The sequence below is a fragment of the Anolis sagrei genome, chromosome 6, assembly GCF_037176765.1.
Source record: "Anolis sagrei isolate rAnoSag1 chromosome 6, rAnoSag1.mat, whole genome shotgun sequence".
NCBI classification, from domain to species: Eukaryota; Metazoa; Chordata; class Lepidosauria; order Squamata; family Dactyloidae; genus Anolis; species Anolis sagrei.
This window is the reverse complement of record NC_090026.1, coordinates 92,487,402-92,631,580: the sequence shown is the minus strand read 5'-3', so window position 1 is coordinate 92,631,580 and position 144,179 is coordinate 92,487,402. Positions and strand designations below refer to the sequence as shown.

Here is a 144,179-nt window from a genome sequence, read left to right as displayed (position 1 = left end):
TACGGGTCTGTGGCTGTTCATTCTGGGGCCGATTAGAGGAAAGAATCTGGGTAACTGGTAGGAAGAATAAGGCCGTATTCGACATGTATAGGGTTGAGTTAGAACTGGTCATTTTCAAAGGCTTGTTGAAACCACCAGGTCTTCAAGCTCTTATGAAAGGAGGGGAGGGATGGGGCCTGTCTTATTTCCCTTGGAAGGGCATTCCAGAGACCGGGGGGGGGGGCACCACTGAGAAGGCCCTCTCTCTCGTCCCCACCAACCGCACTTGAGACGGTAGTGGGACCGAGGGGAGGGCCTCCCCAGAAGATCTTAGAGCTCGTGCTTAGAGCTTTGCATTGTAGTTGTGTATCCTATACTGGGCATTGTTGTTTTGCTTCCTATACTTGCATTGAAATTACTCCTTGCAGTTGTGCATCCTATACTTTTCATTGTGGTTGTGCACCCTATACTTTGGGTTTTGATTGTGCCAAAAAATTACCATTATGCAAGGTGATAACAGCTGAAACAGCAATGCAAAGATGGTTGGTTTATTGGTGCCTCGCTTTGGAAGCTGTGCATTTTGGTTTTACATTCTATACAGTGGGTCCTTGGTGTCTCCCGAGCTTGGTTCTAGGACTCCTTGCAGATACCAAAATCCATGAATGATCAATTTCCATTATAAACAATAGCATAGTAAAATGATATCCCTAGATATCATTAAGTCCAGTTGTGTCCAACTCTGGAGGTTGGTGCACATCTCAATTTCTAAGCCGGCATTGTCCATAGACACCTCCAAGGCCATGTGGGTGGCATGACTGCATGGAGTACCATTATCTTCCCACTGGAGCAGTACCACTGGAGCTCATCCTGCTCCCTGGATTTGAACCAGTGACCTTTCAGTCAACAAGTTCAGCAGCTCAGCGGTTTAACCCACTGCACCACCGGAGGCTCCCGGATATCCCTTATATAAGATGACAAAATCAGGGTTTGCTTTTTGTAATTTTAAACATTTTGAATCCATGGATGGTGGAATCCATGGATACAGAAGATTCTGCAGTGGTGCTATTCTTTACATTGTGATTGTGCATCATATATTGTGCATTGCACAATGACACTTAGTCATTAAGACACATTGCATGATGTTATTGTTTTTCATGGGGATTGTGCAGTGTTGCATATGTCCACATTCTGAATCCCATTCTGGGGAGATATAGGAGATTTTAATGGTTGTGGAAAGAAAAGCACCATATTTATGGATGGCTTGGGAAACTTTTTTCACTTGGAAATTGGCCACAGATTTTTTAATCTAGGGACTTTTACTGGATCTATACTGTCATGTAACACATTTTCTAACTGCATCATGTGGTCAGTGTAGATCCATATAGTACTGTTTAACTACATTGAAATGCCTGCTTCCTCACATTAGAGAATGAATCCACTTTAAATCTGGTTGCTGCCTCCTGCAGAATTCTGGGGTTTGTAGTTTAAGGGAGGATCCTTTAACAACCCAACCTCTGGTGTCCTGGAGGCCACATGTGACCAACGGATTGCACTTTTCCATTTCTGCTGTAGACTGCAGAATTTAGAAATGTTACCATTAGCAATACAACTACCAGAATCCCTCATATAGTGTTGTCAATGACTGTGACCACTGGCCATTCCAGGTGAGACATTTTGGAACTTTCTGCCATCCAAAAAAATCATATTTCTGAACTCTTGCAGAGTGTAAGTGTGGTATCAGCCTTCCTTTGGCTTGGTTTTTCAGATCAATGGTTCTTGGTTGATTCTCTGCTACACGTGCCTCATTCTTTTGCTGACTGGTATTTACCTCTCCTCCCTCTAGTGAATCTAGCCCTATGATTTAGTTGCATCAATTCCTCTTCATGCTTCTGATTCAGCTCAGTTGTTTGTCAAAGTCCAACAAGTGAGGTACAAAACATGTCACTCTCATGATTACTTTAATAACCGGTATTACATCGGACCACTGCATTCTACCAATTGTCTAGACAGTTATAATTATAATAGACAAAATTGCCCTGTGTAAATCAGAGATGGGACACAGACAGAAAAAAATCAACTAAAGTCCATTCTATGACAAATATGTAGAATAGCTCCCTGGCTCCCATCCAATTATGTGAACACAGTGAAAGGTTAAAAAAAATCTATATCCCATTATAAGTTCCAATTTGCTGCTATTTTAAGCCATTAATGGCACAAAGTGCACAACATGCAAATATGCTGTAAAAATGTTTTGGTTTTTTTTCTCTTTGTAGTTCGTTATGGAATCAGAGTAACAATACTCCTCAAAAATCCAACAAGATGATATTAACAATTAGCAAGTGATACATGTCTGCTTGAGAAACAGTTTGATGAGATATCATAAATGTTTTGTTAACAGAAACTTTATTTATCTACTAATCATCTAATTTTGGTTTGTCGAAATGACTTTAAAATGTAAGTTCTCAGCATTCTCACATGAAGAAGATTTGGAGAAGGAGGTGGTGAAGAAGTCAGAGGGATGAAATGTTTAGTAGGGAGGTAAAGTATTTCTACAGTTGAAAGTCTGGCTACAGGTGACCAGCAACTTCAGACTGCGGCTAAGATGCAAAAGTTATTAATGAGGAATCACACACAAGCTAAGAGAGGCTGTGAAAGATTGCTTTTCCCTGAATATACAGGGAAGGACAAGATTCTTCTCCTCTGCCCCCAATGAAGGCCCTGTTAATTGAATGCATACTGCTTTTGCCGTTGGAACTCAGTTTGCAGCAACTGAAGTAAGATGAGGGCAAAGGGGGAGAAAGTGGGAGAAGAAACATTAGAACATTTTAAAAGAACTAAAAAGTGTGGTAGCAGAAGATTAATCAGCATCATCCCGCCAGAATAATAAATAATAAATAAATACACTTTATTTATATTCTGCTTTATCTCCCCAGAGGGACGCAGAGCAGATTACAATACATATATGAGAGACAAATATTCAATTCCTTTTACACACAGTGAACAACACTGTGAACAACAACATACAACACAGACAAAGGTAATGGCCTTCCCCTTTTTCCATCTCCGGAGAGAAAGTGGGAGAAGAAACATTAGAACATTTTAAAAGAACTGAAAAGTGGGGTAGTAGAAGATTAATCAACATCATCCCTGCCAGAATAATAAATAATAAATAAATACACATTATTTATCTTCCGCTTTATCACCCCAGAGGGACTCGGAGTGGATTACAATATGCACATGAGGCAAACATTCAATGCCTTTTACACACAGTGAACAACAACATACAACACACACACAAAGGTAAGGGCCTTCCCCTTTTTCCATCTCTGGCGTCTGGAGGCAATGCTCAACTCTGGCCATGGTAAGGTGCTCTTGTTCCATTTTTCCATGCCGAGGAGCTTGTTGTCCATAGGCATCTCCAACTGTGTTACCGGTATGTCTGCATATCTGCATGGGGCACCCTTTTACCTTCTCGCTGAGGCGGTACCTATTCTACTTGTATTGCATGCTTTTGAACTGCTAGGTTAGCAGAAGCTAGGGCTGACAGCCAGGAGCTCAACCCAACAGATTGGGACTTAATCCAGCCTTAGATCCAGCATCCTTTCCCACCTAGTCCAATGACCTGTTTTCTATAGTAGCCAGCTAGATGCTTTGGCTAGACTTGAGTCAGAGCACTTTCAAAGAGAACAGTGGGCTGCTGATCAGAGGGATCATCTCTTCCATCCCTTCTTCTTCTTTTTTTTAAAATTCCAATTTATTACTATAGAATCCCTAGTGCAATCAAACAAAACTCAGTCTATGCCAAAAAATCTTCTGATGACAAAGATAAAAGGACCCTCCACGGAGAATTCCAGTTGAATCGCATGCTGAGGTCATCAAAGATAGACACAATGTAATTGGGGATCCAGGAGAAGAAACAATGCATTTCCATCAGAAAAATACTGCATAAGGCTTAGAGTCTTCAAAGTGTTTCAAAGCACCAAATAACACAAATTCTAGACAATTTCAGGCTCAATTTGCCTGCCCTGTCACACAGGGTTACTGTGCTCACATGAACAAAACAACACATTTGCCCATCCCTACTTACCTTTGCCTTTCCGTTGTTTTCAAATGGAACTCTAACACTGTTGGAAACCTTAAAGATGGCAAAACTTTGTAGAGTTATGTTTCTGGATGACAATTCCCAGACTCTTCCATCAACTTGATCACCACGGGTAAGGATTGCTTATTTTACTGGAAAGAACAAAGCCAGTTAGAAGACTTTATAATGCTTTTATCATAGACTTGTATTAGGAAACAAACACCACTCCCATGCCATCCATAGCCTTTTGCCATAACATTGAACATGTGAAAGACATGCACAACCTTAGGGTAAACATAGATAGTTGGAAAGGGTTAGGAAGGATACCCTGGACATTCCACAGATATATAAACCCCACTTGCCTAGTTTCCAAGAAATCTCACAACCTCTGATGATGCCTGCCATAGATGCTGGTGAAACGTCAGGAGAGAATGCTTCTGGAACATGGCCATACAGCCTGGAAAACTCACAACAACCTAGTGATTCCGGCCATGAAAGCCCTCGACAACACAATGCTATTTCTATTTCAAAACTTACAAATAATTAAAAGAGTGAAGATTTTTGCAAAATTGAGAAAACATTTGGTTAAATTCATGTGGAATAGAAAAAAGGCTTGAATTGGATATATAACTGAAAGAAGCAAAAGATAAAGGGGGATTGGTGTTTCCAGGTCTTGGATACGATTATGAAGCTGCAGGCTTTAGTTAGCTAAAGGACTGGATTGAATTGGAAAATTGAGCTTTACTTAGTCTAGAGGGGCACAATCTGAGATTTAATTGGCATGTCTATCTATTGTATAGAAAAGAGAAGGCTTTGCCAAGGTAGTTATGTGGCAGCGAGAATCATTATAGCAAAATCTTGAAAGGGGGAAAAATAACTAGTTATTAAGAATTGGAGAAGAAAAGTAGTAGAGTATATCCAAATGACCAAGATCTCCAATGGCACAAAGGGAGGAAACAAAGATGAATTTGCTAGAAAATGGAGACTGGCAATTGGGTATTTAAAATAGAAGACAAAAAAACCAACATTTTGATATAGCCAAACAGGGCATTTATTACTGTCATGATAAGAACAGATTTTTGTTAGATACTAGTTCCATTTGGTGTGGTGTCTGAAGTTTAATTTATTTTGTGTCCAAAGCATTGCATAAATAAGTATAAAACTGATAAAATAAAGATAGAACAAGTGGCTAAATAATTTTAGACCAAAAACTGTGCAACAGCAACCACATTCTCTGGAGCTTTAAACAATTCTTTCTCTGTGCACGAAGCAGGGCATTGTGGACAAGCATACAGATGTGGAGTTGTTTGTTCTGCTCCACAGTCGCACAAGGTGGAGGATTCTTCTAGGTAGTGCCATTTTGCTAGGTTGTCTTTTGATCTCCCCACTCCGCTTCTGAGTCTGTTCAGGGACTTCCAAGTTGCCCATTCTTAGTTTGCCCCTGGAGGCAGCCCTTCGTGAGGAGCCATCCATTTGGGATTTTCTGGTTTAGCTGCCCAGAGGGATATTCTTACTATTTCTGGGGGAACGTTAAGAGGAATTGTGGTTCTCATGAAGCTTTCCCTTGATTTGAGTCTACTGGGAGAAGGCTGATAGCCATGCAGTAGATGGCTTTCACGGTGTTCAACCTTATTGTCGGAAGTCATGGGTGGGGGTTCACAAGTGGGAATGGGGAGGTGGCAGGACAGGGAAAATAATACTTTTAATTGATGAATCTTGAAGATTGTATGTTGTTGCTGTTGTTCTCATATATCAAAATAAAATTTTATGGAAAAAAGGAAACAGTTAATATCTTAAGCTAAACCTTCTACTTGAGTTATTTTTATATTGGAAGAGAGCATTTAATATAATTATATAAATGTTAAATCACCATTTAAACTTAAACTGACATTACATTACATTAGTATACTAAAAGCCTTACCAGGATGAAGATGAAAAATCTCATCCATTATTTAACTCCTTGCCATTTCCTGTTTTGAAGAGAAAGAGAGAAACAGCCACATGAAAATGTTAGTCAGCCAAGCTACCCATTCTTTTACTTGGCTTGAATTACACTGTGAGCATTTTTATCTATTGTCCTCTAAACTGGAATAATCTCACCTAGAAGTTGAGCACTGTCCGATGTCCTCTCCATTTCCAACATTCCTGAGCAAAGAATAGTATTATTATAGGTGAACTGTGAAGAACAACTATGTTCATCCTTCTTAGAGACTGTTTGTAAAACTGCCTGGTTCTCTTCTTTCAGTTGGTAGCTTTTATATTATCTTCAGCTTCTATCTGTTCAATCAGAGAAAGATTTCATTAGACCTTGGCAATAGATGTGATGTTATTCATCCAAGCAGATCTGAATGCTTACTGGTTCTTTAGTTGAAGTCATTCAGTGACCCACTTGTGATTGTTATTACCGATTGTACCTGGCTGCATGCCATCAGATTGTATCGGCTGGGTTAAAGGTGAGTGCATAAGCCATTAGATATTAATAATGCTTTTATACTAATGTAGGAAATCATTTTGATTTCACTACGCAGAGTTCATTCTCTGTCAGGTGATTTTCTCCTTATCACTTTTTTTGGTTGGAACTAGCCAGTAACATTATAATGTTCGACACACAACACCCTACTTTTTATTTTACACAGATAGATTTATTTCCATAATATTTAGGATTCAGGGGCTTACATTTTGCAAAATTAAACCAAATTAGAATTTGGCTTGTAACAAGTGGTCCCTAAATCTAGTTGGAATTTGCACTGGTTGTTTATGTCAATAAGCTGAAGCAGAAGCATTTTGGTGTCAACCTGTATGGGCAAGTTGAAATTGTTTTCCAGCTGGATTTCTGGAAGTGGACCTGAGTTCTATGTTGTCTATTGCCACGGTTTTCAAGAAAAGTTCTCAAAACAGAACATCTAGTGACAGCTGTGTTAAAAGATAACAACGAGGTCTATTTCAATCTGTATTCTTTAGGGACAGACAACCCTAATAGGTCACTCTCAAAAAGAAATACAAAGCTCAGCAGTTCATAAAACGTCTGGTCAGCTTATATACACAATCAATTGCAACCAGGCGAGGTGAGAGTGATTGATAAAGGGAGAGAAGTCTGACATGCCCATTGCAGGGTGGGATAGCCCATTCCATAAACAGTTGAATAGCAAAGAGAAATTCAACCTAGGAAATTATTCTGGGCCCAGACAGAAAAATTAAAAAGGAAAATAGTATTATCTCATTGTGTTTTTGTAAAGTGCCAGTTTCAAGGTGAATTGGTGGGCAGAATAATAAATTAATGATTGAATGAGCCCAGGCTATAAGCATGCAGCATTAAAACAAAAATATTGACCTTTAGTTTAGGGCAAATAAATCACTGGGGAGTGAGATGCTCCATCAAAAAGGGCTTTATTTGAATGTGGGATTGGTGGTTTCTTCTACTGACATGCGATTTGACATAACCAGAGCTAAACTAGGAAATTGTGAACACATACCTCCTGTTTCAAATAATCTAATTGGACAGCTTTAGCCATAGACAAGCACCGAGAGTAAACAATGGGCCTCTATAGTTGTATTTGCCTTGCATGAAATGCAGACTCTCCGTGACTTGGGAGTATGTTCTTGATGTGAGGTGAATATCATTCGGCAGCATGTGCTGGGCAGCCGTGGCTTTTTCATTTCCACCTATGAATGTGCTAAACTTGAGCTCCTGTAGAGAGATGGATTATGTTCTGGATTCTACTCAGGTGTGCAGCCTGATGGAACTCCTGCAGTTGCCAGCAGAAATTAAAACAAGTTCAGCACAGCTAATAAAAGGCACCAAGAATTCATTTTTGCTCAATGTCAGGAATTTCAGGTCTGCAGAACATGTTGTACGCAGAACAGGTACAGACAGTTAAAAGGTTGATGTTGTCATGAGTTCTGTTATAGCAAAAGACATGTGTGTTTTCTTGAATAATCAGATTGACAGGACATGTAGGATCACCTTGGCAAACAGACATCCTTAGAAACTTTTTACTAATTGTAAGGATGAAGGGATTGCTTTTAAGGGGGAAAGAAATGTCTCCAGCGAACCAGGCAGGGGAATACGCCAAGGGAATCAGCAGTTCAGATTTTCCAGAACTGCTGAGCACTCATAGCTACTAGGGAAGGCAATCATCATGATGGATTTCAGTCCTATTGCCCCTCTGCTTTCATAGAGATTATATGGATGACTGTAATAATACATTTTCTTCATCATGCCTATCTGCCTGGCATTCTAAATCCTTTGTGGGGATGATGGATGACAGTCCCTTGTCAACTGTGGCAGCCTTTCAGAAAGAGTCTTGCCAAAATCCAGCTCCTAAGTCATTTGGGGGGGGGGGGGGGGGTTGAGATTGCAGGGCAAGCTGCAGGTAACTGTAGAAGCAGAGCAAGTAGAAACCTGTCAGGAAATAATACAGTTGAATCTGCTTTATATTTAAGAAGAGGTGAAGTACTTCCCTTTCTAAAAAAAAATACCATGGGAAAGTTCCTATAACAATGGGGAGGAGCAGGAATAAATTAGCAATTGGTCTTACTGAGCTATGGTTGAACTACCTATGCACCCCACTTTCCATATAGCTATAGCAGGTAGCCTGATTCTTTTCAAGCTAACCCAACATAATTTCTGGCTACAAGAAAATACAAGGTATTTGCTATTGAAATAGAAAGATTATATTTTCTGGTATATAAGACTACTTTTTAACTCAGCAAAATCTTCTCAAAAGTTGAGGGTCCTCTTATATGTCAGGGGTCATCTAACAGGGCAGATGCTGAAACTTCTGAGTCGGACTGGAGAATCTGTGGTCACTGCATTTAGTGGAGGAAGTTCAAAAACAGCCAAGGCTGCATCCGTGCTGTATGCAGCGACTGTATGAAAGCAGCAAGGGCAGTGCTGCACAAGTACGGTAGAAGAAAACCAGGATTCATGGAAAGAAGTGACTTAACATGGTCCCGATGACGAGGTGAGGGGGTGCCACACCAGGAAGGTGTAAGTGAAGGGTGGAGCAAGCAGCAGGCGTCCAGGACACCAGGGTATGGAAAAAAGAGATAGAGCGGTGCTGTGCCCAGAGAAACACACCTCTTACATCCGTTTGGCCTGCCCTTGTATCCTATTACTGTACCTCCTTCTTTGCCTCTCAGATCTCGCTCCTGAGTACTGCAGTGAAGTGTCACAGGCGCACATGTGTGAGATCTGAGAGGCAGAGAAGGAGGTACGGTAATAGGAAAATTACCATATTGAAATCAAACCTAATGGTTTTTTTAAAAAAATTATTTGGTGTGCGTTGGAAGAGGGGTAGTCTTATACAGCAAGTATATCCCAAACTCTATATTTTAACTGGAAAGGTTGGGGGCCATTTTATATGTCCAGTCATCTTATACGCTGGAAAATATGGCAATAAGATTCTTATTTTCCATGCCACATACAAAACCTGGCTAAGCTGGCAAGTGAAACTTACTTCAAACCACTGACAGGTCAGCATTCTTCATTGCACCACGTCAATGGACAACAGGCAGATCTAGGACCTGACAGGGTGGGAAATATGGCATAAGCCAGGCCTGCACAATGTGTGGCCCTCCAGGAGTTTTGGACTTTAGCTCCTGGAATTCTTGGCCATTGACAAGCTGGCTATGGCATCTGGAAGTTGGAGACTCAAACATCCGGAGTGTCGCAAGTTGTGCAGGCCTGGCATAGGCCAGTGTTTCACAAACTTTGGTCTCCCAGATGTTTTTGACTTCAATTCCCAGAATTCCTGTGACAATGCTCCATTTCTGTACTTAAATGAGCTATCCAATTTTAGTTTGGGGGGAAAAGCCCAGAAGAGATTTACTACTCTATTGACAGGGAAGCCACTATCTGCCAGTGATCTCCTATATTAGTGCCCTTTGCAACCACTTTCATGAGAGTCATATGTCCGTAAGTCCAGCAAATGTGGGGAGAATGACTGTATGTGGTTTGGGAAGGGGACAAACTCAGTTCATAATGGGTGGTGGAGGAAAGAAGACTGAAGACAGTATTCATTTTCCATGTAGTTAAATATAAGTCAAGCTGTCATTTCATAATGTCTGAATAGTTTCCAGATATATGTGAACAAAATTAAAAATAACGGATATCATTAGAGAAATCAGGAGTCCACAGAGGTAGAAGAGATCATACAAGATGTTCAGAGACAAAAAAAATGGCAGGGTATTTGAACATAGTCTCAAACAAATGGAGGAAAATAACTTGATTTGTCAAGTGCATACATGTAAAAAAAAACTTATTAACAACTACTGCAGATATTGTGAAATAAAAAAAAACAGTGATAGACTGTCCCAGATTCTAATTTCAGAGACTGTTGGGGAAATCATATGGCAGAGTGATATTAAATAACTACTATTCTTTAGAGAACACATGGAAGCACTATACATCTAAGTGAATTAGAAAAATATGTCCACAAAAGACTAGCAATCAGAAACTATTGTGGTCATTGGTGAGTCCACCCCATTAAAAAAACAATGCCATTACACAATTCTTTGTATAGGTAAAGAAGGCCACAACTTTAAATTAGTTTGGCCCAAACAGATGGGTATCAGAACCAACCTGCCTGTTGATTATGGAGCCCTACATCTCAGTCTGTTGCATGAACCCTTGAGGTGATAACAAAGGAACTCTGTGGACAAATGCCCCAAAGACCCACCTTTGTCACACATACTCCAAGTCCCAAGAGGGAACGTCTTGTATGTCAAAGGGGTGCTGGAAATCCTGGATCCAGAACCAATACCATCCACCATCACCCCAAAGTTGTGAAAATAGCAAAGCAAACATAATGACAAACTTCCAAGTTGCAAAATAAGAAAAAAGGTCAGAAGGGTAAGATGATACTAGGAAGACAACTTCTGGTGAAGTGCAGTCAAGTGCCTAAAACCTTAACCATCCAACCAGAGTTAAGCTGACATTCAGACACTCCAGTTGGGCAAGCCAGTCAATGAGCTTCAAATGACTTCAAACTCATTGGCTGGTGGATGTCACCTCCTCCCAAAACACACAGTTCTCTGAAAGAGAGATGATGATGCCATGCCAAGATAAATACATCCACTTTAAATCCGGTTGCTACCTCCTGCAGAATTCTGGAGTTTGTAGTTTAGGGAGGAGCTTTTAACAGTATCCCTAAACTACAAACCCCAGAATTTTCCAGGAGGTAAAAACCAGATTTAAAATGGATTCATTCCCTAGTGTAATGAAGTAACTGAAGAAGCAATTCTAGGTAAGGCAAGAAGCAGTTAACTGCTTCTTGCCTAATAAACTATACAAGCTTTATGAAAGTGAAAATATAGGAGTGTGCTAAAACAGAAATTCTGCTGCTGGAAAAGGCAAGAAAATAGCCCTCTGAACTTCTTGTGCTTGCTTGTGTGTAAGCAACACTTACATACTCTTAAGTCACAAAGGCCAATTCTACACCGAATTAGGCCCGTAGCCAGGATTTTGTTTCGGGGGGGCGGGGGGGGGGCTGAGTTTGCTTCGGGGGGGGGGGGGCTGAGTCTGAGTGAAAGAGGGTCTCCCCTAGCAAACCTTTTGTATTGTTACACCAATACCCCCATGCATATGGGATATATTGAGCATGGTGATCAAATCATGATATGTATAAACATAACAGTTTAAATAATGCACCAGTAAGGCCTTCTCGCAGACCACCATGAGAATTTCGGGGGGGGGGGGCTGAAGCCCCTCAAGACACCCCTCCCCCCGGGCTACATGCCTGCACCGAATCCAGTTCTCTGTGGAGTACCTACACAGGCACCCCAGAAACTGGTTGGAGGCTGGAATGTTAGCTAGCCACAGAGATGTGATCTGAACCCACACACATATTTTTCTGCATATTTCCAGATTTTTAAAATGATTCAGCATCTGCCCAGTTCTGATGTGTGCTCTGCATTTCTGTCCTCCTGCATTGCATAGGAAATATAGCTATTGGCTTCCTGTTTTTTGGGTTTTTTTCCCACTTGTTCTGGAATTTCTGAAAACTTTTTTTAACTATCCTGTTTCTGCTGGATGCATGTTACGGTGCACATTGAGGTTACACATTTTTTGGACATCCGACCTCAAGATGACTTGAAACTGCATTTTAATGTCAGTGTGGAAATACCCTAAGTCTATCAGTCTCTGCCTATCTGTAACGTATCTGTCAGGGTGTGGAAACTAGTCATCTGAAACTTGGCTTGGAGACAAAGGCATTACCTGCTTTAAACTGAATTGTATGAGTCTACACTGGCATATAATCTGGAATAAGAATATAATCTGGGATCAGATCCTGGGATATAGGGCAGTGTAGATCGAGCATTGTGGGGATGTGCATTCCAAGTTTTTTTTTTGTAAAGGATTAATAGATTTTAGTTAATTAACATGTGCCAGTGGGCCCGCAGAACCATATTTAGGCATTAGTCTCATCCCTAACCTACTGACCTGGGAGATTCATTTCTTTTCAGACCTTTGAGGAAATTTCACATTCTGCTTTCCTTGGCAGGGCCCATAATTCTTTAAAAGGGAAGGGCATAATTTTTGTACGCCTAAATGCGGGTGGCTGAGAATGAGGGAGTGACACCTGGCCCAAGGGCAGTTCTTACTTGGTGGCTAAAAACACAAGAGTTAAATCTTTATAGGTTAATTCCATTTTACAGTGTTTTCATTCACAGGTGGTTCCAGAAGTTATAAATAAACAAGTCAGGAAACAGCCCTTTAGATCAATTTTCTGTGCCTAATCTCTTTGTTTCATGGTGGGAGTTCAAACACTGTTCACAATGAAGCCATTCCCAGAGGCAAGAATTTAAAAAGTAAGGGAACTAAAAAGGGAGGAAATGCACACAAAAGCTTTGATATAAGTTGCAGCACAATGCTCTTGGTGTGTTGTTGGAATACAATTCATTGCGTTTGGTGGGACTTATTCACAGCAAATGGATAAAATATTACAGCTTTACAATGTAGTCCTACACATGGAAGCAGGAGACAATTTCTGAAAGAGACTAAGGGGATGTTTATAATTATACTGTCAAACCAGCGATAACAAGCAAAAATAACAACAATCAACTGTTTATGCTTTGCTGACTGCTTGCAAATTCCTACAATTCCTTTTTTATTTTATATTTCTACAGTGCTCCTTTGTAACATAAAAGAAGCAGAAAGAAAGACTGTGAAGAAGCATTGTTTAAATATAGTTTATAACAGAGATGCTGTACCAATTCTGCAAGCAGTCAGACAACATTAAAAGAGTTGTTTATATTTCCTGTGCTAAAACGGGGCAAAAAAAAAAGTAAAACCACTAATAAGTAGTGTCAAACAAAAATATTTTTCAAGATAAAAAAAATCCTACTGAGGTAAAAATATAATTAGCTGGTTACTTCCAAATTCTAGAAGTATGGACTATATGGGAGACTAATTATAATTATTTACCAGAATTTAGAAATTAAGAAGAGAGGAAGCATTTAAAAAAAAATCCATCTTAGAATTAATAAGATAAAAGAATACTGACATTTTTGTTTTGTTTCTGATGACACATCAAGACACTCCTTTGAGAAAATGGTCAATTGCTATGGTATTTTCTTCACACAACCTGGAGATCACAACCAGACACATTGAAGATATCCATCCTTGTGCTTTGCTACTCTGCTGCTGAGTACGCATGCCCAGTGTGGAATACATCTCACCACGTTAAAACAATGGTTGTGACTCTTAATAAGATATGCTGCATTATCACAGGATGTCTATGTCCTATACCATTGCAGAAATTATACTGTTTAGCCGATATTGCACCATCTGACATCTGCAGTGAAGTAGCAGAGAATAATGAAAGGACCAAGGCAGTGACATCTCCGGTCAGGGGCGGCTCAACCCATTACACAAAGTAAGCATTTGCAGTATAGTTAATTTTGCCCAGGGGCGCTCTTGAGGCGCTCTTGGGGGAAAATAGACCTTGACATATGCGAGTTGTAGTTACTGGGATGTATAGTTCACCTACAATCAAAGAGCATTCTGAACTCCACCAGTGATGGAATTACTCCCACAACGAACAGAAAATATATATCAGTGATTGGTTTGGGGGGGGGGGCGCCAAAATACTGTTTGCTTACCATTGAAAATTACCTAGGGCCACCTCTGTCTCCAGTCCATCCCCAGACAGCAGCCAGCAGATCAAGAAATAGCTTTCTAAGATCTACAGAGATATTTGCAAGAACATCTCAGGAAGTGAGAGTCCAAAAGTGGCAGACTCAAACTCGGAACCTCAATCCATAGCTGATGACAAATGAGAGACTCCCTCCTGGGCACACAGAAGACTGGGTGACTTGGAAGGTGCTGAGCAGACTGTGCTCTGGTACCACAAGATGCAGAGCCAACCTTAAGAAATGGGGCTACGAAATGGAGTCCACAACATGTGTAAAGAACAAATCACAGACCACCTATTACAATGCAGTCTGAGCCCTGCCACATGCACAATGGAGGACCTTCTTATAGCAACACTAGAGGCACTCCAAGTGGCCAGCTTCTGGTCAAAGGATATTTAGTATAATGCCAAGTTTTCAACTTCATTTGTATTTTTAAATACATTACAACTGTACCCTCAATTATCTTCTGACACGATAAATAAATTAATATGGTATTTTCTTGGACTTACTAAATGAAAAATTGTTTGTGGTCCTCCCTTCCCCCAAAATCTACACACACAAAAAACCCTTTGGGGTTCTGATTTTGCTCAGAAAAACTTGGGCACAGAAAAGTGTAACTTGCACAAAATATTTGTGTGCAAGAATATAAAATATAATCACACAAAAATGGTTTTCTGCACTTTTATTTGCAAAAATATTCCAGAATATGAGACATCACTTTAAAACACCCCATGAGGGAAAAAAACAAACAAAAATGTACAATCCTAATTATTAGAGGTATATGAATAAAATGAAAAGGATCCCTATAGAAACAATGTAATCCTATGTAGAACTTAATCTGAGAAGCTGTTGAATTGCTGTTCTAGTTTACATCTTGCTGATTGGAATACCTTGCACAGAATCCTGTTAGGGGCTTATGCATGTGTAAGCATGGCTTATGTGCACGTATGTCTCTTTTTGGATGGTTCACAGGGTACTATTTTTTTTGCCCCATCTAAAACCTCAGCTGCCACAATTGTTACACTCAGAGAGAGTCTGCTGCTGCTACTCCTTACTGTTGGGGTGGAAGAGGGAAGAGAAAGGCAATTTTAAGGAGGAAGAAATGGCTGATCTCTATTCAGAAGGGAAGGAAAAAGATGGCACGCTCCATTTGAGAAATGCCCCCTTATTTATATTGACGTACAGGTCCAGACCAACCATATTAGCCCCTCCTGAGGCTTGACAGCTAATAGGGCATTGGGAAGAGTGTTGTCGAGAAATTGACCCCCCCCCCCCATAATTAAACACAAATGAACGGAGATGGATTAAATATGAATTTATTTTATTTTTCCCTTTCACCAGTTTTGCATTGTCAAAATGCTGCTCCTTCTCAACTCTGGAAAAGTCTGGCCAGTTATATCTCCTCTTGGATATGGTATCCACTGATATGAAATTGTATAAATTCTATCAAATGAAATCAACCTCTTAAAGTGTAACTGGACCTGCAGATCTATAACATTGTCTTACTTAATCTCATGCCTTGAGACAAAAATCTGGCTAAACTGGCTGATGTATGCTAGCCTAGAGGTGCCCAGATCTCATTGATGGGATATCAGTTGTGTTTATGTAAACCGCAACTTCCATCCATTGACAAATTTTACCCCCATTGATAAATCCACTTATATACACTGGGAAATTTCTTGGCTTCCACTGATAGAATTGGAGCCATCAGAAGAGAAGCACCAGCAGACTTGTGGGTAAAACTAGCTCATTGTTTCATCAAGTAGTGTCAATCATCCTTCTGTGTTTTCTGGGTCATTTCTTTGTGTTTATCTGGACTGGACATTGTTAATCATTGGACTATCTGCACTTGACATCAACACATTCCTGGACTCACACCCCTCATGGTGGTGGTCCTTTAAAGGAACTTGGACTTTGAATTAACCATCCACAACTGTTCCTTTTTCCTTCAGCCAGTGATGTCAGGAGGAATCCCCAGCCAACAGGAGCCCAGATCCAAACCAGGCCAACTTTCTGCTAATCTGGGGAGAGGGTGGGTATTGTGAATGGCTGTTAAAGTGGATAAAATATTCTACACTTCTCTTAATGCCTTATGTTGGTTCTTTTTGAGCACAGACTCTGTACTGACATTCTTTCTGGCCAGAAAGAATAAACTTCTGTTCACTGCCTTGAAACCCAGTTCTGACCTTTGGAGTAGTGAAGCACTCCAAACCCACCTTTAGCAGTTGGCTGAAATCATTCAACAGGACACAGAACTGCACAGGAAAAGAATTATGCTACACCAGCTTGAGATAGAATCTCATACCTTCTGTATTACATAACCATATAGAATGAGTGGTTTTAGTCTTCCTTTCCAGGAGGCAAGCTGAGTCTCCTTACATTCAAACGTATGTGTGTATTACCTCAAGTCGCCAGTTGACTGGTGGTGATTTCCTCCCATGTATTACATATGTATTCCAAAATCAGATGGCCAACATCATTTGAAAAATTCTTTTTCTTCACAACCATTAAATTGTTTGACCAAATAAAGGAGGAAATCTGCTGGAGCAACATGTTTGTTCAATGGGCTATTGAATCAGAAAGCCAACATCATTTGAAAAATTCTTTTTCTTCACAACCATTAAATTGTTTGACCAAATAAAGGAGGAAATCTGCTGGAGCAACATGTTTGTTCAATGGGCTATTAAATGCATATTTATAGGGAGAGCTGTGGGAATGCTCCAAATGCTTTTCCCAATGCAAATCTGTCACATGCCTACATAACGACTATAAAGTCACATTAATGACACAACTAGTTTCATGATGTGATTTCAGTAAATGAAGCTTTTATAAATTAAATACATATTTACATAGGTAGGATACATTCTGTTACTGCTTAATGTCTGCCAACAGAAAATGGATGCACCAGTATTTATCTGTTTATTTAAATGTTTATATCCTGTCCTCTATCTAAAAAAAATCTAAGGATGACCAGGGCACGATCAAGGAGAAGATGAAAACAGAAGATACATTACAATCTAAAAACATGTTCAACTATGTAATAATTCAAAACACAATAATACAATGTATATGTACAAATTTGTAATACAATTTGTACAATGTATATGTACAAATTGATACCTATATCTCAGAGGAAGCATGATACATGCTTTATACTATTGCTTCCCTCTTTTTCTTACCCCCCAATCTCTTTGGGAGGAGGGAAGCAGAAAAACCTCCATGGGTCTTTTGATTGACCATCCACCTGGAAGTACAAACAAGGCATATGGGATGACCACCCAGCCGCAAAATCCTCACAGATCCTAAAACACATATCAATTGCAGAAACATGACAGAACATGACAGAAATGTTGATAGAAAGAGTATGCCTGTTATGAATTTCTGATGTGTCAGATGGAAGAAATTTCACACCTAAGGAAAAATACATTTCTCCATCTTTATAACAAAGCAAAATGGTTTAACAGGGGGAGTTATGAATGGGAGTTAATTGGAAAGAATCTTGTTAATGACCTTTTGACTGAATTCATGTCAACCAGGAGCAGTTTTCTTCAAGTAATTTCTCTTGTTGTCAAAACAATTTAATAATAATAATAATAATAATAATCTTTATTTTTATACTCTGCCCTCCATCTCCCCGAAGGGACTCAGGGCAGCTTACATGGGGCCAAGCCCAACACAACAGTTAAAACATAACACATTAAAATGCATATCAGCAAAACAATAAAAAAGCAATATAACAAAATAAAAACAACATTAAACAGTGTTTAAAAAGAACATCAAAACCGACAACCCATAGCAAAGTTCAATGTCTCGTCGTGGGTTGGCAATCTGGTGCTATAACATTAAAGGATAGAGCTAATGAGTTAAGTGCAAATATCATATAGCAACAAGGAGGGTAAGAACGATTTACCATTAAGGATTTGAATATAATAATTGTAAAGTGCTTGAGGACAAGATTTTTTTGGGTTCTAACTGGGGCCATCTGTCAAAGGATCATAGAATCATAGAGTTGGATGAGACCTCGTGGGCCATCCAGTCCAACCCCCTGCCAAGAAGCAGGAAAATTGCATTCAAAGCACCCCTGACAGATGGCCATCCAGCCTCTGTTTAAAAGCTTCCAAAGAAGGAGCCTCCACCACACTCCGGGGCAGAGAGTTCCACTGCTGAATGGCTCTCACAGGAAGTTCTTCCTAATGTTCAGATAGAATCTCCTTTCTTGTAGTTTGAAGTCATTGTTCCGCGTCTTAGTCTCCAGGGCAGCAGAAAACAAATTCGCTCCCTCCTCCCTATGACTTCCTCTCATGTATTTATACATGGCTATCATGTCTCCTTTCAGCCTTCTCTTCTTCAGGCTAAACATGCCCAGCTCTTTAAGTCGCTCCTCATAGGGCTTGTTCTCCAGACTCTTGATCATTTTAGTCGCCCTCCTCTGGACATATTCCAGTTTGTCAATATTTCTCTTGAATTGTGGTGCCCAGAATTGGACACAATATTCCAGGTGTAGTCTAACCAAGGCAGAATAGAGGGGTAGCATGACTTCCCTGGATCTATACACTATACTCCTATTGATGCAGGCCAAAATCCCATTGGCTTCTTTTGCCGCCTCATCACATCGTTGGCTGGTGTTTAACTTGTTGTCCATGAGGACTCCAAGGTCTTTTTCACACGTACTGCCCACAAGCCACGAGTCCCCATTCTGTATTTTTGCATTTCATTTTTTCTGCTTAAGTGGAGTATCTTGCATTTGTCACTGTTGAACTTCATTTTGTAAGTTTTGGCCCATCTCTCTAATCTGTTAAGATTGTTTTGAATTCTGGTCCTGTCTTCTAGAGTGTTGGCTATTAGGGCTGGGCGGTTTCGTTTCGTTAATTCGTAATTCGTTAATAATTCGTTAATTTTTTCAATTACAAAACGATAACGAACCATTCTGGAGCAATTATTAAAAAAACGAATTTTCAAAAACGTTTTGTAAATGCTTCGTATTTCGATATTGTATTCGTTTCGTTATTGTTTTGAGGTCGTTTCGTTATTATTTCCGCATGTCTGGGCCAGTTTTATGGTTTAATTAGTGAAAAAAAATTATAATATCACACCAACAGTCAACAACAGAGGGAGAGGGAAGCTTCAGAAGGTTTTGGAGGTTTTTTAGCGTATTTCGCGGTCGCGTCCGCCATTAACGAATCGATTTGTTATTGTTTCGGAAATCGATTCGTTAATTTTTTACCATTTACGAAATTTCATAAATATCGAACTTTTTAAAAGGAAAATTTTGTAATTATTTTAAATATCGAAACAAAAAAACCCCCCAAATACAAATCGATTTTAGAAACAATTTTTTCCGTTGTTACCCAGGCCTATTGGCTATCCCTCCCAATTTGGTGTCATCTGCAAACTTGATGATCATGCCTTCTAACCCTTCATCTAAGTCATTTATAAAGATGTTGAACAGGACCAGGCCCAGGACGGAACTCTGCGGCACTCCGTTCATCACTTCTTTTCAGGATGAAGAGGAAGCATTGGTGAGCACCCTCTGGGTTCGTCCACTTAACCAATTACAGATCCACCTAACCATAGTTTTGCCTAGCCCACATTGGACTAGTTTATTTGCCAGAAGGTCATGGGGGACCTTGTCAAAGGCCTTACTGAAATCCAGGTAAGGTACATCCACGGCATTGCCCGCATCTACCCAGCTTGTAACTATCAAAAAAAGAGATCAGATTAGTCTGGCATGACTTGTTTATGAGAAATCTGTGTTGACTATTAGTGATGACCACTTTCATTTCTAAGTGTTTGCAGACCACTTCCTTAACAATCTTTTCCAGAATCTTGCCTGGTATCGACGTGAGGCTGACTGTATGGTAACTGTTTGGGTCAACCTTTTTTCTCTTCTTGAAGATTGGGACCACATTTGCCCTCCTCCAATCTGCTGGAACTTCCTCCGTTCTCCAAGAACTCTCAAAGATGATTGCCAATGGTTCCGAGATGACTTCCATTAGTTCCTAGGGTGTAGTTGATCTGGACCCAGGGACTTGAACTCATTTAGAGTGGCCAGGTATTCTGGATGACTTGTTTCCCTATTTTGGGTTGGATGTCCTCTACTCCCTCATCTACTCCATCTTGCTGAGGTTGAAGATGACTTTCTTTTTGTGAGAAGACCAAGGCAAAGAAGGCATTAAGTAGTTCTGCCTTTTCCTTATCCAGTGTCAGCATTGCCCCATCTTCTCCTCTAAGAGGCCCTATTGCCTCCTTGTTCTTTCTTTTTCTGCTGACATAAGAAAAGAAGCCCTTTTAAAAAAAATTTAATGTCCCTGGCAAGCCTGAGTTCATTTTGTGCTTTAGCCTTGCAAACCTTTTTCCTACAGGAGTTGGCTGTTTGTTTGAATTCTTCTTTGGTGATTTCTCCCTTTTTCCACTTCTTGTGCATGTCTCTTTTGAATCTTAGCACAGTTAGAAGTTCTTTGCCTAGTTAAAATCACATCGTAACATCCATGTGTTTAAGTCCTTGCAGAAGGTGAGTAGGGAGGGTGCTACCCTAATCTCCCTGTGGAGGGAGTTCCAGAGCCGGGGTCCAATGACTAAGAAGGCCCTTTCTCTCGTTGCCACCAGACGAGGCTGAGACAGAAGTGGAAGCAAGAGAAGATCCTTCCCAGAGTATCTTAAAGAGTGTGTGGGTTTGTAGGGGAAGATGCGGTTGCAAAGATAAGCAGGTTCCGATCCATTTAGAGCTTTATAGGTGATGACCTGCACCTTGAATTCGGACCAGAAACTTATCAGCAGCCACTGGAGCTGTTTAAACAGGGGGGGTTGACTGATCCCTGTAGCTTGCTCCAGTTAACAATCTTTGCGCCAACCTTTGCACCAACTGCAGTTTCCGGGCTGTCTCCAGGGGCAGTTACTTGTCTATTTAGAGGCAACATGTTATGGAGGTTTGAGTCCTGTACTATAGGAGATCAGGGTTCAAATTCCTGCTCATCAATGGAAATTCACTGCATGATCTTAGGGAAATCATGCTCTTTCATCACTGGAGGAAGGCAATGGCAAACCATCTCTGAACAAGTCTTGCCAAGAAAAACCCATGACAGGTATCGTTTAGGGCATGATAATTTGGAAATGACTTGAAGGCACACAGTAATAACACAACATGCCTACCTATGGCTCTAATTTGTATCTTTCAATCTAGTCATTGCAGGAAATGTATTTTATAAATCACTTATGAGTGGTATCTTTCCCTACTTATGCTACTGATTGCAGTCTGGACCTTGTTTTCTGTGCTGAATGGACTGAAGGTGGTCTTGATTTCGAGAAACTTTGGATAATTCCATCATCATGGAGTGGCATTTGCAACAATTGAAGTAACCTGAGGACAAAAGGGGGGAGTGAGCACCAAGAGAGCAGAAGAGATACTGGCTTAAAAGTGGTAAAATGAAAGGTTCATCAGGATTGTCTTTGCCAAATTGAGATGGTAGGTAGATATGCATGTTAGGTTCTTTCTGGTTTCTGAAGTTAGTTAGGTAAAGGTAAAGGTTTTACCCTGACATTAAGTTGTGTCTAACTCTGGAGGTTGGTGCACATCTCAATTTCTAAGCCGGCATTGTCCATAGACACCTCCAAGGCCATGTGGCCAGCATGACTGCTTGGGGCACTGTTATCTTCCCATTGGTGTGGTACCTATTGATCTATTCAAATTTGCATGTTTTCGAATTGCTAGGTTGGCAGAAGCTGGGGCTAAAAGTGGGAGCTCATGCCACTCCCCGGATTTGAACCTGCAACCTTTTGGTTAGCAAGTTCAGCAGCTCAGCGGTTAACCCACTGTACTACCAGGGGCTTAATTAGATCCATTTGAGTCATGCTGGAGGATCTAGAAAATGCCTTGACAGGCCATTATTTTGTCAGAAGTGAAAAAGCTGGTACCAGCCCTGCAGATAGGGGGTTCATACTGCAAATGCATTTTAATATATATTTGGTTCAATTTTTGTAAGCTGCCCTGAGTCATCTCCTGTGAATAATGTTAATGTGGCAAGCATAAGATATGCTCAATAAACATTTGAGCTGGAATGTTGACTTTGTGTGGACGTTGGCAGGTTGTAACTGGTACCATGAACTATCTTAATTAAAGAGAAAGTATTTATTACAGAAATTATATGCCTGAAAGAAAAAGAAAGTGTCTGCTATCTACATATATATGTAAGGAAAAGATGGCGAAAAGACGAAAGGCAATCAGAAGCAAAGTCAGACTTGAGCATATCAGCCTGTAGTCAAGGAACCAATTGATCGGACAAGACATCCTAACTATCCGTCTTTACAGTTAATGCACTCTGTGAGTGGAGTCTTTTCTGCAGGCATGATTTCTGCCCTCCATTTGCAGCATGGAAACAGCCTGAGAATACATGTCATAACACATTCCTCTGACTGCACAGTGCAAGCAAAAATCACCCAGGATGACAAGATGTGGTGGGGTGGCAGCCTATCTGCATGTTCCTAAGCTTCATGCTTGCTCTCTAGCTCTTTTCAGGTGACCAATGCATAGTGAATGTACACAAGAAGAGAAGCTGGAGTTGCACCCACATGCTCACCCCCTGGTCTCCATGTGATCCTATGGGAACTTGAACAAAACCTATAGATGTAGATTATATGTAGATTCTATAGTCATCTCTTCAATTTTGGCTTTAGCAGTTTTTTTAAAATGTGTGGATTTGATTAAAAAGTGTTCTCTCTAGGAATCTCTAGGTCCTCAAGTGCAGTTCTCTGATAATTTTCCAGCAAGGGGTGACCATATGGTTATGCTGGAAAACCTAGAAATTCCTAGAGAGGTGTTCTATCAGGTAAAAAAATAAGGCAATTTCCTAATTCATTGTTTGCTACTTTCATGGGATTTCTGTGCCCCTAACCCAAGTGAATGTGGAGGACTGACTGTACATATGCTGAGATCCTGGATTTATAACAAAGAGATTTGTTCTGGATGCAAAAACCAGCTTTGAGTTGTTGGGTTTCCAAATGCTCTCCAGTATATTAGTTTATTAATTTAGGCCAGTGATCTATATCAGCTACTAAGCTTAATATATTTATCTAAATAACTCACCCAGCTCCCTGCCCCCAAATATGACTGAAGCATCATTCAATATTGCACCAATTGCTGGCAGAATAGACCTCCTTCTCCCTATGCAGCTGATGCCCGGGTTGCAGTGTAATTGTGGCAGTACTGTCACAAATCATGACTAAGTAGCAGAACAGTTACGGATGAGTAAATCTTGGCAACTGTTCCATATTCACAATTGCTAAGTTAAGTATACTTACCTTAGTAGCTGATATAGAATGCTGGCCTTATTTTGTCTTTAACCTTGAGCTTGGAAATGAATCCATAAAAATAAAAAGTGTGAAACTCATATAAACATGGGATGAATTAATTATTCCAAAAAGGAAGTAATCAAGACCTAAATATATTATATTAGAATTATGTAGTGAGAGGGTAACACCATGCCATGTGCTTTATAACTATAATAATGTTTTAGTCACTTTTCCTGTATGTTTAGTTTCATTGTATATTGCATAGAGCTTACACCATTCCATTTTATTTTTGATACCATCCTTAATTTATATAGTTATCAAAATAAATCCTCTGTCTTTGTTGTAGGATCCCATTGCAGAGTGACTACATTTCAATGACTACGGTCATTATAAGACAAGTTCAGGACCTGTACTGTGGCAATCCTTTTAGTGGGTCAACTCAAAAATTATAACTTCAACCATATTTTTAAAGTTGGCTTTGGAATTTCAACTAATTTCTGACTCATAGGGTGCATCTACATATTAGAATAATTGCAGCTTGACACCACTTTAAATGTCGTGGTTCAGTGCTATGTAATCATGGGAATTCCAACTTTACAAGTCTTTATCCTTCTCAGACAAAAAGTGCTGATGGCTTTCCAAACTATAATCCCCAGGATTCCAATAGCATTGAGCCATGGCACTTAAACAAATGTCAAACTGCATTAATTATGTAGTGTAGATGCTCTCTAAGAGAGATTTTCTGTGACCCTTTCAATGACATCGCAAGTAGAGATTTTTTGGGTGGTGAAACATTCAAATATATGCCCCCTTCCACCTATTACTAAGAATTTCCCATTTCATTCATGCTTGATGATACAAAGCAGTGCAAACTTTCCTCTGACTGGAGCATGTGCCAACAAGTATCATTCAACATATATCATAAATGGGGCTTTAATATGCTTCTCACATCTTCCCTGAAAAAATGCTTCTTTCTCTCTTTTTTTAAAAAGAATGATTGCATTCTGAGAGCTATTTTGCTGTGTTTTTTTCCAGAGGGCCTGAAAATATCTTGTGCAACAAGATATTGCCATAAACAGAATATTCTGTTCTAAGGAATGTAGGTTACATTGCCTTTGAAAACATTCGAAGTTTCGAGAAGCCATCTGCTCTCTCCAGAGTATTGAAAATACAATACATACTAATGTGAAAAGTTCTGTAACGAAATGTATATTCCAACTTGATAAACTACTGTATATGGCCTCTGATCTTAGAGGTCACCAATTCTGTTCTTCCACTGACCTACAAGCGTGTTATTTCAGTCCTAATCTCTTAAAGGTATTAAGTATTTCCTTACACATTAGGTTGAACATGGTATGCTAAGATCCATTTGTTGTGGTCGCAAAGAAGTAAATAGCAATCCTGTATCTGTTTACTTGGAAAAGGCCACACTGAACTCAGCTTACTTCTGAATAGGCATGTCTTGGGACTTTACCACACCAGCCTGTTGTCTTGCAGCAATCCCGTTGGTGAAACAAATGGAAACATATTGGCAACATTAGCTTTTAATGTAATTGGTGTTAATATTGTCTAATAATTAGTTTTCATGTTTGTTATATAGTGTTGTTTTAACTCGGATTTTATGATTTTTTATGTATCTGTATTTGTGTATTATGTTGAACAGTATCAAATTGCTGCAGAGTGTCAGCTGCTCTGAGTTGCTCTATGAGAGAGAGAGGGCAGGATATAAAACAAAGTAAGTAAGTAAATCTGAGGGTTGAATGAAAAGTAATGCCTCCACCTTTGTTACTTGGGTTTGGATGGGAATATTTTAAGAAATGAAATGCAGAAATAATCCTTAGAATGTGCTCTTTAACTACCACTATCATCTCAAAAACAGAGAAGCATCCCGAGCTCTGAAGATCCCCTGGGAAGGAATCCCACTGGAGCATTGCAGCGCACCCAAATACCTGGGAGTCACTCTGGACCGTGCTCTTACCTACAAGAAGCACTGCCTGAACATCAAGCAAAAAGTGGGTGCTAGAAACAATATCATACGAAAGCTGACTGGCACAACCTGGGGATCACAACCAGATACAGTGAAGACATCTGCCCTTGCGCTGTGCTACTCTGCTGCTGAGTATGCATGCCCAGTGTGGAACACATCTCACCATACTAAAACAGTGGATGTGGCTCTTAATGAGACATGCCGCATTATCACGGGGTGTCTGCGCCCTACACCACTAGAGAAATTACACTGCTTAGCCGGTATTGCACCACCTGGCATCTGCCGGGAAGTAGCAGCCAATAGTGAAAGGACCAAGGCAGAGACATCTCCAGCTCATCCCCTGTTTGGGTATCAGCCAGCACGCCAACGACTTAAATCTAGACATAGTTTTCTAAGATCTACAGAGACACTCACTGGAACACCTCAGCAAGCGAGAGTCCAAAAGTGGCAGGCTCAAACCCAGCACCTCAACCAATGGCTGATACCAAATGAGAGACTCCCTCCTGGGCACACAGAAGACTGGGCGACTTGGAAGGCATTGAACAGACTGCGCTCTGGCACCACAAGATGCAGAGCCAACCTTCAGAAATGGGGCTACAAAGTAGAATCCTCGACATGTGAGTGTGGAGAAGAACAAACCACTGACCACCTGCTGCAATGCAACCTGAGCCCTGCCACATGCACAATGGAGGACCTTCTTGCAGCAACACCGGAAGCACTCCAAGTGGCCAGATACTGGTCAAAGGATATTTAACCAGCTACCAAACTCACAAGTTGTGTATTTTTCTGTTTGTTTGCTTTGTTCTGTTAGACTGGTTGTTCTGACACGACAAATAAATAAATTACCACTATTCAATTTTCCACATAATCACCAGACCATTGGATACATTTCTGCCAATGATGAACAAGTTTTCTAAAGCCGTCACGGGAGAAGTTGACACTCTGTTTCCGCAACCTATCATGCACAGATCTTCTGATAGCCAAGCAAAGCAATAATATAACCCCCACGTTCTTGTGAAATGCCAATTATGCTTGAAATTTCTCTCTGAGTGATATGACAATTGTCCTGAATCAATCTGTCAACCTTTTGCTTGTGAAACTCGGTGGTTGCCATCACAGGACATCCAACTCTTTGTTTGTCATGCAAGTCAGATGTTCCCACCTCAACATCTTTAAACTTACTTCCCAACGATGCACAGTACTCCCATCAACACAATCACCATAAACAGGTTTCATTCTATGATGAATCTCCTGTGGAGTGACACCTTCTACTGTCAAGAATTCAATGACTGCACATTGCTTAAGTCGCATTGACTGACTGTATGTGCAGGGTTCCATACTTCACACTTTGACAACACAACCATTCAATGCTAAGGCTTCCCACTGAAATGGAACTGTAGAGGAGAGTCTACTGAACAAGCCTGTACCTGCCGCATACTAGTACTGCCATCTGTTGAGGAGTTATGAAGGTGGAGACATTACTTTTCATTCAACCCTCATAAATAAATACACATCCTGGTTTGAAAACAATCACTATCACACTGCTCTTTATTTATTTATCATATGAGGTGAATTGAGAAGACAGTTATAATGTATAGAAAAACCACAATGTTAAAAACTTGGCATTATATTAAATTTCCTTTGAGTAGAAGCTAGCCACTTTGAGTGCCTCTGGTGTCGCTCTAAGAAGGTCCTCCATTATGCATGTGGCAGGGCTCAGGTTGCATTGTAGTACATGGTCTGTGGTTTGTTCTTCTCTACACTCGCATGTTGGTCACATCGCTCTACAATTGCACTATCGTGCCCCTGTCCTTTGCTTTTCCTCTCTGTGATATTTCTTTCATGGCCTGTCAATACAATCTCTTTACAGTGGCTTTTCTCCCTCAATGTCCATACATATGGGTTTCTTCCCCTTAAACACCTGTTAGTTTTTTTCCAGTCTCGGGCTGATTTGCCCCAAGATGGCTGAACACTCAGGAGTCTGATTAACTCTCTAGAATTCACTTTGAGATATATTTGAATCAGTAATTAATAGTTCAAAATACAAAAATAGCCAAGATCTTGCACAAAAGGTTATGATGTGTAACTTTATGATGATGGAGTTATATTGCTGTCATAAACTCTGACAATGCACAATAAAGCCTCTCATTGCACAACAAGACACATTGTGCTTTGGGGCACATTGTGCATCAAGATCATGGCCATACTGCTGATTTAATGGTATTGTTCATCTTCCCTCCCCTTCTGAGAATACAAATGTTGTGCAACAGCACGATTCTACTTTACGTGATTGTAGCTCAGTTTATAATGACATAATCAGGAAGTCAAAATCATTGGCTCATCCTGGATTTCTCACAATAATTCTTTCCTTTCCCCAATCCAAGTTGCGTCAGGGGAAAGGGAAATACAATAGATACAAAGCTCTCCCCCCTCTCCCCAATCCTTTTTTTGACATAACCTGGAAAGCTTCATCTAGTGGAAACCTATACCAGGAGACATATTTGCCTGTAGAAAGGAAAGCCCATATTATCCGCTTGTCCGTCGAATACTCTCCCAAGTATCATAGGATTACATTCTGAGCATTTTTAAAAAGAAAATATCAATCTAATCAGTTAATCTGTTGCAATTCTATTAATAATCTACACAATGTTCCGGTACTTCTAAGAAAATGACCTGGTAGATATTCAAGGAAATTCAGTTTGTTCATAGAGGAATAGCTAAAGGCTTCAGCCACAATAATTAAATCATTTGTTTGTTTTACAAAGTGGCCAGGGCTATTTATGATTCATTCGGTTCAGTATCAATGCTTCCTGTTGTCCTCAATTACACAACTGTAATCCCTCTGCCTATCATTCATTCCTAGGTCACTGAGGACCAAAGGTGATGTCAGAATCAAGGAACACAACACTTAGCAAAGTACAAAAATGTAATGACAACCGTGTATCTGTTATACTTTCATTTAAACACATATTAACTTAAATTACTTAAAAGAGGAAAAATTCCCATATTCAGTACTTTTTACTAATGAGAAACAGAAGAAGTTGACAGCACAAATATAAAACTCCCTAAAGCTGCAATATACAAGAAATTTACTCATTTTTGTGAGAAAATGTGGATATTTCCTGCAAGAAAACATAAGATTTGCCTTTGACTTGCAATGAAAACTATGTTTTCACTATTGTTATGTACTCTTTGGGTATATGTGTGTATATACACATTCATACATACTTAGGAAATTGCTCTGCACTTTGGAATAAGTGGTACTCTTGCAGTCTGACCTTGCACTGTATAATTGTTACTCTACATAAGCAAGGCTTTCAAGTAACAGTCCTTCCACACAGCCCTATATCCCAGTATATCAAGGCAGAAAATCCAACAATATCTGCCTTGAACTGGGTTATTTGAGTCCACACTTAGATAATGTGGGATTTTCTGCCTTGAAAATCCCACATTCTGGGATATAGGGCTGTGTGGAAAGGCTCTAGGATGCGAGGAGAAAGCATAGCTCGATCCCTTCTCCCTGATGCACAAGTGTTCAGAATGTGAAAAATACTTCACACTTTCAGTATGACTTGATATGGTTCCATTCTGGAAGAAATATATAATAGCACTTTGCAGTTGGTTGCTGGTATCTTTGCATTGTAAGGTCATATCAGGGCAGTCCATGATCAGGAGATGACAGTTCCCAAGATCATATCCATGATGTATCTTATAAGTTTTAAACATCCTTGGTGTCACAGTTGAGAGTCAATCACCAGGGCTGTCATCTTTTCAATTTTTTTAGCTTGCTTCAGTTTAAATTATTTGTAGCCAACCATAGAAGCTAATTTTCAGCTTCCATATTCTCCTTCTTTGGTACATTGCCATGACCGGTTCAAAAAGTAGGCACTTGATTATTCTTCTCAGACTGTTCTTTCCAATCTAAATATAAGGCAGCACAAACTGGATCCCAGGTGGTTACACATGTCATTTATCCTACTGAACTCTGTACCAACTAACTTTAAATTCTCCACTACTATGTTGTAAGAGAAGGTATTTTCATTTAGTTCCTTGTGCCAACAATTCATTATGGCTGTGCTTTACACTAAGTACAATCAAAGCAATGGATGTTATTTTAAGTATTAATAAAAATGAAAGATTATTGGCATATTAGGTAGCATTATAAGATATGCCAAATGCCCTCAATTTCTTCTTGGAATGTGCTTTTCACAGGCACTCAGGCCATGAAAATGGATTCCGAGGCAAAGATGATGGGGTTTTTTGTTCACATTAGCCCTGGTTAGAAAGGGATTGATGCATTGTCAATGGCAAAATACACTCCCTAATCAATCCCCAAATGCAGTAAAATGTCGTATCAAGATAAGCACTTTATAAGTAAACTGTGATCTCATTTTACTATCTGCTCCCTCACCTTCATCCCCATCTCCTCTAGACTGACCCAAATTCTTCATTTTTGCAGAAGTTGCTATTGCAGATATTGGTTGTTTTTCTGATATTCATATGACATTCCTCATGTATCAGTCTTTTTCTCATAAATTTCTGGAACTAGCTCCAACTTATAAAACCCACAGAAAGCTGTTGTTGTTATGTGGTTTTTTTTCTGTATTGTGAAAATCCAATAGAGGACTGTGTAAACCGGCATCACAAACCGCCATCAAATCTAGAAGCCCCATTTGACTCTGATAGGCCTACATAGTTTGCCAGGCGTTGTCAGAGATGTTCTATGTTTGAGAGAGAAAAGAATAAAAGTTCTTGAAAATATTCCAAAGGGAAACATTACATATAATAGGACCTGAGTATCCATGGATTTCGGTATCCAGGGGAGGGGTGGGTGGGTCCTGGAATCAAACCCCAGTTGATACCAAAGGATCACTTTATTTGCTCACACAACAGCTTAGTTTACGGAAGACAAAAGAATAGTGTGTGATTATGATGGTCAAGGTTCTCCTATCTCTGTGTGCCTCCCATTGAAAATTCAAGTACTGTTACCACTCCAGGAACTTTGTCTCCCACTTCAATTCAATCCCAGTCCAGTTCTTTTTTCTGTCATTATTATTTAAACTTTAATCCCACTCATTAAAAGACCAGCAAACTATTCTGTGGGCTGTACACTGTGTGCCCAGATGGATTACTAAAGCTTAGCATTGTTGCTCTGTACAAAGCAACGGTTGTTTATACTCTTACATATGCATAGTGCTATTTCCTCTTCTTCAATTCTTCTTCTTCTTGATGTTAAGATGAGAAAGAAGTTGGTGAGGAAAAGAACAAAGAGATAGAGAATTACTTAGATTGGGGAAAGGATACAAAATATCTGACATAACCCAGTAGCATGTGGAAGAGCCCACCTATATATCACCTTTACAGATGTTTTCAACTGCAGTTCTCATGAGTTATAGAATAACATAGCCAGTGAGGAAAGGTAATGGGAGTTGATGCCCAAAACACGCAAAAGGCTCCAGTGGGGTTGAAAAATTGTGTCTGTACATACAATGGAGTGGAACTAGAGTGATCTAGTGGTTTGTGTTAGACTAGGGGTCAGGCAATATGATCCCACTCAGCCCTGGAAATAAACTGGGTTGTCTTGGGCAAGTCACACACTCTCAGGCTATGACTACACATGCCCAATGTGTCCAGAATAAACTGCTCTGGAATTACCCTGATGCATCACAACAGTGCCCCCAGAGCTCTTTGGATGTCCAAATGGCCAACTGGGCCAAAGGTGCATTAGAACTACTATCACTGCTGTATCATTGGCAACAAGTGGTTCCCTCTCAGGTGCTTGCTGGCAACATTGCTTTTCCTGGTCACATGGCTAAGGAATCCTATTTGGATCTCATCAGAAGCAACATCACCAGCAAGTGTCTGCAAGGGAGCTGCTTGTGGTTGGCAATGCAGTAGTGGGGCTGTGGGATGTGTGGACATTGGATTACACTGGATCTAACCTGAACCAGCTGTCTACACCTCCAAAATTCCAGGCATTGAATGTTTGCTGATATATGTGTATACTGTAATCCACTCTGAGTCTCCTCTGGGAAATAGAGTGGAATATAAATAAAGTGCATTATTATTATTATTATTATTATTATTATTATTTATGTGAATGCTCCAGAATAGCTGAAAAAAAGAGTAAACCTTATTTTTATCTGTGTAGACACTGCTGCAGAGGAAGGCAACAGCAAATTCTGAACAAATCTTCCTATGAAACTTGGTGATAGGGTTGTCTTGGGATTGCCATAAGTAATAAACTATTTGAAGCCACACAGTCACAACAACAATTAATGGGATAGTGATGGAGTGTTGGTACAGCAAGCCTATATTGAATGGAGGCAGAAAAAATGCTTCATATTGTGTTACTTATTGTACAGAACTTGAATATCAAAAGCTAGTAAGCAAAAACCATGAATAGGAATTCTCTGGAAGTTAATACCCACCAGCCGTGTAAATCAGTTAGCTCTGCAGTGTGGAACAGGTGCAAACTCTCTTGTGGAAATATTCAGTCTTTATTCATGCATTCATTCCAGATTCAGCATTAATGTTCATTCAGAAATCTACAATGTTGCAAGCAGAGGCGGCCCTAGGTAATTTTCAATGGTAAGCAAACAATATTTTGGTGCACCCCCCCCCCCCCCAACCAATCACTGATATATATTTTCTGTCCGTCGTGGGAGTTCTGTGTGCCATATTTGGTTCAATTCCATCATTGGTGGAGTTCATAATGCTCTTTGATTGTAGGTGAACGATACATCCCAGTAACTACAACTCGCATATGTCAAGGTCTATTTTCCCCCAAGTGTGCCTCAAGAGCGCCCCTGGGCAAAATCAACTATACTGCAAATGCTTACTTTGCGTAATGGGTTGAGCCGCCCCTGGTTGCAAGAAACAGATACAATGCTCACTGTAAAGATTCTAGGGGTGCTGTGTGTGGGAGGTTGTAGATGTAAATAAACAGAAGCTTTACCACTGCTTCTGAACCAAAATATACCCTGCAGTATAACAATGTGTCACTCAGATTTATGTAATGAGGAACAGTAACTTTACTTCCGTTCAAAAAGTCAAACAGTGCAACAATATATACACCAGTCTCTCTGAATTCCTACAGAGAACAGAGGGAACAAACAGTCCTTTTAAACAGTCTTTAAAATGTGCTTCATGCCTTAAAAATGACCCGGCTTCAGAGAGTTGGCAGCCATTTCCTTCTTGGCTGTTTCCAGTCGGAGCTCTCTTCACTCTCTAAGATAAAATGACAGTTAAAACCATTTCTCTCAGCAGCAAGCTAGAGACAGTAGCCAATCAGAATTCTGACTCCTGGCATGCTCAGCCAATCAGCTGCTGACACATACATTTTCAGTCAACCCATTTACATCATGGTGCCTTTTTACAAATCAACAACATAGAGTCATAAATCACTCTGATGTAGTTATTCAGGAGCTTGATTTGATTTATAAAATGCCTACTTTTCCTTTAGTGCAGTGGTTTTCAACCTGTGGTCCCCAGGTATTTTGGCCTACAACTCCCAGAAATCCCAGCCTGTTAACCAGCTGTTAGGATTTCTGGAAGTTGAAGGCCAAAACAACTGGGGACCCACAGGTTGAGAACCACTGTTTTAGTGTAAAGCAGTCTACAGAAATTTTACAATGACCAAACAAAGTAAAATATAATAACCCAGCTGCTGCTGACATTGTTTTTGTTGTTGCTGCTGCTGTTGTTACAATATTTATTACCTTAAGAGACCAAGTGTGTTAGAGAGCCAATGTGTTATACTGGCCTTTGCAATGGAATAGAAATCTGGAAATCTAGGTATGAATCCTCTCTAAGTAATTAAAATGCACCAAGTGTCCTTGAACAAGTCACTCTTTCTCTGTGTAAGAGCAAGGCTGAAGCCAATCTCCTCTGAATAAATCATGCCAAGAAAACCCCATCACTGGGTCACCATAAGCGAAGTTGAATTGAAGACACACATTTATTGATTTTCAGCCTGCGTGATAATTGGTAAAAACATTATGTAATATTACTAATTGTTCATTATAAAAATAATATCAAAGTGGACTACAAGGGCAATAAAAACCACATAATCTATCAGCAGCCAATAAAATAATAAAAACAAGGACGAGAGACCTTTTAAATAGCAATTAACAAAGGCAGCAACTCAGATTTGGCCCAAAGCCTGAGTAAATAAGTTCGTCTCCAGCTGATGCAAAAGCTTTTAAGATTTCATCTCCAAGTATATATACAAAAATGGTTGGAATGTCTCCATGACAAATACCTCTCTCTTTCATATCAAATCCAAAGCTTGTATGGCAAACTAAAGGGATCTCTCAATCAGAACATAATATCCAGGCAGCTCTATAAGCAGTGTAAGGTCTATTAATGCCAAAACCACCTGGAAATTGGTTAAGTAGCTTATTGGTAGTTATTTAGTGCAACCCCTTCAAAGTTCCTGGTAGACTCTCCCATATAGCAATTGTAAGTGGTGCTTTGCACTAAAGTTGTGTCCTACAGCAGCCAGTAGTGCTTTGCATTAGAGTTTGGGGGGGGGGGGCATTCACAGGTTCCTCTATTGACAATGATGGGTCTATAATCACTCCCAGACCACACCCTTGCTCATTCAAGTGGTGTGTAAATCATCTGAAACAGGCAACTTCCTTAATTCTCAAACAAGAAAACCATCTGTCAATGGAGGCTCCATCTTGCCTGAATTTTATTTCAGCTCGCTGGCATTCATCCAGTCTGCCACTATGTCCAGACATTTATCTATGACAGTCCGTTCATTCCTGTCTCAGATGATGCAAGAAAAAGGACTGTAACCAGTCCAAAAGAAGAGGCTTCACTAATTCCGGTAAATCAGGGAAACCACCTTTCCACAGCAGCTCTGTTTTACCATAGTTCAATTTACTGGTCATCATTCAATCTGTGTCCACATAGAGAAATCCAGACAGAAAAAAGTATTGCATAGCCTCTTGTGACTCAGGGTACATCTAAATGACCATATTTGTCTAAAGCTGTATCAAGAGTGTGGTGGGCACAAAACACACATCTCCAAGGCATGCTGCAGCATACATTAGGCCAGAAACAGTGCATTTAAAAATTCATCAGAAAATCTGGAATAAGTCAGATAATGTGCTGCAGCTGACTGTAGTATATATCCCATGCATAGTTCACACCTGGGACCAGAAAATTGAAATGCTTGTGAGGACACTTCTATTTCTGAAGCACTTTAAAAACACCCAAAGATGGCTGGATGGAAGGTAAGCACACTTGGACAAGGGCATGCAGGTGGCAAATTACTCCCCTAGGAGAGGAAATGACAACATTCCCATGAGAATTTTCACTTTCTGCCTCTTTGTGCTCATTTTCTGTATACTACCGCACTCTAACATTGATCCCAAAGGACATGGATATGTGCATTACTGCATCTCAGATGACAGGTTAAGAAGAACCGCCCTCATTTTCCAATGGTTGCTTACCCATGAATACTGCAATTCCTAGATTTGGTTCTCATCCACCATCAGTGGATATTGTGGCCACTGTCCCAGCCTTGAACTGGTTCCCTTACTGCTTATGTAGGCACCACACAGCAAACAGGTTCCAAACTGGATTATAGAATCAGTATAACAGTGCTCTCAGAGTATTATCTGATAACTATAGTACTTACTTCACAATCTTCTAATGACCTTCGCTCATGTCTTCATATGGAGCAAAAATAGGTCAGGAATGGTCTGTGGAATGCATATATTCTATGTATAGAAAGCTCTCCATATAGAGTTTTTTGTCTCAATTTGTCCAGGCAAAAATCTAGACAAAAAAGGAAGAATTCTGGTAATTGATTTTTATTTTGGTAATGGTAGTTTTTTTTTAAAAGTAATTGACCCCAGATTCTGCTCTTGAGCATCTTGCCTAACCTCTTTTGTCAATATGTTGGTTTTATGTTCTCCAGGAACATGGAGTGATGATCCACCTCTAACACAGCTCGTTTACTTGAAGTTTAAAGGGTTTTTTTTTCTTCGTGTCAAGAACAACTTGATAAACTGCAAGTTGCTTCTGATGTGAGATAATTGACTGTCTGCAAGGATGTTGCCCAGGGGATGCCCAGATGTTTTACCATCCTTGTGGGAGGCTTCTCTTATGTCCCCACATGGGGAGCTGAAGCTGTTAGAGGGAGCTCATCCATGCTCTCCCCAGATTCAAACCCCTGACCTGTCGGTCTTCAGTCCTGCCAGCACAAGGGTTTGACCCATTGTGCCACTGAAAGCTCTGAGTTTGAAGGGTGTGTGATGCCTATATGCATATTGAGTGCACTTATGTCTAGTCTAAATCGGAGATACAGGGAGCGGAGACTTCATTACTAGAACTAACTGAAAGTGGGTGGTGTGCAACTTTGGACAAAGCTATATAAATTACTCTCTGGAGATCTTCTGCTGGGCTTTGCATTTCTGTTTGCAAATGAAACAAATATTGCAGAGATGTCAGTCCTTTCTCATCTTCTGCAGGAAATGAAGCACTGCTGCTTTGCCCCAAAACATCTCACTGCTTGCAGAAGGAGCTGCTGTGTATCTCTCCATTCCTTTTCTATCTCCACTCCCCCGTGAGAATTTACTCCTAAACACGCTCAGAAACACTTTAGTATGTTTACCCCATCTATAAGGAGGCAGAGAAACCTGTATGAATAAAAAAAAATCTGAAAAGCACTCACAACTTTGTGAACTCTAACAGGGGAAAAGTCATATGGGAATACTGCGAGCTTTTTATTTCCATTTGCAACTGAAATCTCTGGAGTCTCAGCAAATGCAGCTTCCCAGCACGAATCACAGAGGTATCACAAAACCGAAGCAGGCATCAGAGAATCAAGGAAACAGTTGGGGACCTGCTGACCTTCAGATCTTATTGGGCAGCCATTTCTATCAACCCTGGCCATTGGCCATGCTGGGTAAGAATAATAATGATGACAATTTTTACTCTGTTTTCCATAGAAGCTCAGGGTGGCCAACAATCTAAATAAAAATATATAATCTACAAACATACTTTGCAAGCAGAGGCTTGGGAGCATTTTTGTTTTGTATTAAAATTTTCAGAGTCTTTCAACTAGCATAGCCACTCTTGATGGTTTGGAGACTCAGGAAAACTGTGATCAAAATTATCATTTTCTGGTTCCGCAAGAATGCTGGGACACCAAAAAGCCTAGAACACTCCAACCATCCTCTATCTCTTACTGAAAAAGACTAAAACACACATCACATGTGGTATCAAGGAATGATAATTGCTACACTCTGCTTATAGGGTCTCATTGACCAGAGGGAGAAAGAATGGATCTCTCTATAGGGAGGAGATGTGGACTGCTACATAGGGAGGAGATACAAACTACAACAGCATCTCTGATGGCTACTCAAAGCTTTGAGAAGCAAAATTTAATCTTTCCAACAAATGCATCTTCAGACAAAACTGCCTGTATTTCCAGAGCGTGAAAAGGTTGTTGGAAATAGCAACCTTCCAAGCCTCCACTAACTGTTTGTAAATGTGTATAATTCTTAATCTATATTGTATGTGCATTTTGGTTTGCCAGTTTGACTGTGCTTCTTTGGTGTGGAAGGGGCTTCAGACACAGGACTACATTTTTGTTATATAGTTTGCATCCAACCTCAGTGGAGGTGGATGTATGTTTCTGTTTGGACTTTAGTAGAGAAGTATGACGTACGGACTTCAGTGAGTACAGCTATACTTAAAGACTATGGACAATTGATTAAGTATTATACCCTGTGTACTCAACACAGAGAAGAAGCTATGTCTTATTTAACCGAACTCTAATAAGAAATGTGTCTGTATGGTGAATATATGAAAGTTGTTTATGAGTAAAGAAGATATGTTATTTTTCAAAGAAGACTTTATTTTTTTCTCTTGAATGTATATTTTAACTAATAGGTTTTAAGGCAGAGTAGATGGGTAATTACAAATTCTTCCTCCAAGAAACAATCATCCTCTGCTAACCAATATATTTTTTATAGTGAGGTGTCTTTCTCCTTGGTAGTTTAAAGACATGGTTCTTCAGTTTAACAGCTGAGTTACCTGTGTGCCATTACATGAATTCTTATGAATATCACTTGTTCAAAGAGTAGACTTCTAACAAGGGCATGCTTTTCTTTACTAGTGGTTTTCAAAAGGTGGTCTCTATGTTCATGGAGATTTACATTTGCCAAATGGATGTGGCATCATTGTTACCTTTTCAATAAGGTTATGGTGCTGTTAATTCCAGTAGGTTATGGAATTTCCAATACCTCTTTGGACTATGATAACCAATGGCCATAGTGACTGAAGGATTCCTGAGGAGGTATGGTCCAAAACGGCTTTAGCAAAGATAAAGGTTTTCTCCTGACATTAAGTCCAGTCGTGTCCGACTCTGGGAGTTGGTGCTCATCTCCATTTCTAAGCAGAAGAGCCGGCATTGTCCATAGATACCTCCAAGGTCATGTGGCTGGCATGACTGCATGGAGCACCATTACCTTCCCGCTGGAGCAGTGCCTATTGATCTATTCACATTTGCATGTTTTTGAACTGCTAGGTTGGCAGAAGCTGGGGCTGACAGCGGAAGCTCACACTGCCTACTTGATTCAAACCTGTGATCTTTCTGTCAACAAGTTAAGCAGCTCAATGGTTTAACCCACTGTGCCACTGGGGGCTCAAAAAAAAACACCTTTAGCTCTGTCTACTTCTGGTACAATAGTATATATAAAGGGGATTTTAAAAATCACTTGGTTTACTCTCTAAATGGTTGCTGCCCAGGTCCTATCTGGTAGCACATTACTTAAACCATAAAACTCAACAGGACACACATCAATGGTCTATTAACATGCACCTTCTCTGAGCTGACCACGTTGCTTCTGCCCTCCAAAATGAATCCTAATTGCTTATTTGTCTATGCCCCGCTGAGTCAGAACAACAAAGACCTTTTTATATCTGCCAACTTCATGTCAACCCTGACTTTTAAAGAGTGGAAAGTATATTGTGATTGCATTTTCCACTATGGCTAATCCATGTTAAGAAATAGATTTTATTTTTATTTTTGGTGACGGTGACTTCAAGTGTGACCAAAAATAGCACATCACACATCTGCTCATTGGTCATACAATCAGGCAGATTCTTAAAGCTGATTGTTGTTGGAAACAGAAGGCAACATGGGTCTTTAACTCTCACTCTGGCTTAATTGGACCACCCTGTCAATGGGGGTGGAGTGGGGGAAGAGAACAATAAAAAATGAAAGGTGGATGTGTTGAGCTATATGCTCTTCTTAACTGCTGAAAATGAAAGCAGGGAAAACTGCTGATCCAGGCAAGAGAATGGACGGACTGCAAGGTTGAAGGAGTGGAGCATGGAGAAGGTATGTATGCCAACATTATAGCACACAGTGATGTTACAGGCACCTCTCCAGTACTGTCAGCATTAATTTAAACCAGTTCCACTTTCGTGAAATGACATCCCATCCCTCCCAAGGAAGGTTTCAAGGACATCAGCAGGTGGGTTATGCTTGCCACACACTATAGAAGACAGATACCACCATTAGCCATACTGAATAGTGACAGATTTTTTTAAAAAAACAAGACCCCTCATTGTTTCTCCTGTGCATGAATCAGAACTCAGAAAACAATGCATGGCACCACGGTCCTGAAGACCTCTAATTCAGACAAAACAGCACAGTATGTTTTGGTTCACTTCCAGAGAACTGACTTGCTCCATCATTAACTTCATCATTCATTCCAACGTTTTCACCCTCCAGCTCTTTCTTTCTGTTGAGATGAAAAGAATGTTGGTATCCTTTAGAAAACATAATACTTTTTGTTTTTTGGTTGGTTGCATAATGCAGTATGACCCCCATCTCTGCTGGGGATATGTATTTCACATGGATATGTGAAATCATGGATAATAGCAAACCCTATATGTTTCAATGGAATTAAAATAGAGCTACTGAAAATTAACTTACCCCTGAGTGAGTAAGTGAAACAATAAGTGAAACTCTGTATATCAAATCAATTCAGTAGATAAGTTGCTTGTACTATATATATTATGTTCTGTGTATCATTGTAGATGCATTGGCAAATACTTTATTGGCCTGGCAGAAGTGGAAGATGTTATAAATAATATGTCAGATTCATTCAGATGCCCAGTTGGTCTTGAAATTCTCATCAGATTGTGGCTGCAAGTCAGAGAACCAAGCACAAGCAGTAAGGATAGGCAAAGTCTAACCTGCAAGCTGCAATGCTATTTTTCTGGGCTCACCAACTACCTCATCACACTAGAGAATGAATCCACTTGAAATCCGATTGCTGCCTCCTGCAGAATTCTGAGACTTGTAGTTTAGGGAGGAGGTTTTAACAGCCTCAATAAACTACAAACCCCAGAATTCTGCAAGAGGCAGAAACTAGATTCATTCTCTAGTGTGATGAAGTAAGAGTCGTCACTCACCCAACCAAAATAGAGGGGAGGTTGTTTGTTCTCAAATGGTCCAGAAGGGGGAGGATATTGTCCAGGTGGGGTGATTTATATCCCCTTACCATTTTTAGACTTGTGCATTGGCAAGTTAAGCATAAGCTTCAAGGATCTGGGGGGGGGGGGGTGTGGCCGGCATGACTACATGAAGCGCCTTTACCTTCCCACCAAAGCAGTAGCTATTGATCTACTCATATTTGCATGTTTTTGAATTTCTAGGTTGGCAGAAACGGGGGCTAACAATGGGAGCTCATCCCACTCCCCAGATTTGAATAACTGATCTTTGGGTCAGAAAGTTCAGCAGCTCAGCGGTTTAACTTGCTGCACTACCAGTGGCTCCCTTGCACCTGCATATTTACAGGTATTGCCAGTCTCTCTCCCTTCTTCCCTCCTTTCCCCACTGATCATGTTGCATTAAGTCTCCTGGAACATTTCAGATATTGATTTTTAACAACATCCACAGAGCCTCTTTTGATTATTCAGGAGTTGTGCTAGAGGTGCTTTAGCACTCTAGCAATATCATACTGGTTAAGCATTAGGATAATATTGTTTTAGTGCTAACATTCCTTTTTCTCCACTTGATCTTTGCTGAATCTGCATCCTGCAAACAATAGTTGTCTTTACTTGGTGTCCATCTTCACCATCTTTATCACATGAACCTGCTCTTCCCCTACAGTTCTTAATCACAGTTCTTGTGCTTAGGAACCAGATGAAAAATAGCAGCTAGAAAACATTCATTTAGAGCTAGCATTAGATTTTAAAAGCATTGAATTGCATTATAGATTTTCTGCAAAGTTGCACAAAACATTTAGAATCATAGTACCGAAAAAAGTAATTTTGGCATCTTGATTAATTTGATGCCCATATCAGCTTGAGAAGTGCTATTTGATGTGGCGGATTGGCAAGTTGTTTTGCCTAGTATGACGGGGACCAGCACCGCTATTGTGTCTGTTGACTGCAGTTGTTTCTTTCCTGGAACTTTCCACAGACCAGCTAGGAACAGCTCATAGACCACCACTTTGAATAGAAATGTCCTCTCTGCCCTCCAGAGTACTCTGTCTGAAAATAACAAAAGAGCAGCCAAGACATCAGATGGCATTAAAATAGCAGATACATATTGGGTTGAGCACCATCAGTGTTTCACTTCTCTTCATTTACGTAATTACACTGATTCACCAATCCATGGTGGTTGAACTTCTGCACATTCTCATAAGTCCGCTTTCCTGAACTACTGCTGTTTCTTAATTTTTAATGTTTATTGCAATCATGCAATTCCAGCATTTTAAAAGGGCAAATATAAAACGAATGAAAGAGAAAACAGACAGCTTTGGAATATCAAGGGGAAGGAGGGAGGGGAGAGAGGAAAACAATCCTACCCCGACATCACTTTACCATTAGTATGCCATCTCAGAAATGGAAGAGACCCAGCAGTTCAAGCAGTGACAAACTGCATTAATTCTACAGTGTAGATGCACGAAATAATTCCCAGAGTTTGAAATGCCTCTACTGGTAAAGCCAGTCTGTTGTGGTAGTTTGCACATTAGAATATGACTCTGGAGACCTGAGTTTGAATTCCTGCTTGACCATGGAAACTCACTGGGTTACCTTATTTATTTATTTACTATATTTCTATCCCGCCTTTCTCAAGCCCAAAGGTGACACAAAGCAGTTTACAAATTGGCAGACATTCGATGCCATAACAACCCACAATATACAATTAAAACATTGAAAAACAACATTATAAAAGCAATACAATTAAAACCATATAATAACCAATGTCTTCTTGTTAATCTCGTCGTCTAAGCCATTCAATGTTTCAACTTACATAATTCTGTGTTTGTCTGTTTCACTGCATTTCCAAAGACTTGTTCAAAAAGCTAGGTTTTTCCTTTTTTTTTTTTTTGAAGATCAGGAGGGAGGGGGCCAATCTAATACCCCTAGGGAAAGAGTTCCACAGCTGAGGGGCCACCACTGAGAATGCCCAGTCATCCCCACCAAACGAGAAGGTGGGATCGAGAGCACGGCCTCCTCCAGGCTATCTTAAATTCCTAGATCGTTCATAGGGAGAGATACGTTCGGACAGGTAAGCTGGGCCAGTCACACTCTCTCAGTCTCAGGGGAAGGAAAAGCCAAACTCTTTCTGAACAGATTGTCCCAAGAAAATCCAGTGATAGAGTCAGCATAAGTCTGAAACAATGTGAAAGCTATTGTTGTATCTCTACTATCAGGCATGTAGCCGGGGGGGGGGGGGGGGGGGGCTCGGGGGGCTTCAGCCCCCCCCCCCCAAAATTCTCATGGTGGTTTGCGAAAAGGCCTTACTGGTGCATTATTTAAACTGTTATGTTTATTCATATCATGATCTGATCACCATACTCAATATATCCCATATGCATGGGGGTATTGGGGTAACGATACAAAAGGTTTGCTAGGCTAGACCCTCTTTCACTCAGACTCAGCCCCCCCCCGAAACTCAGCCCCCCCTGACCCCCCCCGAAAAAAATTCAGCCCCCCCCCCCCCCGAAACAAAATCCTGGCTACGGGCCTGTCTACTATTAAATTCAGTGGCATTGACCTATTGTAGTAGGTTTTTATTTTTTAAAGGAGACTAATCTTTAAGTTTGAGGGATTTCACTTGGTTGAAGTGTTCTCTGTGAGTCATTTGGTTGAGAGCACTGGAAAATCATTTATATTACCAGAGCAAAATGGTATAACAGCTTTCTGAATGCTTAGACCGTCCTTCATTTTGTTTTTGATCCATGTCACCTATGTCTTGCCTTTTTTTTTTTAGAAAAGAGGGAGATCTTGCTCTTTTCCCAGTCACGGCTGGCGTTTTGATTTTGTTTTTAATGAATTTAACCAACTACACATTTACTTTTAAACCTTTGGGTGAAAAATAAAAGACCATGTGTGGAGATATCAAAAGCTTAAGGTATTATTTCTTTTTAAAAAAATAAAAAGCTAGAACTTTAAAGCTACAGAGTCAACATAGGGGAATATTTTCTGAAAACCACAGCTGACCTAATGCCTTCAAAGGGGAGGATAAAGGTCTTTATAAAAAGACAAATGAAGAAAATAGAAACTGCCAATGGCTTTTTAGTTGGGATTCAACCATGACTATGTCAAATAGGATTTTTATCTCATTAGAGACAAGCTCCCTAATTCTAAAGAATTAAATACTTCATTAAATTAGTTTTTTTTAAAAAGAAAAGAAATCAGAAGTTAATAGTCTTGTCCTGTTAAAAGCTAAGCTCAGTAAAATGCTGATAATAGATAGCACTCATAATAATTTTACCTGCATGATTTCAAAGTCTTTGACAGGAAATGCACACCTTGTAGCGAGGTGTACAATTTTCGATATCATTGGAATTATAAGAACCCATGCTAATATACATATACACAACATCGGGGATGCATGTGTGTTTAAAAGAGAACTCATCCAGCATTTTTAAATTTAAATTTCCAGTTTAACAAAACAGAAATGCACATATGGGAATCAGTAACAAGTCATACAAGTTTTGCATATTTCAATTATGACTTTACACAATCTGTTTACCATGCCAATTAGTTAAAGTATGTGTGTGTGTTTAACAGACGAGAATGGATTCATGAGGAAGAGGAAAGAGGTGATACAAGCTCTTAAAAGATACCCTTGGAGCTTGGGTGGATAACTCACCATTTGGAGCAACATACTATTTTGAGACAGAAGAATGAGACTTCTCAGTTGTGGCATCCTTGTAAAATTCACACCCTGCAGAGACCCACTTGGGGCCAAATGTTGGCCTCATTTTGGTACCAAGCTGAAACCCAGTCATTGACCTGGACTCTTGTGGCTCAATGTTCATGGCACAATTTGGGCAAATTGGATTGTGGGCTTACTTTCTCTTTTGGTATCTTTATTCTTTTGCCCTTTGATTATGCTAAACTGTTTGAAATCTCATTTTTCCCAAATTCATTTTTTTAAACCTGCTCTGCAATGTGGTAATAAGACAAGATAAAATATGTTTATTAATAAATAAATCCAACCAACCACCCTCAACCATCTGCAGGTACTTTGCTATTGAATTTAACAGACAGAGTAGCCTAGCACAGGCTTAGTATTTACTGATGCTAAAATTAATGTGGAAATCCACAAAAGCAGGATTATCAGTATGTAGCTTGCAAGGGACAGTGGCCTCTGGAGCACTGCAAATGTTATTCAAAGGTATTTGAATAACATGTGGAGATTTTATTGATTTTCTCCCACTTCTGTGTCTTGGGATGGAGATGTTCTGAATCCCCCCAAGAGTTTTCTAGTGCTGTTACTGCAAATCCTTGTTGACTGATTTCAGAAATGCGTTCATATTAGAAAGTCAATGTGGAACATTCCACAATACTAAGAACTAGCTATTGGCATTCCTCTGATGTTGCCTACATAGGTGATACCATTCTGCTTGAACTCACATTTTTCTGGTCCTTAATGACCTTGTTAACACCACAAACATCTTATTAAATAAAAGTGAAAGTGAACTCTTATATGAGTTCACTTCAGTATTAAAGCGATGATCATGTGTGGTACAATTCACATTATTCACATTAAAATGCATGGGAATATACCATATTCCACAGAATTTAAAGCAGCATTTAAGATTCAATTTTTGTGGTTCAGCCAGAGGCTGAAGATGATGGGATGGTTCAGTCAGAAATTGTGAGGAATGATGGGCTTTCCAGTGTGGGAAATGAGGGGATTTTGGATCATGATTCTGTCTGGGAGGATGTTTGTGTCTGGTCAGAAAGAAACAGCTTCAGAGCGGGGAGGAGATGGAGATGCTTTGGCATCTGAAGACCTTTCTCCTGGTCATTCCTTGACAACGGAAGATGAGGAGCTGGAAAGGAAAGATCTTAGTCAAAGAGACTTACTGAGAAATCCTTGAAACAGACCAGTGAGAAATCCTTGAAAAATAGAGGAGATGTCAAAGGTATGACTTCATAGCTTGTGGCTCCTAAGTTACCATGTTGTTTACTGAAAGGTTTAGAGCAAGCAACCGTTGTGTTACCGTGTACACCTTGTGTCTGTTCTTGTTCCATGTTCAAGTCTATGTCTTAGATCTTTGGAAAAGACTTGTGCTCATGTTCATGGATTCATGTTTTGGAAGAAGTTCCTGTGTTCCTGCTTATGGACTTATGCCTATGTTATAATTCCTGTTTTTTTATGTACCTTGTCATTTTTGAATAGAATGTTGACGTTTGGACTCTTGCCTTTTGAAAACCCTTTTCCCATTGTTTTTTGGACATTGCTTTTTATATTACCTTTTCCCTTTCTATATTTGCTTTCTTTACTAAACTCTTGCGTGGTGCTGGTTGCAAAGGTGAATTCAGGCCAGAGTGCAACAAATTTAGGGGGAAAACTTTCTTAGAACATTTTTTAGAATTGCTTTTGAATGGACAATACCTTCTTTTGTTTCAGTGCAGATTTGCAGTATCATCTTTTCTTTGGGGTGAAGAGGGAGTGTGAAGAAACCCATAAGTCATCTTGCCTTTGGGCCCATTGAGCTTGCAGCAAAAGCAGGATGTGGCACTTAGCTCGGCCAGGGAGCAAACAGCCATCTGGCTGAGGACAAATGGTGAGGGTTGGCAGAGCTATTTGGAACTGGGATCCCTCCTCCTCTTCCCCGTCTCTCAGAGGTAAAATAGGTGTTTTTTTAAAAAAAAATGGCAAAATTAAAGCACTATTAAATCTAAGGTGCATCTTATTTTTGAAGCCCCTTAAATAGGAAAATATGTGCCTTAGATTTGATGAAATAGTGTATGTTTGTCTACTGTATATATATATGTGTGATATATATATATATATATATATATATATCTCACATTTACCATTCTGTTAAGAGAAGAGAAGCAGCTGGTTTTTAAATGCTGATAGAGGTGTATTAATACCAGGTAAAGGTAAAGGTAGTCCCCTGACATTAAGTCCAGTCATGTCTGACTCGGGTGTGGTGCTCATCTCCATTTCTAAGCCGAAGAGCCAGCGTTGTCCGTAGACACCTCCAAGGTCACGTGGCTGGCATGACTGCATGGAGCGCTGTTAATACCAATATGCAATTATTTGGACAAATTCACCATCGAAAAACAGATATGATTTCATGCTGGCTAAGTGGAAATGAGTAGTATTTCATGACAGCAATGACAAGGAGACCTCCATCTACTTGTGCCAGCCACATATCTAAAAGTCTGCCCTAGGCTCAATACTGAAGATGATTTGGACCATTGCCGCACATAAAATAATCCAGGCTTTCCAGAAAAGTGCAAAATAAAAGGTAAATCATTTAAACTTCTACTTAAGCCCTTGGGAGTGAAAGAGAACGGAACCAGCTTTGATTCTTCAAGAATGTAGCGTGTTGTGCTAGCACCAGAAATGGGGTGAATACCAATTTTTGGGCTATGTAGCGAACCCAACAAATTTACATCTACAAATTCCATCTCTGGAAACACATGCCTTAAGTTTAAAAGTAATACATGCACTTCACTCATGTAACACAAGTTTTGGATGAATAGATACTGTAAGAGGTACAAACTGATATCTTCCCCCATCGTTGGCAATGATTCAGCCATGATTGTGTAGCAATTGGGAGCAGATGCTTGGGCAAGGTCAGTAGCAGCACTATCCTGTTTATCCTGAGACTCCCAGCTGTTCCCTTTTTCATTTTCTGATCCCTTAGCCTGGCTTGCTGCCCTTTGGTATAGTATGAATTACTATCCCATTGCCATAATGAATTAAAGTAGCTTTCATGTTACACAATTATAGCACTTTGATTCAACTCTGAATGCTAACACTGCATTCTAAGCAAACTCGGGTTTGCAGTGTGGAGAGACGTTAGAGCTCTCGGCCTGAGAATTCTAAACATTTCATTAAAGTATGAATTTGGGATTTCATAAGATTGTCCCCCAATGGATTTCCATGGCCAAGCTAGGGATTAAAACTGTGGTCTCCAGAGTTGTGTAGTCCAATGCTCCAATGACTATACTATGCTATGTTATTCCTGGCCATACCAATTTCATTTTAGAGATTCATATGACATTTTCCTTATCCTAAAGTTTTTCCTGGGAGATTTTGGCAATAGCAAATATTTTTTTTCATTACAACTCCCCCAATCAGTTTAAATCAGTGGTTCTTAACCTGTGGGCCACCAACCACCAGTGGGCCACAAGGACCAAAATCTGGTTCACAAGCCTCCTTTCTCTTTATTTATTAATTCATTCCCACTTTTTTTCACGGCGCCTGCCACTCCTTCCCTGTTGCGGGCCATGGCATTTGTTCTGTATCAGAAACTAGAGCAGATGTGGTCTACCCAATGCAATTTTCTGAATCAGGACCACAAACCAAATCTAAAATTGACCAAAAACTGATTTGTAACACTTTTGGTACTAATGTTGGAGAGAGGTCCCTAGTCAAAGTGGTCCCTGGTCAAAAAAAGATTGGGAACCACTGGTTCAAATTAATCCAGTGTTTTCAAAAACAAAATGTATTAGTTATTTGCCAGTCTCTCCAAACCTATGATTTTATCACATAAAGTAGGCAAACTAGTACTGCAGCTGGACCATCAATGATGGTGTGCATCCCATTGCCAGTCTACCTCTTCCTTCCCCCAATTCCATGATTCTCCTGTTGCTAGCAATTAACAGGTAAAACCCATTAACAGCTTCCAATCCTGCAATCTCCCATCACCTACCTTGATGAAAACATGGGTCAGTAACCAGTTACCATAGGGCTGCAATATTGAAAAATGGAGATAGCAGATGCACCTTTAATTGTGGTGTAGAAGTGAGATTTTCAGCAAATATTGTTAGTCATGCAACCAGGCAACAAGGAACACTAACCTTGGCTCAGTGGCACCAGCATTTCTTTCTTTTGTTGTGAAGATAAGTAATTCTGTATATCAGAAATAGAAATTATGTGACCCTACAGGTATTGTTGGGCTGTAGATCCCATTATCCCGAGCCAATATGGTAAAGGAGGGTGAAAATTTGAAGCTGCTGTTCAACAAGATTTGGAGGGTTTCATAATTCCCACCTCAGTTACACAGTGTGCATGTATCTATTATTTATTGTATTTCTTGCTCCTTTAATACACATTCAACAAATAAAATGGACTGTAGGCTCAGATTAATCTGTCCTCAGCTCATTTTCAGAAGCTACTACAAACAATAAAGCCTTCCAAAAGTCCAAAAAGTATATTTCCCTGGACTTTGTGGGGGGAAAAACGGAGCAAAGAAATCCAATCAAACACAAGTAACGGGATCTTAATCACGACTGTGAAAGAAGAACCTTGCTTATGTGCTCTGTTATTACAAGACATAGGAAGCATGAATATTGGTAGCATGCCTGCAAAAATGTCAATCACATTCAACGCTTGTTTGTAACTGACTTTGACTCAGTATGGATAAAACACCCTTCCAAGACGTATGTACAGTATTGGGTGACTCACACCCAACTAGTGGAAGGGCCACTTAGTTATAAAATCATGAATAAAAGGGTTTGTGGATTGTTTTGCTGGTAAGATGGCCATGATTTTACTAGCTGCTGGGTAGTAAAAATTCCTCAAGTTTCATGCGGATTCAACATCAGATATTAATTGTAGCAAGGAACTGACCTTTTATGTAAATATTGGACTTTCATTTATTTATTTATTTATTTATTTATTTATTTACTTCGCTTATATACCGCAATTCTCAGCTCATGGGCGACTCACTGTGGTGTTTGAGCTGTTCTTAATGGAAAACAACTGATGTTTCATTAAAGAGAGTGAAATATCAATTACCACAGCTTTTTCTCTTCTTTGTCCCTGATGAGCTCAGCAACACTACTGTAACTATTTGACACAAAAGCACACAACACATACATGCACATACGCAAGAGTGTTTGTACCCTTTTAGGCAGTGGTTCCTAACCTTTTTTGACCAGGGACCACTCTCCAACATCAGTACCAAACGTTTACGAATCAGTTTTTGGTCAACTTTAGATTCAGTTTATTTATTTGGGATGCTGATTCAGAAAATTACATTGGATATACCACATCAGCTCTAGTTTCTGATACAGAACATATGCCATCCAGTAGTCACCATCTGCTCGCCCACAGAAAACCATATTTAATAAGCCTGGCACTATAAGAGGGTTTCGCAAGAGCAGTTGATCTCATTGCAACAGTGTAGTAATGGTGAGGCCGCAGACCATATTTTAGTTCTTGCAGACCACTGGTGGTCCACGGACCACAGGTTGGGAACCACTGTTTTTAGAGGTGCAACTATGGGAGGGACAAAAGAGAGCATTGCCCCCAAATAAGAATCCCCCCAAATAAAAATGTCCTTCAGTCCCCAAATATCTAGCATTGCAGAGTGTGAGGCACCAAAAATCATTCACACCTAGATCTGTTATGTTCATATTATGTTGATATCTTTGCCCACAACTTTTCTTTCAATGTGTCATCTTTATTTCTAAATAATCAACATTTTACATTACTCCAATTTCATTGACGGGCAGAATTCTTATTTGGGAGGGCAATGTCTTCATTTTGCCCCCTTCCCATAGCTATAGCTCTGGTGCTCACAAAACACCTAACTCAATTACAGGACAAGATAAATTGGTGAGTCATTAGAGCCTGCCTGAAGAATGCAATGATGGAGTATGACAAATTTCCACAATGGAGCTACAGAGCAATGTCGCAAAGCATGGAACTTTGGTAGTTAAATTGAATCATAGTGCTATAACATACAAAATAATGCACTGTCATTTGTACCATCTACATCAGCAAAATGTTAGTATAATTTGTACAACAGATACAAATTTTAGTATAGCTTGTAAAAAGGATCCAATCACCTATCAGTATCCAGCATTTTGTGGCTGCTGAAATTTTTGAGTTATCTTGAGAGGTCCCACATGGAATTTGCTACAGTGATCCAGTCTGAAAATTGTTAATGGAAGGAATCATGTTGGTACAGTATGGCCACAGAGCCATTGTACAATAACTTATTTCAGGCTATGTAGGTGGTGAGCCTGATGGTTAGGGCTTCAACGTTTGATTCCAGTTACATTATAGAACCTTCTGAGGGCCTTTTTAAGTTCTATGAATCTCCTCCTCTTTGTCTCAGTATCTAGCCAGTATCCTCTCTTAACACAATATTAAAGTAAGGACAGATGAATTGCTGGAACTCAAGAATGGTGCAGCTCAAAAAGGATCCTTAGGTATAGCATTATTGGCTGCACTTTCCCAGTCTACCAAAGCCTAGATACCAACCTCACACCAGCCCAGGTCCCCACTAACGAAATGTTTTCTTGGGCAGTGAAAGTAGCCCTTCTGAACGGGAGCCATACCAGTGCTCAGTTCTAGCACATACTGGCTGCCCATCGCATTAGTTTTTGCCAACTGCAGTACTCAGCATAGACCTTGTATTCAATGCTTGTAATTTGGGTGATATAATACAACAGAAGACAGCTGAGCAGCTTGGTTCATCCCTGCAAACATGCTGCCTATCACATCAGATAAGTTTCCCCCAATTTTCATTGTGATGGGCAGGATTGAGTATGGGCCTTTGGACTCTATCATCACTGCCTAAGTCCCAACTAGTTTAACCCATATAAATCCTATGTATTTTAGTGGAAGACCATTCCTTAAATTTGTGTACACTAAGCCCCATATGCTACCATGTTCTTGTTTCCTTAAGATAGTACATTGCCAAGTGTATTATGTGTTCTTAAATGCTGTCATATAGAAGCCAATAATTGTTCAGTTTTGACATAAAAATAAATCTCAAACATCTGATTTTATTTTTTGGTTTAAGTTTTATTTTGATGCATTAAGTTTTTTTTCCCTAAAATATGGAAACTGTGCCAAAATTATTTATTATTTGTAAAATTAGTTTATCACCTACTTGGATGCTTTTCTTGTTACCTGCAGTTGGCCACTGACTCCACATCTTCAGCCCAATGTATTGATGCTGTTTTTAGTGTCAGCATAAACGATGTGTTAGGGCTCATGCATATGCTTAATTATTCTCATATGGTGCCAAATTCAAAGAAATGAAAAAAGGAGAGAAAACACACATATGGCTACAGTGAATGAGCTAGTTACTAGGGTAATCTTACTGAGACAGCTATCATTACAACAGTAAGTGCACAATAAAAGGGCTCTTGGGTTTCACTTATTCACAGAGCTCTCTTACATGCAGTGGATATATTTTTGCAATAATATTTTGGAATTGAATGCAGATATCCTAGCCCAAAGTGATCCAGGTTTTCATTAACAGGAACTACAACCCTGGAAAAATATTGGAATCTAATGAAACTATTTCAAGAGCATCTAAAATGCAGACCAGAACATAGTGTTGCTACTACGTTTTGCACTCACTGTTACTTCCAAACACCATCTAAGGACAACCCCAAGCATAGAGTGTTACACTCATCTAAATGACTAAAGCATGGTCTTCTTCAAAGAGAAGATGGCGCACTATCTAAAGTTGTGAGTCAATTAAAACTAGCTACTGTGAGAAGCAGCTGAGCCTTGGAAAATTGTACTGGTTTTAGTGATGCTTATTTGTTGCCCAGTAAGTACACCTCAGATTACAGCATGAGGGTCATGTGTCATAGAGAATGATATGATGGCCACAGAAAACTACCAAAACAATTAGAATTACAGGTGCTAATTATCTGAGTCTAATCATTACAGTAACACATGATTCCAATGTCATCACAATAATCACTTTGGTGTCCTAATTAAGGGTTTCCCTGACTACATAAGTGACCCATGTGACAGCTTGGCAAGCCAACATGTGAGAGTTACCAGAGATGTTGCATGCGGTACAAGAAATAAGCCCCATCAGCCTCTGAAAATTGCAAGGGACCCATGTGAAATCATATGGTACATACACTTGGGTTACCAAAATATTCTGGAGTAACAGCACCCCTTCTTATATCTTTGTCCTCCTCTTTCTGTGTTTGCCTACCTGTGGTGGAATTTGGTGATGAGAATGAATCACACATAGCAGCTATGACAAATACATCCTGTGACTAATTGCTCATTAGAGACTGGTGAAGCAATACAGGAAAAAGGATCCTACCAGGTAGTCTTTTTCCTGCATAGCTCTTTTAGCTCCTTATAGAGCTGGGCATGTTTAGCCTGCAGAAGAGAAGGCTGAGAGGAGACGTGATGGCCATGTATAAATATGTGAGGGGAAGTCTTAGGGAGGAGAGAGCAGCCTTGTTTTCTGCTGCCCTAGAGACTAGGACACAGAACAATGGCTTCAAACTACAGGAAAGGAGATTCCACCTAAACATTAGGAAGAACTTCCTGACTGTGAGAGCTGTTCAGCAGTGGGACTCTCTGCCCTGAGTGTGGTGGAGGCTCCTTCTTTGAAGGCTTTTAAGCAGAGGCTGGGTGGCCATCTGTCGGGGGTGCTTTGAATGTGATTATCCTGGTTCTTGGCAGGGGGTTGGACTGGATGACCCATGAGATCTCTTCCAACTCTTGCATAGCTGTGCCCATTAAGTACATCTCAGGATTTATCTCTTGGCAGAGATAATACAGCCATCAATACAATATTGGCTCAGGTGGTTGTGGAGTCCTTCTGGTACAGTGAGGGACTGCATGCCCATGAATAAACTGGAGACTCAGTCTAGATCAGGCATGGGCAAACTTCAGCCCTCCGGGTGTTTTGGACTTCAATTCCTACTGGCTGTTAGGAATTGTGGGAGTTGAAGTCCAAAACAGCTGGAGGGACAAAGTTTGCCCATCTGGATGAATGGAAGTCCTATTTCTCAATAAACTGTGGTTTAGTCCTCCCTGAAGAATCAGTTATTTAGATTGAAGCCTTTAATTATTGTTGTTGGTGTTGTTGTGTGTCTTCAAGTGTTTTCAAGTTTATGGTGAGCCTAAGGCAAAACTATCACAGGGCTTTCCTGGCAAGGTGTGTTCAGAGTGGGACTGCCATTCTGAAGCTCAGAGACTGTATCAACACATAAGTTTCCATGAGTGCAGATTTGTTCTTCCTGAGTGCATATGTTAAACATAAGGCCAGAGGGATGAATCTGGCCCACCATATCATTTTATGTGGTGAGACTTTCAAAGTCAGGTTAACAGTTATATTTATACAGTCTTACAAGTACAAATGGCTCTGAAGGCAACCATAAGGCCAATGTAGCCCTCATAAATATCAGTTTGACACCCCCGTTCCAGTATTAGTATGCATTTATATTGTAGAATGAATGCAGTTTGACACCACTTTGACTGCCGTGGCTCAACACTATGGATTTGTAATTTGGTGGGGCAGCAGCACTCTTTCGCAGAGAGAGCTAAGAGCTTGTAAAACTACAACTCCTGTGCTTCCATACCTTTGAGCATGACAGGTAAAGTAGTGTCAAGCTGCATTCATTATACAGTATACATGCGCCCTTAGTCTAACATTCAAGCCTACACACTGGAACTTTAAACATGCGTACGATCACATTATTGAATGCTTTGTTTAAAAATACATAACTGTTTGTAGAATAAAGGTATGCTAATTTTCTTGCTCAAATTTCTTCCTGTGTGCTTTACAATTTCTCTTCAGGTGGCAGTTAAGCAGGATATGTTATGCAAAGAAAACATATGTTAGGAACAAAAGTACAAACACAATCCTTCACTGTTGGTCAAAAACTAAAAGCAAACACCTATTTATCTTTTAGCAGAAGCATACAGGCATGAGGCAGCCTTCATTGTGTCTGAAAATGCATTCAAACTGATCAGTGGGCATAGGAACAGGAAACGTAACTATACTGGAAGTGTTTGTTTCCTTTTCTTATACAAATGTTTCCTAGCCATTTATTTACAGACATCACTTATGGAGAAACAAGGCTTCAGATTTCTTATTCATTATTCATGTAAAGTCACCAGCCCACTGACTTCGCTTGTTGTAAGATCATGTATCAGACAGCCTTTAAAAAAATTCCACACTGTTCATTTAGTATGTGCAGATCTTTTGAAACTCGCTCAAGCAAATTATGAGTTGATGGCAATCTATTGCAGAGAAATAACCTTTGAATGAATAGAGTTTGCTTCCATGTGGATTTGTGTGGGTCTGAGGAGTGCGTCTTAAAGTTTCTAAGTACAAAAAGGGAGCAAGCATGGTAGTGTTTTGATGCTGAACTATGACTCCAGCAGGGCCCAAGTCCCTGCTTGGCCATGAAAGCTGCTGAGTGGCCTTGGGCAAGTTACACTCTCTCAGCCTTTGATGTTAATGTTTTATGTGTTACTAGCTTGGGGACCTGGCAATGCCCGGGTTACTTGAGAAAGGCATTGTTTGTTTTGGGAAGTTTGGTAATATCTCTGGATGCAGGGTGAACTACAACTGCCATGTGGGTCATTTTGTGGCAAGTGCGGTCAAGATTCATTGTAGGTTGGGTTCATGATGCTCTCTGGATGTAGGTGAACTACAACTCCTCTAAATCATGGCAAATTCTTCCCAAACCTCTTGTACAGTTGCTGATCAATTCCTGTTTGCTATGTGCCATAGGAATGGGTAGGAAAGAGTTAAGTGAGAGGCAGTGAGTGGGGTCATGCAAATTTGGAGAGAGAAAGGAACCTTGGGGTGCCCATTTTGGAGAGAAAACAGAACATCTAGGATGAAATGGCCCCTGAATGAAAGTATTCCTTGGGTGTTTGGGGAGGACACTGACAGGGGTTGGGCTAAATATTCATGGCACTCACTATAACCTGCAATGTCAGTTAAGGGAGTGCCTTTGGAGGCTTCTCAGCACTTAGAACTAAAGCCCGTTTGTGGAGGCAGGAGACCGTTCATGTAAGTGGAAACCTCCGCCACATTTACACATTTTTAACTTTATGTGGATAGATAGATGTTTTATGTTAGATATATTTTACTTGATAAGTTATGTTATTTAATTTTAGTTGTCATGTTATAATTTGCTCTTATTGTGTTATTATGTTTGCATTTATTGTTCTATTAAGGCATTGAATGTTTGTCTTTTTATTTGTTGGAATCCATCCTAAGTCTCCTCAGGCGGAATATAAATAAATAAATAATAATAATTATTATTATTATTATTTACAGCAGAGCTTTCCAATGTTGGTGGCATACTTTTTAGACCTGCATAATTTCATGACACAATAATTCAATTCCACTAGTAAACTGGGTGTTAAACCAACCTCTTTTAAGAGACGCGGATACACATATAAATTGTAATAACAAAATGGCATTGTCCGTATATGCCTCCAAGGTCATGTGGCTGGCATGACTACATGGAATACCATTACCTTCACGCCAAAGCGGTACCTATTGATCTACTCACATTTGCATGTTTTTGAACTGCTAGGTTGGCAGAAGCTGGGGTTAACATATACCTTATTTATATTCCACCTGAGGAGACTTAGGATGGATTCCAATGAATAAAAAGACAAACATTCAATGCCTGAATAGAACAATACATTCAGACATATTCACCCTGCTCCCCGGATTCGAACCACCAACCTTTTAGTAAAGTTTTATACAGGAAATAAAAATTACATTACATTATGTGTACAATCCTTTCCATCCCCCTTCCCAAAGTTATCAAAGCATCAGACCCTTTGCGACTTTGGGACACAATCGAAGCACTCCCAGCAGATCGCCAGCCAGCCTCTGCTTAAAAAACCTCGAAAAGACTCTATTACTTCTGTGTGTGTAAACTAGGCAAACTGTGACCTTTCAGACCTTATATTAAAACTCCCATCAGGTCTTTTTAAAAAGGATATTTCTCAGTGATGGGTGAGCGAGCACATGTGGATGATGGAATTTATTTAGAATCCTAGAGTTGGAAGAGACCTCGTGGGCCATCCAGTCCAATCCCCTGCCAAGAATCAGGAAAATCGCAAAGCGTCCCCGACAGATGGCCACCCAGCCTCTGCTTAAAAGCCTCCAAATAAGGAGCCTCCACCACACCAGGGCAGAGAGTTCCACCGTTGAACAGCTCTTAGTCAGGAAGTTCTTCCTTGTACGCCTTTCACACACACACGTTAATGTTTCACACGTTACACGAAGAAAGGAGGCGTTCCTATGTGTGTGTGAAATCAACAAGGAATGCGGGCCTGCTTTCCTACAACTCGCAGCTCCTAAAAGATATCCACGCTGAGTTGAACGAGGGGCTACTTTCTTTCTGTCTGTCTGTCTGTCTTTCTTTCTTCAAGGAAGGAAATGGAAAAGAAGAGGCGGGGGTTTAGTGGAGGAGGAGGAGGAGGAGCTTTGCCTGCCCTCCTTCCCTCGCTCTCTGCGCGCGCCCCCGCCAGCAGGCGCGCCCCCGCCGTAGAGTATCAGCAGCAGCAGGAGGAGGAGTCAGTCTAGCCTTGACTCCCTCGCGTGCGTGCCAAAAGGAAAGCGAGAGGGAGAGCCGCGGGCGCGCGCTCCGCAAGCGGCAGAGAGCGCCACGCGCGCGCGTGCTGTTGCTTGCTGGCTGGCTGGCGAGCTGGCGGGAGCTTTCTCTGAGCCTTTTTCAATGGGGCTGTGAGGCGAAGCGGAGCCCCCCACAAGGACTAGGAGGCGGCGGTGGCTTGAGAGCGCGTGGGTGCGTTCCCTTTCGGAGAGGAGAGTGGACGAGGCCGAGGAAGCCGGCCGGAGAGAGCGCCTTGCCGGTAAGCAGCCTCCCTTTCGCTCTGGAGGCGGCGTGTGTGGAGGAGGAGGAGGAGGACAAAAAGCGTCCTGTTGCGGAGAAATGAGTTTCCTCCCGCATTATTTTAATGTTGTAGAGAAGGAGGAGGAAAGGGGAGGCCGGCCTGGGACGGGGACTTTTGCTTTCCTGGCTACTGCAGCTCCAGTGACCCTTCTTGTTGGCTCTGTGCGCCTTGTGCGGAGAGGGTCTCGCAGGTAGCCTTTCTTCCCCCCCCCCCCATGAAGAAATGGTTTCGCCCTTGCTGACCAGTGGCCCTCCAACTTCACAATGTCGCCCCCTCTTAAAAGGGGCAAATGGTTTCTCCCTTACCTGACTACTGGCTTGCATGGGAGGGAGCTTTTCCCGCTTCCAACTTCTCCTAATTCTTTCCCTCTTGGTTATCTCGCCCCCCTAATTAAGAGGCAGAAATGGTTTCGCCCCTACCTGCTCTGGGAGATATTTCCCTGGTCCCAACTCTTTCTCTCCCTCTTGGTTACGTTTCCTCCCCCCATTCAAGGGGGCAAGTGGTTTCGCCCCGGCTGACCCGCTGTTTTGGGAGAGAGTGTTCCCCACTCCTAACTTCTCTCATTCTTTACCTCTTAGGCTCTTTCCACACAGCTCAATAAAGTCCCACATTATCTGCTTTCAACTGGGATATATCCCAGTTCAAAGTAGATATTGTGGGATTTTCTGCCTTGTTATTCTGGGACATAGAGCTGTGTGGAAGGGCCCTCGTTCTTTCCCTCTTTGGGCCCTTCCACACAGCCATATAACCCAGAATATCAAGGCAATCCCACAATTATCTGCTTTGAACTAGGATATCTGAGTCCACACTGCCATATATTCCAGTTCAAAGCAGAAAATGTGGGATGTTTTTCAGCTGTCTGGAAGGGGCCTTAGTTACTTCTCCCTCCCCCCTAATAAGGGGGAGAATTTGGGGCCCTTCCACTCAGCCCTATATCCCAGTATATCAAGGCAGAAAATCCCACATTATCTGAGTGTGGATTCAAATAATCCAGTTCAAAGCAGATATTGTGGGATTTTCTGCCTTTATATTCTGGGATATAGAGCTGTGTGGAAGGGCCCTGAGTTTCAACCCTCGCTGACCTGTTTGGGAGGGAGACTTCCCTCTTCCAACTTCTTTCATTCTTTCCCTCTTTGGGCCCTTCCACACAGCCATATAACCCAGAATATCAAGGCAGGAAATCTCACAATTATCTGCTTTGAACTGGGATATCTGAGTCCACACTGCCATATATTCCAGTTCAAAGTGGAAAATGTGGGATTTTTTTTCAGCTGTCTGTAAGGGGCCTTAGTTACTTCTCCCTCCCCCCTATTAAGGGGGAGAATTTGGCTTCAACCCTCTCTGACCTGTGATTTAATTGGGAGATTTATCTGCTCCCAACTTTTCTCTCCACACCCCCTCATTGGTCACCTCGCCTTTCTCTCCCCCATTTAAAGGGACGAATGGTGTCTCCCCTACCTGACCCTATCTGTGACTGGGATGGTTTATCTTTTGGGGAGGGAGGATTTTCCCGCTCTCAACTTCTCCTCCCCTTTTTCTCTCTCTCTCCCTTCTGGTTACCTCTGGGTTATCTCCAACAGGGAGGGGAAGGTACTTGTGGGAAGCAGGGAGGGGAGATAATCTTCGCCTCCCGCCCTGGATTATCTCCCCGCCTTCTGCAGGATTATCTTTCCCTCCCCTCCCCTCCCTCCCCCTCTCTCCCTCCTGCAAATTGCCCCCCTGTCATTGCTCTGCATTTCCCTTTTCCCTCTGGGATCATTGCTCTATCTTCTCTCCCCCCAAGGATCATTTGCTTCTCTATATTTATTCCCGGATGAAAGGCACGTCTTGTCTCTTGTTCGTTTGTAGTTCTTATTAATATTTTGGGTGCTCTTTTATTTTTTTGCCAACAGCTGCAATCCGCATTGAGCAGAAGGGTGGAGAGAGAAAAAAAAGAGAGTGGCAGAGGTGGGTGGGTTGTAAGGCGGTGCTGTCACCCTGCTGGATTTGGTGCTGGTGGGGCGGGAGGCAGGAGGCGTGCGTGGATTGGCCGCAGGGGGAAAAAGGGGAGATCTTGCCGAAGGAAGGAAAGAAGGTAGGTAAATGTTGCCATTGTCAAATGCAAGGAGAGACGTAGTAATTCTTCTACCGTGGGTGTATTGCTATCAGGGTGAAAAAAATATCATTAGGTTCCTGCTTTTTCATTGCCTTTGCATCTTCTTTTGAATTGATTTCAACTCTTAGGTGCCTCCCACACCAGAACAATCAAGATAGTTGACTTTGAGTGTATCTATTCCAGGCATAGGCAAACTTGGGTCCTCGAAGTGTTTTGGACTTCAACTCCCACCATTCCTAACAGCCTCAGACCCTTTCCTTTTCCCCCTTAGCCTCATAAGCACCTTGAGGGCCCAAGCTTGCCCATGCCTGCTCTACACTATTAATGCAGTTTGGTTCCACTTTAATTGCCATGGCTCACAGCTAAGGAGCATTATAGTTTGGTAAGGCACCAACACTCTTTGGCAGAAAAGGCTAGAGAGGTTGTAAAACTAGATCTCCCAGGCTTCCGTAGCATTGCGCCACTTAAATTTGTGGCCAACTGCATTCATAGAATCGTAGAGTTAGAAGAGACCTCATGGGCCATCCAGTCCAACCCCAGTCCAAGAAGCAGGAAAATCGCAATCAAAGCACCCTTGACAGATGGCCATCCAGCTTCTGCTTAAAAGACTCCAAAGTAGGAGCGTTCACTACACTCCGGGGCAGAGTTCCACTGCTGAACAGCTCTCACATTCAGAAAGTTCTTCCTCATGTTCAGGTGGAATTTCCTTTCCTGTAGTTTGAAGCCATTGCTCGGCGTCCTAGTCTCCAGGGCATCGGAAAACAGGCTTGTTCCCTCCTCCCTATGACTTCCCCTCACATATTTATACATGGTCATCATATCTCCTCTCAGCCTTCTCTTCTGTAGGCTAAACATATCCAGCTCTTTAAGCCACTCCTCATAGAGTTTGTTCTCCAGACCCTTAATCATTTTACTACCACTGATCACAATAGAGACTAAATTCTCTTTAAATCCAGTTTCTGTCTCCTGCAGAATTCTGGGGTTTGTAGTTTAGTGAGGCTGTTAAAGGCTCCTCCCTTAACTACAAACCCCAGAATTCTTCAGGAGGCAGCAACCAGATTTAAACTGGATTCCTTCTCTAGCGTGATGAAGTCCTTAGTCACCCTTCTTTGGACACATTCCAGCTTGTCAACATCTCCCTTCAATTGCGGTGCCCAGAATTGGACACAGTATTCCAGGTGTGGTGTGACCAAGGCAGAATAGAGGAGTAGCGTGACTTCCCTGGATCTAGACACTATACTCCTATTTATGCAGGCCAAAATCCCATTGGCTTTTTTAGCTGCCACACAATACTGTTGGTGCATGTTTATCATGTTGTCCACAAGGACTCCAAGATCTTTTTCACAAGTAATGCTTTCCATTCTGTGTCTTTGCATTTCATTTTTTCTGCCTAAGTGGAATATCTTGCATTTGTCTCTGTTGAACTTCATTCTGTTAGTTTTGGCCCATCTCTGTAATCTGTTAAGAGATCACAATGCCCTGCCATGCAGGAAAAGCACAATCGAGCACCCCCTACAGATTCATTCTACAGTACTGATGTACTCTTAAAACATAAAACGTGAATTGGCGAGGGCATCCTCTTGTTCTTGACTGTAAGGTCAACTGTGAATGGAGCAGAGAATTTTTTATTTTTGTTTTTGGGCTGGCTTTGAGCCAATTAGTTGTGGTAGCTTGCTGCTTTGCTGCTGACAGCAGGAGGGGCGGGCATCCTCTAACGCCTGCTCTGACGCCACATCAATATAAGATAATCGTGTTTGGCCCATGGTGCAGCTCGAGGTGGTTGTAATCTGGTTATGTTGTTCCTGCTTTAGCAGAATCCCTCCTCTTTCCTCCTTTCACCTTTCTGAGCTGGTTTGTGGGGATCTGAGTAACCGCAGCTGCAGAGCTTCTTACCAGTTTGGCCGTGCAGAGTCCGGGATAAACACCCATCATTTGAACTTCATTTATATTGACTCTGGGAGGAAGAAGGGGCATGGGAAACCAACAAGAGTCTGGGTAGCTATAAATAGACCTTTGGACTAGAGGAAGCTTTGAGCAAATTCTGGAAATTATATTTGAATAGCTAGCTTCTGTTCATTTGCCTAGGTGGATGACTGTCATAATCTTCCTGTTATGGCTTCTACTGTATGAGGCATGTGTGTATAGTTTCAAAGGAGTAGCAAATGTTCTTTATTAATTTGTGTGTGCATGTGCCTTTCAGACATATATTATGTAATCATGCATTATGATAAGCTTAAACATGACGTACAAATGGATGAAATTCTAGAATTCGGACTTCTGTTCTATTTTTGTCCTTACCTTCCTTTACAGTGTGTGAACTACTTGGGATTGTCATTTTAGGCAAGATGTTTACAGCAGCAGTGCTTTGTGCCCTGAATGATAATGGAGATCCCTATTGTATACGCACCGTATTTTGTGAAGTGGTCCCTTCAGTAGCTGTGCTTTGTATTAGTGCTATGATTCCACCTCAGTATTTTAGTGAATATCAATTCATCTGAAGCTTCATCATTGGCATGTCTGGAAACTGGATTGAGATTGTTTCTCAGTGATTACTTAACATAGAGACTGACAGAACTCTGAAGGGAGTGATTTTGTTCTGAATGTTTTATTGCTGTCGGTGGTTAGATTCTAGATGCCAAAGTTTTTCTGAAGTATCTGTATAGTTTTGAAAAAATAACTACAGTGGCATTTCTTCAAACCAAAAGAACGCTATCTTTACCAATGGCAATAAATTAAGTCTTATATACCATTCCCCTTTATTAAGGCGAATGACAGTGGAAATGAAGAAACACTAATGCATTACCTTCATATCATGTAGATATATGTAAGCAGAGGTGTTAGGAGTTTTGCTAATGAGTTGCAATTTTGCTAATATGCCACAGTATTAGATATATATTTATACAAGAATTTCAGTGTGTTAAAATATGTTTTAATGAGCTCTTTAAGAGAATAGAAAGTAAACGGTCTCATTGACATGTTGCATATAAACATTCAGCAAATTCATCATTTTCATTCATAAGCAAGCTGTGCTTAGAAAGGGGTAAGAATTGTCTCTGCACAGTGGTATTTAGAGCTTGTTGTATTTTTAAGAACATTTGGATAACTTAAAACTATTTATCGAAATTACATGTAATTCTTAGCACACTTTTAGTATGCAGCTGTTGATTGTTAGCAAAAAGACAAGTGAAGATTATGTATGGAAGGAGCATAGCTGTAGATTGTGAATATGGAATTTGAATTATGCAGTGGGACTGTAAATACATTCATATTAAATGCCAGGATTATGTAGTCTCGCTATAGTGCCTGCATTTCTTCCACTCTGCTTGAGAAGGGCATTCCACGTGCATACAAATACCATGTGAGAATAATTAAAGTACTTTGAACCACCTTAATGTGTCATGCAGACAGAAAGGGGATGCAGGGTTGTGCCTTCGACCCTTCTGTTTATAACATGTCACTTATCCGAGCCTCTCCCTGCCCCTCCTATTAAAACATTAGTATGAATGTTTGAAATGAACATTCATAGAACACTATGTGTGTAGATATCCTTTGACCCAGAAATCCACACAGACTTCTATACCTTCAACATCCAGTATAATATATAGACAGGTAGAAGGGGACTGCATATAATCAGGGCCATAAGCAAGGCCACACAGCTTTTTGTTCTTCTTGCTTACCATTCTATATAAATAAAATGTAAAGGAGATACAAGTGTGTTAAAGGATCACCAGAACTGGATGTGGTGCCAAAGATGATAATACTTCTAAATGTTGTAAGCTGCCAAATAGAATGTTCATTAAATGCTGGTAAGATGACTTGTGTGCAATGGAAATGGATATGCTGAGTAGAATATATTTCCATCCCCATATATTTTTCCTTAATGTTAATATTCCTACCTACCTTTAAGAGGGAAATCAGAACCTTTAAGCTTAGTGCAATGTACCGCTTCTCAAAGTTAATGCTTCTATAGACAACAAGCAACAGTCTCTCCTTTTCTGCAAATAACACTCATATCTCATTTTTGTTTCATTGAGCTCAAGGCAGCGTATTTGGCTCTCCCCCTTCTCACTTTATCATCACAACAGTCCTGTGAGTTCAGTTCAGGCTGAAGAAGTATTACTGGCCTGAGGTCACCTAGTGCTTTTCATGGCACGGTAGGGCCTTGAACCCTGGTCTCCAGTTGATCTATAAAAGAACATGGCTATTTAATCACCCCCTGTTTATGCACATCTTGGAGCATTGAATTACCATTGTAGTAAGGACGTTCTCAAGTAATGGGCCTTACAAACTGTTTCAATATAACAATTTCAGATTCTTAGCCAAGTCTTACAAATGTAGGCTGAAATCTTGCCGCATCTGGTAAAGATGAAATTTATGTTTTAGAGTTCTGCTGGCTGTGAAAAACCTATCTGAAGGCAGCAATGTGCATCATCACAGCTAGTCCAGTGGTCAGTGAGGGCTGAAGATTCTCAAGAACTGTCTTGTTGTGATGTCCAGTGTACTTGCTGAAGGTGGAATGAACTGGATGGAGGTGAACAAATTGAAACTTAATCCTGACAGGACAGAGGTGCTCCTGATCAATCAGAAGGCATATCAGAACATTGGGATTCAGCCTGTCCTGAATAGAGTTACAGTCCTCTTGAAATCTCAGATTCACAGTTTGGGTGTATACTGGAGTTGAATTTGAGCCTGAATGCCTAGGTTTGGCCAGGTGCTCATTTACTCAGTAAAAAATAGTGTGTCAGCTGTGCCTATTCCTTGAGAAGTTACATCTGACTGGTTGCAAATGGCTAGGCTGCATTCCATGTGGACTACTGTAACAGGCTCTATATGGAGCTACCTTTGGAAATGTTGGGGAACTTTACCAGATCCAAAATGCTAAGGCCAGGCTGTTGGTGGAGGCTGGTTACAGGGATCATATTTAAACAGCTTAACTGGCTTCTGGACTGTATCCAGGTACAATTCAAAGTGCTGTTTTTTACCTACATGATTTAGATCCAGAGCAGGCACCCTCAAACTGGAGATATGATCTTACAGATATTCTGGACCAGGCATCCTCAAACTGCAGCCCTCCAGCTGTTTGAGCCTTCAACTCCCAGAATTCCTGACAATTGAACAACCTTGTTAGGGCTTCTGGGAGTTGTAGGCCCAAATAGCTGGAGGGCTGCAGTTTGAGGATGCCTGGTCCAGAATATCTGTAAGATCATATCTCCTTATACAAGTCAATAGGAGCTTTCTGATCTGCAGAAGAAGACTTTGAGCCCATCAACATGGGCCACATATGGCGGTGCTGCTCAGGAGTGGGGTACTCTGGATCAACAGTGCCAGAGTCTGCACAGCCAACAGGTTAGCTGATTTCGTATCATCAGAGGGTCCATACTGCTCCACACTGAGCTGCCCCAGCAACTAGATGGAGTTTGCACAGCCCAATGGCACCAAACCTGGTTCAGTACCACTGGACACTACTGTTACCTTCCCGTGTCATTCTTTGCTTTGTGACGACCACTGGGCACAAGATTGTGAGTGATTATCACTCTTCATGTCCACTAACACGCAGTGGAACAGTGCACTATCCAGGGGTCTCTGCTAAGCCAGAGATAACAGGGAAAGTAAATGCCATGCCCTGTACCTGCGCTACCCAAGCTGAAGAAAAATAGGATGGCCATGTGAACCAGTGTGGATGCCTCCAAATAGGAAGCTACCCAAGTGATCACACCACCACAAAGTGTTGAGGAGCTCCAGATCATCCCATGATATTTTTAAATGTAGGATGTGGACAAATGGAACTCTTGCATTACATGGATGACAGTGAATCCATTCACTCCTGGCCTGACTCATTTGGCCTGTGTAGATGGATCGTTCCGCAATCTCACCACCATCACAAGTGCATTTGGTGAGGATTCCGGAGAGAACCTGGTTGTGGAATTCTCTTGCATTTTCATTGGCTTGTTTTTGCTTTCTTTCCATTGGCAGGTGATAATGGTTTTTATTCAGGCAGTCCTTTGAGTTTTAATTATGGCGCACTAATGGTGTGTTCTATAGTAAAATGTTTTTATTGAACTTATGTTTTATTGTTTTTAACTGTTTTTAGTCACGTTTCAAAATACTACGTTTTAAAATCTTTTATGAACAGGTGCTTTAACATTATTTTAAAGTAATAATTATAAGACCCCTTGAATCCCATCTCATATAAACTCAATAAAGAAAGATAATAGGAGACAATGCTAAGGCAACAGTATTCAAGCCATGGAAACCTAGTTAGGAAGCTAGTGCACCTGATACTGTAGTTTCCTTTGTGATTTGGAATGCAACACTTTCCCCCATGTTACATTTCCTGCTGCTGTTCACTTCGTAGCAATTTTGTAGTGCTAGTAAAGTTTATAAAAGAGGCTGTACAATTTGCCCTTTGTGTGTGCTATTATTTCTGCCTTTAAAGTGTCAAGGCTTTTAAAATGATTTAAATATGCAGTATTAGGTTATAGCACTGGGCGTAACTGGTTATTGAGGTGCTCTTCAAGTGTCCAGTTAGCCTAGATCTAGCTAACAAGGCAATTCAGGCAACCAGTCTACAAATCAGGTAACCAGTCTACCAGTCAGGATTTGTCTTCATGTAAATATGCCCACACAGTTAGATATACCTACCTCAAATACATGTGTACATGTCAGAAAATAGTTTGTGAAAGCATTAGTGGAAGCGAGGAGAGTTAAAAGAGCTATTGTTGTAAGAACTGGCAGTAGAGCTTGTGCTTAATTCATTGGTTTGTGCTGCAGAGTACTCTTTTGTAGTGTAAAGTGTCATTTAGTCAAAAATTTATCAGCAGGAGAATCAAACATGTTGATTTGTTCTTTAGATGGTTTAGATTACCAAGAACAGAAACCAATTGAAGAGCACAGTGATATTGGCACTGCTATTGTAAGCAAAGGTGATGACATTTGGTCTACTTTGCTTTACTTCAGTAAGCTCATTTCCCACACTTGATTATACTGCCTTGCATAGTAGTTTTTCAGGAATGTGTAAAAGCCCATGCAGAAATACAAATAAAAACCAGTTAGTCTTAAAGGCACTGCTACATTCCTCCCCTCGCTATAAAATTGCATCTGTGGAAGATAAATGCTTTTGCATAGAGGGAAAGGGGCAATGGGGTTTTCTCCCCCTTCCACCACATTCAGCCCATCTATGGAGGATAAATCTTCTAGAATTGTTTTTGGAGTGAAGTCATTAGTGGAAGGCATAAAGAACTCAAGAACGCAAGAAGTGCTATTGGGTCAAATTAAAGGGCTATCCAGCCCAACATTGCATTCTTTCCATCCACGAGAAGCCTGTCAACACCACATGACTTTGGACTGCACTTTCCATCTTGCATTCTCCTTCAACTGAAATTCAGAGCCACACTCCTTCTGATATTTCTGTCCCATAACCATTGACATCTCCATCATTGTTGTATTTCCAACCATACCTTGTAGCGGTGAGTTCCTATTATCAGTCTTTTATCTACCATTAAGATTTGTTGACCCTGGATTCTGGGAATTATTAGATAGGAAGTTCTCCATATCTGTTTTCTTATATTGTATGTACTTTTGTTCACATCTGTCACATCCACTGTAACTCATCTTTTACCAAATTTGAACAGCCTCAAGCAATTGTATTTTTTTTTTTATGCAGCAGCTACTCCAGTCCCTGGAAAGGACTATTTTATACATGTTATTTGCAGAATGTGTTTCCTGAATCTAAAGAACAATACTGTAAATATTTCATATTTGCATTTGAAGTAACTGAACTCCCACAAGGCCCTGTGGAAAAAGAAAAGGTAGAAGAAAAATAAGTATGTTACCAAAGAAAATAATAAAGATTGAAATAAATGGATGAGACTTCCTTCAAATGATCTCTGAATCATTTGTTGAATTATGAGAATTATGTGTTCTGAATAACGTCACTGGGTAACTTTACTTATGTTGGCTGAAACACTTTAATATATTGGTAAAGGTATTACTTTGTGGAAATTATATTTTATTTATGACAAGTTCCTCTGTATTTTGTTACTATATTTATTTATTTCCTATGTTTCCTTCAGCCTGAGACTTAAGGCTGTTAATTTTTTGATGTTTAAAAATGCAAGTTTAGACCTTTCTGTGAATATGTTTGTCTGAAGTTTGGACCATATCCTATGCTGTTGGTTCCTTGAATGCTTCTGAAACAAAGGTATTGTTCTGGCTGTTTTCAATTGCCTGATGGAGCTAATATTTTATTACAGGTTAATAATGACTGTTATTTCCAAGTTAAGTGAAAATCTGTTCCCTGTGATTTCTTACTCTTTAGGTAGTACAGTTCAGAAATTTATTTATCTATTCTGTCTGTTCATTCCCTCTAATATTTGATGAGGTGGGGATATTTTATATGATGAGGTGGGGAACATAGATAGAATGTTTAAATTCACATTCTTGAAAGATGCTTTGATGACCTACTTCATCATTCTAACTTTTTGTGTGTTTGAGGTGTTTCCCCTCAAAATGCTTCTTGACATAAGGAGAGCATTTTTAACAGAGTTCTTCTAATCTGTATTTTATTTCTGTTCCAGACAAGGCATTGGACACTAAAAAGCCTTTTCACTTGGCTATCTACTGTGGCTCTTCAAGTATAGTTTCTGTAAAATAAAATATAGGGTTTTTCTTTGCACTAAGATGGGTGTGATGTGAAAAATGGTACTTCTGTATACATTAGTTCCTAAAAGTAGATTTCCATAGTCTGAGTGAAATACATGTTTCTCACTTATAGTGTATCTATACTGTATCATTATTATGGCTCAGTACTGTGGAATCTAGTTTGGCAAAGTCTTTTGCCTTCTACCAAAAGTGCTGGTGATGACCCAACAAACTACAAATTCCAGGATTCCATAGCATTGAGCCATGGCATTTAAAGTGGTGTCAAACTGAATTAATTCTGCTGTGTAGATTTATCCTTAATGACAAACCTGTTGCAACTATTTATAGGATGTTTAAATAGTTTTATGCTACCTGTAACTATTTCTTTTTCATTTCTTTTTAACATATTCTCTCTCCTTTTATCTTGCTGTTTCCTTAGAAATTAAATGACAGGTACCCCGCTGAACTAAATAGTATTATTGTTGTTGCTAGGAGACTTAAGTAACAAAACTAAGCTGCTTTCTTCTATGGAAGTAAATATCATTGTTGTTAGCCATCCGTCCTCCGCATTACTTAAGGTGCTTCAGGTTGGTTGACGTGATACTGAATCTGTGATGGCATATATAGTCAGGTCAGTCAGTCTGTAATCTATTACACTTCATGTGTGTTGCATCCCTAATTTATTTGTATTTCAGGAGCACTGTTGCTATTTTTATTTAAGAGACTGAGGGTGTACCATATGACAATAAGATATATCCAAATTCTGTTCTGGTTAGGTAAATATTGCCTAACTCTGTTTCCCAGGCTGTTGTTCATAAGATTCTCAGAAATACCCATACTGCCTCTTTGATGTGCTTCACCTGCCTGGTACTATTCCATAGGACTAGAAAATCATATGCTTCCAAAGCTATCCTGAAGAAGAGTACTTCACATCTTCCACTCATTTTTTTTTCTAATCAGTGTAGCCTTGATTGTGGTTTCCCACTTGTGGTGCAAATGGCACAAGCACCAGGTGGTTTTGATCTATCTGAGTGGGAGTAGAAATGCCAGGCTCGCTCTTCAACTTGGGAACTAGAGCTAAAGTAGTTTTAGGTTACACAGCTTGAATATCCCTTATCCAAAATGCTTAGAATACAAAGTGTTTCGGGCTTTGTTTTGTTTGTGTATTTGGATTTTGGAATACCTTTATTTGTACATAGTGAAGAGGAGAGAACCCAAATCTAAACACAGTGTTCTTTTATGCTTCATATACATCTTTAAACACAAAACCCAATTTGTTGTCGAAGGCTTTCATGGCCGGAATCACTGGGTTGCTATACGTTTTTCGGGCTGTATGGCCATGTTCTGGAACATGTGTGTGTGTGTGTGTGTGTATACACACACACACACACACATACACAAACAAATATTTTGATTGTGAATTCACCCAAAGCAGACTGCTACTAATCAACCTTCTAGGCTAACTCTGTCAATGCTTGCCACATGACTCAGTATCATCAACTTGTGTGGGCAGGATTTGGCAGAAAAGCCAGCCTACATTGGGTGATGCTATACTATATATGGCAGTCAGGAATATTTTCTGGGCCAGTAGGAATTCCAATGTATTGTGGAATATAAAAATGCTTCAGATCAACAAAAGGTGTATGTGGGTGCTGAATCATGGGATTAATATCAACATATATAAAAGAGTTGTTTTTGTTTTGTGTAGTCATTAGTCTCCTTGTTTGGAAAAAAAGTAACTGATACACATATAATAAATGTGTTGGTCTCAGGTCTTTCATGTGTTTGCGTATTTAAATCTGTACATGACAGGTGGTTGAAACTTGGGAACAGTGTTGACAGCCGTTAGGTGACAATGTTGGAAAATGCTTATCTTCTAAGTCTCGTTCTGAGTGGATTCTGCCACAAAATGTTTCTCTCTGTGGGGGCCAGGGTTAAAGGAATCTGGATTTATAAACAAATTGTCAAGATATCTTCCTTTTTAGAAGTGTTTCTTTCTTCAGTATATTCACTTCCTTTGTTGGCAGACTCTTGAAAGCAAACACAGCAAGAGCTTTGTTCTCTCTAGTTTAATTTCTTCCATAACAAGCTAAAGGTATGTTTACATGTGACTCCGAGCTCATAATGTTAAAAAATAAGCTGTTTATCTGAAGAAGAAGAAAACCCAAAAAAATTAGATGTCTAAATTTTAGTCTAAGTTTAGCTACTCAGTGGGTGACATTGCAATTCTATCCACAGTAATTGTTGAAAGCCTGTTCAACTGCTGTTATGAAAAGTTAGTAGCATCATAATTACTAATACAATTATCATTTGCTTTCTTGTTGCAGTCTTTCTGACTGTGCAGTTATAGCAGGTGTGGCTAGAAATTATTGATGAAAAACAACATAATGTTTGAACATTTGTGATAGATGCTGAGACGAGACATACAGTTCTGAATAAATTAAATACACACTATAGATTTGTCTTGATTTGTCCTGCATTAGTGACTACAGCTTTAGAAGTTTTTCATAATCCTGGTCGCTGCTAACAAAAGGAATGCATTCTTCTGGAGAATGTTCAGGTGGATGCTTGCGTATTTTTGGTGCATTCAGCAAGACCCAATCTGCTCTTGCTAGAAATTTGCTGGACTTCTCTGGAAATTTCACTTAGTTCAACATGCAGTCACTGAAATTCTGACTGGAGTCAGTACCCTAGGTTTTTATTAGGTCCATTAAAATTACCACACTAATAATTAAATAAAATTACCTCGTTCATTATTATTAGCTTTATATATCTAAATATAAATGAGCTTGAACTTTAATGTGACACTGACTACTCAGTATGCTATTGACATTTTGTCAATTGTAGTCAATACAATTCCTTTTTCCCCATTGACTATAGTGCATATATTGCAATGTTGGGTATTCTATTTTTCTTTTAAAAACACCAGAGTGGATATATGTGGATATGAAAAGAAGCATTTGGCATGCCCTGTGGGCAATACTTTACATATCCCTACTTTACACTTTTTGGGTGGGTGGGCACAAGAAGCCTTGCTTATTATCAGACAATGACGGCATCAGTCCTGTTTCAGTAAGATTATGCCTTCTATCCAAATACAATGAGGAAAGGATTCGAAGAGAAAGAGATAGGTAGGTCAAGCTCTGTATCAGGCATCTGCTGCTGCAGAATTGTTCTCTCCCTATCAGAAGGCCGATCTACCACTAACTGTTGTGAGAAGGATCCTAATTACTTTTATTTAAATAATAATATTTCAATTGTTGTTACTTCTAAGCTGCTTTTGGAATAATTTGTATCATGAAAGGCAGATGTATATCAACAGCATTATTATCCTAAGCACGTACTCCCCTGTAAAGCAAAAAGTGCTATTGGAAATTGAGAATTGTATCGATCCTATGGTCCAAATGTTGCAGATGCAGTTGTTTATGCCATTTATTTATATCTTTTAAAACTCTACTCTTTTAGCCCATAAAGGTTTCCTGGGATTGCATAGAGATTACTAGATTCAGGACTATTAGCAGTAACAAACCAAACACAGAGTAAATGTGGGTACAAATGTTGATAAATAGGTACTCACTTGTATGGTCATAGTCCAGATTTGGGTTCTTTCTGTATTGTTAGTTGGTTACAGATTACTTGATTGTACTCAATGAAGTTAAAATATCTTTACCTTTTTCCTGTACATTACAACCCCCGTATCATGGAAACAGGAAGCTCTGGATAATAGTGAAGCCTATTGAAATGAAGTTACCATAGACTCACACTGGGAAGACATACAAAATTCTTTGAGAGGACATACTTTGCTGGATATGGGTAGGGTGGTATTGAGGGTTATACTATATTATACTGTCAACCTAGATCTACAGTTCATACTGCATTCTATGGCAGCGTAGATTCAGCCTCATTTGATGGGAATGGCAGATGTAAGAGTCTCTTGCTCCTTCTCACTTCAGGATTCAGAGGCAGACATTCTTTATTTGAAGGCAAACATCACTTCTGCTCAGAGGGCCTCAGACTCCTCAATATTTACAAATAAGACAGGCCTTCATTGGTCTTCTCTCTTTTCTTTGGGCCAGGCACTTCATAAGGTTCTATACAAAAAATCTCTTTTTGCTTTTTCCTGTAACTACTTGTCTAAATTCTGTGGCTTCCAGAGGTGAAAAATAGTTTCAGACAGACAGACACTCATGAGAGAAGATATTCCTAACCTCATGCCGTTTACTTCATGTACTTTTACTTTTGTCATAATTGCTGCTCATTGGTTGCACTTTTCCAACTTTCAAACAAAGTGAAAACTAATATTTTTAAGTTATTCAAAACTTACTTACCTTGGTGCTCTGTACGATTTCAGTGGGGAAACTGGTGCAACTTTCATGCCTTTTAGCAACTGTCACTAGATCTGACTTGAAATGACTATAAAGATATGGTGGCAATTCAAACTTTTTTTCTGGCCCTTTCATCTCACTAAAGCTTTCACAACATTTTAAGTGTTAGAAAATGCCTACAGCTTTCGGTTACTTGCTCTGACTTTTTTATGTCCCCTCCCACTTTGTAATCCATAGGGAAGCTTTTAGAATTTCAAGGAGTTTTTAACACTTTACTGTATTACTGGAACATTCATTAAGTCAACAGTCTAAGAAGAAGAAGGTATGAAATATGGCTCAAGGTGATGGGAAAACAGATGATGAATGTTAAATTGAGGAAGTGATCATTAAAAAATGGAAGGAGGCTTCATCTTCAGGGTATCCTTATTTGATTTGTCAGATTTACTCATAAATGGTTAAGTAGTCGTGGACTTTTAAACAATTTCCTCAACTTATAAATGTGCCAGATAAGATATGTGGTTATTGAACACAGTCTTAATCTTTAAGGCTTTACACAATAATGTCATTAGTAAGAGGTGCTCTAAAAAGTGAGCACCTTGTTCATAAAGTATCTTGCTTCCCCTTTTATGTAAGCTGATCATTTCAGCCTTTGATAAAATTATAATCACTATTTCTGTATGTCATCACTGCCTTTTGGTTTCACATTATGCAGTTCTTTTAGTCTGAATCCGATTGTGTATATATGCATCTATCTCCTGAAAATAGGTGATGCATCAGACAAATTGGGATCTTGTCTACAAAACAGTATGTTACTCTTCAACTTGCAAAAAAACCTCATTAATATTCAGAGAATCTCTGCGGAAATTACCTGGTTCTTTTGCAACCCCTTTACTCCAAACAGCTGTTTGGTGTACTGACAAGAAGATTGGTATTCTTCTTGCAGAAAAACAGAACTATGGGCCTTTTATGGTAGTAGCCCTAATGGAAGAATTTGGGGCAGGGCACTTAAAGACTTCCAATAGCATTTCTTTTGGATTAAATTACATATTTAATCCAATATAGCAAGTTGTTATTGTTGTTGCTGCTGCTGTTGCTGTGTGCCTTCAGGTCACTTTTGACCTAAAGCAACATTATCACAGGGGGATAATGTGGGAAAACTAAATTTCTGGTATCTGCAACATGAGGCTGAGGATGACTGTCTGAAATGTAGGAGAGCACTACTGTGTTACATGAATGGTATTACCTTTCCGCCTTGCCCTGGCAGATCTCTTTTCCCCACTGCATTATTTTCTGTGAAAGTGATCTAAAGCATTACGGAGAAGTCACTAAAGACTCTGCCTGACAGGAAGGAAGGGACAGAATAGGAGAATGTGGGTTTGGCCATTCACCTTCGACTTCATTTGTACCCGTGCTTGGCTTGTAGTCCTCCAAGGTTGGCACAAAAACTCAAATGTGAATTTTGCATTAAAAAAGATTTCCTAATCTGGATTGGATTGAAGTTCAAGATGAAACACTTGCTGCACAGTGTTCAAGTTTTTTCAAAACCATGAAAATATGACATATTTCGGGAATAGAATTCTGGTCCTTGGTTAAAGGTTTGTTCACGGGGCCGGGGGGGGGGGGGGAGTACTTTGGAGTAGAATAAACTACAGATACCTATCCTGGTTGAAAAGTTTGATTCATCTGAACTACAACAAGCTTGTATGACAAATGGTACCACTTAAGAAGGTATTAGCAATTGTGACTTCATGACTCTCTGTATACAATTAAATTATTCTACAGGCGGTATATGATGAATTTAAAAGTATTTCCTCTGTATGGCATTTCTGGTAGTAATTACTGTTTATTCCGAATTACTGGATTTTGTTCTACCTTTCTACATCTATTCAGTTATTTGCAGTAACTTATAAAAACTCAATGTAGCAAATGCTCTGATACTATTAATATGATTAAATTTCTGCTTAAAAGGACATATATATATATATATGATAAATTATAATGGCAGAATACTAATGATAAACATATTGTAAATACCACTGATTTTCCTATAGAATTAACAGAATACTTTGAAAAGGCAGATAGGCAGAGTTACCATTATTAAAAAGTATATCTCATTGAACTCAGAGTGACATCATACAAAACAACTGTGGAGTCACATTAGGAGCAGTTTTGAAATCATATAGCTGTTGTGGATTATGAATAGCTAAACTGTGCAAACCTAGAATAAGCAAAGGATTTAATCTAATTTTGGAAGTATTTTTAATGGCATTGCGTGAGTGGTTAGTGGCTGGAGTTTTAGTAATTCCTGCAGCACGATATTTCAGACTTAATGAATCTACTGTTCTTTCTGCTTTTCTGCTGAGAGCTGTGCATTGATGCTGTCGTTGAGGAAAAGATCTATTCTGATTCATTTTTGTGTGTGTCAGGAGCGACTTGAGAAATTGCAAGTTGCTTATGGCATGAAAGAATTAGCTGTCTGCAAGGACCTTGTCCAGGGGATGCCTGGATGTTTTACCATCCTATGGGAGGCTTCTCTCATTTCCCCACATGAGAAGCTGGAGCTAACAAGACAGGAGCTCACCTCACTCCCTGGGTTCAAACTGTCAACACAAGGGTTTAATCCATTGCGCCAATGGGGGCGATTTATTGTACCTGTAATAACAATCATTTGCTCAAAGTAGTAGAAATATTAACTCCTGTGCCAAGAACATGAGGCATGAGGCAGAGGTATACACAAAGTAGTGGCCAATGGATCCAGAAGTCAAAACTTGCCAGTCTATGGTGGGTTCTTGGGGAAACTGTATGATAATGAAGCACAAATATGATACTGGTCAAGGCACATTGGAGAAAAATTCCAATTGTGGCCACATCAGAATGCTGGTTTCTCTCAAAATTAGTTTGAAACTAATGAAGCTGACATTATTTAATATAGTTAGTATAGATTATTCACAAATATTAAGTTATAGTTGACACAATCCATGAATTAATTTTAAAACATATTATATTTATTACCAAAATATGATAGATTTGTACTGTGTTTTTATACTTTATTCAGAATAATACTAACACATGATTGAAATAAAAAAAACCAAAGTATGTAAGGCAGATCTTGCCAAGAAAAACCCATGATAGATTCGCTTTTGAGTTGCCATAAGTAGGAAATGATTTGAAGCACACAGCAACAAGAAAGACGGGATCTAAGGAAGTCTGCAGCCATATTTCAGGGCCTCCCTCTGGAGAATAGTGTAATTAAAAACAAAGATCTTTTTTTTCTGGAGGCCTTGCAACTTTTTATATTAGTCTCATCAATAAATGTTAAGTTTGTCCAAGAGAATAGATGATATCATTTTTACTTTTCTCTTTCTGGATTCGAAATAGGATTTTTATTAAAACAAATAATCTGGACTTGCACAAGAAAATCATGGAACTGGAATGAGAGCCAGACTATGGGAATTTAAGATTCTCAAAGCTCTCTCCTTAAGTCCTGTTCATGTACAGGAGAATCATGGAACTGGAATCAGAGCTCATTGGGCATTGAGTCCTAGCCTGTTTAGTGCAGGAACTCTAGCTACAGTATTTCTACCAGATAGCTGAAGATATCCAAAAAGCTGAAGAGCATGGTAGTGTTGGATTTATAAAGTTGACTGAGATCATAGAATCATATTCATCCATGTATGCTACTTGATGTTAGCATACAAGACTCCTTAACGTATAGCATGAAAAGAAAACCACAAGTGCAGTATTAATTAACCACATTTATATCCTACCTTTATCCTGCTAAAGGGCCTAAGCCAACTTAATTTTTTAAAGTTACAATTTAAGTGCATTGACTGGTGATGTTGTGTAAGCAGTGGTTTGTCAGCTGTTATGCTGCCTTGACCACATATGACATTAATCTTATGAGCACCTATATGTGTCTTGTCTACTGAAATATTCTATTTCATAATTTTTGTTTTTCTCATAATGTACTTGGGAATGCTTAGTATTGTATGCTTTTCAAAGGCATCATACTGAACAGCTTAAAAAGAATAGGTGAAGTGTACAGCACCCATTTGTGCAATCCTAGGGGTCCAAAATTATTTTTTACAAAGTTTTTTCTTTGTGGTGGTGGTGGTAAATATCTTTAATGACAATTGAATTAGCCATAGGTAGCCATATATAGTTTATTTTTCTTCTCATCTTAAATTTTGCAGTAATCTCTTAATATAAGTAAATTAAACTTCGCTGTTGTTTCCAGACACACAATATATGTTCTTGCCTACCACCATATTCCCAAGGCATGGAAGGTTTACAGATTTAAGAGGAGTTTATCCCTTTAGTATTGGGGGTACAAGGTAGACTGTCAAACACCAGAATATGTTGACAGCCATACAGAAAGGACACAGATAGTTTTGCCCATTGATAGCTGCTTCTTACTCCATATAGCATTTGCAAATTGTGGTAATAATACACACGTGATTTCTCTCCCCCCCCCCTTTTCTCTATGCCCATCAGCTACTCTATGGTAGCATTGAGTAGCTGATGGCTATGTATTTTGGGATGGCTTGTGACAGTTAACATTCAACTTTAATTCTGGGATTTATTTAGCAAACTTTGTGTTTTCTGGTATGCTTTTGTGAGGAACCTTTAATTTGTTAAGTTGTTCAATTGTTTGTGAATATTTGCATTGAATTAGAAGTAACACCTGTGTTTATGAATAAAATTGCTGGGTGTTGCAAACTAAAATGGTATATTTCGATAATTGAGAACAATTCACATGAAATTTCTTCTTTGAGAATAAAGTTGTGAAAGCTGTTACTGGATTATTTTCTTTTTTTAGGGTGCAATAGAAAGATACTTCAATAACTCTGGATGAACAGCTTCACCTGTCCTTTAAAGTGCCAATCAGCATCAGCTCTTTTTATCCACTTACATTAAATTTATTTCTTGCTGCACCATTATTCTTTGCCTTTGTTTTTATTAGCATAAATGCATTATGTTCTAGGAAGTTTAGTGTAATTGGCAGCAACCTTACTGTAACCACTACAGGAAAAATTGCTGTCAGAAGTCTCAACGATTATGCTTTCAAAATGTGATTGTCATTAGCCTCCTACACATGCTTTTCAAGGCAAAGTTATATATGCAATGAGGAAATGGGGGCACGTTATTGCAAATGATGGTTATTGCATATTTTTAACAAAGTTTTAAAATATCTCCACAGAGACTTTCATATTCATTTTGAGAAAATATATGCAACATCGTTGTATAATTTCTTATTAACTATGCACTTCTAAGGGCCCCCTGGTGGTACAGTGGGTTAAACTGCTGAACTTGCTGACAGAAAGTTTACTAGTTTACCAACTGTTAGGATTTCTGGGAGTTGAAGGCCAAAACATTTGGGGACCCACAGGTTGAGAACCACTGTTTTACAGTATATCAATGTCTGCATGAATAACCACTGCTGAAAATTAGGAAACGAATCCAGAAAAACAAAGCACCATTCTGTAAGGCCATTTTTGAATTACTAATATATCATGAGTAGCATTTTTCAAGAATGCATCTTGGGTCCAAAATTTAGAGGATGGGGTAGGAAATTTGCATTATCCACATTACTATGACATAAACTAAGCTATGTGTAATATTTCATGAACTGACATTTAATTACTGGATGACAGTCAGGAAACACACTGTTGCAAGCTGCCATGAAATTGCTTTTTTTTTTTGTTTGGGATTTTTTGAAGGGGTCAGGAATTGTTGACTCTTCCCCTCCCAACAATGCCTTAAAAATGGTTTGTGAGAATGCAAAACCCACTTTGTTCATAATATTTTAATGATCATAAAATGTGTGTTTGCTTCTGTGTGTAGAACCTACAACTAACCCTTTAAAACATTGTTAATTTAATAGTTGACTGAAGTGTTTTGACCCTTAGTTAATCACACGATAATTTTTAATCAGAAGAGCACCTTAAATTCAGTATAATAAAACTAACTGAAAGATGAACTGTTGCACATGAACTTTATTTGTATTTTTTCCAGCAGCAATGCAGCAAGTTTTGGATAATCTTACAGACTTGCCCCCATCAACTGGAGCCGAAGAAATAGACCTTATTTTCTTGAAAGGAATCATGGAGAATCCAATTGTTAGATCGCTTGCTAAGGTAACATATCTCGTGTTAATGATTTCTAATTAGAGAATGCAGTGGGAAGTGGTGCTGACGAGTACTCAGATTCATCAAGGATGAAGTTGGGACTAGTTCCCCATCTGCTCTCTCTTGGTGTGTTTCTTCTGTCCCTTGCTAGGCAGAGAATTGGAATGTGATTGAGGAGAGCTCATGTCAGCAGATAAAGAATTTTCTTGTCCCTTTGTGTACACAACAGTGTCATCTGGCATGGAAAAGGAATTTGAAATCAGTGATTTAGATTTCGAAACTCTGGTCTTCTAGGTGAATTTGACCATTAACCAAAATCGCTGAGGTTGCTGGTAGTTGGTCTAAAACACCTGGAGGATCAGCATTTGAGAATCCCTTTAGATGTTTTCCATTGTACTTTGGCCATACTGGTTTGGGACCTTCTCAAATCTAGCTCATAAATCACTGGCAACTACAGTTTCCATCTCTTAATAAAAATATGCATATTGTAAAGCAATAGATTCACAATAATTTGTACTTGATTTTGTCAAATTCACATTGAGTTGTTTTTCCTAATTTGTAATAGTTGATGAAATGGGAAAACTGCACATATGCAAACAGATGAATTGAAGACAATTCTGGTTAGAAGAGTAATTTAATAAAACAAACTATAAAGTCAATTTTCTGTGGCAGAATTTCTAAGATTCCTGTTTAATGGAAATTGGTGAACTTTTAAGAGAGAGAAGATATGCATACACACTTAAAATTTGGATACATGATATTTACCCTTTCTAGCATCAAGGGCAATGTTTAAATCTTAGAAGAACTAGGAAGCCAATGCACTTTTTGCAAAGCATTCTTATTTCTTGAAATTGCAATTAGAAAGGAAACATAAACCAATATTGACTTAGGTTGTTAACTTTATTAGTCTTTCTATGGCATTTATATCTGTATTTTATCAGTTTAACTGACTGCTTGGCAGAAAATAAATGTTTGGAAGATATGTTTTGTTTAGTTTTTAAGTGCCCTGTGGTAAAAATACACATAATAGATTATGGGAGTCTGATGGAGAATTTGTAGCAGATGCAATAGAACTGGGACAAAATTGCTACAAAACCCCTAAAAGAACCTTGTAAAATAAATGGTAAATCAAAGACACAGAACTTTGCTGCTATCCTTTTCTGTTGATATAAAGTTTGTGCTGTAATTTTTATAGGCTCATGAAAGACTGGAAGATTCTAAACTTGAAGCCGTAAGTGACAACAATTTGGAGTTGGTAAATCAGATTCTTGAAGACATCAGACCATTAGTAAACAAAGATGAAAACATTGCAGAGTTGGTTGGTATACTGAAGGAGCCACATTTTTTGGTAACAAAACTTTCCATTAAAAATTAAAAAAAAATCTTTGTTCACTTTGTAATGTATCCCCATCAGTTTTCATCTTGCTAAAGATAAAATGTTGTGGCCCTGGTAAAGATAAAGTTACTAACTTTTGAGTTAAATGGACATTAATTTTTTCATCTCGTCCACTTTGGTGGATTTAAACATGGCATACTTTTGCCAAAATATAATTTATAACATTTTGTCAGGAAATATTTGAAGGAAAATAAACATTGGTAAGAGGGATTAACTTTGTTTTCATTTATCATCTCATCTGATTCGAGTTTACGAAATATTGAGGAGTTGTCTTCCTTTTGAGCAGTGGAGAGTCACACTTGATAACTGAGAAGAGGCATAGAAATCCTTCTCCTGTGTGACCTTTGGAGGCAGTTTCAGCTGACTTGTGTTAACACCATTTACTGTATCATTTCAAGTATTCTTCATCTCTTTTGTTGTAGTCCCTCTTGGAAGCCCATGATATTGTGGCATCAAAGTGTTATGAGTCTCCTCCCTCTAGTCCAGAAATGAATAATTCTTCAGTGAACAATCAGATTGTACCAGTCGATGCCATTCGCATCCTCGGCATTCATAAAAGAGCAGGAGAGCCATTGGTGAGTATGCAGAAAAAATAGTGGGTTTTTTTTTTCAAGCACTTTGTATGGAGAAACAAATGCTTGACATTTGTGTATATTTGCTTTGTTGTTTCCCTTTATTCAAAGATGAAATGCGTGCTTTGCTGCGTAAGGCCTAAAGATTGATGAAAAGTGGAAGACAAAAAAAAATGAGATGTATTCTGGGTTTTTCAGAATACCAGCCATCAGTGTTTAGCTATATACATGAGGAAAGGCAGACAATAATAGAAACACTTGCTAGCATTATTCAGAAGGCTTGATAATGTTAACACAGATTTTTTTTATAGTAAAGGTAAAGGTTTCCCCTTGACATTCAGTCTAGTCATGTCCAAATCTGGAGTGTGGTGCTCATCTCCATTTCTAGGCCAAAGAGCTGGCGTCCATAGACGCCTCCAAGGTCATGTGGCCGGCAAGACTGTATGGAGCACCATTATCTTCACACCAGAGTGGTACCTATTGATCTACTCACATTTGCATATTTTCGCACTGTCGTGTTGGTAGAAGCTGAGGCTAACAGCGGGCGCTCACCCCATTCCCTGGATTCGAACCACCGACCTTCCGGTCAGCAAGTTCTGCATCTCAGCGGTTTTACCCGTTGTGCCACCAGGATTTTGTGTAACCACTGTATAATTACAAAAGTATCATCACTTTTTGTAAACTCAGTTTAGATGAGATGATATATCTCCAAACACATATTGAGTAGAAAAAGTGAAAATACATAAATATTACTCTTCTAGATTTCTGTTATATGCAGTATTTGGTTGAATGTATAAATATGTGTTACTTCACATAGAAATTGCTTCAATAATTGTGCACTTTTTGGTATGTTATCTGAAATATTTTTGAATCATCATTCTAATTTTGGGGATAAATATTTCAGAGCTAAATGCTGGTATTCTTCATGTTCTTTAGGGTGTGACTTTTAGGGTAGAGAATAATGATCTGGTAATTGCAAGAATCCTTCATGGAGGAATGATAGATCGACAAGGTCTTCTACATGTGGGCGATATCATTAAAGAGGTTAATGGTCATGAAGTTGGAAACAACCCAAAAGAGTTGCAAGAACTCCTAAAGAGTATTAGTGGCAGTGTCACTCTGAAGATCCTGCCTAGCTACAGAGATAATATTATTCCCCAGCAGGTCAGTAAAACTATATGTGATTTGAAGCGAGAGTTACAAATATTGCTCATTTATTTCCTTCCCTTCATTCTAACCAATTATGTTAAACAAGCTCAGCCATGCTTACAGTTGTCTGCAGTCTGTGTTTTACCAGCAGTCACTTAGAAGGCTATGAAATTCTTATATAGAATATATACCACTGATGATTATGGAAATTGTGACATGGTACAATCTAATCAGGAGGGGCTTTTTGCTCAGAATACTGCATTGCGAAACTGTTTGCACAGTGCAACTGTCTAATCAACAGTACAGGCCTACCTCAGTTAATAAAGCCTCTGATAAAGAAGCTCTTTTTTACAAGTCTTTTTACAGGAGTTGAGCTCAGCTTCCCTTTTCTTGTCCTTTGTCTAGCTGGAAGAGTTTGTTTTTTGTTTGGCAGCATTGGCATCAGGAAAATGGCAAAAGTGGGCTGGAGAAAAACAGGGTTTCAGTGTTGGGTTGTTTTGGAATAAACAATACAGTAAAGCTTGACCTCATAAAGAATGGGATTCTGATCTAGGTGATCCTACTGTTGCTTTGAAGGTGTCTGCCTACAATAGGCAAGGTCAGCAGCAGTTGCCTCCAGAATCATTTATGTGTGAGCAGCAAAACAGAAAGAATGGGGGAAAGCAGATTAACTTTCCTTACTAACTGCAATAGACTACTTTTAAAAAGCATAGCTTTGTAAGTTTTGCCACTCAAATGAAAATCATATGAAAAGTGGAGGCTATTGAAAGAAAATTTAAAAAAACCTCTGTAATGAAATTTGTAAGAAGCGTCTGAGTGATCTCTGGAAGATTCAAAATATGCAAGGCTCAGCTGATGTGGCTTTCATCTCATACTGTGTTTTCCCAAAAATAACATGGTGTCTTATATTAACTTTTGCTCTCGAAGATGTGCTAGGTCTTATTTTCAGGGATGTCTTATTTTTCCATGAAGAAGAATTCACATTTATTGTTGAATAAAAAATGAACTTTTATTATATACTGTACAGTGGTTGTCAGCCTATAACAGATATACTGCCCCTCATACACAAGGCCACAAAAAATAAGGGCTGTAAAGTACCTGGTTCCCACACACTGTCTGAAGACTATAACAATCTCCCACAGCAGTTCCTGGACTACTTGTACAGGAGGGATGGTATTGCAGCTTCTAGCCACCAGGGGGAGCATATTTTCAAACAAAAACTTTGCTAGATCTTACTTTTGGGGGAAGTCCTTATATTTAGCAATTCAGCAAAACCTCTATTAGGTCTTATTTCCAGGGGAAGTCTTATTTTCGGGAAAACGGTATGTGCCAAATGTTAGTTTTGTCTGAAATGTTTGTTGAAACCTGCAGAATGGTTCTTCTTTTTGTGGCGTCAAAATCTATCCCTGTTTTTGCCTTGTTATTTCTACCTCTGGCAGAAAAGTTTCTGTTTAAAAAAAGTAAAACCCAGGAATACATCTACTTCCTTAACTGAGGTATGCCAGTAATGAGCAAAACCATCTATAGGAAAAGTTTACACAAAATTCTTTTTTTGCAGATTTCTCTTCAACAAGATGAGTTGCATTCACTGGTATCCAGTTCATATCTTTCTGCCGAGTTTGTGTATAAAGTATGTGTGGTTTTTAGTTTGAAGAATGTACCTTGTGCTTTTTTCTACTCTACATCCTTAGATTAGTATTTTGTGCCTAGGATTACATTTTTCTTACTTTTTATAAGCTTTTGAGGTACAAAAGACATTTAAAGTCTATAGAATGCTAACAAAATATTTGGGAGCCATTGCTGTGTGGTTTACTGAACCTTTGTCATGTTCTCAAATACTCAGAGAAGAAAAGGCCATTGCGTAAAAATAAGTCAAGGATTTGCTGAGTCAATTTGTTTTGTGAGAAGGAATGCTTTTTTCCAAATCAAACATTATAATGAAATGTTTAGAAAGTGTTAGGTTTTTCATCAACTTGAAAGCAAATGTGAGCTGCTGGCAGACATTTGAAGTGTCCACAGATCTTCGGTGATATTTGTCTAGCTGAGGTGTAAAATTGTTCTGATTCTTCTTCATTGTCTTCTCAAAAAGCTTCTTGACAGTTTCCATCTATAAAAACAGAATAAAACACACAGCATAAAATATAGAATGACCAGTGTGTGATATGATAGCTTGCAGAAAAAGTGGGATTAAAATGCATACACTTTTTTTAAAAAAAACTGCATTCAGAGTGGTCTCTAGGACTGCTTGACATTTTTTGATCACTATTCAGTTACTGAGACTGTCATGATAGGTGAACCAAAGAGTTCAGGTGAGTGTATAAAGAATATATATATCTTCATGCTAATGAGATTCAGTAGAATTAATGAACAGCGTTTTTTCTATGACAGAGCCCTCAGTTCTAGCATCATCGTTAATTAAAAACTGAGCACATCTCCTGCCTCTCTTTCGATGATTCAGAGAACATTGTCATCCAATACTTTTGAGATACTTAAAACATTATTTTTAATTATACTTCCACACTAACACTAATCTAAATCAACTAAGTTAGTCCCAGTTGTACTAAAAGCTTTCACTTCTTCCAGAAGCTTAAACACGCTTGGGAAAAAACCCTAGATATGTTTATGAAATGTATGAATGTATTAAAACTGTTGGAAAATCTGGTATTTTAAGCTTTTTTGTGTTTGTTTTGTTTCAGGTATATGTAAAATGTCACTTTGACTATAATCCATACAATGACAACCTGATCCCATGTAAAGAAGCAGGGCTCAAGTTTGCCAAAGGGGAAATCCTTCAGATTGTAAATCGGGAAGACCCAAACTGGTGGCAGGTTAGAAAATGTTAAACTTAATTTAAACCTCTCTGCTTTTAATCCTCAGAAATGTTCAAATATTGTCTGGGCCTTGCATAATTCATAAGTATATTTCATTTTATTCATTGAGGCTTCCCATTCAAGTACATACTCTAAATAACTTACGTGCATATGTTTGGATGTCATAAGGTATTACAGGTTGAGCATTCCTTATTCAGAAAGTCTGAAATCTGTAATAATTCAAAATCCAAAATTATCCACATGGGCCTCTGAGATGGTGATACCTTTGCTTTTTTATGGTTCAATGTATGCAGGCTTTCTTTCATGCACAAAATTATTCAAAGTACTATGTACATGAAACATATGCATTTTGTGTTTAGACTTCAGCCTCATCTCCAACATATCTCATTATGCATGTGCAAATATTACAAAATCCAAATCACTAATGGTTCCATACTCAATCTGTACTCTCAAATGTCAGTGGAGGGCAGGTATTTTACATGTTTATAACTGGGATTTCTGTAGTTTTATGCCTTACATTAAGCCATCCATTCTCTATGATCTTGAAATTCGAGACAAAGAATAAAAAATATATTCATACACTTATCCCAGTTATTACTGTAGTCTTCAGGAGTGCTTGAGCTTACCTGGGATAAAAAAAAATCAAAAAATCATGTGCTTACATGTATAATTAGCTTCATTTAGATGTTATATAATTTTAGCCTGAGGGGATTGGCAAGTTTGATCAATCTTAGTGAATAACAAAGGATCCCTTTTAAAGCAATCTACAATCCTAGGACTAAATCTCTTGCAGAGATTTGTTCTTACAAAACATCAGCCCCATAGCAAATTTCTAACACAAATTTCTGTGTCAGAAATTTCATGCAACTCATTTCACTGCTGCCTATGCTCTCATCAACCATTGCATAAAACAACTGATTGGCTTCTTTCTTATAGACAGAATCCTCACTTTCTGTCCTGAACAATCCTGCAGTAGATCTAGTCTATGGATAGTTTTGTGTGAAAAAAATATCTGTTCTGATATTTCAGAAGCAATGGAGATAGCAGAAACATTTGTTCTGGAAATTCTTTTCCTCATCTGTGTAAAGCTTAGAAATGTGCACCTTTTCCCCATTTCTCTTAACCTTCTCATTTTCCTTCACAAGAATACTGGATCTTTATTAAAATTATGGGATATTATTTGCATTTTTTAACATTATTTCTGGGCTCCAGACTATAAATAGGAGCCTTCGAATAAGCATCCACTTTATACAACCAGTAAAGGGAAAATTGTCCTATTATCTTGAAATCTAACTTCAGAGTTATAAAGAAATCAGTCTGTGATCTTGCAAGAATGCAGTCTACTGAAACCAATAATACTTTGGGTCCATTTCCGTTCTGGGTAAATTGGTGGAAAGCACTACTAAATATGTAAAACATATAGAATAAGTCTTGCTTAGCAGAAAGTATCTTGTTTTCTGCAAAAGAAGTCCTTTGCTAATATTTTTGAGTTGTTTAGAAATGTCAGCAGTACTTTGCCTGGAGCCATTTGGTTGACACAGTATATACCTACTTTAAGTTCAAAAGCTTCAAAAAGTCCATCTCCCCCAAGACCACTAAATAAACTTGTCGATCATGGGTTAGAAGAATGGGGTTCTATTACAGATCAAGCCAAGAATAAAAATAAATTGATACTTCTTTTTGCAGTGTAAGGCGATATGGGGTTCATAGCTCTAAAGGGGTCTGGTGCTTTTTAACTTGTTCATATATAAGCTGGAAATATGAATGAAGTAATTATTATTATTATTATTGTACCCTGCCTCCATCTCCCCAAAAGGACTCAGAGCAGTTTACATATGGCACAATATGCCTAAAGCAACGCATAAAATAAACACACAATACAATACAAGATAAAACCAAGCACATAAAACAATAATTTCAGCTCAAAACATCTCCATAAATGAAGGAAATGGGCCACACAATGACAAATGCCAATGGGATTCCAAGGAACCCTTTAAAGCAGGGGTGTCAAACTCATTTTCATCAAGGACCATGTCAGCCTTATGGTTACCTTCAAAGGATTGGTTGTAAGTATATGACAGTATAAATATAACTTACATAAGTATGTTTTAACTTACAAATTCTCACGGTCTAGAGTGACATTCTAACATCCAAATGCTGTTTTAACCTACAAACAGTGTAAAAGTGGCTTCTTTGCCCCCTAAACCAGTTCTAACAGCAAGACAGAGATAACCAAAACACGGGCTGGAGTAGCTCTGGCTTTTCCTGCAAGGCAGAAACCCCAGCTCCATGTGATTGCTTCCCCTGAATGTTCTGGGAAGAGTCCAAGCTGGAGATTCCACTCCAGAGATTGCAGTACACCCTGGTGCAGCAGAGCCTCGGCGTAAACAGCGAGTACAGGGCTTCCAGCAGATCAGAGCAGCCTCTGAACCTCGTGGCTCAGTGCCTCAGCCTGTGTGCCTTTGCCTGCTTACTGTGTGCTCTTCAAGAAAAGAGAGAGCAAGAGAGGGAGGAAGAAAGGCTGGAATTACAGTATGAAAATGATGCTGTTCTGCCTTGCTGTTACACTGGCCAACACACATTTTGTTGCCTCAAATGTGCTTCCTTGCCACAGTGGCTGGATGGAACTAAGCACTACCTATCTTTGAACATTTTATTTAAAAAACGGGGGTGGTTTTTTTGGGGGGGGGGAGGTGAAACGGATTAATAGCATTTCAGTGGGAAATTTTGCTTTGAGATAAGAATGTTTTGACTTATGAACATAGAACAGAACACATTAAATTCTTAAGTCAAGGTGTCAGTGTACTTTGAAGGGACATTGTGATACCTTGCATTCTATGGAACAGGTTGATGATGCAGGAATTGGCATAGTCACTCCTATGTAGCCACAATCCACCGTCCAGTTTTTAAATATTTCCAGGAACTCTGAACAATGAAGCAAGTAAGAAGGCAACTATGATGCAAGTGCAGGATGCTGAAACATATTTGTTGTCGCCTCAATGCCTTATTCCTGTAAAGCTGGAATTCCTTTGAGTACGGGTGTCTCCTGCTTTTTGATGGTTCACTTTACTCAGTCTGCTCTTTCAACCTTTTTAATTGATATGCTGAACCTATTAATTTGGTGTGTGGGCCACTCTTTCACCCACATGTTGAATTAATGAGTTCAGGTTATGCATGATTTAAAGGGGCCGAGAGGGGGGGGAGTGAATGGACTCTGCCTTTTCCATACTCCCACCTAAGAAATGACCCAAAATAATAATGGATATGATTGAAAAGGATGATCAAAGGAGCAGTTTTCTTTGCCAGAGGAAATATGGTCATATCCCCATCCTTCTGCAGTTTGGCGGCTGTTGAATTAGTAGGGGACACAGTACTCAATCTGAATGAAAAGGCAGCGCTTTGTGTGATAGTTTTGTGACCACACTTGCATTTTTTAAACTTGGTGTCATTTTTTTCATTCAGTTCCTCCCTACTCAACATGTTAGGGACCAGAGCATTGTAGGTTCTGCATTTTGACACTTATTCAGAGTGCTCTGGTCCCTAACCTGTCAAATAAACAAGGGATCGTTTTTATTCAGATTGCAAGAATTGTCTAGTAGACAGATCAACATCAACAAAAGTTTTGAACTTTTAGGAAAAAATATATGACCATAATAGTATAGGGCATAATCATCATATATGTTTATTAGGTGAAATTATTAGGTTTATGTTTGTTAGGTCATATGTTTATTAGGTCACATGCCTGTAGAAGATTATCATATCAAACAGATTTGCTTTCTATACACATATCTTCTTATAAGGAACATATTCCATACTTATTGGCACAAGATATGTTAGATAGAGGTAAGAAACACCAGCTTACCCAACATTCACAGTAGATGAGCATACGTTGTACATGTCATCTGTTGAGGAAATTTACACATCTCATACAGAACATTGATATACATGCCAGAATTTGGTTGCATTTCAGCATGTCCAGTGCACTGACATCATCCAGCCTACCTGTAATCAATGTTTCAAATAGTATTTCGTATCTACTGACAGTTCAGCTAGAATATTCTGCAGGGTAGCAAAACAGTATTGAAGACAGCTTTTTCAGATTCAATTGCCAAAGGGCTAATAGGTTCCTAACTGCTGCAGTCTGACAGTTTTTGTAGCTGTTTTGTTGCTGTAATTACATGCCTTCATGTTGTTTCTGACTTATGGCAATTCTTAGGTGAACATATAATGGAGTTTTCTTGGCAAGTTTCGTTGCCTTTCACTGAGATTGAGAGACTGTAACTTGCCTGAGGCTCCTCAGTGACTTTCCATGACTGAGCAGAGATTCAGATTCTGGTCTCCCAGGATCTAATCCTCAAACCACTGTACATCACGTTACAGACATTCATTCACCTGAGTCTTATCAATTTGTGACTTGGGGGTATTACTTCTCAAATAAGACTGGTTTGGGTGGACCAAAACATCTGGTTCAGACTTCCTATCCCGGTTTAGTACTCTAATGCTATACAGCAGTGTTTCTCAAACTGTGCTGCTCCATGTGTTTTGGACTTTCAGCTCCCTGAAATCCCAGTCATTTTACCAGCTGTTGGGAATTGTGGGACCTGAAGTCCAAAACATCTGGAGGAGCAGAATTTAAGAAATCCTGCTATACGGTATTTCCTTTCTCTTGAAGAAGCTAAGCTTCCCAGAATATCAAGGCAGGAAATCCAACATTATCTGAATGTGGACTCAGATAACCCAGTTCAAAGCAGATATGGGATTTCCTGCCTTTATATTCTGGGATATAGGGCAGTGTGGAATGGCCCTCAGTAGCTGTAATTTGGCAAAGATGCAGCTCTATCCTGACATTGCAGGTTTACTGTGTCATCCAGTAAAGAGGTTTTTTTTTGGGGGGGGGGGTGATCCAGGGTCTTCTGCAAACTGCCCCATCTGTTTTCACAGTCCTACTGCAATACATTTGCAAAGTTCTTTGAAGATAAAATTGCTTACATCCACCGTGATCTGGATTCAGCAATTGAATTTGATCATTTTTATGAATAGCCTAGAGCCCCATCTGGTCTTACATGAGATGAAATGGAAAAAACAAAACAGAAAGAGTAATGTTCCTCTTTCTCCTATATTTTTAATCTGAATCACCAGGTGAAACTGAGGGCCCTTCCACACAGCCATATAATCCAGAATATCGAGATAGATAATTCACAATATCTGTTTTGATCTGGGTTGTCTGAGTCCACACTACCATATAATCCAGTTCAGTATGGATTTTACAGCTGTGTGGAAGGAGACAATAGAATCATAGTATTAATGCAGTTTTGCACCACTTTTATTGCCATGGCTCAATCCTGTGGAATCCTAGGGCTTGTAGTTTTATGAGGCACCCACACTCGTTAGTGGATAATGCTAAATACTGTGAAACTGCAACTTCCATGGTTCCATAGCATTGATCCATAGCAGTTAAAATGGTGCAAAACTGCATTAATTCTACAGTGCAGATGCACTCTTAGACAAAAGGAAGTTCAGTTATACAGGTTACAATCAGTGAAATTTGTGGCTAGTAGAGAAGGCAATGGCTTCTAGCTTGAATAGCTTCAAAGACGGTTAGTTATGGAGAATCCATCTGTGTACATCTCAGGATCAAATACCGTACGCTGCTGAATATAAGTATGTTGTCTTTATGTTCTACTTGTAATTCTCTCAAAGGCATTTCTTCAAAAATGAGATACTGAACTAGACGGACTGTTAATCTAATTTAGCAGTACTCATCAGTATTGCCCACTAACAGTGTTATGGTGTTAGATACATATAAGTAGTTGTTTTTCAGTCATTCAGTTGTTTTTGACTCTTCGTGACCTCATGGACCAGCCCACGCCAGAGCTCCCTGTCGGCCGTCACCACCCCCAGCTCCTTCAAGGTCAATGCAATCACTTCAAGAATGCCATCTAGCCATCTTGCCCTTGGTCGGCCCCGCTTCCTTTTTTCCTTCCATTTCCCCAGCATACATATATGTTCAAATAAGAAATATGTTTTTAAAAAATTAAGCCTGGGCTAAACCAAATGTTTTCTGTGACTTGGTGTCAAAAGGTATATGTTTAATTTGTTTCTAGGCTAGCCATGTCAAGGAAGGAGGAAGTGCAGGACTCATTCCTAGCCAATTCTTGGAAGAAAAAAGGAAAGCATTTGTAAGACGGGACTGGGACAATTCTGGTAATATGTACAACGGTGTGATTCTTTGCATTACTTTTTAGTCTGCAGTATCCATAAAGTATGAGAAAAGAGCCCATAAGTAGTGACATTTATTGGCAATTAAAATGGTTTGAATTAAAACACTTGTAAGTTGCTGAGGCCTTTCTGCCACCTGCTGGTAAATGAGCAGCAGCAATATTATTTGTTCAATGAATTCTAGAGTAAATTTATCACTTTGCCTTTATAAATATAAGGTTGGGTTTCTTTGTTGAACTGCTTAGATCAGATATCACGGAACATGTGTGTACTGTGCTTTCTAAATCATTTCATCTATTTCCAGGTCCATTTTGTGGAACAATAAGTAGTAAAAAGAAGAAAAAGATGATGTATCTTACAACCAGAAATGCAGGTATTTAACTTTTATTGCTAAGTGTTACATTGCAAGAGAATAACCCTGGGAAAACATTTAGCATAAAAATGTGTGTGCTTATCCTTAACCCGTCTTCTCAAAATTTGCTTCTTTAATGCTATCTCTAAGATTCTAAGTATCCTAAAAAGCACCAAGTCACATTTGATCTTGAAAGCAAAGCAGAGTCAGCCTTTGGCCTTGTGAGATCATAACCTTTTGGAAAACCAGAATGTCCAAACCCTTTTGGAAGTGTGATCTTTTGGAGATTGGCATTCACTGCTATTTGGAAAATCATAACCCTTTTGTAAAGTATGGTCTTCCTAAGAAAAGCTAAAAACCCGTTTAAGTGAATCTTCTCTTTAGTGGTAAATGTCAACAAGTATTCATTGAAGACAAATTAGGTTTTTCAGCTGTTAGACCGATAACCTTGTTATCTCTTTGAACTGTTAGGAACAAAGATATGCCAATGCATAAAATATATAGCAGATCTTCAGATGTGTTATTTCAGTTTCCCAAAACATCTACTCTCCCATAAAATATATTTGGTTTACATCATTCTCTCAAGAAACAAAATAAGTAGTCTTTGTTAAAATAATATAGTTGGTTTACTTACAAACTTCATGTATTGAGCATACAGGTACATTGCTTATCAGTTGAAAGTTTAAACAGTAAGTTTTCTAAGGCATTATGTTGTAATCTCTTCTCTGTAGTTTCTAAAGATAATGAACACAATATTAAACACACACACACACTGACTTCTAAAATGGAGTCTTAGTCCGAATAGTCCCAGATCTGATCACATGGTCTGCAGTCCCTCCCACAACCTCAAACATAGAGTTAAGGGAAAACTGCATACCAGTACACACATATACAATACAATAAGCAATCTGAATTATATATATAAGAAATAACTAGTATGTGAGGCTTTTAGAAAGTTGCTATTTCCAAAAAGAAACCACCAATGAATAAGAGGTGCTATATTTCAGAGGAAGTAACTCACAAAACTATCTATCAGTATTCTTGGCAAAAGGAAAATCCATAATAAATTGATTAGGGTCTCTCTAAGTTGACAGGCGACTTGCATGGAGGCATGAGCCTCTTTCACATTTATGCATCGTTAGTGGGAGTCACATATTCAGTACGTGATAACAGCTTGCACACCTTGCATGGGAAAGTTCTGCTTTATCTTCTCCAAATCCACAAGCTTCCTTACAGAGGTTTTTTCATAAAAGAAGGGGATAGTAATCCCCAACAAAATGTTGTTTGCTTTATAAAATGTAAAGTGTCTTGCTTTTAATATGCTTTTAATATGTTGTATTTCTTTTTGTAGAATTTGACCGCCATGAAATCCAGATCTATGAGGAAGTAGCAAAAATGCCCCCATTTCAAAGAAAAACACTGGTTTTAATAGGAGCCCAAGGTGTGGGTCGAAGAAGTTTAAAAAACAGATTCATTGTGTTAAATCCCACAAAATTTGGAACCACAGTGCCATGTATGTTGTTATTTTTTCTTTATTGTAATTTGTTTTCTGAGGCATGTACATTAATTGAGCAGATGTGTACAATCTGACCCCAGTATCCATGGTAGATAATATTCCAAGACCCCTGTGGATATGTTGAACTGTGTATAATTGTAAATCCTATATATCCTATATCTATGGTTGCCTGGGCTCGAGGCAACCATAGAATTGCACTGAAGAGTCACCAGCACTTTTGTGGGGAATATTTTTTGGAGTGTAAAACCATGGACATCGAACCCATGGATAAAGAGTTTTTTACTGTATTTTTTCCTCTTGATTCCTTCTTTCCCTTTATTAATACTTTTCCATAGCATGAGGCTCAGATATGTATTGCATACTGTTTGTATAGGTTAAGTATCCCTTATCTGAAGACCAGAAGTGTTTGGGATTTTGGGGAGGGATATTGGGATATCTTGGCAGTGGGCTGAGGGCTAAACAAGAAATACACATAACCTTGAAAGCAGTTTTATGCACAATATTATGTGCATGAATCCAAATTTATGTGTGTTGAACCATCAGAATGCAAAGGTGTTACTATCACAGCCACCCACATGGAAAGATTTTGATTTGGGGGCATTTCAGATTTCCAGATAAAGGGTACTCAACCTTTACAGGAAAGATGGTAGAATAACTGCATTGAATTTCAAGGAATGTGGGTTTTTTGATACTATGAAGCTTGAATATTTTTCCCATACTGGCAGGAGTTATATTTCTGGCAGTAAGAGATGCCAATAAAAAGACGACTGCACTCAAAAGCACATTCACTTTAGGGAATAAGCCCTATTGAACTTAATTGAATTTATCTGTGATGATATATTGAGCTCTATATTATATATGAATTTCTAATTGAAAGTAATTTGCTTACTTGTTCGTTTGCAAACCTTAATAATGGATAATTAATACTTTAAAATATGACTTTTGTTTGAGCTGTCAATATATTGCTTCAAAATGGTCAGTAATGCCATATAGTACAATTTTAACACTCTAAATTGAAGTCTTAGGTCAGTTTATGGGAACTTCTATTCTAATTTATCTATATATACTTCAGCCCTATTTTCTCTGACAAACCATCCATTCTGTTGTCCTGTTCCAAATCTGGAATATTATTTTACTCCTGTTTCCACTGATTTCTCAGATTGATTTTCACATTTTGTGTAGTTATAGGATTAGATTAGAAGAGGTGGAAGTAAAATATAAATATATCAGAAGACCAATATGTTAGGAATATTTAAAGACATAATTGTTTTCTCCACTTTGGATTTTCAGAAATATGGTAAAATTTGGACTATCCTGTTACTCAGTTGTTTCTGCTATGTAAATGAGAGGTTTTATTAAACCGAAATAGGGGAAATAAAGTTGTAGGTGGAAGAATCATTAAATTTTTTACTTAAAACCAAACTTACTTTGAACCAAACTTCTTTATGATCATGTAATGGGATTTCTCATTATCTTCTTACTGGAGCTCCCATGGCTGCACAAAATTTACTTATGGGTACTTAAAGACTGTCTAGAACATCATTTACTTTATAGGACTGCAGTGCAATTTCGGAGTTGGTAAAATTGGCTGCTTACCTGAACACCTTTCAAGTCACTGCGTATTTCTGTAAGTTGCCTTTCAATAAATACAAATATGGCAATGCCTGTCTAAAATTTGTATTTTTTGCATATTTATATCATATTTATTTAGTTACATCAAGAAAGCCGAGAGATGATGAAAAAGATGGGCAAGCATACAGATTCGTATCACGAGTAGAAATGGAGACAGATATCAAAGCTGGAAGATACTTAGAACATGGAGAATATGAAGGAAACCTTTATGGCACCAAAATAGATTCCATCCTTGAAGTGGTTCAGACTGGAAGGACATGCATCTTGGATGTGAACCCACAGGTATGATGGACCAGAACCTTAGTCCAGTAGTTCTCAACCTTTGGTCTTCCAGATGTTTTGGAGTTCGCCAGAATATGTCATCATTATGAATCATGGTGGAGGATTTTAAGAGGCGAAGAACAAAAAAAGTGTAGGATCAAAGGTTGAGAACCTCTGCTTTAGTTTAATAGAAGCATCAGTGAAAGATTGTACATCTCACCAAAACAAGTGGTTCACCCTTCAGAGAACCTTAGGATTAAGTATGACCTCATGAACATTGAATAGGTTTACAAGGATCGCAGATTCTGACGCATGCCAGACTCTGTGGTTCATTTTTCTTCAAAAAGAGCCCTCCCTTGTCCCATCTTTGTATCCTCTTGCTACTAAGCAAGCATCTTATTTTGCTAGTAAGAGTTGGGCTTGCAGAATTTTTGATTGTAAACTTCCTGACATTTTAATTGACTTATCTGATGATTCTCACCTTTTCTGTGTGTTATTTCAATATGTATACTTTAAATATATTACATTGTAACGATTAGATGACTTTTTAGGCATGTAAAACCTTATAAAATTTTGGGGGTCATCTAGTACACCGGGTATAAAATTAAAATAATAATAAAATTACATACTATGGCTCCCCGTCCTTCTTCCCTTCCTGGCTGCTTTCCTTACTCAGGCCCAGGCCTCTCCTTTGTTGGCGGTCGGGCCCCTGGGCTGCTTCCCACACTGCTCAGGCCACTCTCCTTTCTGTTCAGGCCTCACGAGAAGCGCCTCTTCTCCCACGAGACAACGCTGTCTCGTGGGAGAAGAGGCACTTCGCATGAGGCCTAGACAGGAAGAATGAGAGCGGCTTGAGAAGCGCCTGGTTTGGTGAGTCATCTTAAACAGCGAGTATATCCCCAACTCTCTATTTTGTTTGTTAAACTTTGGGGGGTCATCTTATAGCCCCAGTTGTGTTGTACCACAGAATATACGGTAATGTGAACAGTATTAATATAAAAGCAATGTGGATATTAATTTCTAACTGCTTTTTAAATGTATACTATAGTCTAGTTCACAGCAGGGTGTCATCACTACAATGGCAAGTAAAGGACTGTATGACACTTATCTCTGGCATACTATGGACCTCTTGCAACTAGTCACTGATTAAGTTGAGCAGAATAAGACTATATTTTAAACAGAAAGTAACTTAGTATATATTACCAAGAGTGATTTAATTCACCCAAGTTTCCTACTTTGTAGTATGTGAAATTCTTTGTTGCTATCATCTTAATGTTCAGAGTGTGATTGAGCTAATTCTGTTATCTCTAGGCACTAAAGATATTGCGAACATCAGAGTTTATGCCATATGTAGTGTTTATTGCTGCTCCAGAATTAGAAACACTGCGTGCCATGCATAAAGCCGTGGTGGATGCAGGAATTACAACAAAGCTTCTAACAGTAAGGAACATCTATATTTTAACATTGTATATAATCAGACTTGACTCATTGCTCCCATAGTTTAAAGATTGCATTTTAAATGTAATTTTCATGCTTTTTTGTTCATTTGCCTGTGTTTTAAATTTATACTTTTCCTAGTCTTAAGGGTTTTCTTCAAAGTACTTGTTACATTCCCTTCCCTTTTGCCGTCTGCCTTTGGGATTGTCTTGGGAGGCTTGAGGCTAATCATCTCAAGTGTTGTTGAGTGCTTCCTTCTTTCCACTTCATTATTTAAAAATGAGCAAGACGGTCAATTTAGCAAATCAACAAGAAAGTTTTATTTTTATTAGGTGATTATTATCGATGTGTCTGTTTTATTTAAATATTAACAGACACCTTCCTCTTTCTATGAAGAAGGGGTGGGCAATTGTGGAAGGCTAAGTGGGCCCATTAGACTCCCAAGGAAACTTTGGCCAGCCATTCTGGTCCCCACCAAAAAATACTTTTTTCCTTTAGCTAATGTTGGATCTAGCCAAATAATTGTATAGGTAAAGGTAAAGGTTTCCCCTTGACATTAAGTCTAGTCATATTTGATTCTGGAAGTTAGTGCTCATCTCCATTTGTAGACTTGTCCGGTCTTGTCCGTAGATGCCTCCAAGGTCATGTAGCTGGGCATGACTGCATGGACACTGTTACCTTCCCACGGAAGGGGTAGCTATTGATTTACTCACATTTCCATGTTTTCAAACAACCAGGTTGGCAGAATCTGGGGCTAACAGCGGGAGCTCACCCTGCTCTCTAGATTCAAACTCCTGACCTTTTGGTCAGCATGTTCAGCAGCTCAGCAATTTAACCCGCTGCAGCACCAGGGGCTCCAATAATTGTATAAAACACAACAAAAAGGATACATCAACAGTGATTTTTTTAAAGCCTGTAAAATTCAGCAGCATAGCCTAGATGAATTTTAGTTCCTCAAACAGCAGTGTGGAATGTTCTCTACCAGTTGCTGAAGTGACATTAAAAAGGTCTTGTTCTATAAGCATGTCTAGGGAACATAGTGCATAGACATGCATAGGAGAAAGCCATCAACCTAACTGGTGCCCTTACTGTGATAGGACCACATAGAGCTTTATAGATAATCATCAGCACTTGAAAGTAAGTAAGATTGACAGCTAGTGCCCTGTGTGGAAGATTTAATCCACCCAAAAATGTGTTGTACTCCTTTAGAATTTACTTTATGATATTTATAAAAGTTAACTTTTATAATCCCTTAAGCACAGCTTGTGTGCAAGCAAATCTCACCAAGCTGATTAAAAATGACATCTGAGTAATTAGATATAATAGATGGTGATCCAGCTTTTAAATGTGACCCCATATCTGTAGGGGATATGTTCCAAGATCCTTTTGGACATCTGAAACCATGGGAAATAGTGCACCCTACATTTTGACCTTACATGGGCTGGAAGTATGAGAGGTCCACAAACACTTCCTGAGGGAAGTGGGGATATTTTTTTGAGTGTGAGTAAGTGAAACCATGGATATTAAATCTGAAGTTGCAGGAAGTTGTATCATGCATGCTAAGTTCTGAAAAACCTTCTGGTGTGTCAATCTTTCAACAGGATACTGATTTGAAGAAAACAGTTGATGAGAGTGCACGCATCCAGAGAGCATATAGCCACTATTTTGATCTGGTCATTGTGAATGACAATCTGGACAAAGCCTTTGAAAAATTGCAAACCGCTACGGAGAAACTGAGGACAGAACCACAGTGGGTCCCAATTAGCTGGGTGTACTGACAGTTTTTCCGAAGACATGCGTAACTACCAAATTAGGTTTACTGAAGCAAATGTTATACTGAGAAGACATTGTACAGAGCTGCCAGATACCGAGCAGCACCCGATGCATTTTTATTCTGTGTATATTCAGATAATGGTATGCTATTCCAAGTTTTTATACAAAATGTTGAAGGGAAAAGTGTACTTAAATATGTAATTTATTTTAATTTTTCTAACTTTTTACAGATAACCTTTCTATTCATATCACATGAAGGAAATGCGTTGAAGCATTTTTATAAATGTTTTTGATTTACTACTTTGCCTTTATTCATCTAAGGAACTTTCCAGTCATTCACTTAAACATCTGGTCTTACATTTTCACTGTGATGAGGAGAAAAATACTTGAAAAAAGGTTGTTTATATATATATAAAAAATATATAAAACTCTATATAAAATCAAGTGTTTCATCTGGTCAGTTCCTCTTAATTTTGGGAAGATGTTAGACTTTATTCTACTATACCTGTCATTCTTCTCGATATAAGCAACATTTTCAATACTTAAACACCAACCAGCACTGAGCCATGTTACGGACACTTTTATTTTGCTTAATATTCATATATGCTTTGCATTTGTCTGGTTTTAGACAGATGTACTGTAGTTTTTTCTGTATGTCCTGTCTTTTTACAAACACTAAAAGCAATATCTTGAAACTTCCCTAGGCAACTGTTCTGATGAGCCAGTGTTTCAGTCCATTAGAACAAGTATTACTTTCTCAGAGATTTATGTAATGTGCTTCATTGTGTTTGGGATCATGGTGAAGTAGCCTGAGAGAAGCTTAGCAGTTGGGGCTCAGCATGTAGGATGTATGTTCTCACTTGTGAAAAAACATTGCTTAAAAATCAACAACTGGCTTTTTAAATAATGACCTTGCCCTGTGTTTGTATATTGTTCCGTGGCTGGCTTTTATTTTACACCAGAATATTTATAAGTGATTATGTGTATTAATGAAATGTGACGTGATGGGACTTTGAGCTGTCTGTTACCTTGTGTTAAACTGCTTTATTCACCAAATAGCTTGTGAAACTAAAGTTACTGTCAGATGGTAAAATTTAATGTTATTTATAAGTAGGTTTACTTTTGTTTTACACTCATGATTTTTATGATATTCTTCCTTTGAATAGAAAAAAACCATATTCTTTTAGGTTCATATTCACTTAAAACACTTTTGCTGTGTATATTCTATTTAATGAATATAGATGCAAATTGTCACGAGGACAAACTAGTCTAATGACCCTATTTTATATTGTACCTGTTGTAAATATACCCATCGATTGCTAATTTGCTAGGTGCCTGACTTGGTACAACCACCAGTCCATTTATTTCACTGTGTGAGGACAGGCACTTGGCATTAGAATTTATTTTCAACACCAAAGTATCATCCACAAGACACCAACAAAGGAGAATTTAGAAAGGCTGGGATCCTACAGAAAAGTTCCTTGCCCATTTGGTTTTTAAACATGTTTAATTGTGCACAAGAAAACAGGGTTTGGATAGTTTTACTTTATACAGAGAGATGATGAGACACCAAAAGGTATTATAGATTGAAAAAAACCTTTAAGGTATTTTTTTAAGGACTTAAGTATATTTTGTCAATGTTATGCAGATTATTGCATATCTTGTCTTAATTGCTGTTGGTACTTAGATTTTAGCTTTTAACTATCAAATATTTTTAAGAAACTTAAAACTTTTGTTGCATAATATCTATAGATAGCCTGATCTTCAGCGTTTGACAAGTGTACGCAGCTGAGTATGAAGAATCATTTTCATGCGTGGTATCCAGAATGATAATTTAAAACAGGGTAGGCAGAGGGTGGCTTGCAAGGCATCCCCAAGGGGTCAAAAATATGAAAAGAAATTGTTCTGAAATGCCACCAGTGATCTTCGGGAGCACAAAGGACATTGACCATTGGATCCCCCTTGGGAGTAAAATGAAATTCTGCAAAAATGTCCTCAAAATTTCTCTAAATGCCTTTTAGGTGCACATGAACACAGCCCTTAAAAGGCTCTGAGGCGGATTTGAAGGCCAGAAAAAATAACATATCTCAGAAAAGGTGGAGGGATATGGCCTGCCAATGTCTCTGGTGCACCCTCATCTTCCACAGTTACTCAGCCCTGATTTAAATATATACTGTTATTCATTCTTGATGCCATTGTAGGATTACTAATGAGGTACTACTTTTATGGGACTTTTGAAGTAGAAACGTGAGTGCAGAAACTTATTGAATCCTAATTTAGAATGTTAGCTCCTGTTCCTTTATTTTCCAGTGTTTCGCTGGACAGCATTCCAATAGATTCGGTGCTACTGCTTTTGGCCAGCTTGAAAAAGAGAGCGACTCAAGGTGAATCAATGTAAACCTAGAATGGGGCTGCTCTCTTGCTCAGATTTCAAGTGAACTGCATTTCTGTTTGGAAGGGATGTGGAGGTAGACAAATTAATCTGATCTACATCCTCATAGGGCCCTAATTAGCTTCTATGGTTCTGCAACAGGCCATTTTGATTGGAACATAGAAGCAGTCAGTGGCCAACAGATTTGATCAGAGGAAATCTGATGAATAATTAACAGGAATTTGATTGTGTTATGAAGCACACTACCCAAGCTCTGAATATCTATGATGTCATCCATGTTGTAGAAAGGAAACGTAATAGGAAACTAGTGCTTTTCTTATTGGCTGCCTAACAACTTAGTACAGCTTGGATGTAAGTCCACAGGTATCAAGCGATCTTTCTGGAGATGCAGTTTTCATATGGCTGTTCTCTAAAATACCATGAAAGAACTTACTGAATTTTCTCCTTAGCAGCAATAGCCAAGCCAGCACTTGGTTCTCTACATTAAAGTTGGTGCATATGAATAAACCATTTGAGTCACTGCCATTACTTAACAGGAAGCAAGTCTATGCCAAGTATAAGAATAACAGTATTTTACATAAAATCATGCCTTTGCAGAAGAACCCTTTCGTGAACTGTGATGCCAAAGGAGGTTAGTCCAGGTCCTCCCTGATTAATACTTAAAAACGACCTTTACATTTCACACCATAGTGCCACTAATTCAGGTTTTACTGTATTTCTATTTTGAAACACTAAGCATGTGGAATATGAAACTTTAAGGGCAAAGTTTCCATATATCTCCTCCTTGCCGCCATAAAGTGGGGAGAGGGAGATCACAGCCAAAATTCAGGTCCTTTTTGTGGAGGACGGTGCCATGGTGTTACGTTCAGTATATATAAAGAATGTATTAATGGAGGGGGAGCTGTCCAGTAATAGAGCACCAGCTTTGCATGTAAAGATCCTATTCTCAATTACTAGTATCTCAAATTATGTCTGGAAAAGACTGTTATCTGAAACCCTGGAAAGCGGTTGGCAAGTGCATATAGGGAATGCTGGTTAGATAGAACAATAGCTTGATTTGGTATGAAAAGTGAATATCCTGGGAACTAGACCCAGAGCCTCTTCCCTTTCAAAAGGAGTTAGGTATGGTTTTCATCTCTTTCAATCATTAAAGGAGAAGATAAAATGTATTGTCAAAAGCTTTCATGGCAGGAATCATTGGGTGGTTGTGTGGTTTCTGAGCTGTATGGCCATGTTCCAGAAGCATTCTCTCCTGACATTTCACCTTCATCTATGGCAGGCATCCTCAAAGGTTGTGACAATGCTTCTGCTATGGTGAAACTACTTATGGTCATTTATTACCTGATCTAAACTAAATATTTATGTACTGGAAAACACATAGTCAGATGTTTTTGTATGCCTGTATAAAAATAAAACAACTTTGTTTTATGTTACTCTTTCTACTGGGCTTGTCTACAGTGAAGAAAAAAAATGTTTGGCACTTCATTGACCTTGCAATATCTGCTTGAATGTGCCCCGCATGACACACGTTGTGATGAGATTGCCCTAACCAGCAAATCCACAAGCAGATACACATATTTTCTGTGAAGCAGGGATGCACTAATACTAAAGTACCGATATGCAAATATCTGGATATGCATTTTCTTGAGCGAAATAAATTCAACCCTTGAAAGGATTACTGGTTCTGCCCATCACTAACCACTCAACCCAATCCCACAGCATAGAGGGCCAGCCTCATACCAAAAATCTGGCTTTTCTGTAAAACTGGGAGTAAAAAGCGAGGATTTTTGAACCAGATTAAAGCTGAAATAACTGCATTGCAAGTGAACCGTCAATAATATCGTAGGTCAGGTGAGTATGATTTTTTTCTACAGTGTAGACAAGCCCAAAGTTTTAAAACACAAAAAGCAGGAATCTGAAATACTATGGATGCTGAGTGCAATACCTGCAAGTGGAAAACCCATTAAAACCCTAATTTCTACAATCAGTGTAAAATGGGTTTGGAATAAAATTATCAGTTCATGGCAACTTTATGAGCTGCAGGTCACACTGAATTTATATGTTCTAATCTTTAACATGTCATCTTGAATTCAGTGAGTTCAGAAGAAGGAGTACAATTTAATATTGGTACATGAAGTTAGATTCAATACTTTTGCTCTCAATTGTTCACAAAGTACTAATTCATACCAAAATGCTGATGATTTCAGAGCATGGTATATGTTTATTTGTATGCATCCAGCTACTTGACTTTTCAAAGGATGGAGCAGCTATTATTTAAATATTTTTGTCAAGTTTCAAAAAATGTAAATACAGTATAATATTGTAATTGGGGACAGTACTTTTAACATAATGAATAGAAGGGATCTGGTTGTCAGAAAGCGGGCAATCATTTGTCTACAATATAAGGATGAAATTAAAAGTGATAGTATGACATAGGCATGAGAATGTACCCTTATTGTTTTGGATCATATGTGTTCATACCTGTATGAATCTCTCTAGTCAAGACACTGGTTCCACACCTATGATGTGGACTTGAAATACTTAATGCCATGATCATACCAAAAGCACAAATCCTTTTACTTAAAAAAGTACAAGATGCTTTTTGTGTTCTGTTGATATAAGCTGGGTATGTATGCAATGAGATTTTGTTAAAATCCCAATAAAGTAAACTTCGGGAACCTTGAAAATATGCCAGAGCATTTTGCTAAATATTGTCTTTTGGTTACAGTATCTTTAACTTGGGTTCCTGAAGAGCATTTTGAAAGGTGCACAGAATATTATAAAAATGAGTTCTCCAGTGTGCTTGGAACCAATTACAGAAATTGAGAGAGAGAACAAAGGCATCTCTGAAGTCATGGATGGGCAGGTTGTGAACTGCAAATATTGGACTGCAGTACCTGTTAGCCCCAGCCAGCATAGCCAATGTTGTGAAATGCTGGGAGCTACAGTCTAGTAATTTCTGAACTTCCAGAAATTGCCCACCCTTGCCTTACATTCTTAATCCACATTCAAAAATGGAACACAGATCCTTTTCTTTTTGGTCGACTTGTTCTACTTAGACTTGGTAGCTTTAGTATGTTGCTTGTGGACTCCTTAGCTTAGCTTTTAAGTTAAGATTCTGTGTTTAAAATGACTTCAGATGCTGTAGGGATTGTAGGCCAAGATTCTCCATCATCAGATAGAACTATGAAGATAGCTTTCTTGAAAAACCCTACCATTTCATCTTGACGCCATCACAGCTGAAAAGTTTCCAAAGTATTGTAGTTCAGAGCACTGGGAAGTGATGACAGAAGCTCTGTTCCACTTGATAAATATATTGAAAACAGGGAGCTTGTGGTCCTGCCACAACTGCTTCTTTCAGTGTGTCCTAAACTTAGGACAACACTGTAGATATCATTTGCCAGTGCATGATCTGCAGTGCCAAGGAAGCCCTTTGGTTGAGGAACTGCCAAGCTGAGAAGGATATCTAGGAGCAGTAAAAATAAAAAATCCAGCAGTTACAAGATTGTAAATCCAGTTTCTAATCTTGTAACTACTGAACTCATAACCTCCATCACTACCAAAATCTCATATAATTACCAACCAAAATGTTAAAACTGTGATAATCTCCTTTTCTCACTAGACACGGCCATTCTAAAATAAATGGCACATAAGACACAAAATAAGTAATAATCAGATATAGGATAAGTAATGACTCCTGTTGAAAATGTCCATATAAATCTTATTAATTTATCTTTTTTCTTTAACTGACTGTACTTCATATGGGTTCATCTGTCAGATCATTATGTTAAGCGTCTTATGGTGGTCTCCACTGTTAAGCAGTGAATTGCTTTTCAGCCTTTGGCATGTAAGAATACATTATTCTAAGAGTAACCTCCCCCCCCCCCCCCCCCCACGCATAGTGAAATATGACTAGGTTAATTTGTTGGACTTCATGGCATTGTGGCAGAAATCCATGATCAGTTTTCAGGAGTGAGTGGTTCTAGCTGCTTTTGGTTTTAAGGACAAGATAACTGGTTGATGAAGACTGGTGTAAAACATCAATTCTTACATATTAGACAAATGTTAACACTATTTTGCATAATGGTCTGCTGGCAAGAAAAACAGATTGTTTGTGCTGGTATCTCTATTCAAGGTAATGCATATTGGATGCTACTGACATGCCTTTTTTCCTTGAAGGGTATCCCTGCAAGTCCCATACTTTTTGTGTGGACATGTAGTATTTCCCTATTTATGAAGACTGGTAGAAACAATTACTAGAAAGGTTCAGAATGAAGGACTCCTATCATAGTTATACAGCTCATTGTTTTTGCTTTCTTGAACTTCTGAGATTGTTTTTGGCTGCTACATGTGCATTCATGTCGACATTATTTGTGCAGTAATTAATGAAACATTAGATTTGGTTGACAGGAAATCTAAGATGTCCCTTTGGGTACTGCTGAGCATAGAAAAACTTGTTTGTTTGCCACACTGATCAATTTAGAATGACCTAATGAAGGAACGTGGAGAGATTTATTAGGTAACCCTAAAAAGTACCATAGGAGCTATTTGGCTAAACTAACATTTCAACTTCTGAAACAAAATCTCTCTACTGCTTTCTCACTGAAGTCACATGTCAGTCTGTATAATTGTTAAAATGTACAAAGCTGTGAAATCCTGTTAACTCCTAATAAAGTATTTTTGTATATATGAAATAAAAATTTAATATTGGGAAAAAGTGTTGCATTGTTCATAAAGCCGAGTGCCTGAAATGAAATGCAAATGAATATTCTTTTACATGGGAGGAATGACGCATATTGAATGATGACAAATAAACAGGGGTGTTGGCAGATTGGAATGAAGGGGAAAGAAAGTTCATCTTCTATTTGAAAGGTATACTAACATGGCAAAAAGAGCCATGTGGTGTTTGAGCACATATGTTTAAAGTTTAGACAAAACCTTTTTTTTAAAAAAAAACCTACAACAGCTATCTTATTAAACATCTCTCATATTAACCAATAGAAACCAATATTAATTCATTCTACATTTTCATAGAATCCTAGAGTTGGAGGGGACCCCCAAGGGCCATCTAGTCCAACTCCCTTCTTCCAAGCAGAAGGGCACAATCAAAACTCCCCTGACAGATAGCCATCCAGCCTCTAAACTAATTAATATGCTTCCCCTATTGCAGTGGTTCTCAACCTGTGGGTCCCCAAGTTTGAGAACCTACAACTTCCAGAAATCCCAGGCAGTTTCCAAGCTGTTGGAATTTCTAGGAGCTGAAGGCAAAAAAATCTGGGGACCCACAGTTTGAGAACCACTGCCCTATTGAGTTGGAAGGGATCCCCAAGGGCCATACATTTAGGGATTTCGTCCCAGCCCAGCACTAATTTAAATATATAAAATTACTACTACTACTACTACTACTACTACTTACTAGAAGTATCATTCAGTCTTCCTCTTACAAAATTCCAATTTTTTTGCACAAGCCTAGTATTCACCTCAACAGTCAGCTAGGAACAAACTCCATGCAGGCTCATTTAAAATGAGGCAATTTTTCATCGAACCCTGCATGGAGTTATCTTGGGCTTTGTAGATCAAAACTAGTAGCTCAAATCAAACAAAGTGGAAGCCAGTGCAGTTCTTACTGCTTCATATGTCACCTCTAAGCCACACATCTCACAACAGTCTACCTTAGTTGCATATTCTGCTAAAGGCTGGTGACTAAAATAGACTGTCTCAAAAAAATTACAATGGACCAAGTTGTCACACAGTGCTCTTGATTTTCATGGGATGATAAAATAGATAGGTCTTTCAATGAAACACTACAAAAGCCCAGTTGAATGCAAGGCCCAGTACGTTTTGCACACAATATTCTATACAAGAAGTTGAACTCTTTTTTAAAATAGATGTGAGTAATAGGAAGTTCTGCTTTTTGCAAAATTTCATGTAAAATCCAAGTCACAGCCAGATACATAGTACATAAAGTTCGATCAAACTTTTCAAAAAGTATAAACTAGCAATTTGTGAAAAAAAGGAAGAGGAAGAATCCCTTCTTCATTTCCAGGAAGTGAGAGTGATCATGTAGACAACCTTAGAACCCTGCCTCTAATCTGTGTTATAATGTAAGATAGGAGCCCCCAGTGGTGCAGCAGGTTAAACTGCTGTGCTGCTGAACTTGCTGACTGAAAGGTCGGTGGTTTAAGTCTGGGGAGCAGGTTGAGCTCCCCCTGTTAGTCCCAGCTTTGGCCAACCTAGCAGTTCAAAAACATGCAAATGTGAGTAGATCTATAGGTACTGCTTTGGCAGGAAGGTAATGGCATTCCATGCAGTCATGCCGGCCACATGACCCTGGAGGCATCTATGGACAACGCCAGCTCTTCAGCTTAGAAATGGAGATGAGCACCACCCCCGAGAGTTAGACTTGACTTGACTTAATGTCAGTGGAAAACCTTTACCTTAAGAAAAGGAACTGACTCCTTTATTTATAACTATTAATTATATTCCTTGAACTACATTTCTTGTTTACAGTGATAAACAAGTCCAGGCTGCTGTTGGTTAAATTCCACCTGATTGCATATGAGAAGGGAAACAACCTGTAAGGATGTAAAGGGAGCGCTCTGAAATCATCCCTTGTTCTCACTTTGAACCTTGCCTAGTGCATACCTTATTTCTGCTGCAGAAAAAAAAATCCTTGCCTTTTTTCTAATCCTTGCTCATGCTGCTTTTTTGCTAATGCCAACCAATCTGCCAGGCCATGAAGCTTACTCTTGAGACTGGACTGGACTATTAGAAGGTTTCAAAAATACAGTAGAAGAAGTATGTTGGTCTAGTCCAGCAAAGCAATACAATTTGTTAAGACGTTTTTGAGATTAAAGAGTTTATTATAACATAGAAAGTAATATATTTGCACAAGATACAAAACATAAGATGAGGCCAGAATAAAACTAGACACACAGGCTACCTTACATAGGCAATTCTGTATCCCTGTTCCCTGGAAGGCAGTATCCAAATGCAGGAGCCTCCTGCCATAGACATTAATTGGCTGAGAAAAGGTTGGAGGTTTCTGGGCAGCATCTATTTAAGCAAAGACTGTTGGCGCCACCCTCCCAGTTATTATTATTCTACATATATCCAGCATCACTACATACATCATCCTCATCATCTCCAGCATATCACCAGAGGTAGGAGGGTGATATTGGTTCTCCTCTCACAGCTGGACACTGGTTTGGCCATTCCCCAGTGGATAATAATAATAATATTAATAATAATACATTTTATTTATATTCTGCTCTATCTCCCCAAAGGGACTCAGAGCAGATAACAAAATACGCAGATAGGCAAACATTCAGTTCCTAACAATGACATACAAATACACAGAACAAAGGTAAAGGCTTCCCGTTTCATCTTCAGCTGGTTGGTGCTCAGCTCTGGTCATGGGGAGGTACTCTTGTTCCATTTCCAAGCTGAGAAGCCTGTTATCCATAGACACCTCCTGGTTGAATTGCCGGCATGGCTGCATGGGCGCCTTTATTACCTTCCCACCAAAGCGATACCTATTGATCTACTCACATCTACATGTTTTTGAACTGCTAGGTTGGCAGGAGCTGGGGCTAACTGTGGGAGCTCACCCCAACCCGCAGCTTCAGGCTGCCAGCAGATTCAACAGTTCAATGGTTTAACCCATTGCAGCACCGCAGCCCATTAAATACCAAAACAATTTTATCTCTTTTTACAGTTATACCACAAAATGATGTTATCTCTTATTACTTTACCAATATAATTATACCTTTATTATTGGGGATATGATTTAATTACAAATAACCAGCTGGTTGTAAGCAGTTCTTTGCAAGCTGGACTCTGAATGGCAATAGGGGGAACTCTGCCATTAGAAAGACGCCTTCTAGATTGTGAAGGGGGATGATGCACAAGAAGGTATCGGATATCTCCTTTTGTAACATCAAAAACAACGAAGACATGATCTCGTGTAATCTTAGGCTTTTTGAATGGATATGATTATGATTTTAACCAAAAACAAAACATTCTGTTAATATTCAATACATGGTTTCTGGAAAATATTTTTTCTGATTCACACATATGAAAATCTCCGCAGTTTATAATGGATTTTCCTGGGAGAAAGAACTGGATTGTAAACTCCTGCCATAATTTAACAAAATTTGGGGGGGAAATGCTGTTCCTGGTTTGAAAGTGCCATTTCCTGTTTAATTGTGCGGTACTTACTTTGAAAGTAGTTGTTATGCTCCAGAAAGTTTGTTTTTATGACTGAAGATACTATTATTTCCTTCAGTCTAGGCAATTTGTTTGTAATTCTCCTTAATGAAAATATGCCATTTTAACCTTTCAATGTTCAGACCACAAAAACAAAGTTTTTGCAGGTTTAATAAACTTTTTTTCCATGTGTTTGTGATAGAACCAATTAGATATTGACATTGATAACCCAGGAACAAAAATCATGTTAGTGCAATAAATCTGTTAGATTAAATGAAGTAAGTAAAGACATATCATTAATATTTGGATAATATTACTCAGTTTATTGCATGACACTTGAAAAATGTGTAGCTACTAAAAGGGATATCGTTAGAGTAAAGGCTTTTCATGAGTTCAGCCTGGAGTCTATCCCAGCTTGCCAAGAATTCAACATCAGAACATTTTGCATTCAAAGCATGTGCTCAGACACAGAGTTATCATCCTTTCCCCAAGGCAGGAAAATGAAATAGCTGAATACAGAACTTATTTCCAGTGTGTTGTTCTGGTTCACAAAACTCTCTAGCACATACAAAACTAGTTAATAAAGCAATCTCTCTCTCTTTTTCCCTTTGATTATGAAGTATCCTTGCATGATGTTTCCTCCCCACAACTGTCCATTTTCAACCTACTATGCATCAATGATACCACTTATTTTCAGATGCTGCCATGTCATTGATGCAAATCAGTCTAACACAACTCTGTTTTGAAAATAGGTATTAAATAACACAGTCAGTTCTGCTATTAAACCATCCAAGCCACTACCTTCAAGCCTGAGTTGTTTTACTGCCTAATGCACAAAGTCCGTACAAGGCTATATAAAGAATGATAGGGAAAAATCTGGGTTTCTTAGTGGTTACAGCTCTTATGGAAGACTCTGTCATTTCAAGGTTAATGTTTGATAAAGCAAAGAGCCTTTGCACTAGCCAGAACTTCCCTGCATCGGCAAGTGGAGCCAGCATTGGATCTTCAAGTGTCAGTGTGCCGTCACTTGAGGTCATATCGGGCTAAGCAAAGAGACAGAAAGGAAGAAATGTTAAAAACATTAGCACAGATATGAAGGTTCCTTGCTAAAGAGACCTTTTCAGAAATGACAGTAAATTTATCCACAAGATGTATACTCGACAGGGGAGATGGAATGCATTCGGAAGTAAAATGATTTTTTTTCAGTAACCAGTTTTCAGTTCAGATTGGTTCACAAGGCTATATAAATAAAATCAGATTAAAAGACCACTGCATGCCAACCTGATCTCCTTGGAAGGAGAAATTTAAATAAAATGAAATAAACCCAATACAAAGCATGTAATCCAGTGCTTGCAAGATTGTTTTGATCGCCTACCAATTCCCAACTCTGGAAATTCCTGGCATATAGAAGTATTTTTTTAAAGGCTCCCATTTCAGTGGAGGGCTGAATCTGGGTTGTAGTTGAAAGAAGCTAATTTGGGTGATAGAGTTTAGCACCTTGGATAGCTACTTTAAAGTCTGGATTAAAATGCAGAGCTGACAATGAAATCAAAGCCTGTAGTTATCACTCTTCGTTTGAGGTCACATTGTTTCCAAAGCTGAATGAAATGCATATCCCAAAGACAGTTGGAGAAGGCTGTGTCATGGCCACACAATGCCAAAAACCAGCTGCGATGTCATTCAGGATACTCATATGGAAAGAACTTACCAAGCGACACAGTATACGGAGAACCTGAAGATCACAACAGGCACGTAGAAGAACAAGGGCATAATCAGAGAGTTCTGTCGAAAAGAAATAAGAGGTACAACATCTTTAAGAAGGATAGAGAGGGACTACCTTTGCTTTACTAGTGAAATGGGCAAGTTTGTAGACATCAATGCAGTAGGATGGCCTAGGTCCTAGCCCTGAGCTAAATTCAAGTACAATAAAAGGTAAAAGTTTCCACTTGACATTAAGTCTAGTCGTGTCTAACTCTGGGGGGTGGCACTCATATCCATTCCTAAGCTGAAGAGCCGGCATTGTCCGTAGATGCCTCCAAGGTCATGTGGCCAGCATGACTGCATGGAGCACCGTTACCTTCATGCCAAAGTGGTACCTATTGATCTACTCACATTTGCATGTTTTTGAACTGCTAGGTTGGCAGAATGGGCCTAACAGCAGAGCTCACCCTGCTCCCCGGATTTGAACCGCCGACCTTCATGCTGGCCATGGAGTCATGCCGGCCATATAACCTAGGAAGCATCTAAGGACAACACTGACTCTTCGGCTCAGAAATGGAGATGAACACCACTCCCCAGAGTCAGACACGACTTCACTTAATGTGAAGGGTGAAACATTTACCATTACTAGCATCAACTTCTAACCATGGTTTCTAACCATCCTCCTTTTCCTTTGGTAATTCAATGACCTTCTAACTTCAGTACCATCTTGCCATGTTTATTGTGAAGATGGCATTTGCACTCTAAAAATATTATAAATTATGCCAGAAGCCTCACATGAAAGCTTGAACCATTGATGCGCCTCTCAGCTAGCAATGGCAAATGAGCTCAGTACACAATGAGAATAGTAATCACCCTGCAAATATAAGGGAGAAAGCCTCCATTCAATGCTAGTTGGGGAGGAGTGACTTACAGCACAAAGCTGCATTTTATGTGCTTAAACTATGCAGCACCTTGTGCTTTCATTGACGTCTCAGCCAGTCTGATAAACTGTTCAACAGTCTACTGAACAAGGCTCTATGTAAATGAAACAATCTGCTTCTGTCCTCTGATAAATACCAGCATCAAAGAGCAAAACAAGCTGTGTGCAAAGGCTGACCTTAACACGATAGATGGTAATTTCTCATTCTGTACCTGCCACAGCACTGAGGAGAAAGTGAGCAGCTAAGAGGAGTTCCTTATTCTGAAGTGGAGGAACTTTCTGCTTCAACTCTTTCTTGAGTAAACTGATTCCAAGATGTTGTAAGAATTCTTCTATAGTAGGTTTTTCTGGAGGCTTTAAGTTCGGCATGACTACAAGTTCTGGATTGTCTGCAGAACATATATTGTCCAGCTGCAAAACAAAATAGAATACACACATTGCATTAGGGCTAGAAGCAGTCATTCTTCGAGCAGACTCATTGAAATAAGTGGGTTTTAAACTAAAATCAGAAGCAACCTTCCTGTCTTATAAATCAAAAAGATTGCTTCTGATGATGCCTAACTTAAATTCTACTTATTTCAATGTGTCTACGCAAAGAATAACGACCTCTAGTAATTTTAATTTTACTTGAAGGATAAAGAAACAGCATGTACATATGTATGGAGTAAAAATTACCACATCCTCCAATTGAGTCACAACTTCTTCGCGAAGCAGAAGTTCACAGAGTATTCGGTATAAGGCGTCCTGGTTTTCCTCGGAAAGCTTCACAAAAGGCTGGAATTGGGTCTTTATGTGTAAGACATCTTTGAAAGACAAAAAGGACAAGTCAAATGGGTAGAAATCATGCCAACAGCTTTTCTAAGGTGGAAGTTGCTGTCAGCAATTAATCAACCATGATTCAAGTCATGAAGCAATTTACTTAGAGCATGACTAAATATAATTCCAAACCACAACAGTATAGATGTATTATTTCCTGTAAAATAAACCTTGGTGCAGCGTAAACCCCATCTCATGCCATTTCATTACTTACTCTTTACTATTTAAGATTGCACTTCTGAGTTTTCCCGCAGGAAAGTTTGTGTTTCATTCACAAGAAAAAAATTGTTCCTTAGGGTGCACGTGGGATTTTTTTTTAATTCAGCATGTATTTTAAGAACGAATGTAAAATATCAGCCCTGTTCCCAAAAAAGCAAACTGTTGAATTTACAGGAAATGTATGATGAATACTGGCATAGTGTGTGCCCAAATTCAAATGCTATGCAACATGAATCTTTGTCTCAGTGTACTTTTTCAAAGCCCATGATATATCTGAGTGATACTCATTTTGAAGAAAAAAAATAGTGTACCATGTGACTGAATGGAAAAAGCAAAGCTTCAGATTTGGTTCAAGTGCAATTAGAATGCAGTTGAGCATATGGGTTGCTGTGAGTTTTCCAGGCTGTACGGCCATGTTCCAGAAGCATTCTCTCCTGGCATTTTACCCACATCTATGGCAGGCCTCCTCAGAGGTTGTGAGGTGTGTTGGAAACTAGGCAAATGAGATTTATATATCTGGGGTGAGAGAGAGAGAACTCTTGTCTGCTTGAGGCAAGTGTGAATGTTGCAATTGGCCACCCTGATTAGCATTGAATGGCCTTGCAGCTTTACTGGTAGCCAGATTTTGTTCATTTTCATGGTTTTCTTCTTTCTGTTAAAATTGTCTAGATGCTTGTGGATTTCAATGGTGTCTCTGTGTAGTCTGACATGGTAGCTCTTAGACTAGTCCGGTATTTATTTGTTGGGCATATATTTAGAATAGACTCATGCAGTATGGAAGGAGGGCCAATCACACAGGTATTTGCCAGTCACATTGGTATTTCAATAAACATACTCCTAATTTATCTGCATACCATGGTATAGTTCTACTTTCCACCTATTTTTCTATTTTAAAAAAAATAAAGACATAAATAAATAATTCTGTTATTGCAAAATGGCAGATTTTCTAGAGCTGGGAAATGTTACTTTTGGACTACAACTTCCAGATTCTGTCCAGGTAGATAATTCTGTATATATATTGCTCTCTGCTGTTCCTTGAACACGGCACTCATTCGGGAAAAACAAGAGCCTTTAGGTCAAGATGCTTAGTATGCCTCTGCTGAGAAATTTAATTAAGAAAATGTGTCCATGCTGTGCAACAAATGCTCTCAGGAATTGCTATTCCATGCATGCAGCCGAAAAACATTATTAATTTGAAAAAAATTGGCAGGAATGCACTACAACCAAAATAGTTCATAATTATGTTCGTGGCAAGAGACAATGTACCTTCCAAGTAGAACAAAAGGTACATATTTCAGAAACATTGAATCTTGCTATTACGTAATTTTGCAGGTTTTTAGGGTCAAGGTCGGTATTGTACCTTGTAAAAACAACTGCTCCTAGAGAAAACATAGACACAGGCAAGCAGTCCAAAAACATGGAGGTGAGTTTTAAAAGCCCCCTTTCTTTTCCATGTTTTGGAGAGCCCAAAGACAATACTGACATAAAATACTCAAAAATCTAAGGAAGAAAAAGGAGCATGTAAACCTAACTGACAGCTGACATTAACCCCAATTTCATTTAGTTTATTCCCAGCCTCCAAAAGAAGAGCACAAATGTTTCACATACTCTCCTGTAAAACTAATTTAAGGGATTAAAAGGAGGCTTGGAGGAGGAGAATTCAATCAGAATGGGTCATGCGCTCATTCTAACTCAGGGGTATGAGATATTTATGGATTGGTTAAGCAACCCCAGTAAGTAAGTGCCTGTTCAAACAAGGCACTTGTTATCCATTTGTCCTTTCCATGATCTCATCATCAACATTAAACACCACAGACTAAGGCCAAGAAAAAAAAAGTTGTGTAATCAGCCCCACCTACCCACTGTCCAGTAGAACACTCATATTTTTAAAGATTGGAAAATTTCAAATTATATTATTATGATAACAACCCCCCCCCCCCACTTCCCTGGTGCATTAGTTAAGACTTGTGCTTTCCTACCTTTGGTCAAAATGCTTAGTGAAGCATCACTAGGGATAAGGTTTTCAGGATCAGACTGTTTTTCATTATCAACAGCATCTAGGATATGGGGGAAGAGACTATCCCTGAAGGCTACAGATGGAAAAGATCTTTCTTCTGCACTCTCTTTTTCAAAACCGCCCTGTTGCTCATGAAGCAGGCAGAATTCTGTCAATGAGAAAGGTTACGATTAAGTGACCCGGAAACAGTCTGTGGATCAGATGATATTAAATTACATATTATTTTACTTAATGTGCATTTGAACTCTGAAACATAAAAAATAAAAAAAAAAGTGTGCTGGTCTACACAAATGTCTACTAAATATATCAGGTATGTATATAATAGTATGCAGTCCCTTAAACAGCTTTATTGTCAAGAAAGATGGATTATATATTGGAATTAGACAGAAACATAAAACACAATGCTTTCGGCCAGCTTTTGTATGTAGACATGTGTGAAAACTTAGCATAGGTATCTCTGGTATTTGGGGAAAAAACCTGGTAAGGATTATCATGAGAGAACCCATACTATCATTTTATATACTAGATAATGAAACCAGATCTACAGATGTGAAAAAGGACTACAGTTGTATCTAATCATTCACACTGCTATCTGTTTATACAATCACACCAACAATCTGAAGTCATTGTTCAAGATCTTCCATGGCCAAGAAAACTGATGTCATTGCTAGTATCTGCTGTTCTTATTCCTACATGCCTTACGTTGTTTCTCTATCAGCCTAATGTTGAATCTTTAAGGCTTATCGAGAGCAGGCGGCTGCACAAAAGGCACTGATGTGAAAGCACTGAATTTAGGTGCAAAAACAAATCTGTTTGTCCCCTTTGTCTTGGTGATTTTGTACCAAATCCGTCCTCTTGAGTTCTGCCCAGTTGAAGAGTTTTTCTCATCTTGATTTCTCCACCACTCCTTTGCTCCTTCCACAAACTGTAAAATTCATGATTGGTCCAGATCCTTGACTGTTGCGTTTTCCTCAGAAGTAAAAATTTAGTCCACATAGGTCTGCATCGGGCATGTGTCACCACAGCCTACCTTCCCCCCCCCCCCAGTTCAACCCCCTGGATGGATTGTCACCTTAACAAGGTGAGGAGGCTTGCATGTTCCAATGATCCTGCAGGCGTAACCACTGGAGTCATGAACACCCAAGGGGGCCCACAGGGTAGGTTCCAGATTGAGCACAATCCAAAGACCTCAGCGGCGGATCAGGTGGAAGATTGTTGTCTGGGGGGGGGGGGGGTTGTTATAATTTTATGTGATCTTTTTATACTTGTGTACCATTTTTACCGTTTTTATGTTGCACCTTGGAGTGCTTTGTAAGCCGCCCCAAGTCCCTTCGGGGAGATGGTGGCGAGATATAAATAAATAAATAAATAATAATTAGATAACATAGTACATGTTACAACAGCTGTGTAAGCAGAAGAAGGCTGCAACAGATTGAGAAGCCACCATCATCGTATTAACTATGCCACTGGTTGGGACCCTCACTCTGTGAAGACTGTGTGTTGATCGGCTGTGCACCGACCTCCACACATTAAAAAAAACTCACACACAGGCGTCTTCTAAGAACTTGAAAGGCTATCATACTCGGACAATGAGGGATCACCTAAGTCAAATTTTCAAATGCTTCAAGTTAGTTTTTCCTATATCAAAATCAGGTCCATGGAGTTATATTTCATTTTCCTCAGCTGTTTGATTAGGTTTGCATGATCTAGTTAATCCCTTCTTAGAATTCATATCACTGCATAATTAAATAACTTTTGCAAACAAGCTATTCCCTAAAGAGCAATCACTGTGTGTAATTTTGACTCTTGTGTGTCAAATAAAATTCCTCAGGGAAAACAGAGTTGACATGAGTGACAATAAAGGAAATAATTGACAAGAACAAACTTGCTGCTATTCAAAGATCCTTGAAATTAGCGCATCTTAGAGCACGTATTCTTACATACATCTGGAAAGGTCACTTGTTAACAGCAACTGTGCTCCACACACAAAGGCAGGAGAATAAGATTCTGAAAATTGTCTTGCTTTATAAAATGACTGCACAACTCCAGGTTAGGCAAGCTCTGGATGTCAGCCTCTGTCTATTCATACAGAAATAGATGGTTCCTTCACTTTTCATACAAGCTGCTTGGAAAAGGCTTTGAGGGAAGAAACACCTGGCTTTTAGAGAATGCTCTGTGGTATCTTAAGAAGTAGACACTAAATGATTTGCCCTTTCACAGTGTAGGATATTATCTTCTATAAGGACCTTTTCATCAGCTGCTTCTAGACTGTGGAATGACCTGCTAGAAGAGATTTGACAACTAAACATGCTATCAGAATTTTAAAGAGCATTAAAGAACTATCTCTTCTGGCACATCTACCCAATCGATTTTAAATAATGACCTTCAAATTGACATTTTATAGGTAAGGATGATTTTAATGTGCAACTCTTTAAATCATATGTTTATATATTTGTAATTTATGTGCTTTTAAATGGTTTTATGTGTTTCTAGTTATCTGTTGTATTTTAATTCTATCCTGTCCCCCGCCTCGAGCTTTATTTATTTATTTATTTATTTGCTTTACTTTACTTTACTTTACTTGTATACCGCAGTTTCTCAGCCCAACAGGCGACTCAACGCGGTTTACAACAAGGATAAAAATCAATCAGCGATATACAATTTAAAACCATAAGAGCATAGTATACAATATTGACACAACAATAAACAACACAATACATCTCATAACTAGAGTCGTGATCCAATTCGTCGTCCATATTTCCATTCCTGTAATCAGCACATTCAATGCACTGTTTATCTGAATGCCCGTTCAAACATCCAAGTTTTTAATCTTCTTCGAAACACCATTACCGAGGGGGCTGATCTAACCTCCATAGGAAGGGCGTCCCACAGCTGAGGGGCCACCACAGAAAAGGCCCTGTCTCTCGTCCCCGCCAGCCGCACCTGTGAAGCAGGCGGGATAGAGAGCAGGGCCTCCCCAGAAGATCTTAAGGTCCTGGCGGGCTGATAGGCAGAGATATCTTCGGATAGGTAGCTTGGGCCAGAACCGTTTAGGGCTTTATAGGCCAACGCCAGCACTTTGAATTGAGCCCGGTAGCAAATCGGCAGACAGTGGAGCTGGTGCAGCAGAGGAGTTGTATGCTCCCTGCGCTCCGCTCCTGTTAGTATCATGGCTGCCGAGCGTTGGAGCGTTATGGAGAGGGGATGGTAAGAATTATTGTTATTGTTGCTGTTATTATCATCACCAAGAGGGAAGGGGATATGCATGGCCATTAATCCACTTTATGATTTACTAGAGAGTGGAGAGGTTAATTTTTCAAACTACAGTTTCCATTGTCCCCTTAGGCAGCATGGCCGTACCAATTGGAAAATGTTGGCAGTTGTAATCCACCTCATTCAAGTTCTGCATAAAGGTAGCTGTACAGGAGTTGATTATAAATTGTATGATTCTAACTGTATTTGTGTTTAGATTGGCTGCAGTAAGGCTGGAGCGGCCTAAGTCAGAGGAGTCCTCCATGTGCGTTGCCATGGAGACTGATGCAGGAGAGAGGGAAGTGGGAGGAGCTTAGAGGGGAGAGTTTGAAAAAACGACAGTTAAAAATCAGTTAGGGGTTTAGGTTTAGAGGAGTGAGCAGTCAGGAGTTAGGTTCAGAGGAGTGAGGAGTTAGGAGTTGGGAGAGAAGGAAAGGAAAGGTGGCGGAGTGACTTGTGAAGCAAAGCTTTGAGGCTTTGAAAAGCTGGGTTTGGCTATTGGAAGTTTCTCAGGCTAGTGCAGCCGAATGGTGAAACATAGCTGGTATTCTTTTAGTCTAAGGAGAGGCTAAAGAATAGTTTACATAGTATTTGATCTAGGGAGGATCAACTAAGGGAAACATCCCTGTATGGAAACTTTGTCTGAAACAAGTGCTCTACGTCAGAAAGATACTGTGTTACTTGAAAGAATGAACTGTTAAAGTTACAAGTATTATTCCCAGTGCAACAAGGAGAAGTTACGTCTTGCAACCATACGCTGTGTACTTAATAAAATTGTTAACTTTTATTTGAAGATTGCCTCAGCTCCGTCTATTCTGTGTACCAAGTGCCATTTCTCACAATATTACAACTTACTTCACGTGGTGGCAGAAACGTAAGGAAAAGTAACCAAATAAATCTACATTCTTCTCTCCAGTCACACTACAGTATATACAGTGTAATTACTACTAAGTTATAACTTTCTTAATAAAGGAGGAGGTGCAATTGAACAGCCTCCCTCCTAACTTGATGGTAAATTTGGTTCCTAATCGGCAACCTCCATTGCAAATCGGCTAAGTCTTTTTAAAATTGGGAACTGGGGTAAAATCTCCTGAATACTGGTTCCTTTCAAATTGGTGGCAACAATAAATCATCCCTCAGCTCCCCTGCTTCTTTTCAGTAGCCTCTCCAAAATATTGTACAAGACTTTAGAAGTCCCTGACAGCCATCAGATTCTAGCACTGATATCTTGGAAAAGGAAAGAAAAATAAGAAGTTTTGCCTCAAATAATAGCAATGAAAGAGACTCGGTTCTAGGAAATCCGGAACAAGAACCTCTCCTGATAGATGGCTGCTCAGTCTCTGATTAGAGCAATGGTTATCAAGCTGTGGGTCCCCAGGTATTTTGGCCTACAACTCCCAGAAACCTCAGCAAGTTTACAAGCTTTTAGGATTTCTGGGAGTTGAAGGTCAAAACATCTGGGGACCCACAGCTTGAGAACCACTGGCTTAGAGGTTTCCTGGGAGGGGGAGTTCAACCACTCCTTTAAGAGCCTGGTTCCATGCTAGTTGTTTGGAAAACAGATGGATGCCATTAGAACAGTGGGTCTCAACCTGTGGGTTCCCAGATATTTTGGCCTTCAGCTCCCAGAAATCCTAACAACTGGTAAACTGGCTGGGATTTCTGGAGTTGTGGGCCAAAACACCTGCATTAGAGCCAACTGCATTAGAGCCAACTTAACAATGTTGGTCTTGTGTTTGTAATCCCTGCAATGCTAAAACATGTGAGAGGAGCGAGGGGTCAGTGATTCCCTAAACTCTATCCACAACACTCTTGCAAAACTGTAATGAAATCCACATAGGGATAACAACAGATTATTTAAGAATAAATGTCAAGTGGACAGAGACATGTTAACTATCAAAGTACTCTTCACAACTCATGTTCAGAATTTAAATATAACTATTCAACATTCCCACAACTTCTGACTAAATTGAGGGCATCATTAAAAGGGAAGGTAAAGCACAAACAGAGTGACTGAAAAGAAGTATTTCAAGAAGTGAAGAAGTCTGTAAGGACACAGACAAACGGACACCCTCTGTGTTACACAATGGGAAAGAAGAAAGCAGTTGTTAATGGAGTTGTTAGCATACTAAAAACCCTCAGAGACCAAGGCAAAACGCACAGCAAGAGAAAAAGAATAATGCAAATCAAAGCTTTCCCCAAGAGTAATGAGACCCTGGCAGGGGATTTTTTTTTTGCCTCTGCTAACAAGAGTTGCTTGTGAATAATGGAAAGGAAAGATATTGGTGACACCAATAAATTAACTCCGGTTTCAAGGGCAATAATATCTAATAATGTTCCAAGTTTTCAAGTTAAGTTTCCATGCCTACATTCTCCTCCTAAACTCCTGTATTCATCCAGGCATTAAAAGGAGTTTCAGGAATTACAGATAAAAGGATGAGACATTTAGACCTGAGACCTTCACCTTGAGAAAAACGCCACTATCCCACAAAGATCTTTTCACCTGGCTCTCTCAGCAGTGGGTAACCAAAGGATAACCAAATTTCAGTACTAAGAGGGTGAGTCAAAAAATATCCGCACTCTGGTTATATTAAAACTGCTGTTGGGCACATATCTACAGACGTTACACTCAACTCCTGAAACAATTCCATCAGTGTTTCCCCGAAAAATCCTGCAAATCTCTTGGGAAGACAGGCAGAGAAATGTCAGAATGCTGGAAGAAGCAAAGACCACCAGCACTGAAGTGATGCTTCTACACCATCAATTCTGCTGGACTGGCCACGTTGTCCAATTGCCCAATCACCATCTCCCAAAGCAGTTACTATACTCCCAACTCAAGAATGGAAAGTGGAATGTTGGTGGACAGGAAAAGAGATTTAAAGTGTAAAGTTAACCTTAAAAACTGTGGCATAGACACCGAGAACTGGGAAGCCCTGGCCCTTGAGCACTCTAGCTGGAGGTCAGGTATAACCAGCAGTGCTGGGGAATTTGAAGAGGCATGAATGGAGGGTGAAAGAGAGAAATGTGCCAAGAGGAAGGCCCATCAAGTCAACCCTGACCGGGACCACCTTTCACCTGGAAACTGATGGCCTCACTGTGGAAGAACATGTGGGTCAAGAATAGGGCTCCACAGCCACCTTCAGATCCACCGCCAAGACCTTACACTTGGAAGGCCATCATACTCGGATAACGAGGGATCGGTAAAGTAAGTAAGCATTCAGGCCTCACAGCTCAGCCTAAAACATATTTAATAAGGGAATACAAAAGCTTGTTGACAGATGGACAAAATGTATTGAAAAGCAGGAAGATTTGTCTTTTCTGAAAGTTGATTAAAATCTGTTCCACAGCCAGAGTGCAGATCATATTTGACTCACTCTCATATGTGTGGCAACAGCAGCCAATATAAGAATATCCCTATTTTTCTTAATCCAATATATGTGATTACAGTTCTTTGGTTCTAAAAAAGGCACTGCACATTCTAAGGTAATACTCATAGATGACATAGCACATATGGAAAACCTTAGACACTGTGACACAACCTGGAAGTTACTTTCTTGGACAATCACTAGAACCCCAGAGTACCATTTTATGAGCAGTCCTCAAAAAGTAACTCCTCCTTGTTCAGAATGGTAGTAAGTATTTATAGAACTATAAAGCATCCAAAAAAAAGACATGGTCTGTATTATAGGAACACAGGCTATTCAAAGAACGCACATAATCACTTGATTAAGGAAAGCACCTTTGTATTAAACATGATCTACCAAGAAATTAGAAGTGCCCTGTGAGTGTAAAATGGGTCAGATGTGAGCAGGCATATTCAACACAGTTTCCATATGCATTGTGGCCATCTGAAAGAGGCTGTATTAGTGAGGCTATACAAGTAAATCACTGTGAAATTGTAAAGACTGTGAAAAGAAATATTCAAAGATTGTGGCAGAATGGTAGACATGGTATGTCATTAAATAAAACTTCATAAATCCAGAGCTCTGCTGCTGTGTATTTTGGAATTCAATAGGAAGATAAACTGCTGAATAGGGAAAAACCTGATAAAGCATGATAAATGTGATAATCCCTTACAGTTTGCTGTCATAAAACATTACTGCACATCAATATCATTTTTATGAGCATAGCGTGAGGACAAATTAATTTTAGACTGAAGCTGTCAGGCACAGAGCAGAGATCAGCAAGGCCTAGAGCCGTGGTTCTTAACCTGTGGGTCCCCAAAGGCTTTGGCCCTCAACTCCCAGAAATCCTAACACCTGGTAAACTGGCTGGGATTTCTGGGAGTTGTAGGCCAAAACACCTTGGGACTCAAAGATTGAGAACCACTGGCCTAGAGCTTGGAGAAGTTCCTTTTTAGGACTATAACTCTCAGAATCTCAAATCTGGCATGGCTGGCAGTTATGTTAGCTTTGAGATTCTATATTATTATTATTATTATTATTATTATTATTATTCATTGGAACTTACGCCACAAGTACCACCTGCCAGTAGTAAAGAACTGGTGGGATCATAAACCTGCAAAGGTAGTGGAAAATGAACATGCAAAAATACTGTGGGACTTTTGAATCCAGACTGACAAAGTTTTGGAACACAATACACCAGACATCACAATTGTGGAAAAGAAAAAAGTTTGGATTATTGACGTTGTCATACCAGGTGACAGTCGCATTGAGGAAAAACAACAGGAAAAACTCAGCCGTTATCAGGACCTCAAAATCGAACTGTAAAGGCTCTGGCATAAACCAGTACAGGTGGTCCCAGTGGTAATCGGCACACTGGGTGCCATATCAAAAGAGCTCAGTCAGTATTTGGAAACAATACACATTGACAAAATCACGATCTGTCAACTGCAAAAGGCCACCTTACTTGGATCTGCGCGCATCATTCAAAAATATATCATACAGTCCTAAATGCTTGGGAAGTGTTCAACTTGTGATTTTGTGATACGAAATCCAGTATATGTCTCTCGTTTGCTGTGTCATACTGTGTTTTTGTGTCAGTAAAATAAATGTAATAATAATAATAATAATAATAATAATAATAATAATACTCTATTTATACCTCACCCTCTTGCCCAGAAGGGACTCAGAGTGGTTCTATGAGTTGTAGGTCAAGTTGTCCTTGAACAGAGGGAACAACCTGGTCTTATATATTTCCTAGCTGATTTATGCTTATTCCATAAATCTATTGGCAGCAGGGTGTGACCATCTGAATATCGGGGAATGTCTGGTTTGCTCTATGGCATGCTCCATCTGCTTGCCATTCATCACAGAAGGCGAGGCTGTGTAGACAACAGGTCCCACTAGTTTCTCATTAACACTCTCACCTGTAATATAGAAACTAGGAGGGGCAAAGTGAAATAGCAAAGACATTTGTCTTTTATGAGCTTTCAAAGATAAGATAATCAAATATTAAACTATCCTGTACAGAAACATGAGCCATACCAAAAAGAGAGAGAGAGAGAGAGAGAGAGAGAGAGAGAGCAATGAACCCAGAAATGCTGCACTCAAAACTGAGCTTTTAATGTTTGATATTAATCTATGTGTATATGTGGAAGCAGTACATATTATTGCTGTATTGCCATATTTATTTCAAATGGAAGTATGGGAAAGTAATTCATAAAATTTGGGAAATTTCACGCAAGGACATCAATTCTCCTATTTTATCAATGAAAACAAACTAAAAAAACACAGTTGCAAGGCATGGAAAATGTACTTCAGAGGATTAGTAAGAAAAAAAAAACCATTGAAAAGACATCTCAGACAAATGCCAGCATGAAAACAGATGGTGGATGAGCAACAATGGATTACAGCCACTGAAAGAACTAGACTGATTATGACAGATGGATCTGCTGGGGACTAAGGCTTTGTGTCACTAATATGTTTGCTTATTTATGATGACGCAGAGATGATTTTGTAACATATAAGCAACAACTATGTGCATATCCCTCCAAGTTCACAGTCACCTCTCAACTGCCAGCTGCATTTTCAAATCTAGCAAACAGCACACTTGAACAACCATGTGCCCTTCCAATGCCCTATATTGATGTATTATAACTTTATTCAAAACACAGAGGACAGCAAACGACTTGATTGGCTGTTCATAGTCTAATTCTTGCACACACAAAGAAGCCTGGCATTGCTCAGGGAAAGAAGAGGGAAAAGAGACACATTACTTACCAAACTGACCATCACGTTTTATATATAGTTCTATCACACCATAAGCAATAGCTGTGGGAGCCGGGATCTCCAGGATCACATTAGAATCCTTAATCACATTCCCATCTTCACTCACTGATACCTGAGGGAGACATCCACCTGCTCTTTAATTTACATTGTTTAATCCAATGTTACAGCAATTTATACATGACATTGTGAGGAACAATGAGAACTAGCGGTCAATCTTCTCCAAGTTATAGTCCCAATGTTTAAAGAAGCTATCCAAGGGGCTGAATGCTATCTTTCCCAAACAGGGCCAGTGTACCACTCTGGATGAAAACTCAAAGTGGATTTCCTATCTCACTGACTGAAAGCCATTTCTGTCTGGAGAGATGTCATGCAGAATATGGAATGAGGTTGGTTTCTGCTGCTCCAGAGACTAGAACTTGCATCAAGGGATTTCACAGAATCAGAGTTGGAAAAGATCATAAGGGCCACCCAGTCCTACCACTTGTCATGCAAAACACAATCAAATGACTCCTGATAGATAGCTATCCTGCTTCTGTTTTAAAACACCCCAAGGAAACTGAACCACACTCTGAGGAGCAGAGTATTCCACTGTCTGATAGCTCTTAATGATAAGAAGTTCTCCCTAATAATCAGATGGAATTTTCTCTTCTGCAATTTGAATCATTGTTCCACAGTCCTTACAGCAGCAGCACACAAGCTTGATCCATCTTCAATATATCCTCTCTGAGTGTGAAGAATAGAGACTTAGTCTCAACATTAGGAAGAATTTCCTACTCGGAAAAGATCTTCAACAGTGGAACAGAGTGGTTCAGAAAGTTGGTGCTTCTTTTTTGGAGATCTTCAAACAAGGCTTGGATTGCCATATTTCAAACGTGCTTAAAAAGTGTATTAGATGGCCCTCGTTGTACCTTCCGGCTCTAAGATGCCAAGAACGAGCAACTTCCAAGAGATTGAAACATATAGTAAGTAAAGATTTCCCCTGACATTAAGTCTAGTCATGTCCGACTCTGAAGGGGGGGGGGGGTGCTCATCTCCATTTCTAAGCTGAAGAGCTGGCATTGTCCGTAGACGCCTGCAAGGTCATGTGAGCAGCATGACTGCATGGAGCGCTGTTACCTTCTCGCAGAAACAGTATCTAGTGATCTACTCACATTTGAATGTTTTCGAACTGCTGGGTTGGCAGAAGCTGGGCCTAACAGTGGGAGCTCACCCCGGTCCCCGGATTCGATTGGTCAGCAAGTTCAGCAGTTCAGTGGTTTAACCCGCTGTGCCACAATAGTAAGAAGTCACAATTTTTGCACTACACCCAAATTCACTCCAGTAGTGGCAATCCTTTTCCCACTGTTTTTTTTTCTTTTAAGACAAGAACAATGTTCATTATGCACTTTGTTTACAAGTAGATCCTTGCAAGAGACTTGGGGAGTGTGATACTACTGGGAGCCCATGGCCTGTTTACTGGGGAAAGTGGCCTCTTTCATGGGAATTGTAACTTTACAATATCTCTAGCTTTTTCTGCCAAATTGTGCTGGTGCCTCACAAAACTACAAATCCCAAGATTCCATAACACTGAGCCATGGTCGTCAAAGTAGTATAAAACTCCAATAATTCTTCAGTGAAGATGCATCCTAAAACAATTGGTCCTTACTGTGCATCAAACTGGGATCGATGCACATTTGGTAAGGACAGCATCAGGAAAGCAACATGATTACAGGGACAAATACTGTTAATCATAAACCTTAATGGAGCCTCTCTTACCTTTATAACTTTTGTGCTGATCCCCACCATGCTGGCGATTTTTTCCTCTGTCTGAACATGCTCAGATATTAAACATTTCTGAGTTGTTACTATTCTTTCTGTCAGGATACAAAGTACTTCATGCTTTCTTTCAAGCATTTGTTGCAGCAAGGTATGTTGTATGTTTATCGCTCTGAAGAATAAAAAGAGATGAAACACATTAAAAGTTTTGCTAAGAGAAATACACTTATTTATTACAGAGAACATGGTGATAAACTATTTATTCTTTAGTGGCAAACCCTTTGAGTCCTAAGTGGAAGTGTCATCTATTCAACACGTTTATCATATTTGGTCTGACAATTAGATATAAGACAAAACACCAAATATATCCACATTCTTCTTACATCCCAAATAGACTACTGCAACACACTCTACATGGGGTTGCCTTTAAAGACTGTTCAGAAGCTTCAAGTGGTCCAACTGGCGGCAGACAGATTCCTCACCGGAGTGCCGTACAGGGAGCATACAACTCCTCTGTTGTGTCAGCTCCACTGGCTGCCAATCTGATATCAAGCACAATTCAAAGTGCTAACTTTATCCTATAAAGCCTTAAACAGTTCTGGCCCAGCTTATCTGTTTGAACATATTTCCCTCGATCAACCACCTCAGAGGTTAAGATCTTCTGTGGAAGCTCTCGGCCCCACCTCCTTCACAGATGTGGTTGGTGAGGAGGAGAGTCGGGGCCTTCTCAGTGGTGGCTCCTTGGCTGTGGAACTCCCTCCCCAGTGAAATCAGATCAGCTTCCTCCCTCCCGACCTTCAGAAAGAAACTGAAAACATGGATGTGGGACCAAACTTGTGGACAATAATTTTTTTCAGTGGAAGAACTGAATACAAAATAATGCAGTGACTACTGGAATGGGTTTGGACTATGATTTTGAATTGTGTGGTTTTAATAATTGAGTTAATATGTTTTTAACTTTTTGGTTTCAATGTGTATTTTATTGGATATATATTTTGTGGCATCTAATGATTGCCTATTTGTAAGCCGCGCTGAGGCCCATTCGGGGTGAGAAGGACGAGGTATAAATACAGTAAATAAATAAATATCCCTCATATATTTACATCTCCTTCCACTTCCAAATCATGGTATAGAAACACATGGAGCACAGCTAACACCAACTCAACTTTCCTATAAAGTTTGCTTTGCTCTGCTTCATTTCAGCAAGTTGTCGTTACATTTCTAATGTCCATTCTGTTTTTCCAGTAATATAACCTCCAACATGACTTATGAATCTAACAAGCAGGCAGGTCTGCAGAGGAGTAGGCAGTCCTCTCTGTTATATATAATGATGTTAATGATGGTGTGATCAGGCCCTAATGTGTTTGAAAAATGTAAGTAACTTTCTAAAAGAAGATTGTAGGATTACTCTCTATAGAGAAGGGTACCTTCTAGTCAAAAAATCTCATTAAATAGCACTCTGTTGACTAACCACATCTATTACACCAGATTTTTTTCACATTAACAGCTAGAGTGCCTAGAAAATGCGCTATGCTTTCAAACTATGGACAAATCTGGAAACCAAGATATTATTTTGTACAGTTGAGTAATCTGGCCTTTGCTCTTTCCACTGCTTGAAAGAGATTTGAAAGCCTGAACTATATATTAGATGAGAACATTCCTAACAAATCCCACATGGACTCTTTACCCAAAGAAAAATAGCTTCAGGGGGTAATGTTTGAAGCAGCTGGGGATTCATGTGTGAGATGCGGATGCTTAACCCTTTTCTTCTGCCATCTACTTTCTTCCTCTTGAAGTTTCAAATATGTATTACTTATACTAGATAATGTACATTACAATCCTCTTTTTGAAAAGATACAGACACGGCATTCATTCTGTCTGACCATTTCAACCTCTTCATTGAATATGATTACAAAGGTAATCCATTTTATGTCCAACTCTAAGCAACAATCCTATTCCTACTCCATTGTATACTAAGTATGCACCAAGAGAGGGGGCAGGATGGAGGGAAAACAATCTGTGCTAGTTTTCAAATCCCCATGGCAGATAGCTATAGCAGTGGAAATGCGAGCAGCGAGTGAACTCCAAATCTTGTTTCTGGAATCCCTCCACCACCAACCCATGAGAACTGGAGTGGGACAATTAACAGCTACACAATTCCCTTCCATCAAAAACACTGGCTGTGATTTTATGATGCCAAGTTTTGTCCTCTCACGATGGAGCTAACAAGACCAGAGAGCAACAGGCTAATCCTCTGTCACATTCCACCAAGCCAAGTCCTCTGTTAGTTCTCCTATTAATCCAATCCAAAATACAGCTTTCCAGTGGATTAATTTCAGGCTTGCTCTTGCCTTCTCTTTCTTTTCCCCTGACACTCTTAGAAAGCTTCACAGCTTGGTTCGATAGTTTTCCAGGCCATGATAGTACAACATTTTACATTTCTCTCAAAGTAAAAGCATTTCACAAAATCTAAGGCACCATGAAATGTAAGGCATACCATGCTTTTGAAGCTTCACTTTTAGGGGGAAATTAGAATGTCCTCTGCACACACAATACATTTGATGGTTGGTTGGTTGGTTTCAACATGGCTTTGTAGTGGAATCTTTCTTATGGGATGAGGAAGGAGTGTGAAGAAACCCGCAAGTTATCTACATGAGCCTATTTCACAAAATCTATGGCCTTGGGTTGTTGTAGGTTTTTCGGGCTGTGTGGCCATGTTCTAGAAACATTCTCTACTGATATTTCGCCTGTATCTATGGGCCTTTTGAGGAGGCAGGGAAAGCAGGATGCAGCGCTTAGCTCAGACAGATTTTTTTGTGTGTCAGGAGCAACTTGAGAAACTGCAAGTTGCTTCTGTTGTGAAAGAACTGGCTGTCTGCAAGGATGATGCCCAGGGGGTGCCTGGATATTTGATGTTTTACCATCCCGTGGGAGGTTTCTCTCAAGTCCCTATATGAGAAGCTAGCGCTGAGGCAGGAGTTCACCCCGCTCCCTGGATTTGAACTGTCAACCTGTTGGTCAGCAGTCCTGCTGGCAGAAGAGTTTAACCAATTGCGTCACCAGGAGCTCCTAGCTGGACAAAATAGTGGAGGCTCACAGAGTTTTTTGGGGCTGCGGCTCTTTCCTCCTCCCTCTCAGAGGTAAGATAGTTTGAAAAAACAAAAACAAACGGATCTAAGCCACAATCAAATCTAAATGGCACCCTTAAATGGGAAAAAGTGCTCCTTAGATTTGATGAAATGTGATACAGGGTGAATTCAGCTTTTCCATCATAACTTTTATTTTTGACTTTCCCTCGGAATCTTCAAAGTTGAAAACTCCATTGCTAAAGTATTGCTCGCATCCTACATGTACATAAACAATCTGTTATGATGGCAGAAAAAACCATTTGCTGGTGAACACACTAATCAAAATTAAATATATTTATGTATTATGTCCCCACCCAGTATGTTCACAACACAGCCTCATATGATTAGACACAAGTTTCAACAATGGGCATTTGAAAGATTTATATTTATATCTGCTAAAATGGAAGCTGACATGTTTTCTTAAAGGATTTTTACTTAATATCGACCTGTCTGATTAAAATGCCACATTTTCTTTTTAAATCTGTGGTATAAAGTTTAGAACCATCAATTTTTTTGAACTCATTTGATGAAATCCTGCCATCTCTGGTGCTGAAAACATATTAGGGTAATCACAATATATATAAAAACGAGACCAGTATTTGTAGCTTTGGAGCCTACATTACATTTTTGATCTGCTTCACTATGGAGATACAGTGTTGAATTTAAACTATGAATATCTGAGGATTGTTGCTGTCGATATCCATTTCAGCTGGCAATGATTTAAAATCTTCCATGAACAATATCTTCAGCATACAGTCTACTTTCATATACTATCTTTAATATGTCTATTATATTATTATGGAAACTATTTTGTATTTTATATAACATACAAAGTATTTAACTGGCTACATAAATTGGTGGCCATCTTCTGTTTTGCTTCCAGATATTTTTAATTCAAAAGAAAGTACAGGAAATACAGGCAGACATTGTATTTCAATACAGATGAGTCTTTGTCCGTCTGTGGCAATAATGCTGAATCAGTTCTCTATTATATATTTTAAAACCCCGATTAATTTTCAAATATATATATAAAACAACTCTACAGCTTAATTCCTACCTTCCTTTGACATCCTTCAAAAGGTGTTGCAAATCGGCTTCTTGCTTTTTCAGATTTCCAAAAGATGATTGGCTTTTCACAACACCTCTTCCTCCAGCTCCCAGATTAATTCTTCCGAATGAAGTTTCAATGCTTCCTGTGACGTAGTCTTCAAACTTCCCTTCATATTTCACAAAGTCAGATTCTGCAACAACTTGAGGGGGGACCAAAAATAAAAAAGAGTGTACAAGAGACATAGAAGATTAAACCTGAGTCACACAGGAACTATTTTTGTTTAAAAAAATCAAACAAAATAATAGTAACAGCCAACAAACTCAGACTAGAGCATGTCCTGATGTACATCATTTATAATCAGGAGGAGGAGGAGACTACATGCCACAAGGCAAAATATATCATAGGTAAAGGTAAAGGTTTTCCCCTGACACTAAATCCAGTTGTGTCCGACTCTGGGGTGTGGTGCTCATCTCCATTTCTAAGCCGAAGAGCCAGCGTTGTCCATAGACACCTCCAAGGTCATGTGGCCAGCATGACTGCATGAAGCACTATTACCTTCCTGCTGGAGCGGTACCTATTGATTTACTCACATTTGCATGTTTTCGAACTGCTAGGTTGGCAGAAGCTGGGGTTGAAAGCGGAAGCTCACGCCGCTCCCTGGATTCGAACCTGCGACCTTTCGGTCAACAAGCTCAGCAGCTCAGTGCTTTAACCCACTGCGCCACCGGGGGCTCCTAAGGATCTGTATATTTAAGGCATAGTGGCATAATGTCCCGCTTGTCTTCTTTTCCTTTCTTCACTGGGTCTGTATGGGTCATAAATACCCTAAAAGCACCTGATTCTTCCTGATTTTGGAAGCTCAGCAGCCTCAACAGTTCTGGTTAATACTTGGATGACCAACAAGTAATAACAAATGCTATAGGCTATATTTCAGAGGAAGGAACTTGCAGAACCACGTCTACTTTTAATGACAATTAAAGCTGTTGAATTATAAACAAAAGGAGACAGTAAACTCCAAAATATCCATAATGGATATTTTGAAAGACAAAAAGATGTGACTTCTAGTTTTATTTGAGGCACTTTGCAAACCCTGTGCTTTGAAATCAATCTGAGGCCAGCTTTGTAAGGTGTGGCTTTTGGGTGAACTGTAAAAGCAAAAAACAGAAGTCTAGAATTAGGACATGAAAGAAAAAGGGGAAAGAAAGAGTTTTTATCTATAAAAAAGTGTATTGCTGGATCTGAAGACCATGATTAGAAAGCACAGCCCTTTCCAGGTGAACATTTCACCATGTGACGAGAAAGGTCCAATCGAAATTCTTCAAATCTTGGGTGGCTTTCAGGCATACGGAAGTTGTTATAAAATTCAAAATGACGATGATTATTTTAATATACCTCTCAGAATCCCTATCTTGATTCTTGGCAGTAGTCCAAGAAAGTAACTTTTCAAAATCTTGAACTACAGCTAGTTGAAGGCCAAAACATCTGGGGACCCACAGGTTGAGAACCACTGAGCTAGGGTCATAGATGATGCACAGTTTGATACATTATCTATGACCCTAGCTCAGTGGTTCTCAACCTGTGGCTCCCCAGATGTTTTGGCCTTCAACTGCCAGAAATCCTAACAGCTGGGATTTCTGGGAGTTGTAGGCCAAAACACCTGGGGACCCACAGGTTGAAAACTACTGCCCTAGATCCTAACCCAGAGATGCTCTTAGGGTGAGAACTTCAATGTGAATGGAACAGTTTAGAAAAAAAAGAGTCTTTAAACATCTTACATAGTAGTAATGGAGAGAATCAACTTTGATGAATCTCCACCTAACTTATCAAGAATGTTGATTTTATTTATCAGTCGACCTGTAAATCTTAAAGTAACACAGGCCTTCTGTGGTTCAAAGATGATCATAAAAATCTAATCTAATCTGGACACAAATGACTTCCTATCTAACTGTACACTGGCTTCCTATCCCATTACAGATGTTAATTAATTTGACAATGCAAGAATTACTGTCCTATCACTAATTACAGCTACTGGCAATGGTCAAACTACACCATGTGCAAACATGTTTCCATGCTAATTGAGTTCTAATTCTCATGGTCATTTGTTCACACTATTTACCATTATTTCCTCTACACCTGTGATGCAAAGGATGCTCAAATCAAATGAAGAAAATACTCACTGTGTCAGATAAAGTAGCACTCTAGCATTTGTTGTCTCAAATCACAATCGACGTATTATTGTTCATATAACTTTAAAGTGCAACCTTTTAAGATTAAACATTAAAGAGCCACATTTACTGTAACAGTCTAGCTCCAAAAACAAGGATCTAAAATGGGCATGTACCAAATCAAGAACTTGAAACCATCGAATCCATAAAAATGGTACAATTTAAATATTATAATCATTTGAATCATTTGATGTTACCAACATTTCTTTCACTGAAGTCAAATCAATACCTTAGATTAGATCTACACTGCCATATAATCCAGATTATCTGATTTAAACTGGATTATATGAGTCTACACTGCTGTATAATTCAGTTAAAAATAATCTGGATTTTATAGGGCAGTGTAGATGGGGCCCTATATTCACTTTAAAATAAAATTATGTGGAAGATAATGTATTAAACATTACAACTAAGCAGCATCACTATGTGAAAATGGCTGAATATTTCAGAGTTTAAAATAAATATAAAGTATATATATTTGAAATGCTTTCTTCATTAATGGTTGCACTTTGCACTTTTTCTTATCTTAACCTTGTGTAACTATCATTTACCTGGCTCTATGGGTTTGCCCTTTGCAAGCACATCATTCAGTGTGACTGACAACAGATAGTACTTTGGCTTCTGCCAGCACCACATTTTCTTCTTCTTTGTTACTAAGCTCAAGAACTGCAGGTTATCCAAGTTATTCAGACTAGGGACAGGAATCAAGTCTCCCCCAGAGTCAACCTCTTTCACAAAATTCTTTGTTGCCTTTGCAAACATCCTGGAAAATGCTGGTGTTTATTTATTTATTTTTAAAATATCTGCGAAAAGAAAATACAAAGATGTCACGAAGGCAAATATTTTGAACAAAACATGTGTTTACACTTTTACGTGAGAAATCTGTTTGGGCTCCCAAAGTGGGATGTATTCATAGTGCTTTTCAAAACCCAAATTGAGACGGGTTATGGTAACAATATTTTTTCTTCAGGAGGTCTTTGATGCCTGATTATTTATGGAGAATAGACCTTTCACAATGTACTGTGTTGGGCATATTTTCTGTTTTTCTTTTTATGGTCATCATTTTTTCAGATTTTATTATATTTTAACTTTTGTATGGTATTAGTGTTTGTCTGCATCTGTTCCCATTTTTATAAGCTGACTTGAGTTCCATAAAAATACAATACTATCAAATAATGTACACCTCGCAGAAAAAATATGGGTGCATCTGGATGGTCCATGTCGTCTCTTCCAACCCTATGATTCTATAATCTACACTAGGGTTTCTCAACCTGTGGATCCCCAGATCTTTTGGCTTACAACTCCCAGAAATCCCAGCCAGGTTACCAGCTGTTAGGATTTCTGGGAGATGAAGGCCGAAACATCTGGGGACCCACAAGTTAAGAACCACTGATCTACACTGTAGGATTAATGCAGTTTGGCACCATTTTAACTGCCATGTTTCAATGTTATGGAGTCCTGAAAATGTAGGTTGAGGAGGACCAGCCCTTCTTGGAAGTAAAGGCTAAAGAAAAAAAAACTATAGCTCCCATGATTTCATACAGGGCAGAGGGAGATATGGTGATGACAAGGTTACGTATCCTTGTAGAGGAAGGAGAGAAAGGTGTTTAATACCCATCTCATCTTCCAGTCACCCTGCCAGGCTGAGTAAATTGAAGAGTGAAGCAGACCACCCATGAAATCTCACCTTGATCTTAAGTAATGCCAGGTCAGTGAAAAATAAGACTCATATAATCTGTGATCTTATCAAAGATGAGGGAGCTGACCTGGGATGCTTCATTGAAACTTGGTTGAGATATGATAGTATCCCAACCTCAGCCCAGGCCCTCCCAGCCAGGTACTGAATCAGTGAGCAGGTGAGAAAAAGAAGGCAGGGGAGAGGGTAGCTGTGGTCTATAAAGACCACTTTAACCTGACCAGACTACCTATTAGGGAGCTGAATCACATTGTGTATGTACACCTGTGTCTGAAAACCAGGGATAGACAATTAGTGTACTGTCCACCCCACTGCCTAATAGACTCCCTGGCTGAGCTCACTGAACTGATCTTGGAGGTGTTATTGGAGTCCCCAGACTTTTGCTTCTGGGTGACTTCAACATACCACTGAAGGTCAGTTTGTCAGGTGCAGCTCAGGGGTTCATGGTATCTGTGACAAACAAGGGCCTATCCACATTGGTTTCAGGACAACTGCATTTGGCAGGTCATATCCTTGATGCAACTTTCAGCTTGGAACATATAGATCTGTGGGTGGAGGTGATCAATACATCCGAGTTGTCATGAACAGATCACTTTCTGGTCAGGACTAGTATCACAGCTACCACCTACCCCTGCAGGGGTGGAGGACCTATTAAAATGGCCTGCCCTCAAAGGTTAATGGCTCCTTTGAGATTCCAGGAGCCGAGGGTTTTATGGCATTACCAACAATCCTGTTGAATCCCTGTTCAATAGGTAGAATCAATATCTAACCAGAGCTATTGACATGATTGCTCCAAAACATCCTCTCCGACCAGTGACAAAGCAGGCTCCCTGGTATAAAGAGACCCTCAGGTAAATGAAATGGGAAGGATGACGACTAGAGCACAGATGGTGGAAAACTTGACTTTTATGCAACAAGACAGGGTATAGAGGACACCTTCACTCCTATAAGGTGACAATATGTGCAGCAAAGAAAGCTTTCATATCACATCTATCCTAAAGTCATTCCACTGATTGTCAATTAGTTTCCAGGCAAAGTTTAAGGTGTTGGTTTTGACTTTTAAAGCCCTAAATGGTTTGGGTCCAGGTTACCTACAGGATCGCCTTCTCCTCTACAATCCACCATGAAAACTGAGGTCTTCTGGGGGGCATCTGCTCCAGCCTGCTGGAACCCAACTGGCAAACATGATACAGAGGACCTTTTCATTGGCCACCTAACTGTGGAATGACCTGCAGGTAGAGCTCCAACAGCTATATCAGCTGTTGGATTTTAAGATACAAGTGAAGAGCTATCTCTTCCAGCAGGTCTACCCAAACTGTTTTAGTGACTAATTAATTTTAAACTTCCACTTTATGTCTAAATTTTGGTTTTTTGTATTTTAATATGTATTTTATGGAAATGTCTTTTAATATGTGTAGCCTATGGAGTGTTTTAAAATGTTTCTGTATTTTGATAATGTGTTTTAGCTGTGAGGCAGGGAAGAAATAAAATAAAAATTATTATTCATAGCATTGAGCACTTGGAAGTGGTGTCAAACTGCATTAATTCTGCAGTGTAGATGCACCCTCTACTTATGTGTTATAATAAAAGACTGATTTAAGGAAAGATACTTCAAACATTAACCTATGTGAAAAATAGGTTTCTTACCAAAAGGTGTTCAGCAAGATGATGCATCCAAACCCAGCTCCTTGAACACCTGTAATATACAAGTTTGGAAACAAGTTGAAACATTCACATTCTTAGGTAAAGATATATTTTGGATGAGACCTAGTGCACTTGTGCATGTGTTAAGAAAGCATTTCTGTTCTTGCCTATCGAGGAAAATATCCTACCAGTAGCAGTTCCTCATGGGGTAGTGATACAAGTGCTAGATTAAGACTCCAAGAGACCAGTGTTCAAATCCATGCATAGCTATAGAAATCTACTGGGTAGGCTTGTGCAAGTCACACTCTCTCAGTCTTCCTTAGATGAAGGCAAACCCCTCTGAACAGATTTTGTCAAGAAAATGCCTTGAAGGCATACAATAGCAACAGGCATATATACATGGAAGGATTGCTTGCATGCATTTTATATATACGTGTGCACTATCTATCTGACTGTTTGTGCAAATTATTTTACACTTGGTATGAGCATTGATAATGCAACCGCCAAGCTTTTAAAACATTGCAACCGTTTTATATAAAAGTTATAATAAATCTGTAAGGGGGGAAACATATGGCCCAGGCATATTTCTCTCCACTGCAACACTCAATGGAAAGAATGGAAAGACAAAAACCACCAACACCTGCAAGCTATTTACAAAAACAGTTCTAAAGGTTACAGCTGAGAAAATATTACATTGGATAGCAGTTTCAATTTAATTAGAAATGTCCTTTCTTCAGATGTATAAAGAAATGTACAGAGATTGGTTGCATGGATGTGCCAAAGCTGTAAACGATATATATCAACCTTTTCCATCCATGCAATAATTTAAGTGCACAGCTCTGAATTGAACCGATGGTAGTACAAGCATTCAAACCGAACATGTAACTAAATATTGAACTAACTAATCCATAGCAATGAAGTCTATATTGACAGAACACTAAAGAACAAGCTCTTAACTTGAAACACATTAGTTTTTCACAGCATAGTTTAGTGAGCCAATGTGGCACAACGGCTCTTGACAATGAAAACCTACTGGGTGAATTCAGGCATGTAACACTTTCTCAACCTCAAGGAAGACAGTAGTCAACCTTCTCTGAACAAAGCTTCCCAAGAAATCCTGGGACAGAGATGAATTGAAGACATGCAATAAAAATTACTGTGCTTTAACAAACACTTTGTCAAAGATAAATCATGTGTCTCTAAGAGAACATCATTCAGATGAAAGTTGCAGACCTAGGTCCTTTCTATACTGTCCTTATATCCCAGGATCTGATCTCCGATTATCTACTTATCCCAGATTATATGGCAGTGGAGACTCATATAATCCTGTTCCTAACAGATAACCTGGGATCAGGTCTTGGGAAATAAGGACAGTGTAGCAGGGGCCTTAGTCTGCCTTCCTGGATGTATAGAACATCAGAACTGGAAATATTACCCAAAAATCACTTTTTTTGCACAAGAAGTGATATCAATAATAATAATAATAATAATAATAATAATAATAACAATAACAATATGCGATTTTGTACAATTACAAAGTCAATGTATTATCAAAGGCTTTCATTGCCAGAATCATTGGGTTGCTGTGAGTTTTTCGGGCTGTGCAATGTTCCAGAAGCATTATCTCCTGACGCTTTGCCTGCATCTATGGCAGACATCCTCAGAGGTTGTGAGGTCTGTTGGAAACTAGGCAAGTTGAGTTTATATATATGTAGAATGTCCAGAAACAATCAGGGCCAGCTAATCACCTCCCAACAAAGGATTCCCCCTGCCAGACCATAAAGCTGCAAGGCCGTTAAATGGTAATCAAGGTGGCCAATTGCACATTCACACCTGCCTCAAACAAACAAGAGTTCTTTTTCCCATTCTGGACATGCCACAGATATATAAACCTCACTTGCCATTTTCCAACAGACCTCACAACCTCTGAGGATGCCTGCCATAGACACAGGCAAAACGTCATGAGAATGCTTCTGGAACATGGCCAGACAGCCCAAAAAACTCACAACAACCCATTACATATTCAGTTTGTAGAATTACTCCCACATTCCCTGAAAGGAGATTCCGCGACACAATATCAAGCTTTCCTATTAAAATGAGACCAGATTGCTACTGGCTAAGAATTGGTCCCGAATAGTCTGTAGATGACTCAAGCACTACCATGCATTTTCTTTGAAACTTCAAAAATTAAACACATATGCAGTCTCAATAAACAAACGCTCTCAACATATTCCACTTAATTATTGACTGTGCTCTCAGCAGTCACTCTCTCAGCAACAGCCTAATTTTTTTTATTTTACAAAGAGCGCTATTCTTTCCTTTCTTGAGCGAACAAAGACAGAACTAGGGAATGAATAAAGGCCTCATTCCCGCTGTTTGTATTGCATCAATTTACATGCACAGGAAGCTGCTACGATTAAGCACATCTTCCCATGCACTTTCTTCCACATGCAGAAAACTGGCACATCTTCAATCTAAGCTAGACTCGCTTCTCCCCAGCATCTTATTTTATATAATTTAGTCATGTGAACACCCTGCCTCCTCCATCTGGTATAACTCTTGTACTAATTTACCACATCAATGAAGGTCAAATTATATAGGATGATGCTGATTCTTGCTTCTTTTGATATTGAGAAGTGTGCATTAAGGGAAATAGAAGAGCCCACTCCCCCATGAGACACTGTGCTCAAAGTAGCAATAGTAACAGTAACAACAACAACAACAACAACAACACATTTATTATCCACCTCTCCCTGTGGTTTGAGGAGAGATACAAAACCAAGTCCTAGTCTCCAGGTCAGCAGAAAACAAGCCTGTTCCCTCTTCCTTATGACATCCTTGCAAATATTTATACATAACCATAATTATAAGAATTTAACTAAAATATTAAAGCACATTGACAGCAAACTAATTACTCAACACAAAACTCCAACCTGAGGCAGAGCTTTGTCCAGTGAGATTTATTAAAATGTATGACACATTATTATCTGAATGTATGGAGGCCCCAGTGGCGCAGTGGGTTAAACCCCTATGCCGGCAGGACTGAAGATTGACAGGTCGCAGGTTCAAATCCAGGGAGAGGCGGATGAGTTCCCTCTATCAGCTCCAGCTCCTCATGTGGGGACATGAGAAAAGCCTCCCACAAGAATGATAAAAACATCAAATAATCTGGGCGTCCTTTGGGCAACGTCCTTGCAGACGGCCAATTCTCTCACACCAGAAGAAACTTGCAGTTTCTCAAGTCGCTCCTGACATGACAAAAAAAAATCTGAACGTATTGAGTAGGGGGGCTAACTGAACTGTAAAAACTTAGGCTCCTTCTACACTGCCATATAATCCTGATTATCAAATCAGATAATCCACATTATCTGCTTTGAACAGGATTACACTGCCATATAATCCAATTCTAATCAGTTACTCTGATTATATGACAGTGTAGAAGTGGCATAAAACAGTAAATCTTGTGAATTTCAACAAGGAGTGAACTAACTACCTGTGAAGAATTTGAAATTTTGTCTGTGCCAAAGTTATTTTAAGTCACCCCCGCCCAAAAATAGCACGTGCGACCCCTTTTATTGAGGCAAGAAAACGGGACAGGCAGATCACCTTTCTAGAACTGCCCCTATGTGCAATGGTGTAGGCCGATGGGTATCAGTATTTCTTGAGGATCCAAGGGCAATTTGACACCAGATGGTTGTCAGTCTCCACTCGAATAGTCTGTTTTGGGTGGAGACCAATGCCAAATACATCCCCGCCCAAACGGCTGGTGATTGCTGCCAATGCCAGCAGTGCCAACCATCTGTTTGAGGGAGCAAGCCTTGTGTACAAGAATGAAAATGAAAGCTGCTGTACCGAAATGTCTCTGGATCAGAACCATATTGGGAGGGAATTTGCGGAAAAAATTCACTCCTCCCTTAACAATCTGGCTTTCGACATCAGCATTCCAACACACATGGAGCAAAGCAGCCCCCTCCTCAAGCCAAACAGTTCATAGTCATTTTAAAAAGGCATGATGAACAAAAATCTAATTAATATTTAAAGTAGACCCAACCTAAAACAACAAGGTGCATATACATATTTACATTTGCCTGTATAGTACAGTGCAGTACAAATAGAGCATCCCTTATTTGGAATTCCAAAATTCAAAATTGTCCCAATGGGTGGCTGAGATAGTGACACTTTTGTTCACTGATGGTTCAGTAGACACGAACAACTGGCATTATATGTAGACACCTCCAAGATCATGTGGCTGGCATAACTGCATGAAGTGCCATTGCATTCCCGTTGGAGTGGTACCTATTGATCTACTCACATGTTTTCAAACTGCTAGGTTGGCAGAAGCTGGGGCTAACAGCGGGAACTCACGCCGCCAAAGAAGGAGCCTCCACCACACTCCAGGGCAGAGAGTTTCACTGCTGAACAGCTCTCACAGTTAGGAAGATCTTCCTCATGTTCAGGTGGAATCTCCTTTCCTGTAGTTTGAAGCCATTGTTCCACATCCTAGTCTCCAGGGCAACAGAAAACAAGCTTGCTCCCTCCTCCCTATGACTTCCCCTCACATATTTAGACATGGCCCTCATCATGTCTCCTCTCAGCCTTCTCTTCTGCAGGCTAAACATGCCTGGCTCTTTAAGCCGCTCCTCATAGGGCTTGTTCTCCAGACCCTTGATCATTTGTGCCCTCATCTGGGAACATTCCAGTTTGTCAACATCTCCCTTCAATTGCGGTGCCCAGAATTGGATACAGTATGCCAGGTGTGATGTAATGACAACGGAGTTTAATGACAATGGATTCCTACCACATCACATTGTTGTAACATTTTACTGTCTTGACAACACTCTGCAGGATTTAGGGGTCTGTAGTTTTGGGAGGTCCAAGAGGTCTTTGGCTAAGTAAACAGCAGCTTCGTACAGTGTTTCAGGGTAATATATTTATTTTATTTATTATTTCTGGTATTTATATCCCGCCTCTTCTCTACCCCAAAAGGGGAGCTTAGGACGGCTTACATAGGGAGCAATTCGATGCCGTTACATGAGTAATTAATACAATAACCATTAAACAAACCATCAAACCATTAAAATACATAAAATACATAAGCCATTAATTAAACAATATAAAAACATTTGTTACCAAATAGAATTGTATCCTCATGTAAATCGCCTTTCCACTAAAGTGCTAATTTATGTCTGCTGACCGAAAGCCTGGTCCCATAGCCATGACTTTAATTTCTTCCTGAAAGCAAGGAGCGATGGGATTGATCATATCTCGCTCGGAAGCATATTCCACAGGTGGGGGGCCACCACCGAGAAGGCCCTGTCTCTCATCCTCACGAGCCGCATTTGTGATGTTGGTGGGAGCGAGAGCAGGGCCTCCCCAGATGATCTTAAGTTACAAGGTGAGACGTTGAGGCAGATGCTTTCGGACAAGTAAGCTGGGCCAGAACCGTATAGAGTGGTTCTCAACCTGGGGTCCCCAGATGTTTTTGGCCTACAACTCCCAGAAATCCCAGCCAGTTTGCCAGCTGTTAGGATTTCTGGGAGTTGAAGGCCAAAAACATCTGGGGACTCCAGATTGAGAACCACTGGTAGAGAGATTTATAGGTCAAAACCAGCACTTTGAATTGAGCTCGGAAGTGGACAGGCAGCCAGTGGAGCTGATGTAGCAGGAAGGTAGTACGCTCCCTATATGTAGCTCCTGTTAGTAATCTAGCTGCCACCCATTGGACTAAATGAAGTTTCTGATCCGTCTTCAAAGGCAGCACCACGTAGGGTGCGTTGCAGCAATCTATTTGGGATGTCACCAGAACGTGGACCACCGTAGCCAGATCAGACTTCCCAAGGTACGGGGGCAGCTGGCACACAAGCTTTAACTGTGCAAAAGCATCCCTGGCCACCGCCGAAACCTGGGTTTCCAGGCTCTGTGATGAATCCAGGATCATTCCCAAGCTGCGAACCTGTCAAGGCTCTGGTCTCACTCTGGGACAAGGAGATGACACTGTAGAATTGACTCAGTGTAACCCCACTTTCATTGCCTTGGCTCAATGCTACGGGAGAAGGGGTGTTAGTCGGTGAGGAACCAAAACTCTTTGGCAGAGCAGGCAAAAGACCTTACCAAACCATAACTCCCATGGTTCCATAACATTGAGACATAGCAGTTAAAGTGAGTGTGTGTGTGTGTGGATCAGGTTTGGGCAAAGTTGGTCCTTCCAGGTGTTTTGGACCTGAACTCCCACCATTCCTAACAGCCTCAGGCCCCTTCCTTTTCCCCCTCAGCCGCTTAAGCGGCTGAGGGGGAAAAGGAAGGGGCCTGAGGCTGTTAGGAATGGTGGGAGTTCAAGTCCAAAACACCTGGAAGGACCAACTTTGCCCATGCCTGGTGTAAATGTATCCAGGGTAAAGGCGCCAGGGACAAAGAGAACAAAATAACAAGGCAAGAAAGGAGGAGGAGGAGGAGGAGAAAAAAGCCCTTGCTCTCTGCGAGGAAAGGAAAGGGGGGAAACAAAGGCAAGCTCTGCCTGGCGCACCTCCCTCCCTTTGACTCACAGCTCCGCGGGGCGCCTCCGTTCGCCAACCCGACCTTCTCGCAAAGCTCACAACAGCTGCAGAGCCGCGGTTAAGCGGGGACCATCCTTTCCTCGGGCCTCTCAGAGGGTCACGCCCGGTGGCCACGCCCCTTCCCTCCCTTCCCTTCCTAAGCCTGGCTTCCCCTTTCTTCTTGGAGTTTGCATCGTCTCTCCTCATAACATAAAGAGAGCAAAGACCTGGCGGCTTGAAGGCGCAGACCTTTTGGGGCAGGCATCCTCAAAATGTGGCCCTCCAGGTGTTTGGGACTTCAACTCCCAGGATTCTTGACAATTGAACAAGCTCGTTAGGGCTTCTGGGAGTTGGAGGCCCAAACAGTTTGAGGATGCCTGGTTTGGGGCTTTGTTTTCAAGGGTTGGTTGCTCCAGGAATAGGAGGCCTGTCTGTGCCTTCTACTTCTGACTGCTGGAGACCCATAGGTGGTTTGGCCAGTTCCTTCCTCTGAAAGGCAGCCTACATCACCTGGTATATGTTGACAGTTTCCCATCCAGGTACAATCCAGGGCTGATCTTCCAAGATCAGATAGGACCTGGTGGCATTAGGCAGTGGTTCCCAACATTTTTTTTTTGAGCAGGGACCACTTTTTTTGCTCTGGACAGCGAGAAGATCCAACCAGTCCATACTTCAAGAAATAAAGCCCGACTGCTCATTGGAGGGAAGAATAGTAGAGGCCAAGATGAGAAAAAAAAGGAAAAGCTCAGAGAAGACAATTATGATGGGGAAAATGGAAGGAAAAAGGAAGAGGGGCTGACCAAGGGCAAGATGGATGGATGGTATCCTTGAAGGGACTGGATTGACCTTGAAGGAGCTGGGGGTGGTGACGACCAACAGGGAGCTCTGGCATGGACTGGTCCATGAAGTCACGAAGAGTCGGAAGCGACTGAATGAATGAACAACAACAACCACTTTAACCAGGGACCACTCTCCAAAATTAGTACCAAAAGGGTTACAGATCAGTTTTTGGTCAACTTTAGATTCGGTTTGGTTATTTGAGGTGCTGATTCAGAAAATGGCATTGGATAGACCACATCAGCTCTAGTTTCCAATACAGAACATATGCCATCCAGTACTCACTATTTGCCCACCCACAGAAAACCACATTTAATATCAAGAGCTGATGTGGTAGTAGTAATCTTTCATGGGTAGTAAGCCGCTCCTCTTGTGGTTAAATCCTTGTGCTGGCAGGACTGCTGACCGATAAATCCGTGGTTTGAATCCAGGGAGAGCAGGTTGAGCTCCCCCTGTCATCTCCAGCTCCCCATGCGGGAACATGAAAGAAGCCTCCCACAAGGATGGTAAAACATCCAATAACGATAAAGCCGCAAAAGGCTAGATGGAAGTCAATAGACTCTTTATTGTTGTTGTTGTTGTTTTGGGTTTTTTTTAATCTTTTTTCTTATTTTTCCAAATTTTCCTCTCTTTTTTAGGTAGACTGCACATGCCTTTCCTACTTTTCTATCATTCCATTGTTCTCCTACTTCACGTGTAAATCTTTCTAATATTCCCTACCCCTACTTCTCTTTCTACTCTCAGTATCTGAAATACCTTATATAACCTGAATAAAATATATATATATTTTAAAAATCAAACATCCAGGCATCACCTGGGCAATGTCCTGGAGACGGCCAATTCTCTCACACCAGAAGCGACGTGCAGTTTCTCGAGTCACTCCTGACACGAAAAAAGCCTCTTCTCTCTCAATATCCCCTTTGCCTTGGCACTATAAGAGGGTTTTGCGAGACCAGTCACTCTCGTTGCCACATGGTTTTGAGGCAATGGTGTAGTAATGGTGAGACTGTAAACTATATTCCCATACTTGGGGACCACTTGTGGTCCACGGACCACAGATTGGGAACCACTGTTTTAGGGAGTGTGTTCCCCTTCAAATCACGGGCTTATGGCAACCCACTGAATGTCTAAGGTTTTCCTAGGCAAGGAATCCTCAGAAGTGGTTTGGCCAGCTCCTTTATCTGAAAATATAGCTTAGATCACAAGTCCCCAAACTATGGCTTACGGGCCGGATGCAGCCCTCCAAGTTCATTTGCCCAGCTCCCACGCTAAGTCGGAAATGGCTTGAAGGCACACAACAATAGTCCTAATTAATGTGACTGCCTCTTAAACCAAAAGCAGGACCACACTTCCCACTGAAATACTAATAAGTTTATGCCAGTTAAAAGTGTCCTTCACTTTAAGTATTGTATTTTTCGTTCACTTTTTTTTTGCACTACAAATAAGGTATATGCAGAGTGCATAGGAATTCATGTTTTGTTTTGTTTTCAAATTATAGTCTGGTCTACCAACAATCCGATGGATTGTGAACCAGCCCTCTGCTTAAAAAGTTTGAAGATTCCTGGTTGAGAGTCTGCATTTCTTGGTGGTCTCCTATCCAGATACTAGCCAGGGCTGGCCCTCTTTAGCTTCCAAGACCACACTTTATTTTCTGCAGCCAGCGATGCGTTCTGCTCTTGCAGCATTGCATGGCCCTGAATATTGACAAGAGGATTGTTGGGTGAGTCAGAGCAGAGCTGGGATGGGTCAGCAGCTGGCAATGCTTGCCTGGGCGAAATCAGTCCCTGTGGACTAGTTTTCTGCCCTGGGCCATTTTGATTCTGGAACTCTCCCAATTGAGGGGACGCTGCTCAAAAAATGTTAAAATGGTCTAGCAGTTTGTTTAGGGTTTGTTAAACACTGTCACTCTATGGCCTATTTGAGAGTTTAAATGCAGCTGCCAGGTGAGGCGGCTCCTCTATTTTGCCAGGAGGGAAAAAGATGGTATGAGAAGATCACATGCTATAGAAGCTGACTTTATTTTTTCATGCATTTTAAATTAAAAGAAGACAAAACAAACACTTCACATTTCAGGCTTTCAAAGTAGCTTTTTGGAACACACAGAGGTGATGCTGTTTTTTTTTAAATCCCAGCCTATGATGTTTCTTTAAGTACTGAAGAAGACAAGGGAGAGCACCACTTATATTCTGTTGTGAATTGAACACAGTATTAGAGCAGGAGAAAAAAAATCTTGTATTGGTATCTTACATGACATTGGCCTAAATCAATTTTCTTGTCCCAACTGGAAAAAACACCCAATGAATTAGTTGCTGAATAAGTAAATCAATATGTATAAAAACTCAATTGATTCAGTGTGTCTGTTTTAGCTGTAATTAGCCATTGTTAGTTAAGACTTTTCAAAGGTGATATAACTTGCAAAGAAATAAAGCTCTATCTCTTTGGACAGACCTGAACACAAGTGTTTCCAGCCAAAGAATACTTCTAGGTGAGGCCTTCATGTGCAATTGCTCCATTTCATTTTTCATAGCATTTTGCAGGGCATCTAGATGAGGACATCTTCTATTTCTAATCCTGACATTTCCCAAAACTTTCTTCATTTTTCCCCCAGGAAAAGGCTGACTGCACATTGTGTTTTGATTGG

General features: G+C 39.6%; 2 protein-coding genes and 1 long non-coding RNA gene across 14 annotated transcripts; 1 reads left to right on the top strand and 2 right to left on the bottom strand.

Moving 5' to 3' along the window:
- The first annotated feature begins 56,323 nt into the window (after window positions 1-56,323).
- PALS2 (protein associated with LIN7 2, MAGUK p55 family member) lies at window positions 56,324-104,042 on the top strand. 10 transcript variants are annotated; one of them, XM_060782077.2, is made up of 13 exons: window positions 56,324-56,565; window positions 77,683-77,804; window positions 78,991-79,143; window positions 79,614-79,766; window positions 80,700-80,927; window positions 82,471-82,542; window positions 83,609-83,740; window positions 89,848-89,962; window positions 90,267-90,335; window positions 91,666-91,827; window positions 93,542-93,744; window positions 95,035-95,163; window positions 96,762-104,042. In XM_060782077.2, the coding sequence occupies exons 2-13, from the start codon at window positions 77,688-77,690 to the stop codon at window positions 96,936-96,938; spliced, it is 1,710 nt and encodes a 569-aa protein (XP_060638060.1). In that variant the 5' UTR covers window positions 56,324-56,565; window positions 77,683-77,687; the 3' UTR covers window positions 96,939-104,042. The 10 variants fall into 10 exon arrangements, with proteins under 10 accessions (XP_060638060.1, XP_060638059.1, XP_060638067.1 ...); XM_060782076.2 differs by having other exon boundaries at window positions 56,325-56,565; window positions 77,686-77,804; XM_060782084.2 differs by lacking the exon at window positions 56,324-56,565 and adding an exon at window positions 58,351-58,427 and having other exon boundaries at window positions 77,686-77,804; window positions 78,991-79,026.
- Window positions 81,944-85,130, bottom strand: LOC132778765 (uncharacterized). The gene is made up of 3 exons (XR_009631772.2): window positions 84,324-85,130; window positions 83,888-83,952; window positions 81,944-83,019 (listed from the first exon to the last, which is right to left on the bottom strand). It is a non-coding gene; the product is annotated as an uncharacterized lncRNA (long non-coding RNA).
- A 2,125-nt stretch (window positions 104,043-106,167) lies between the features above and the next one.
- Window positions 106,168-140,969, bottom strand: GSDME (gasdermin E). Of its 3 annotated transcripts, none has more exons than XM_067470258.1 (11): window positions 140,951-140,969; window positions 134,172-134,220; window positions 131,380-131,631; window positions 128,610-128,802; window positions 124,425-124,596; window positions 122,661-122,781; window positions 113,189-113,374; window positions 110,850-110,977; window positions 110,387-110,585; window positions 109,242-109,315; window positions 106,168-108,576 (listed from the first exon to the last, which is right to left on the bottom strand). In XM_067470258.1, exons 3-11 carry the CDS (start codon window positions 131,588-131,590, stop codon window positions 108,337-108,339), a joined length of 1,524 nt encoding a protein of 507 aa, XP_067326359.1. In that variant the 5' UTR covers window positions 131,591-131,631; window positions 134,172-134,220; window positions 140,951-140,969; the 3' UTR covers window positions 106,168-108,336. The 3 variants fall into 3 exon arrangements, with proteins under 3 accessions (XP_067326359.1, XP_067326358.1, XP_067326357.1); XM_067470257.1 differs by lacking the exon at window positions 140,951-140,969 and adding an exon at window positions 140,692-140,931; XM_067470256.1 differs by lacking the exon at window positions 140,951-140,969 and adding an exon at window positions 140,711-140,931.
- Window positions 140,970-144,179: the final 3,210 nt, after the last annotated feature.

Excerpts from the sequence above, each read along its gene's own strand:
- PALS2 (XM_060782075.2), top strand. Across the intron at positions 79,144-79,613 it reads TGAAGGAGCCACATTTTTTG|TCCCTCTTGGAAGCCCATGA; the intron begins GTAACAAAACTT and ends CTTTTGTTGTAG. Across the intron at positions 93,745-95,034 it reads TCTTGGATGTGAACCCACAG|GCACTAAAGATATTGCGAAC; the intron begins GTATGATGGACC and ends TGTTATCTCTAG.
- GSDME (XM_067470258.1), bottom strand. The coding sequence starts at position 131,590 with ATGTTTGCAAAGGCAACAAAGAATTTTGTGAAAGAGGTTGACTCTGGG. Across the intron at positions 124,597-128,609 it reads TTGAAGGATGTCAAAGGAAG|AGCGATAAACATACAACATA; the intron begins GTAGGAATTAAG and ends TTTATTCTTCAG. Across the intron at positions 122,782-124,424 it reads TCAGCACAAAAGTTATAAAG|GTATCAGTGAGTGAAGATGG; the intron begins GTAAGAGAGGCT and ends TGTCTCCCTCAG.